At 42.3% G+C, this 121,896-nt stretch overlaps 3 protein-coding genes across 6 annotated transcripts; 2 read left to right on the plus strand and 1 right to left on the minus strand.

Annotated features, from left to right (window-relative positions):
- Positions 1–32,308: 32,308 nt before the first annotated feature.
- C4H15orf39 (chromosome 4 C15orf39 homolog) lies at positions 32,309–69,877 on the plus strand. 3 transcript variants are annotated; one of them, XR_012477774.1, is made up of 4 exons: positions 32,423–32,490; positions 42,957–46,106; positions 54,319–60,888; positions 68,928–69,877. XR_012477774.1 is itself a non-coding variant. In XM_074232742.1 (4 exons), exons 2-4 carry the CDS (start codon positions 42,995–42,997, stop codon positions 54,326–54,328), a joined length of 3,156 nt encoding a protein of 1,051 aa, XP_074088843.1. In that variant the 5' UTR covers positions 32,423–32,490; positions 42,957–42,994; the 3' UTR covers positions 54,329–54,411. The 3 variants fall into 3 exon arrangements, 2 of the variants coding, with proteins under 2 accessions (XP_074088844.1, XP_074088843.1); XM_074232742.1 differs by lacking the exon at positions 68,928–69,877 and adding an exon at positions 53,779–53,812 and having other exon boundaries at positions 54,319–54,411; XM_074232743.1 differs by lacking the exon at positions 68,928–69,877 and having other exon boundaries at positions 32,309–32,490; positions 54,319–61,449.
- Positions 69,878–77,362: 7,485 nt separating this feature from the next.
- On the plus strand, positions 77,363–85,259 carry LOC141523096 (uncharacterized). Its single transcript, XM_074236371.1, has 8 exons — positions 77,363–77,429; positions 80,906–81,042; positions 81,167–81,291; positions 81,889–81,947; positions 82,339–82,493; positions 83,687–83,796; positions 84,119–84,292; positions 84,875–85,259. Exons 1-8 carry the CDS (start codon positions 77,425–77,427, stop codon positions 84,893–84,895), a joined length of 786 nt encoding a protein of 261 aa, XP_074092472.1. The 5' UTR covers positions 77,363–77,424; the 3' UTR covers positions 84,896–85,259.
- A 1,698-nt stretch (positions 85,260–86,957) lies between these two features.
- On the minus strand, positions 86,958–120,522 carry LOC141523097 (taste receptor cell protein 1-like). 2 transcript variants are annotated; one of them, XM_074236373.1, is made up of 14 exons: positions 120,460–120,522; positions 115,793–115,898; positions 105,284–107,139; positions 103,464–103,525; positions 99,884–100,041; positions 98,737–98,867; positions 97,284–97,348; positions 95,113–95,252; positions 92,957–93,081; positions 92,817–92,875; positions 92,206–92,351; positions 88,867–88,982; positions 88,324–88,413; positions 86,958–87,371 (listed from the first exon to the last, which is right to left on the minus strand). In XM_074236373.1, the coding sequence occupies exons 2-14, from the start codon at positions 115,833–115,835 to the stop codon at positions 87,345–87,347; spliced, it is 3,018 nt and encodes a 1,005-aa protein (XP_074092474.1). In that variant the 5' UTR covers positions 115,836–115,898; positions 120,460–120,522; the 3' UTR covers positions 86,958–87,344. The 2 variants fall into 2 exon arrangements, with proteins under 2 accessions (XP_074092474.1, XP_074092475.1); XM_074236374.1 differs by lacking the exons at positions 103,464–103,525; positions 105,284–107,139; positions 115,793–115,898; positions 120,460–120,522 and adding an exon at positions 100,626–100,682 and having other exon boundaries at positions 99,884–100,044.
- Positions 120,523–121,896: the final 1,374 nt, after the last annotated feature.

Raw genomic sequence — 121,896 nt, forward strand, 5'->3', positions numbered from 1 at the left:
CTCTCCCTGACAATAATGGATCTGGTGCCCTTTGTTTTTTTTGTTTGTTTGTTTTTTAGGTTTTTGCAAGGCAAATGGGGTTAAGTGGCTTTCCCAAGGCCACACAGCTAGGTCATTATAAACTGTCTGAGACAGGGATTTGAACCCAGGTACTCCTGACTCCAGGGCCGGTGCCTTACCCACTATGCCACCTAGCCGCCCCTGCCCTTTGGTTTTAATTAGAAGAAACACAAGTGACAAGGAAGATTGCCCACTTTCCCCTAAATGGGACTTTAAATATTTTGAACTATTCTAAATCTGGGTTAAAATAGAAGGAACTCCTCCAAACCCAGTGTTCTTTCCACTATATGGATGGAGGACAGTGTCTTTCATAATTTAGTCTTGCAACAGAGCAAAGGGTTCTTAATCTGAGGTCAATAGACCCAGAGGAGTTCATGGCATCTATGAACTTGGATGGGAGGGGATTACATATTTTTAAATACTAATCTCTAACTGAAATTTAACTTTTACTCCAATTGTGGATTCAGGCCAAAACCACAATAGTATCTGTGATTCTGTTACCAATAGAAATCAGTGCAACATATACAAAAATATTTATAGCAGTTCTTTTTATGGTGGCACAGATTGGAAACTGAAGGGATTCCCATCAACTGGGGAATGATTGAACAAGTTATAGTTTATGAATATGATGGAATACCATTGTGCAGTAAGAAATGATGAAGGGGATAGTTTCAGAAAAAACTAAGAAGATGGATGAACTGATACAAAGTGAAGGGAACAGAACTAGAAGACTGTACATGGTAACAGCACTATCTTAATGATGATCAGTAACTCTGGTCAATACAATAATCTACTACAACATCAAAGAACTCATTATGAAACATGTTTTCTACCTTCAGATAGAGAAGTAATGGTCTCAGAGTATAGACTGAATCATTTATTTTCCTTGTTTTTTTTTAAATATGACTAAAATGGAATTGTAGCATTTGGCACTCAATAGGTGCTTATAATCATTTAGGATTGATGATTCATTGTTCCTCACTACTTTGAAATTACTATAGATGCATTGCTAGATATGGTATTATATCACAACTTTAAAAATTATTTTGAGAACTATTTCAATACAGAGGATAAAATACAATAAATAATGCAAAATAAATATAATAAATTAATTAATTAAATAAATAATATGAAATAAATACAATAAAATACAGAGGATAGCAAAACCATAATATTTCAAAATAGTGGTTTTGTTATCCTCTGTATTTTATTTTATGAATTTAAAAACATTATTTTGATAAGGGATCCATTAGCTTCACCAGACACTGCCAGAAGGGTCCAGAACACCCTGTAGGAAAAAAGGTTCAGAATCCCTGTACCAGAAGGCAGATGTCTATTATTTGTGATCACAAAAAACTGGAAGCAACATATATCCTCATCCACTTGAAAAGGGAAAAATAGTCAAATAACTTTTATTAAGAGCCTGCTATGTGTAAGTATACTGTAGTGCAGCAAGCACTGTGCTGAGAGATGAGAAGATTAAGAAAGGCAAAATTCAGTCCCTGCCCTCTAAGAGGTCATATCTAATGGGAAAAAAAAATACCACAAAAAAGTCTTAAAAAGCAAGAAAAGAGGAAGGGTCCCCTAGATGGGAACAGAGTAGTTGGAACTGGGTGTCCCGGGTCCTCCTTTTAAAGTAGAGGATCCGCTAAGTGTTGGGGATACAAATAATAAAAAACAATTCCTGCCCTGAAGGAGTTTATAATCTGGAGAGGATAATACATAAAATGAGGCTGAAAAGAGAGGGGGTCCCTGCTGGGGACACTTTTGTAGCTAATAACGATAAGTCTACTCTCCAATCAGAAGGGGAGAGGAGCCCCAGGAGCAGGGGATGCTGAAGAAATGTGAACTTCAGAAATGATGTGATATTTTAGGAAGATGAATTCTTGATACAGTGATGAATTCCAAGAGATTAGCCAGATGGGAAAGGAAGAGGTGGCTACTTTGGTTTCCCTTTTTAAATGGAAGGTCTGGGAGAGGCTCTCCTAGTATTTTGTGGTATGTGAACATAATAGAATGCTATTACTCTGTAACGAATGACAAATAGGAATAAATCAGAGAAATATGGGATGACTCATATGAAGTTATACAAAGAAGAAAGAACACTATGTACTGTGATGATGACAGCAAGTGTGTAAATAGAGTTCACGGGGGAGAAGCCACAAAGTTTTGATCAAATAGAATAATCGGGGTTAAGACCAAACACCCACAGTTAAAAGACTTGTTCTTCTAAGTTAATAATCTGTTCAATTCAAATCAATAATCATTCATTAAGCTCTTCCAATATACAAGACACGAGTTCAAGCATTACTGGATAAAAGATAAAAATGAGAGTCCCTCCCCTCAGGGAGCGCACCTTCTAGTGGGGGAATAGAAATACAAGGTAAATGCAAAGTAAATACAAAATTTTCTTTTAAAAATCGATACTACAGTGATATAAGAAACAGAAAACACCCATTTTTAAAAAAAGAAAATGTAACAAAACATTGAGGGATAACAACTCAGAAGAACTGAGAATGGTTTCCTATTAAAAGGAAGTCCTTGGGTTGAAGTTTGAAAGAAGCCGGGTTCTTCTAAGAGGCAGAAGGCTGGAGGGAGAGTTTCAAGCTGAGGCTGGGGTCATGCTTTTTAGGCACACCCAGGTTCAAGGAAGTTACTTGCTAAAGTGGTTGGTTGGTTTGCATGTTGTCTCATGTTATTATGTTAAACATTTTGAAAATGTTTAAAGAAAAGTGTGTGTGTATGTGGGGGGGGAGACGATCACAAAAGGAAAAAAGAAAATTCTTGAGCCAGGCTAAGAGATGAAGAAACAGAATTTAGCAACAATAGAGTGGATGTATGGTGAGGAGGACATTTCAGGAATTCAAACATATTTCCCAGATGGAGAGAGGCATTTAATGTACTAAATTTCCTAGAGAGAAAAAGAAGAGATGAGGAGAGATAAAGTGGGGAAATGGTTAAGACATTTTCTAGTTGTGGACAAGTCACTTAGGATAGATGGGTCTCAGCTTCTTTATCCATAAAAGGAGGAGGGAGGGAGGGTTGCACTTGATGACCCTTTTAGCTCTAAAGTTATGAATTCTAGTACCAAGAGATGAAATCCTCAGGAAATGAAGGATCGCCTAGATCTATGGAAAAAGTCTTGGGCAATTGGGCTTTCTTTTTTCCATTTAAATAAACATTTATAAAGTGCCTACTATGTGCTAAGTGATGGGGATACAAATAATAAAAACAATTCCTACGCTGAAGGAGTTTATAATCTAGAGAGCATAATATTTAAAATGAAGTTGAAAAGAGAGGAGTCCCTGCAGGGCACACTTACTTAGCTAATAACAAATCTCATTTTATTAAGGGTCTCTGGGTGAAATGACATCCTAGAGGGGAAAGATTCACTTTGCTTTGTGGAAATCTTTAGCAAAACTGATAAAGTACTCCTTTTAATGGAATGTCTGATATCCAGCTCCTCCACTCTATCCTTAGTTGCTTCCCTCAGTCTAAGTTGGGAGTTACCCCCCTTCTTTGAATGGACAAGCCAAAGGTGGCTTTTCAGATCCTATCTCCTGATAGTCAGAATGTATAAATCCAGTTCAGTATTCTGTTTTGGAAATTTGTCTCTCTTAGCCACACACACACACACACACACATCCCCCATACCTTTGTAATCATCAAACTGAGAAATATTAATAAATGTGTATATTAACCTAATTCTGTTTTGCTCTCAAGGCCAAACTCTGAAAGTTAATGTTTGTCCATTGTTGGGACAAACTCTGAAGGTTGACACATATCAAATTTAATTATTATTTTTAAGGTCAAACTCACAGAGGTTCTCAGTATTGATGTCTCCTAATATACATATAAATATATAATATATATATTATATAATACTATAAGTACAAAAGTCAGAGAGGAGAGAAAGATTGTGATCCAGGTTCTGAATTCATTGAGAAAAGGAAAGTGAGGTCAGTGGACAACAGCTACCAGAATCTTGTTTGGGTAGCCAATACGGATTGGATCAGACTCAAGAGATGGTAGTAGGGCGAAAGTTTGAAGGAGCAATGGGGATCAAGGGCTATCCCAACTCCCTCAGCTTGACAAGAGGGAGTCGAGGTGGGTGAAAGTGTAATTAGTACTAAAAAGGGCCTCTAACTGCTCATCAGCAGGAAGCCAGGTCTCTGGAGAGAGAGGAAAGGAAAAGGTTTAAGACAAAAGCAAATTTGTTATCTCTGGAGCTAGAATTGCAGAAGACATTATGGAAGGAGTGGATGGATTTAAAGTAGAAGAAGGAGCAAGTAAGTTGGAGATAGAGGGGGGAACCAAAAATGGTCCGGAGAGAGTGTGTGAATAAGGCTTGAACAATGATAGCCTGGGGGTTAGAATCACTAGAATGGGATGGGCAGGGGGGTAGGAGTATGCTAATCATGGAGAAATGAGGTCAGACAAGTTATCATCAGCCCTAGGGGTTCAGCCTTAGGATGGAGTCCTCCCAGGATGCTTCTGGACCTCAGTGTGTGGCTGGAAAAGATAAAAGGAGATTTTAGGAAGAGGAAGGAGACCCCCAGCAGATTCAGCTTAGGTTTTTGATAAAGGTGAAGTTGCAGAGAATACCAAGGAGGAGAAGGATGAAGACTGGCCCAGAGAGGCTAGGCTGCTAGAAAGTTTCCCTCTTTCCTTATTAGGAGCTTCCATTCTCACCCCACAGGCTCGATTAATCAAGGCAACACATTTCATGACAATCATTTTACAGGTAAAGTAAATGAGGTTTGAAGAGGTAAAGAGTCCAAAAACCGTGTCACTAGTGATGGGAAGATTTGAACTCAGGTCCATAAACTCCAGATCTACCACTTGTTGTCCCTTGTCCAGTCATGAGCTCTTTGAGGCTGACTGCTTTACAATCCAGGCTTACCTGAAAAGAGCTATCACTAATAGAACATTCTAATTTATTTCCCCTGCTCAGCTCCCTAGTTGGTGCTGCTACCTGGGTCTCAGCTCAAGGCAGTAGGAAAGAATTAAAGAACTGAAGTGGACTCTGAATCTATAGGCATCCTGGTCCAGCCATAAGACCTGGGGGGGAGGGGATGAGACAAAGGGAAAAGGTCAGACCCTCCCACCCTTAGGAAAGGCCTTTCAATCAAAATTAGGCAGCATCTTCTGCTTCATCAACTCAACCTCCTTTCCCCTCTTCCCTGTTCCTGGGCTAAGTCATTTATCTCCATCCTTTCCCAGTTTTCCAGCTCCCAAAGGTGGGGCAAAGGAAATACAAGTGGTTCAGACTCTTAAAAATCCATTTAGCTGAGGAGAGGAGGAAGCTGGGTGGGGAGGAGGTTGAGCCTAATGGCTAAAATAAGGTTTCTCTTTTATCAGTAGTTCTTGTAACCCAGGTGAACCTGGATAATGGAGTAACTGGCTGGAGACTACTCTCCATCACTTTTCCACAACAGACCCCACCCAGTAATTTCCAGGTCACCCAGTGTCCTTCTCAGAGCCTCCTCTTTTCATTGACCCCTTCCCCCACCTAAATAACAAACCATGAGTAGCAGAGTCAGAAAAACATGTCACATTTAGAGAAAGTTTTGGACCTTACAAAGTACTTTCTTTGTGATACTCTATGAATTACATCAGCGCAATTACCATCCTGCCTGTTTTTCAGGCTAAAGAAACAGAGCCTCAGAGTGATATGTCCATGATCACACAAATAGGCAAGGTCAGAGTCCACTAGATGGAGGTCTCCTAATTTCCAGATTCAGCTACTTTCTCACTATTTCATCTCCAAAATTTGACCTGCCTTGGCCTGGAATCAAACCTGGGTTGAAGACTTTGAAACTGAGTTAACTAAACGTTTAAGCATCCTCATCCAGTAAGGGCCAAGAAAAGATGAGGCAAGTGCTAGTAGCCCCGTCAAGGGCATTTGTCACCCTGATAATAAAGTTTGCAACCTTTTCATTATGTGAAAGAAAACCAAGACCCACCAAACCAAAGAACCAATGGACCCATTTTTGATGATTCATCTGGGTGATGTGGAAGCAAAAAGCATTTACAGCTCATAACTTAAACTAGACAAATGACGGGGTCCTGGTCAGGAATGAAGTGACCTCAATGACACCTAACAGGAATATATTTGACTGAAGCCCCACAAAAGTAATCAAAAGGAATTCAAATTAAGGTGCTTGGCTCCAATAACATGAAGAGTGAAAGCTTAGATTTTCTCTTCCCCCAGAATTCTTCCTTACCCCTAAGGGGATTGAAAGTTGTCTAGACTAGTTACAAAAGGCTCCAGTCCCTACCTGTGGTGTTTACTCAGTTGTAGGGAGTCTGCCCCCACATTCTAGTTCCATTTAGCCACTTAAAGTCAGATTAAGTTTTTACACAAAAATATTTACTTTAAAAAGTCTAATCACAGCTATACACACTTTCTCCCCTAACACATGGGAGTAATGCTCCTCCCCTTTCCCCATTCCTAACCTGTCTCTGGGGATTAGGTTCATAGTTTAGCTCAATTCCTATGAGAAAGTTCCTAGTTCCAAGTCTAAACAAAGTTCCCCTAAGGTAGGTAGGCTGGTTTCTCAGAACTTCCATGCTGGGGTGGTCAATTTATCATCCTGGTTCCAAAGTCGACTTGCCAAGCTCTCAGATCTGTGGGAATCACTTCCTGCACCTGAAACTAGGAAGGACAAACAACACGGAAAAGAAGCAAACACCCCCCAGGCTAAAGGGAAAAAGAAGAAGCAGGGGAAGGAACATCCTTTGCCTCCCACTGGTTCATTATATGGCATCCATACTGAGACAAAAAGTTGCCCAAAAGAGCTCAACAGAAAGAGAGGATAGTGGAAAGAGATCACCTAAACTCAATCTGGAGAGTTTTTAAAATGCCGGTACCCCCCCCACACCATGTGGTAGGGTAACTCCTAGGCTATATGTTAGACCAACTGGGTATACCCAAAAGGCCCTTCAGTAGCAACACCATGTTAGGAGAAGTAGGCATGCCCAGAGAAGCTTGGGCTATCCTGAAAAAGAAGGTGGAGGAAGAAAACTCTATTTTCATACATCAAGCCAGATGACATAAGGAGTAGTTACAGTGTAGGAAGAGTACCAATAGAGGGACGGCTAGGTGGCACAGTGGATAGAGCACTGGCCCTGGAGTCAGGAGGACCTGAGTTCAAATCCAGCCTCAGACACTTAATAATTACCTAGCTGTGTGGCCTTGGGCAAACCACTTAACCCCACTGCCTTGCAAAAACCTAAGAAAAAGGAAAAAAAAAAGAGTACCAAGAGAACCAGCACAAACTCCAAGAAACCTCTGGTTTCAGATATCCTGTGGAAGCATATATAAAAGTTCCTCCTGTCACCCAGTGCATGCATAAAAACTTTGTACCATCAGGTATGCATATTAGGGCTGACCTTACATTAATTAAGATTTGCACACATCAATGCAGGCAATCAAGTTCTATTGACTATTCAATATTACAAACGTCAACCCTCTAAAAACAAATTACCAATCTGACTCTTAAAGGTTCCAGGTACTCTTGCCAAGGTCCCCTTTCTGCCCAGGGATTGCTCATTCTAAATTAACTTGTTGATAGATCCTTTTTTGTTTTTATAAAAATATTCAGAAATAATCTTTCTCTAATCTAATGTAAATCTTTTTGGTGCTTCCCTATTTAAAGGTGGTGGCATTTAAGAAAGAAAAGATTTGAGTGGAAATCAGCCTATTAATATTTACTGTATTAGAAATGAAAACTGATTGATTCAGAAAATATTCATTCCCTCATTAAAAATAATAAATCCATTATATGTTAATATAAATAACATGGTTTATGAAAAAACTATTTTTTTTCCCAAAAAACTCATGAAAAGAATGGCATTATTTTATATATTTTTTTGCAAATCTTTAATATCTGACATTGGCATGGTGGAGAGGATGCTAGCCTGGCGTCAGGAAAGCTGAATTCACATTTAGTCCCAGATAATAACTAGCTCTATGACCCTGGTCAAGTCACTTAAGCTCGGGCTGTTTCAGTTTCTGCAACTGTAAAATGGGAATAATAATAAGAATAATAGCACCTACTTCTCAGAATTGTTGTGAGGATGAAATGGGTTACCATAGAGTACCTAGCAAATTGCCTGGCACTGGTTTATGCTTAATAAATAGATCCTTTTATCCTTCTTTCTTTTCTAAATAGAAGACAACTCAATTCTCCTATTTCTTGCATTTTATTGTGATATGTTGTTAAGATCGAATTGTATATAGATAGATATAGATATATATGCATATATATATGTATGTACATATAAAAAAATCCGGCTTCACATAGATGGGTGTTTGAAAAAGAAAGGAATATTAATAGACAAATCAAATTTTAGTATTATTATAAAAATAATACTGATGAGCTGGACTCACTGAATGGATCTCAGAGGTCTTCAGACCATACTGTGAGACCTATTGAATTAGATCCCCTTAAGTGCAAAAAAGGCAAAGTTGACCTTCTAGATAAAACAAGAATTTAGGGGTAAGACTAAATATAGCAGTGGAATGGTGTATCTAATTCAAAAGCAAAAAAGATTAGCAAAGGAAATAGAGGCAAAGATTAGCAAAGGAAGGAAAGGCAAAGTAGCCTTACATGTTCTAAGATATATTTACATAATGAAATTCAGAATCTGAGGGAGAAGGGATTGGAAGAAACTTATTGGAAAACATTTGTGTGCAGATCAACTGAAGCAAGAAGTAACATTGTCATTTGGATCAATTTGACAAGAAGAAGAAAATAGTAGGGACTACTACAGTTTAGAGGCATGGTTTACTAGTGATCAGGGACTTCAATTATCTGGACATCTTATAGAGTTCCCTCTCTGCCTAATGCATAGAAGTTAATCATTTCTTGCTTTGTCTTTAATGTTCATTTCATATTTCAGAAAGTGGGAAGCTCAATTAGAGGAATTTCTATTCTAGGTCTATCACAAAAAAAGATTTAAAATGTATGTTGAAATGGAAATCATAGATATGTTGGAAGGAAGTGACCACTCCATCTTAAAATTTATATTCAAAAAATAGGAAATCTAGGCACACTTTGAAATGCACTCAATAGAATGGAAGAGTAGATTTCTTTTTTTAAAAAACCCAACTTTTATTGATGCCTTTTGTGTTTATAATTATCATCATTTGTAGAAAAATCCTTCCAAGTTCTTAAACTGAATTGAACCCTTCTTTTAATGTTTTAGGTTTTTTTGGTTTTTTTAGTTTTTTTTTTTTTGCAAGGCAATGGGGTTAAGTGGCTTGCCCAAGGCCACACAGCTAGGTAAATATTAAGTGTCTGAGGTCAGATTTGAACTCAGGTACTCCTGACTCCAGGGCCAGTGCTCTGTCCACTGTGCCACCTAGCTGCCCCTGAACCCCTCTTTTAACAATCAAAAAGGGTTAATAGAAAGCACAATATAATGAGTGACATCTAACAATGTATAAAACGTTTAGATCAAGTTCTCTTTAGAGAGTATTTTTCATTCTCTGTTCTCAGGGACCATTACTGGTTTTCAATTACTCAATTTACTTTTAATGATAGTTTATATTGTTGTAATTATTGTGTGTGTGTTTCCTTATGATTCTTGACATTTTATTCTGTATCAATTTATTCAAATCTTCCCATGTTTCTTTGAATTCCTCATATTTATTATGTTACCGCATAATAATATTGCTATATATTCATATACCAGTTTTTAGACATTTCTCAATCAATTAGCAACCATATTGTTTTCAATTCTTTGCTAAACAAGAGCAAGAAGAAAATGTTGTTAGGAATGCTTCATTATTCTTTGAACTTTTGTTTCTGTCTTGGATATTTTTCTTGGGTATCCCAGCAATAGAACAGCTGGGTCAAAAGATATGAACAGTTAAATGGGGAGAATGGATTTCAGATAGTACAGAGGAAGGAAAGTAGAATTCCATTGACTTGGATTCCACCAGGAAATTAAATTCAGGAAGGATGAGAAGCTTTCAGGAAGGAAATTCTAAATAAACAAAGAGAAGTATTTCTGATGAGAAGGAAAAGGGAAAGTTGTCAAAAGAAGCAGATGTGTATAAATTTACCAACAAGCTTAGATTTTTAAAAGACATGTAAAAGGTCTAAAGGTGACAGAAACTTGGACAGACCCAGAAGGAAATACAGAATATACACATTTCCTTTGCTTTTTTGTGGTCCAATTCATTGTCTTCTCCCTAATTAAAAAACTCAATGTTTGGTGCAAGATTTTGTCCATTGCTTTATGTACTTATATGAATTTTTATTTTTGTTGATTTTCATTAAATTTATAGCAGAAATTCATTTCTTAAAATGACCTGAAAAGATAGAAGATGAAAATGAAAATTTGGCACAATCCAATGAGGATAGCAGATGTGACTGTGACCAGACTTTGAAGCATACTCAGATCATCTACGATAGAGGCGCTGATTTGAGAGAAGAGAGGAACCTCTTTCTGGAAGAAGACTTTCTCTGTTTCTCTACTACATGGGTAGGAACAACTATTTTCATTCGGCAAAGGCCAGAACTGGATACATTTTTAAATCTACCAAGGTACTCTCTCTCTCTTAATGTCTAGGCACTATATTAATCTGGGTGGGAAGGTCAGCTTTCCCCTCTTTTTTTAGATCCTACAGTCCTCAGAAGTGGGCTTGGGGTGTTAGTCAATTTCATTTGTCCTATTCTGTGTGCATGGAGTGGGGGGTCCCAGACCCAGAAGCTCAAGACGCAGTGACCTTGGAACGAGGATTCCAGACCAGATGTTACTGCCAGCCCAGAAGGGAAGCCCTGTGGACTAAACCAGGACAGGAGCTCAGGGGGACTTTGGACTTGAAAGAACTAAAGCATGACACGGTTCTATCAGTTACAGAAGTGTTAAAGTTAAGAATGAGCTGAGGACAGCAAAGAAGATTCAAGGACAAAAGCAATAAGATTTTAGTTATGGGGGGAAAAGAAGAGGCACAGTGACAGAATGGCCCCACTGTTGGAAGGAGCGATGGTCAGGGCTTGTACTGGAGTCAGCTCTTCCTGGCTCTGGAGAACTAGTTATTAAATTCAGTTCAGAAATCATCGAAGTCTATACATTGCTGGATAGGTTGTTTTGCTGATTTTCTAGCCTTAAGAAAGTAATAAAGTATTAACAATGCAGATTAAACTTAAGAATGAATTATCTATACTTTTATTCCCCAGAGGACAGCTTGTTAAATATGTACCAGCATATTCCTGGATAGGACAATGATAATTGACAACAGAGAGGGCAGAATAATTCAGATCTTATCTTGCTTTATTTTTTTCTACCAAGGAAAATGTTGTTTAAATTGGAAAGGGCAGAACAGAAAATGGAAGTGGTAAACCCAAGAAAGTAAAGACAATAAGTTACTTTTGATGAATTCAAGTCATTAAGTGCAGATATTTGTATAGTGCTTCTGGACCTGATTTGGATTCTACAAGAACTAGGCTACTCTCTTCCTCTCTCTTAATTTATCTTGGGTTTCAATTTCCACTGGTAGGCTGAAACTCTAGGCAAGTATAAAGCATCTTATAGGTTTTCTCATTTGATCTTTAACCCTGAAAGGTAGCTACTACATTTGACTGAGACTCAGCAAGATTAAGTGAATATCCCTAGGGTCCTCAGCTGGAAAAGGTCTGAAGCAGAATTGGAACCCAAGTCCTCATAGGACTCATAAATGCATGCCATACTACCTAGGGATAAAACTGGAAGATGTCACTGTCACTGTCTTTTTAAAATTGTGAATGGTCGCCTGTGGAAAGATAGAAAAATAGTGCTTGATCATAGAGGATCCCAGATTCCTTGTAAACAATCCATTGGGAGATATACTACGCTGTTGGGTGGCAGAAAGAACAATTCCTATACTCCTTCACTCTACCCAAAAGTGCTACAGGTGCCCTGCAGGGATCAATAAGTTGGAGCAGGTGCAACTAGGTGGCACAGTGGATAGAACACCAGCCCTGGAGTCAGGAGTACCTGAGTTCAAATCCAGCCTCAGACACTTAATAATGACCTAGCTGTGTGGCCTTGGGCAAGCCACTTAACCCCATTGCCTTGCAAAAACAGGTCAATAGGCAGCCAAGTCTGCTCTTCACTGAGCTCTTCAGACAGACAGGAGGTTTCATTGAGGCCAGGAGCTACAGGATTTTAGGTCATTCTGGATGAATCCAGCAAGAACTAGAAGACCAAGCTTTCCACAAGCCCGTGGCTGGATGTCCAAGACTCAGTTGGAAACAAGCAGTTTCAGGTTGTTTCTGGTCAATCCAGCATAGGACTCCAGGGAAAGAGAGGCTGAGTCTGGCCCAAACTCAGCTTTAACCTATCAGGGAGATCAGATCCTCAGGGATCTGCTAGAAACCAGTGGCTGCAGTCACTCTGTGCGGAAAAGACCCCAGGTGAAATTCAAATTCAGCAACTCCTGAGGATTGTGGTAGAAATAACACAAGAATTAAGCTGTGGATCCAGAACCAGATGTGGTAGGACTGTGGGAAGAACTGACAGGAGGGAAAGGTCCTGAAGCACTACAATGAGAGGGAATCTCTGGGCAGAAGCCTGACCCATTGGACTGAAGACTCATCTGGTCCTGTTCACCCATTCAGTTTACAATTTGACCGAAGAATGGTCCTGTCCCCTGCCCCCAAACCATAACCAACACACACACACACACACACACACACACACACACACACACACAAAGAAAACCCAAGAAAAAGTCTAAGGACCATGAAGAAATACCTTTACTGGAGAGATACTCAAGGGATAGCCCCCCCCCAAAAAAAAGAATGACCTCACATCTAATCCAAGAAAAGAAAATGTCCTTGGCATAAGACCTATTAGGAGTGTACGGAAAAAATGAAATGATAGATAGAAAATGGAAATGCTAAGAAGGAGAGAATGTTAAAAAAAACCCAGATATCTAGGACATGGTAGAAAACCTCTATGAAGAACTGAATACTCCGGAAATTAGAGTAGGTCAGACAGGAAACAATAGTCTAGCAATGCAGTAAAAAATATCAAAACAAAAACCAAAAAAAAAATGAAGAAGAAATCCAAGAAATAGAAATTTTTAAGAATTAACCTGGAAAACAGGTCAAGGAGACATAATATAAACATTATAGTATTATCTGAAAATTATATTCAAAATACTATAGAGACCATATTTTAGAAAATTGTAAATGAAAATTGCCCAGAATTCTTAGAATGAGAGGATCAAATAAAAATAGAATTGACTGGGTCACCTCCAGGTAGAACTCTCAAAATGAAAACTCTCAGGAATATCATAGCCAAAAAATCAAGCTCTTCAGACAGTCAAAAAGAAGGAATTTAAATACCAAGGATTAGGGAGTACCTAAGTGGTACAGTGGATAGAGCACCGACTCTGGCCTCAAGAAGAGATCAAATCCAACCTCAGACAGATAATACTTACCTAGCTGTGTGACCTTAGGCAAGTCACTTAACCTCATAGTCTTGCAAAAAACAAACAAAAAAAAAGGATCAGCAGCTGCCACTATAAAGAGAAAGAAATCTTGAAATATGATTATTCTAAAGAGAATGAGATAAAGTTTTACAAAGTTAATTTAGCCAGTAAAACAAAATGCAATCCAAGGTGGCAGGGGAGAATTAACCTTAACTGGAATAGAGAATTTCCAAGCATTCCTGGTAAAAGATTTGAACCAAGTGGATATTCAGAAATATAAATTCAGGCTGCAACAGAAACAAAGAAAACAACAAACAAGTTGAAAATGAATAATGTTTACATGTTAATGCAATGAAAGTGGGTTAGGGCAATGAGAAGAGCTGTAGCAGAGAGGAAATAGACATAAACATATAAAATTATGTATCAGGAAAATCCCTTCCTCTACCAACTTCTTTTTATTTGTAAAGAGAGAGGTAGAAGGAAAGAAGGTAACAAAATGGATTTAAAAACTAAAGCTGATAATGTTATTTACCATACACTTGAAACAAGGATTCACCTGGAGTGGGGAACTGAAACAAATTGTATTATGCTTCAGCTGAACTCTAAATACCCAGTAGCAATCATAATTACAGATAAGGTTAAGTAGAGAAAAGCAATATGTGGGGAAACTACTTTGCTTAGAGGCATCATAGATAATGAATATAGATAGCATATTCATCTAACAACAAAGTATCTAAATATTTAAAGGAAAAATTACTACAATTAGAGGGAGTAACAGTGAAACCATAATAGTAAGGGAACTTAATGTGTTCCTCTCTGACCTAGAAAAATATAATTAAAAGATAAACAAGAAATAACTTTAAGGCATGAATAGAAATTTTTTGGGGAAAATTGGAGATAACGTGATTATTAAATGGAAATGGAAAGGAGTTTAAATACTTGTTAGCTGTACATAGCACCTTCACTTTTACAAAAATTAGCTATGAACTGGGGCATAACGGTCTAACCAAAAATGGAGAATAGCAGAAATACTAAACATAATGTATGATCATAATGCAATAAAATTATATTCAGTATATAAGTATTAAAGAAAGAATTCAAAAGTAATTAGAAGTAACCAGATCTCAAACTATATTACAAAGTAGTAATCACCAAAATAAATTGTCACTACTATGATGGATTTAGTTCTTTTCAGCAGGTCAGTGATCTAGGACAATTCTAAAAGACTTCTGATGGAAAATGTCATTCACATGCAGGAAAAAAAATACAGAGTCTGATTGCAGACCAAAGTTTACTATTTTGCCTTTTAAAATGTGTTTTATGGGTTTTTTTCCTTTCTCATGGTCTTTTTTCTCCTTTAGTTCTGAATCTTCTTTCACAACATAAGTATGATAGAAGTACATTAAACATGACTGTACATGTATATACAACCTTTAACAGATTATTTGCTGTCACAGGAAGAGGGCAGGGAAAATAAGGAGGTAGAAAATGTGAAACTCAAATGCTTATAAAAAAATGAATGTTGAAAATTATCTTTGCATGTAACTGGAAAAATAAAATAACATTCAAAAAATAAAAAATTAATTTTAAAAAATAAATTGTTGCTGTCTAAGAAAAGAAAAATCAGAGGAACTGATTAAGTAATATATATATTATATATATACATACATACATATATATATGCAAATAAAGATAATAGCCTAATGTTTGATAAATCCAGATTTAGGCAATTAGAGTAAGAATGTATCATTTGACAAAAGCTCTTGGGGAAACTGGAAAACTATCTGGCAAAAACTAGGTATAGACCAATATTTCACATCATATATCAAGATAAAATCCAGACAAGTATATAATTTAAATATAAAAGATGACATTAGAAACAAATTAGAAGAGCAAGGAAGAAATTCCCTATTTCATCTAAGGATAGTACATGGCCAAACATGATCTTCACAGAAGACAAAATGGACAATTTTGATGCCATAAAAATTTAAAAGTTTACCACAAATAAAACTGGTATACTAAAATTTAGAACAGAAGCTTGAAATGGGGGGGGGATCATTTTGTCAAGCTTCTCTGATTAAGGTCTCCCTTCAAAAAATTTTAGAAATTGACTCAAATTTATAAAAAATAAGAGCCCTTCTCAAATGATAAATGGTCAAAGGATATAAACAGACAGTTATCAGTGGGAAAAATCCAGGTTATCAATAGCCATATAAAGAATACACTAAATCACAAATAATTAGAGAAATACAGATTAAAAAAAAACTCTGAGGTTCCACCTCATCTATACAATATTAGCAGAGTTAATAAAGTAAAAAGGGAAAGTGAAAAATGCTAGAGAGTTTTGTAGGAAAAATGACATTTGAGTGTACTGTTTGTGAGGCTATGAATTAATCCAAAAATTCTAGAAAGCAATTTATCTCAAAATTTCTTAATATATATACTTTGACACATAGATGTCAGTACATGACTTGATTAAAAAGATCAAAGAAATATTTCAATTTATAGTAACCCTTTTTGAGATTGTAAAGAATTGGAAACTGAGGCAGTGGTCAACAATTGGGAAGTGGCTGAATGAATTATGGTATTTGCATGTGATGTAGCGAAAAAATGATAAAAAAGACAACATAAGACAAATTTATGAAGACTTGTATGAACTAATATAGAATGAAACGAAGTGAAATGAAAACAAATAATAATATTGTAAAGACAATAACTTTGAAAGATTTAGAAATTCTGATTAATGCTATGACTAAACACAATGCAAAGACTTATGATGAAACATGTTAATCACCTCCTAAGAGAGAGGTGATGGACTCAGACATATAAGACATATAATTTTTGGACATGGCCAATTTGGACATTTTTTTTAATGATTTAAGGAAGATTTATTTATTTATTAAATTTATTATTACTATTATTATTACAATAATTTTGTTATAAGAGTAAACATAAATCCCCCTCCCCCCCAAGAAGATGAGAAACTTCAAGACTAGTAAGAAAGAGAGAAAAAGAGAGAGAGAGAAAATATACTTCAGTCTGTGTTCAGACTCCAATGGCTCTGTCTCTGGGGTGATTTGCTCTCTTTATCATAAGTCCACCAGAGAAGTTGCTTCAATATTTTTCCCACAGTTGCTATTACTAGCTCTACCTCCACTCTATTCCTCCCCACTCTCATTTATTCTATTCTCTCTCTTCTTTCATCCTGGCCCTGTCCAAAAGTGTGTTGTATCTGAGTACCCTCTCCCTCAATCTTCCCTTTCTTCTATCACATATTCCCCACTTCCCTTGCCCCATTCCCCATTATCCCATCCCTTTCTTCTCATTTTTCTCTAGGGTCAGATAGATTTTCTCACCCTGTTAAGTGTGTAGGTTATTTCCTCTCTAAGTCATTTCTGATGAGAATGAAGGCTCACTCATTCCCCCTTGCCTTCCCCATTTCCACTCCATTGAAAAAGCTATTTCTTGACTCTTGTGTGAAATTTCTTAGCTTCTTCTTCATCTCCTTTCCCTTACTCCCAGTACTTTCCTTTATCACCCATTGACTCCATCTTTTTACTATATTTTACCATTATATTCTGCTCCTTCCTATGTCCTGTCTATATATTCTCCTTCTAACAGCTCTTATAAATGAGAAAGTTCATATGAGTTATCAATATCTTCTTTCTTTGCAGGAATACAAACAGTTCAACATCATTAAGTTCCTCATAGTTCTTCTCTTCCATCCTCTCTATGGTTCACCAGAGTCCTGTACTTGGAGATCAAATTTTCTGTTCAGCTCTGGTTGTTCCAATAGGAAAGTTTGAAAGTCCCCTGTTTCATTGAAAGTCCATCTTTTCCCCTGAAAGAGGATGTTCAGTTTTTCTGGGTAGTTGATTCTCGATTGTAAACCAAGATCTTTTGCCTTCTGGAATATAATATTCCAATCCCTACAAGTCCTTAATGTAGATGCTGCCAGATCCTGTGAAATCCTGATTATGGAGCCTTGGTAGTTGAATTGTTTGTTTCTGGCAGCTTTTAGAATTTTCTCTTTGATTTGGGAGCTTTGGAATTTGGCTATAATTTGGAAGTTTTTCTTTTGGGATCTCAGGAGGTGATTGGTGAATTCCCTCAATTTCTATTTTACCCTCTGCTTCTAGGATCTCAGGTCAGTTTTGCTGTATTATTTCTTGAACAATGAAGTCTAGGCTCGTGTCCTGATTGTGGCTTTCAGATAGCCCAATAATTTTAAAATTATTTCTTCTGGATCTGTTTTTGAGGTCTGTTGTTTTTCCTTTTTTTTCTTTAGGTTTTTTGCAAGGCAAATGGGGTTAAGTGGCTTGCCCAAGGCCACACAGCTAGGTAATTATTAAGTGTCTGAGACCGCATGTGAACCCAGGTACTACTGACTCTAGGGTTGCTTTATCCACTGTGCCCCCTAGCCACTCCATCTGTTGTTTTTCCAATGAGATATTTTCACATTTTTTTCCTAATTTTTGGCTTTTTTTGGAAGAGTTTTATTTCTTCCTGATTTTTTGCAAAATCATCAGCTTCCTTTATTTACATTTTGCATTTGAAGGAGTTATTTTCTTCACAGAGCTTTTTTTATCTCCTTTTCCAACTGGCCAATTCTGCTTTTTAAGGAATTTGTCTCATTTGCCTTTTGTTTTACTTTTTCCATTAGGCCTAAACTGGTTTTTAATTTATTATTTTCTTCAGTAACTTTTTATATTTCTTTCACCAAGCTATTGATTTGGTTTTCATGAGTTTTCTACATAGCTCTCATTTCTCCTCCCAATTTTTCCTCCACCTCCCTTAATTGCTTTTCAAAGTCTTTTTTAAGCTCATTCATCTTCTGAGCCCATTTTTCTATTTTTCTTGGAGGTTTTGGAAATGGAAGCTTCGATTTTGTTGTCTTCTGAGTATGTGTTTTGATCTTCCATGGGACTGAAGTAATTCTCTATGGTCAGATTGTTCTTTTTCTGTTGTTTACTCATTTCCTCAACCCAAGATTAATTTACAGCACTTCCAAGGCTTTGGAGTTTTGTTTTGTTTTTTTGGGACACCCCACTGGGACCTTTATTCCTTCAAGGTCAATGCTCTCTTGCTTGCACTTTGATATGTAAATGGCCACTGCATTTCCCTCTGTCCTGGAGTTGTAAGGAGGAGTCCTGCTTGGCTATCTTAGTATGGAAGCCCAAACTGCAACCTGGATCTAAGTGTGGGCAAACAGCAGAGTCCTACCCTGAGGGAGGGCAGAGAAATTTCTGCAGTCTTCCCTGACCCCTCTACCATCTGTGGGCTGTGCTCTGGGGGTGCAGGCTGCTTTCTCCAGATTCTTGCTGCAGGATCTGCAGCTGGTGCTCCCTCACTTCACACTCATTCTGGTGTAGCAGAATTCTCTCCCTGCCCCTTCAAGTTGTTCTGGGGCTGTGCTGTGACTGGGACTTTTTCCAACTCCTGGTCCTGGTGAAACACACCTTTCCCATGGAACTTGTAAGTTATCTTGGACTGGGAAAATGTATCACTCAGTCTTTCTGTGGGTTCTGCCCCTCTAAATGTTGGCTAGAGTCATAATTTGTTGGCTTTGGGAGTTTTGGGGGAAAGGAGTTCCTGGGAAATGCTGCCTTCATGCTGCCATCTTGCCTCCACCCCCATTTGTTTTGTTTGATTATATGCTTGTAACTGAGTTTTTGTTTTTCTTTCTTTGTCAGTGGGTATGCAGTAGGTAGGTATGTGGTGAAAGGTAAAGAATGCAGATTTTCACTGAATAAAAAAGTTAATTTAAAAAATAAATATAATGAAAACTAAATAATATAATTCTAAAGAACCAATAGGTCAATGAATGAATGTAGAACAAGAAAATTTCATTTAAAAAGACAATTATAAAATAGTTTAGCAAAACTTATAGGAAATTGCTGAAACATGCAGGGTGGATAGGTGGTGCAGTGGATAAAGCACCAGCCCTGGGGTCAGGAGTACCTGGGTTCAAATCCAGTCTCAGACACTTAATAATTGCCTACCTGTGTAGCCTTGGGCAAGCCACTTAACCCCATTTGCCTTGCAAAAAAAAAAAAGAAATTGCTAAAACAGTTTAGAAGGGTCAATTTATATGTCTAAAAGCTATCATTAACAAAAGAAAGAACAAATCAATGAATTGGGCATTAATAAAAAATAAAATGTGAGCAACAACAAATCAAAAATATCAATCTAAAAAAGTCAGTAATTCTGAAAAATTAGAGAAAAGACTAATAAAATCAAAAGCAAAGATAGTATTGAAATTTGGATAAAATTTGTAGCTTTTTTAAAGAAAAAAATAAAAACTGAGCTAATCTGACTTTTAAGAGGAAAATCAAATTGTTCCTAACAAAAATGCAAAAAGGAGAACAGAATTGAAGAGGAAATAAAGGAATATTTCAGAAACTATTTGCCCAGTTATATGCTAACAGAACTGCTAGCTCAGAGGAGATGAATGAATGTTTACAAAATTATAAAATTTCCAGATTAACAACAAAAAAGGAATAGGCTATTTAAATAACCTATAAGAAAAAGAAATCTCACAAGCTACAAATGAATCCCTAAAGGGGGAAAAAACATCCTCTAGGGTTCAGATAGATTCACAGATGAATTCTATAAAATGTTCATAGAAATAATTCCAATACTGTATAAACTGTAGTAATAAGAAAAGACATCCTTTTGATCTCTTTCCATGATACAAATATAGTCCTGATACCTATACAGGTAGAAAAATGCAAAGAAAGAAAACTAGAGACAAACGAACATTGAAGCAAAATTTTAAATAAAATATTAGCAAATAGGCTAACATAACATATTAGAAAGATTATACACTATGACCACCTTGGGTTTATATCAGGAATTCAGGGTTATTTTACCATAAGGAAAACTATAAATAAAATAGACAATGTTAATAATATAAATTAAAAATCCTGTTTTATATCCATCCATACTGAAAGACAATAAAAATCAAACATGCATTCCATTAAAATCTCTAGATCTCTAGAAATCATAGAAATAAATGAACTATCACTTAATATAGTAAATAAGATTTTTGTAAATCCAAGTGTAAATATATAGAATGGAAAAAAATTTAGAGGTTTTTCAATAAGATTAGAATGCCAACCATCACCACTATTATTTTGCATAGCATTTTAAATGACAGTTATAGCAATAAGCAAGTGGGTGTCACAGTGGATAAAGCACTATCAGGAAGATCTGAGTTCAAATGTGATCTCAGACACTTAGTAGTTGTGTGACTCCAGGCAAGTCACCTAAAACCTATTTGCTTCAATTCTCATCTGTAAAATGAACTGGAGAAGGAAAAAGCAAACCACTCCAGTATTCTTGCCAAGGAAACACCAAAAGAGATCATGAAAAGTCAGAAGGGACTGAAAACAACAAATAGCAATTAAGAAAAAGAAATTGAGGAAATAAACAGGCAAAGAGAAAATTATCACTTTTTGAAGATATAATGATCTATTTAGAGAATTCCAGAGTCAACTAAAAATTAATTGAAAAAAATAACTTCAGCAGAATTGCAGGAAATAAGGTAAATCCACATAAATCATCAATATTTCTGTATACAAACAACAAAACAAAGTAAAAAGAGCAATAATATGTGTTGGTTAAAAGTCTGAGAGACATAGTTTCTGGGTTATTAATCATTTTACTAATCATGCTAACATTTTCACTCTCTAATGTCAAAAATCTTGGTAGTGGTTTCACAGTCTATTTGCCCTCAGAAGACTGAATGTTCCTGAGAATGGCAGGATTAGTTAACAACTGATGAGAAGAGGACAGTTAGGTGGCTCAGTGGATAGACCACTGATCCTGGAGTCAGGAGGACCTGAGTTCAAATCTGGATTCAGACACTAAATAATTACCCAACTCTGTGACCTTGGGCAGAAAATAAATAAATATATAAAACAGTTGAGGAGAAGAATGGATATTACAGTGAAAGGTGGAGCCATTCTCATGAAGGGCTGGAGGATGGATTTCTAAATTGTTCAACCTTGTGCAATCTCATCAAAGAATTTATTCCCACTCAAACCTGAGTAGATTACAAAGGGCTTCTCCACCTGAGATTAAATATCTCTGTATGGTAGAGGGGGGAGGGAGGGTGACCAAGATTGAAGAGATTCAATTCAATCTTATTATCAGTACTATCCATTGAGATACTGAACTTTGAAATGAGGGCTATAGAAAAAAGGCGAATTTCTTCCAAGATGCATGCTGGGACTATGAATCTAACTACAAAACATTTCCTGCAAAAATAAAAACCTACTTAAGTAATTAGAGAAACATTATTTGTGGATAGGTCAAGTCATTAGAATAAAAATCACAATGCTACCTAAATCACTTTATTTATCTACTGCTATATCAAACACTCAAAAGAATGTTTTGTTGAGTTAGAAAAATAATAAAAGTGTTCTAGAAGAACAAGATCAAGAATCTCAAGGAAAAGTAGGAAGGGAAGGAATCTATGAGCATCATACCTCAAAGTGTACTACAAAGCAATAGTAGAGAACCAGAAAACTGCTAAAAACCTGGAAAGATGAAAACTGCCTTAATTTCCATAAGTAGGAAAGGAAATTCATAACCAATGAACCAATGAAATTGGCTATGATTCTAGATCAAATTTTAGAACATATTTGTAATGAATGGGTCTTATTGGTTGGAAGAGGCAAAAGACAAGACAATGCAATATAAAAGAAAAGATCTTTCAAGTATAAATATTCTATATTTTAGAAGGGATCAGAGGCTTTAAGAACTCAACTGTCTTAAAAAAATACCACCTCAGAGAATGAAATTAAATTTACACACAGATTGGCTCCTTTCCTTTACCCACAGTCTCACATTTGCATTACATCTGATATCATTATAAGTAAGGGTAGGGTCCTTCACTGAGGGAATCTATTCTGAAGCAGAAAGGATTGTCAGATAGAAAGTCTAGACTTCTCTTCCCCTCCTACCTTGAGTTGATAAAGCAGAGCTAAGGACCTCAAGAAGTCCAAGAAGAAAGACTTTTGACAATCTTAGGCTAAAGAATATTGCTGACAAGAATACTGTTAAGGTACCATTGCATGTAGTTGCAAAAATAAATAAAATATCTTTTAAAAAGAATGCTTTTAAGGACATCCAAGGTAGAGCCAAGATGGTGGTGCAAAGCTAGGAAGCTCCCTGAGTTTTATACCCTGATCAACTTTGAAAGAAGTCTCTATACAAATCCTAAAGTGACAGAACCCATTAAAAAAACAAACAAACAGTGAAATCACTTTTCAGTAAGATATCTTGGAGAAACTTCAAGAAAAGATCTGTCACATGGGTTAAAGGGAAGTGTAGCCCTGTGTAGGCAGGAGAGCTGGGAAGGTACTGAGAGGCTTTTATCCACAGTACAGTTAAAGTCCCAACACAGTAAGGGTCCCAACTCCAAGTCAAAGATCAAGGTTTGGAGCCCTGGGAAGCTGGTGAGGTGTTGATCTACCCTAATGCAGGGAGCAAATTGGGTACACCAGAGCAGAAAGCCAGGGACCAGAACCCTGGCCCCCAGCAAAAAAAATAGCTTGACTATACACCTGACCAGGAAAACCAAAAAGTGCTAACCACTGACAGCTACTTTTCTGATAAGGATGATAAAAACATTATCTCAGAAGATGAAAGCAGTGTCAAAATACCTACATGTGAAGCCTCTAAGGACTTGATAAACTGGTCTCAATTTCAAAAAGATCACTTGGAAGAGCTCAAAAAAGATATTAAAAACTAAAGAAGAGAGGAAGAAGAAAAATGGAGAAAATAAATGAGTCAAATAGGATAATTATGAAAAATTAATTGAAGAAAACAATAATTTTAAAAGTAAAATTGATCAACTGGAAGATAAAATTAACCAATTGGAAAAGGAAAGAAAATGCTAACTTAAGAATACAAAACCTTTAAATCTGGAATTGGACAAATGAAAATGAATGACTCTTTGAGACACCAAGATTCCATCAAACAATAAGGTAGAAAAATAGAAGAAAATGTAAAGTAACTCTTAGAAAATGCTTAGGAAAAAAATGACCAACCTGGAATATAGATCCAGGAGAGATCTTATTGGTCTACCTGAAAGCCATGATCAGAAAAAGAGTCTGAAAAATATCCTGCAGGAAATTATCATGGAAAACTGCCATAATAACCTAGAGTAAGAAGATAAAATAGTTTTTGAAAGAATACAGCAATCACCATCCCCCTTCCTGAAAGAGGTCCCAAAATAAAAATTCCAAGTAATATTGAGGTCAAATTTCAGAATTCTCAAAGGAAAAAATACTGCAAGTAGTCAAAAAGAAGCAATTCAAATGCCAGGGAACCACATTTAGGATTACACAGGACTTAACAATTTCAACATTAAAGAATTAGAGGTCCTGGAAGTATGGTATTCTGGAGGGCAAAGGAGCTTGATTACAACCAAGAATTAACTACCCTGCAAAATTCAGCATATTCTTTCAGGGGGAAAAAAATGGTTTTTCAACAAAATAGAAGTCCTTCAAACTTACCTGATAAAAAAGACCAGAACTGAACAAAAGATTTGATCTTCTAATACGAGATTCAGGATGTGTAAAAAGATGTGTAAAAAGAGGTTAGGAGAAAATATACTAGTTAAATTTTGAGAAGTGTATTTCTCTTAGGATAATTGAAAGGAACATATTTGAACAAAGGATGTGTGTGTATAAATTGTGATGTGATCAAATTTTTAATTCTTAAATGATTTTGCTTTATATGATACTTTAGCTCATAAGGATATCTCTATAGAGAATATTTTGAGAGAGGGTATGGTATAAGTTTGATTGTAATTTGATGATGTTTAAGACTCTTGAGCATTGTATTTCTTTTTTTTTAGGTTTTATTTTTTGGGGTTTTTTGCAAGGCAATGGGGTTAAGTGGCTTGCCCAAAGCCACACAGGTAGGTAATAATTAAGTGTTTGAGTTCAGATTTGAACTCAGGTACTCCTGATTCCAGGGCCGGTACTCTATCCACTGTGCCACCTAGCTGCCCCAAGAATTGTAATTTTTTTTTAGGGTTTTTTTTTTTTGCTAGGCAATGGGTTTAAGTGACTTGCCCAAGGCCACACAGCTAGGTCTGAGGCTAGATTTGAACTCATGTCCTCCTGACTCCAGGGCTGGTGTTCCATCCATTGCACCACCTAGCTGCCCCAAGAATTGTAATTCTAATGAGACAGTTAAAGGGAGTATAATTGGATAGAGACTGTGGATATGAAATGACTATGAGATAATGTTGCTTATAAATCAATCAATCAACCATTGAGAACTAGACTTCTGTCAGAACAGAGGAAAAGAGTATGTCAAGATTGTGGGTATGACACAGGTTTAAAAGAATCAAGACATGAAAAGAAGGATTATACTAGGAGAAGGTGAGGCATCAGAGGATAAACAACATCACATGAAGAGGCTCAAAGACATATTAAAGTAAAGGGAAAAAAGGGAAGGTATGAGCACTGAGTAAATCCTAGTCTCCATAGATTTGACACAAAGAAGGACTAACATACATTTCCAATTCAGTTTAAAAATGTATTCTACCCTATAGGGAAATGGGGAGGGAGGGGAAAAAAGTGGGAAGAAGTGATTGATAAAAAGAAGGATAAAAGTTAAGTTAAAGTTTAAAAGAAGAGTAAAAGGGGAAAGGGAGAAGGAAAGGGAAAAGGCCTGAATGAGAGGCAGTAATCAGAAACAAAACATTGGTGCAGAAGGATAAGGAGAAAGGAAAAAGAAACGTATAAACCAGGGAAGATAGTATGGAGGGAACTACAGAGTAATCATAACTTTAAATGTGAATGGAATTTTTTTTCTTTCTTATGTTTTCCCCCTTTAGCTATAATTCCTCTTTCATAAAATGATTAATATGGAAATATGTTAAACACAAGTGTATATGTACAACTTTTACCAGATTGTTCACCACCATGGGGAGGCGGAAGGCAAGGGAGGGTAGTAGAAAAATGTGAAACTCATATGCTTGCAAATGAATGAATATTGAAAACTACCTTCTCATGCAATTGGGAAAAAAAGTTAAAAAAAAATTTAAATCATGAGGGTTGGGAAAAGCCTAGAAGTATTTGCATAAAGTAATGCTTAGTGATGTGAGCAGAATCATTATACACACTAACAGCAACATTGTGTGATGATCAACTGTGATGGACTTGCTCTCAGCAGTACAATAATCAAAGACAATTCTAAAAGATTTGTGATGGAAAATATCATTCACACCCAGAGAAGGAACTATGAAGTCTAAATGCAGACCTAAACTTACTCTTTTCAATTTTTAAAATTTGTTTTATGTAAAAAAAAATTTATTAAAAGGATACTATTTAGAATCCCACTAAAAAGATCACAGCAACCCAAGAGACCCAGCATCAATAGTTGATAAGCAGCAAATATTAAGTGTCCATTATGTGCCAAATAAGCCCTTATGATATAAATGTGAAAAAAGAATAATATTCCCTGTCCTCAAGGAGCTTACAATCTAATGGAGAAAATTCACAAAAGGAAGCTGAAAATTAAAGGGTTAGGGGGAAAAGAACCCAATATGAGTGCATGGCGGAATAGTTGATCAGAGAAGGACCAAAATTGTGCAGCTAGGTGAAAAATGAAGATATATGAACTGAATTCTCTCTTTAAATGGAGGTTTGGAGTTCATGGCCCCACCTTCCAAACAGAGAGGCAAAGGGTAATAATGATAAGGTAGAGTACCAAGGCTGATGAGATCTTATAGGATGGTGAAGTTATCTCAATGAAGTGGTTAAGACCAAAGCTACTTACTAAAAAGTTGGGAAAGTCTAGTTTATTGACCAAATGACCTCTTTGACCCTTCTAGCAGCAGCCCAGAGACTGAGCAACCTGCTCTGACCATTCCAAGAGGAAAAGGACCTATTCAGTTAAAACAGTTCCTTGAGGAAGCAAGTCCAGCTGAGCCACCCAGTTAGTGGAGATGCCTTGCCCTATGAGGAGTCAGACTATACTAGCTGTGGAACAATTTGTCCTTCATCAACACCAATATTCGTGAAGTGAACCCCCCTTTGTCAGGACTCTGGAGAAAGAAAGACATCAAAACCTACTGCTCCAGAATTAGGAATTGTCTTGGTCATGTGAATTCCCTACATTTATACCTCAGTATCTTACTCTGAGTTCATTCTTCTCCCTGACCACTATGAATATTTTGTGTGCATTTGTAAGGGAATGTGTCTGTACCGATTATGGTTTTAAGGAGGAAGGTGGCATGGTGATTGAATCAGCTAATCATTTTAACCCTATCTAAAGCAACTAACAAGATGCTCTGCCCCTTGATACCTTTCCTCAGGTAAGAACATCTACTGGATCAAAAAAAAAGGTAATTAAACTAGGTAGGAAAAGGTCTAATTCAATCTGGAAGGAGCAGTCATTTGGACTAAATGAAATGACACTGTACTAGAAATGTGCTGGAACTGGTTATAGAGTTGGTCATGTCCTCTGGGACTTTGACAAAAACATCCAGTTAATTCACAATAGAGAATTCCAGTAACAGATTTGCCTAAGGCTGAAGTTCTATTTAAACCCTTGAGAGGAAATCTTTTGGGGATGGAAGAGAAGAGAACCCCCATTTCTCCTCTCCTCCTCCTCCTCCCCCCCTCATTTCAATCAGAGGATGACCTTGTGAACTCCCCAAACTAAAAGATGTGGGTCTTCTCAATGGAGTAGGAATAGCAGTGTTGACAGGGGAAGCAGAGACAAACTAGATATACCCTACCCCCAATAATTAGTAAAACAGCTTGCCAGCCTGGACCATCTACATTCTCAGGTTTAGGGAGGCAGGTCTATTGCTCTGAAGAGATTTTGATTAAGTTATACCATCCACCAAGCTTGTACATGGTAGATAGGTGAGTAGGATTACTTAACCATTAACTACAATAAATCCCAGGTAAAACTGGTGAAACTGTTATACCTATAACCCATGTTGTAAACAGCTTATGTGAAATTCTCCATGTCTTTCGACTGCTATGTATTAACATGCTCCTGTTTTATTTATTTCTATGTTTATTTGCTTTGATTGGCATTAGATATTTATTACTTGTTAACACTGCTAATATGCACAAAACCTGAATATTTTGCCTCACTTAAGGTGCCATATTGCTTGGATTTTGTTTGCTGTTTTTGTGGTACATGGCTATGCCTGTACCACTGAGACATGTCCAGGTAATAGAATCTGTTGCTTAAGAATATCCATTTGGTAGCTGTGTGGAGGATAGATGAAGGGGAAGAAGGTAGCTGCAGGGAGACCAATTATAAAGCTGCTTCAGCAGAGAAGTGATGAGGGCCTGAACTGAACAGTGATTGCTGTATGGGAGGAGAGAAGGAAATAGATAGAAGGGATACCGGGGAACCAGAATCGATAAAATTAAGCAACTGAAAGAAATGGAGGGTGAATAAGCCTGAAGAGATGAGAATGGTTTCTTGGTGGTGAATCTGGATGACTGAAAAAGGAAAGTTAGGAGGAGGGAATGACATAGGGGAAAAGGAATGAGTTTGCTTTCAAACTTGAGTTGGGTTGAGTTTGAAATGCCTATGGGATGTCCAGATGCAAATATCTAGAAAGCATGTAGATGCCAGAATGGGAGCTAGAAATAAAAATTTTGGAGTCATCTTCCTAGAGTTAATAATTGAGTCCAAGGGAAGTCATAAAATCATCAAAAGAGATTGTAAAGAAAAAAAAAAGAAGAGAGTGTAGGAGTGAATCCTGGGGTCCATTTAGACCCAAGGGGCAACATGGTAAGAACAAGAATATTAACTTAGCATAAATAATTCCATTTTGCATTAAGGCTCCATATGATGACTAAGTTCATAAGATTGAGTTGCTTTCCTGCTAGCTATTTTTTGGTAACAAGCTAAGCATTTGTGTAGTACAATTTGGTAAACAGCATATGTGTGTTCCTAAACAACAGATAAACATATGTAGACCCTCAGATAGGACAGTCCACCAATGAGATACTACGGTAAATAACCTTATGATTAGTTTATGTAATAAACTACCAATCAAATTACATGGCAAACAAATTAGGTAATAAGGCACAAATTAGAACCTGGGTGTAACTAGCAATGCCCCTTGCTAGGACTATAAGAAACCCCACTGGAGGCACCACTCATGAGTCAGATTCCTGAGTCACTCTTGGAATTAGCTTCCTGCAACCCTGTACTTGAGATCTGAGACTTGAGAAGCCTGTATTGGCTTCAGAACAGTGCTGATTGATGGAGGGTGTGATGCCCAGTCCTGGGTAGGCAGAGAGTAAACCTTGTGGGCCCCATTGTGAGACACCAGGATGACATAATATATGCCAGAACCTTTAGGAATCAAGTCAATGATTTACAACTAGAGGTATTTCTGTTTGTATTGTTGAATAGGTCATTGTACATTCTAGATGAATAAGGATTGATTGCACGCATTGATGAGTGTGGGTCTGATTGAGCATTTCCATCACATTAATCCATATACATAATGGTAAATTAGTATGGCGCATGCTCCTGGGATTGTAGGACATGAATGATGATCTAGCAAAAAAGACTGAGAAACCAGACAAATTGAACATGAACCAGGCAAGAGCAGTGTCCTGAAAACCAAAGGCCAGCATAGCCAGGCCAGAGTAGTCAACAGTGTCTCAGTTCACAGAAGATCAAAAAGGCTAAGCATTCTGAAAAACCCATTGTATTTAGCAATATTCCTGATAACCAATATCTAATTCATCTCTTCAAGTGGGGGCAATCAGGAAAGCCTTGATAAGATTGAGTAGCTCCCTAAACAACCTGAAGAGATTGCAAGGAGTCAGCCATTGATGATTTTTGATTCAAAAGGAAGAATGTTTCCAATCAAACTGAGGTGACTATAAACTGGGCATTAGTATGCAGGCTTGATAGGACAAAAGGAATCCAGATGTTTGATGAGAGCTCAGCCACCTCAGCTTGTGATCTAGAAAAGTAAATTAGGCACTTTTTTTTTGTTTTTTTGCAAGGCAATGGGGTTAAGTAACTTAACCAAGGTCACACAGCTAGGTAATTGTTAAGTGTCTGAAGTCCAATTTGAACTCAGGTCCTCCTGACTCCAGGGGCAGTGCTGTATCCATTATGCCATTTAGATGCCCCAATTAGGCACTTTCTTAAGAGGTCTTATGAGGGCTTGCTGGGGGGTGGGGGCTCGGGGAACAGGATGCTTGTTCAGCAAACTTCAAAGTAAATGGAGAGAAGGTTGTCCTAAGTTCAGATCCTTTGGGGAGTGGAGTTAATGGGTTCTGTGGGTAAACTTCATGCTTCTGTGTTTGTTCTTAGGAGTCTTTGAGGCCTTAGTCTCACACCTTTTGTGGGATGAAAAAAAAAAGGCTGTCCCAAATGTAGATGTCCAGCCAGGTGGTGCAGTGCACAGAGCACTGGTCTTGGAGTCAGGAGCATAGGAGTCTGAATCTAGCCTCAGACACTTGATACTTGATATTTCTGTGATGTGATAGTTGTGGGACCCTGGGCAAGTCACTTAACCCTGATTGCCTCATATCCAGGGCCATCTCCAATCATCCTGATCTATATCTGGTCACTGGATCCAGATGACTCTGAAGGAGAAAGTCAGGCTGGTGACTTAGCACAGCACCCCTTCACTCAAATCTAATTCATGTGTTTGTCATGGTGCCACCTCCCTGATGTCATGGTCTTCTTTGAGAATGAAGGACAAACATAACTAAATGTAGAATCTGAGGAACCAACCACCCTTAATAAGAGTACCCTAAATATAAACTATACTTGATTTTACTCTAGAAACATTCCTTCATTAATCTAGCTGGAGGCAATGAGCTGAACCTATGTAGAAGAAATTGATTCATGCTACCATCCAAACCAATCCATGTGAGACCAGAGTCCTGGGGGCCATCGGTCATGGGTTATATCGCATCTGTGCTTACAACAACTCTGTGACATAGTTATTGCTGGTCTTATAACCTGATTTTGCAGTTGAGGAAATGGAGGTCCAGAAAGTAAGTCACTTGCCTGTGGATCACACAACTAAGGAGGTGTCAGAGACCCAATTCAACCACAGGTCTTCCAGAATCCCAATTCCAAAGCTCAAGCCACTACATACTCTCAGTTGAGTTTGTTTTCGATTTTGCAGTTGAGGAATTTCAGCCAAGGGCTGGGTCTGGAAACCAGATTACATGAGGTTAGAGAGTAGAAACGCTCTTTTCAAAGGACAAATATTGCAGGGACAGTGAGGTAAACCTCACAGCCAAAGAGAGAGTGACTGTGGAGAGGGAAAGCTTGATGCTATGCGATAGCCATTGACAAAACCTTCTGGACCTTCACTTGAGTCATGTTATATGGCCTTGCTGCAGGAAAAGCAGCCAGGTACTAAGCTCCAATATGAGGGATGAGTCTGTCATCACCATAAGAAATTAAGATGGTGTGAGCCTTTAGCAATCCTAAGTGTGTTTCTGTCCTAAGGGAGTCTAAGTCTGAGCAATGCTTATAAGGATGGAAACTGGAGATGAAGCTAGGACTCAATGGGAAAAGGAAGAGAGAGCTATTGACCTGTGAGTCACTGTGTTGTGTTGCCTTTCCGCGGATGGATGTTTGGCAGATGGAATAAAAGTAATCTTGTACTTGGCAGGAAAAGAGTGAGAGAGAAGTGAGAAATGGAGGCAATGAAGAGGTTGGAGCCTACAGGTACAAATTGTTGCATACATCACTACACATTGTTTTTGCTTAGCTGTTTTTCTTTTTTTTTTTTAAGGCAAAGGGGTTAAGTGACTTGCCCAAGGTCACACAGCCAGGCAAGGTATGCATAGAAAGGGAAAAGGTGGTCAAAAACTTATAAAGAAAATAATTTGTCTGCTTTAAGATGTGCTTGGGGCTAAGAAAGCCTAGAGGTTTATTTCTCAAGATAGTGAGGAAAGTTGGCAGAAAGACAGAGACAGAGCTGTAGAGACAGGAGACTGACACCCTGAGAGACAGACAGAGACAAAGGCAAAGGCAGATAGAGACGGAGTCAAAGAGACGCACACCGAGAGATAAAGACAGACAGACAGATTCGTGGGCAGCTAGAGACAGAAAGACGGACACAGACAGACAGACAGAGACAACCTATTCCACGGCTTCTCCAGCCTGTTTTCTTAGTAGGAGCTGGTTACTTTGCGGTGGAGTGGGGAGAGTCCGGCTCTGGGAATCCGGGGGGACCTGGATTCGAGTCCCTGCCTGGATACTTGGCTTTCTCCGGACCTCAGTTTCCTGCTCCGAAAAGTGGGGAGGGCTGGGGGTGGGCTACATGTCTCTAAGGCCCTGCCTTGCACTGGGTCCCGGGGAGGTTGGCGGGAAGGGTGGGAGGGGAGCCGGGCTCGGGGAGCCGATCTGAGCAGCTCTAGGCCGGGGCGCGGGAGAGGCAGGGCGGGCTCGGAGCAGGGCCGGCGGCCGCCCGGGTGCTGGGCATCTCCGCAACAAGCCAGCAGCATGCAAACGGCATGCCAAAGGCCGGGGCGGGCAGCCCCAACCGTGCCGTCCGGGGCGCAGCGCCCCGGGCCCCAGCAGCCCGGAGCTCCGCCCGCCCCGCCGCCCCCTCCCCCCGGCCGCTCCCGCCGCGCCTCCCGGCTGACGAATCGGCCGATTGTCCTGGGGCCCCGGGCGCGCCCCCGCCCCCTCCCCGGCCCCGGGCTCTCCCGCCAGGCGGCCCTGCCCTCCTCCTCCTCCTCCTCCTCCTCCTCCTCCCCCCCCTCCCCCTCCCGGCCCGGCTCCTCCCCGCCCCCTCTGCCCGCCCGGGGACTGCAGACTGCGCCCAGCCGCCGCGGGGAACGGCAGGCAGGGAGGCAGCTCCAGCGGCCCGGCCCGGCCCGGCCCGCCTGCCCTCGGGGCGCCCCCCGGGCCTGCCCCCCGCCCCTGCCCGCCGCTCCTGGAAGATGCCCCAGCGGGCACGCGCTGCAGCCGGAGGGAGCCGCGGCCCGCGAGCCCGAGAGCAACAGGTAAGCGGGCTGCCCGCCGCCGCCGCGCCCCCTGCCCGGCCCGGCCGCCCGGCCCAGGCCAGCCCCCGGCCCCGGCCCGGCCCGGCCCGGCCCCGGCCCTCGGGCTGCCTCCCGGACGCCGGGGCGGCCCGGGCGGGAAAGTTAGGCTGACTTGACTTCCCATCCTGCTGGCCGGGGCTGGGGGGGGCCCAGGACCCCCCGCCGCCCCCCGCCCCGCGGCCCCCCAGCCCTCCAGCCCAGGGCCGGGATGTGCCTCCAGGGCTGAGCGGGGCCGGGTGGGGGGGTGGCGGCTGCGGGAGGGGGTGTCACTGCGATATTGCATCAGGTCGCCCTCCCAGGGGACCCGCCTGGGCCGTCGCGGGCCCCCCCTCCGAGCGGGCGGGGCTTGGGGTGCCCGGAGGGAGCAGCCGAGAAGTTCGGGAGCCCGGGGGGAGGGGCGGGGGGACAGCGGGGAAGAGGGACCCGGCCCCCGCCCCCCCCCCCGCTCTCCTGGCAACCGCCCGGGCGGGGGACGGTGGATTTCGGGGTCTCCGGCGCCCAGGCCCGCGGGGGCCCGTGCAGTGGCCGATCTGGGCCGGGGCCCCGGGGGCGCCGGGGGGGCGCGTGCCCCCCGGCCGGGCAGCGCCGCCGCCCTTGCCCTGGGTGCCCCCGGCCCGGGCCGCAGGGAGCCCCACGTGCGCCCGCGGCCCGGCTCTTCCGACGGCCGGCCTTCCGAACGCCTCTCCGGGCCGGCCGGGGCGGGGGGCCGGGGGCTGCGCACCCCCTGCCCCCCGCGGAACCTGCCGCCCCGGCTAGAGCCTGGGCGGGGAGCTGGGGGCGGGGAGGGGGCCGCCTTTGTGCCGCTGTGCCCTGGCAGGAGGCACCACGGTCACGAGTGGCCGGGGTGGAGCAGGCCTGGGCCGCCCTAGGCCCCGGCCCCCCGGAGCCGGGCAGTGGCCAGCCGGAGGGCGCGAAGAGGCATGGATGCTCCGCCAGGCGCGGGTGCCCGGTGCCGCCGCCGGCGCAAGGCCCGTGCCCCTGGAGCAGCCTGGCGGGGGGCACCCGGGCGACCGCTGCCAGCGAGCAAGACGGCCTGGAGCAAGGCCAGCCCCTCCCCGGCTACGGGGAGCCTCCGCCGCGGCAGCCGCGGCCAGGCGCTGCAGGGGCTCCGAGGGACACCACCTCCATCCGGAGCTTCGAGGGGGGAAAATGACATCTGTATTCCACTGAGGCCCGGAGCCCTGGCCCTGGCCATGCAAAGGGCCTTTAACCAATGCTTGTTGACTAATGTGACTCCAGGCTAACCTTTGGTTTTCCTGTATAGTTGGCTATATGCATTTAGAGCATGCTACGATAAAGTCCACAGGCCCTCCCAGACTGCCCAGGGGAGCACCTGATCTGAAAAGGTTAAGCGCCTCCAATCTAGGCGAGCCCAGCCCCCCTCATTTTTCCAAGAAGGAAACAGATCCAGAGAGGAGGGAAAACTGCCCAAGGTCACAAGGGGGGTGAGTAGTAGTTTGGATTCGACCCAGTCTCTGGACTTTTCATTTCAAGGCTTGATTTTAGCCGGCCAGGGACTCTGATGGGAATTCCTAACCTTTTTTAATCCAGTGCTCTTAGTCCCCAGTAAACCTCTTGCTACCCACCTATTCACTAGGAAGGAAGCAAATTAGAGTTGGTCATACCTATGCAAGTCAATCAAACATCAGTTTATTTCTCTGGAATAATTAACTATTTGCCAAATATTGGGAGTATGTATTACCCTGGTTTAGGAAGCTGAGCTTCATGGGATAGTCTTTTGGCTCCAGAGAAGGGGGGAGACCGAGGCAAAGAGGGGCAGTCCAGCCTTCAGGACTCTCCTGACTGGCTTCCACCGCCATCTTCCTCAAATCTAATGATCCCCTGGCCATTTCTCTCCCTCCTCCTCCTCTCCTCATCTGAGGTCCCAGAAGGAATCAGAAGAGAAAGGGCTGGAGTGTCTCCAAATTAGAGGAGAATTGAGAGCGCTCTCCCCTTTCCTTGGCCTGAGGCTGGGGTCCTCTTTTGGGGAAAACAGCAGCTTCTGCTACAAAACTGTGCTTAGAGCTCCCCCTGCAGGAACTTTGTGGACCCATCCTCGAGGTCCTTTCCTAAGAGCATCGGCAAAGAATAGAGCTTGATTCTTTGGGAAACGGTAGGATTCCTAGAATCCTCACCTCCTCCTGTCTAAGAATGAGTAGAGAACATCTGCTGTTTTGTTGGGGTTTGGTTTTGGGGGGGGCGTTTGGAGGGGAGCTGAGGGATTCCCCATGTAGAACTCAACATCTGGCCTAATTCTAGTCTGCGATCGGGACCCAGGGCCCACTTGCCCATGAACATGGAGACAGTATGGGTCCCAGATAGGGCCTGAAAAGAGGGCTTCCTATTGGTAAAACCCTCAAGCTGCCTTATTACTTGGATGAAGGAGGCTGAAGAGCTCCTCCTTTGGCTTTGCCAGTTTCAAAGTGAGATGCCAGAAAAGAATCTGAGGCCATTGCATGGATTCTGACTTATTATCCTAACCCAGATTTAGCACCTGAGCTCAGGAAGGAGACCCCAAAGTCTTTAACCTCTCTTGTCCTTGGACAATCAGTACAATTCTACATGCACTTTTTTTTTTAGGTTTTTGCAAGGCAAATGGGGTTGCCCAAGGCCACACAGCTATGGATGTGTCTGAAGCTGGATTTGAATTCAGGTCCTCTTCAGTCCAGGGCTGGTGCTCCTTCCACTGCGCCACCTAGCCACCCCCTCTATGAGCACTTTTAAAAAATTAATGGGCAGCAGGATAGCATTCAAATCCTTCCTTGGACACTTAGTGTGCAGGAGCATAGACAATCAAAAAAACTTCTTTCAATTCTCCTTCCCTCATTCTATATAAAATGGGGATAATTCCTAGGCTATAGAATAAAAATGAGCTAATATGTAAAGGATTGTATAAGTTATAGTATTATTTCAAGTGCCCAATATATATAAGACCCTGGATATATTAAGACAAAAGGAAGGAGGATGGGGGCAAGTCTCAACATTTCAAGAACTTTTTTTTATATTCCTTGGGATCAGTATAGAAATGCTAGTTTGGGTTGGGAATCAGGGCTAAGGGGATGGGGCTTCCCTGAGGAGGCAGCCAATGGCACATGAGCTGAACCTTGAATAAATTGGGGGATGTTAAGGAGGGATACATTCTAGATTGGGGGAGGGGCAGCACAAACAATATGACTTCCAGGGGAACAGCAAATATACACCAGTCTGTCAAGAATGGGATGAGTCACCTATTTGAAGAAATCAGATGCTCTCCTGCCTACAAATACAAGTCTTCAAAAGCATGGAGAGAGTGGCCGAGAAAGTAGGGCTAGGTGCTCTTTTAGGGATGGGTGGGAGAGGTTTTGGTGCTGTTCTTTCCTTTCCTCTGTTTGGAGGTGAGGAAAGATCCTTAAAGTTACTAGAGAATTAATTCTATGAGATTCACTTAGGAATGCTCCCTTCTCTTCCCCACACTCCCAAGGGAAGAGGTGCTCACAGTCTGAAGCAGACTCTTTCCCTTTAGGGAAAATGGCACCTCACCCACTCCTGCTCCCCTTCCCCAACTTAATCTGATAGTCCCTGAAGAAGCTAGGAGGCTCAGGGGAGCCAGGTCAGGCCTGGTTCAGAGCTTCTGGTGAGGTGGGGTTGAGAATGGCAAGGACTGGAAGGGGGAAGGATGCTCCTGGGAAGGTCAATCCTGGCCTACTAGAAGGGAAAGATGATATTCCCAGATCCTAAGTTCTTTGCCTAATGCATGGACATGCCAAATAGTTGGATATTGGGGGATGCTAAAACATTGGGCTGACTCTGCCTTTTATTCCCCGAACTCCCCCTCCCTAGAGGGAACCTAACTTTGCAAGCTCTTTAGGAAGGAGGGCCATTCCCAGAGAGATCAGGTTAATTAGGTGCTCTGAGCTGTTTCTTGGGAGTTCCCAGGCAGGGACCCACTTGGTTCCTATTATGTCTGGCCACGGTGGGGGTGGGGCAGTTCTCCCACCCATCCTCCACTATCCATCTCTGCCGCCTTAGTTCTTCAGAGAAAACTAGTCCGCTTCTTCTCACCTCCCACTGGTAAGACCCGAGCACCAAAGAATTAGGCCTCCTGGTTTCTTTCCCTCTCGGCCTGGTCAGCATTAACCTTTGGCATTCGCCTTTGCCCTAGAAAGTCTGAGTGATTCTTTAGAGAATGGGAAAGATCTTTTGAGCTTCCAGCTTAAGGGTGGGCTGGGTGAGATGAAAAAAAGGAAAGACCTTAAGAAGTCTTAGAAAGAATTTAAGCAGTTGGGAGACCCAGCATCACTCCCAGATTGCAAAATCTTGAATCTAGAGGGAAAAATATCCCAGAGGCCACCTAGTCCACTCCCACCCTCCATTTGATGCTGAGGAAACTGAAACTAGAGAGACTGAGTAAATTGTTCAGGGTTCCACAACTATTAAGCATTCTCTGGTTCCAGAGCTGATACTTTCTTTTTTTTCCCCTTCTTTCCTTCCTTTCTTCCTCTCCTTTCTTTCCTTCCTCTCTTTCCTTCCTTCCTCTTCCTCTTTCTCTTTCTTCCTCTTTCTATCAACTAATTTATTTTTTCATTATCACAAATTTTTTCTCCTCTCCCAAGAAAAACAAAATCCTTGTGACAAATTAACATAGTCAAGGAAAACAAATCCATTGGCCATGACCCCAAACATGTCTGTCACTGGGCATTATTAATCAGTTCTGTCACCTCTCTGTCAGTGGGTGGAGAACATTCTTCTTCAATCATCTGTCCCTGGGAATCATGGGCCTTCGTTGTATTGGGCTTTCAAAGTTGTTTACTTTTTACAGTATTGAGGTTATAAATCATCCTCTGAGTTCTGCTCACTTCCCTTTGGCCATGCCCCTGCTGTGGTCCACAGTGCCTCCCTGGAGGGCTAAGAGGAGGAGCTGAACTGCCCCAGGAGTCCCAGCTTCTCCCCACACTGAAAGATTAGAGTAGGTTGACTCTATCCAATCACTCTATTCTCTTGAGAAAATGGGCATAACACACTCCTTCCTAGCTTCTGAACCCACAGTCCCCCAACTTACTCTACCCTATAGCACTCCCTGAAAGAAGGCTAGATAGAAAAGGGGAGATATTGTTTCAAGATACTGTTTCTGACTATTGACACCGAGCATCCCAGCCTTCCTTCATCATTTCCTGACCAAAACCACTTCCGCACAGTCCTGATGTGGCTGCATGTTATTGGTGGTTAAGAGGGGCTTCCCCCTCAGGTGCCAGTCATGTCCTTGGGGATGGTATATCTAAGGGCCCTTGTGACATGAGCTGGAGTGCAGAGATGACTCACATCTTCTGGAAAGGAAACCAGATGCTTGATTTCCCTGCCTTCTTTTGAGATTGGAGGAGGAAGCTATAATCCCTTGGAAGAGGTGGCACTAGGTTAGGTCACTGGCCCATGGAGCAGAGGGAGTCCCTAATTGCACAAGGTACTTTCCTGGGAACTCTCACTCTTCCCAAATGGTATAGTGGAAAAAAGCCCTTGCTTGAGAATTTAGAGGCCTGGGCTCCAGTCTCAGCCCTGTTACTATGTTGCTTTGTGTTATTGGCTAATTTACCTCCCCTCTCTGAGCCAGAGCTTTTTGGTCTCATAATCTGAAAGATAAAGGATTAAAACTCAGTAGAAACAGCTGTTGTTCTCATCCCTTCTACTCAGCCAACTACAAGCCCTAAGTCCTTTCCTAGCAGGGAGCAAGAATCCATTATTTCTTCTCTATTCCTCCTGCCCCTACCCTTTGTTAGACCCCTCGACAACTGATGAAACAGCCTGGCAGTGTACCTAGCTGGCTCAGGGCTTCGTTACCATCTTTCTCTTGGTCCATTGTCCCAGCATCTCTTCACCTTTAATTCATCCAGGTAAATCTTTACTCTTGAATCATGTCTTTGACTTTTGAAGACAGTATTTGGCACAGAAATAATGACTTCATCTATGATTCCTTGGTATAAGAAATGCCCACTACCATTGCAGGTGGACACTATTTTAACCATAGTTTTGCTTAGAGCTCTGTCAGAGGTTAAATGACTTTGCCCAGAATAATACAGCATGTATGTGTCAGTCAGTCTCTTCCTGGCTTGGAAGCCAGCTCTACCCACTAGGCCACACTGCCTCTGACAGATTTAATGGGTTCCCTTTTGTCCATGAACTCATTATCATTCCCCAGAAATCATCCTCTCTTCTTGACTTGCCCCAAGATCACCACTCTGCTCCCAGTCCCTCAGCTCACAACCTCAATATTCTCACACTCTTCATTTTCTCTCATTGTCTCCTCTGTATTCAGTCAGTCGCCAAAGCCTTCTTAACTTCTCTCCTATCTGCTTCCTTTTCTTCTCTGACTCTTTCACCAGCATGGAGCAGGCCCTCATCATTTCATATTCTGCTGGTGGTCTGCCTGCCACAGGTGGTCTGTCTCTCTCCACTCTGGCCCCTCTTCGACTCCCACCAAAGTGATTTTCCTAAAGCTAAAATCCGATTCCCTCTATTCATGAAACTTCAGCGGTTCCCTCTCAAGCTCCAGGATTAAATAAAAAAAATCCTCTTGTTCAAAACTCTAGATAACTTGTCTTCTCGTATTTTTCCAGCCCTCTTGTACAGCCTCCCCCCTCCTAGCTCCAAGTACTCTAATCTAGTAACTTGGTCAAGGTGCTCCCATCTCCTGATGGCATTCTCACTGGCTGTTCCCTAGCCCTGGAAGACTACCTCCTCAGCTCAGCCTTTCTGCTTCAAGGTCCAGTTAAAATCCCACTTTCTAATAGAAATCTTTTCCAATCTCCCTTCAATCAATCAAATAATCAATTAGCATCCTTCGAATGTTTATTATATTTTAAGCATGAAAGGCAAAAACAATCTCTGCTTTCAAGGACCTCCTGGGCAGACAACATGCAAGCAGTTATGTAACCATCTCCAAGTCTGGTTAGATTTTGTTTGTAAGTGGGTTTTTTTGCCTGTTGTCTCTCCCCATCGGACATCATGTTCCAGAGAACAGGGACCATTTTTTTCCTTTCCTTGTATCCTCATCACTTGGCCCACTTTTAGGCAGTTAATATAGGTTTGTTTATTTGGAACAACTTTTTATATGTCTCTGAGCCTCCCCCTTGGCCATCCCCCATTCCTGGAATGCCAGATCTCCTCACCTAAGCCACAAGGAATCCTCAACTTCCTACAAGATCCAACTCAATTGTGACTTTAACTTAACCCCTTTTAAAAAATTCTTAATAAATATAAACTAATTGGGTACACTTCCATATTTACAGGAGAGCAGAAAGGATTCTAAAGGAAATGTGAATCTCCATAATATAGACCAAGAAATGCTTGTTGTTACCTGTTGATTTGAACTGTTTGAAGCAGACTTCCCTCCCTGTAACTCTCCTGTGGCCCCTCTACCCTTCCAGCTGGGCCTTTCCTCCCCTTCCTCCTTTGCCTGAACCCAACCAGATTAGACCAGACTCTTCACTGGGGGCTCCCAAAATTCTTAGGTGGTCTCTCAGAGGCCTACCTCCTCCAAGCTTTTCTAATGATTTTGATCCCCACCACCCAATGGGCCCTTCATTAGCTTTTAAAAGACCAATTCATCATCTCCAAACTGCTTAGGTGGGGAAGAAGCCAGGATACTACGTGTCTAGGGTGCTGCCTTCTTATATTAACTAATGAGTCTGGTCTGAGCTCAGCTGTCTCTCAGTAAGTACTCTTAAAAATGTCAGTGCCCTAGGACTGGTTCCAGAGCTGATACTTCATTACCCTTTCATAGTTTTTAATCATTTTTTCCTCCTATCTTCCTCTGATTTTCCTGTGTTGTTTCACTTTTGTTCACCTGGTTTGGGCATCCATTTGCTCCCAGCTGCTCTGATGATCAGGAGAGCTGACATTTGCAGCATCCTATGTTGTTGCAATATTCCCACAAATTCTCTCATTGGGACACTAAGAGTGGTTTGGTCAGTCCTGGAGGCAGAAAAGGGGTCTTGCCCTTGCCCTTAAGATTCGAAGCCCCAGATATGCAGTCAGCTCAACCTGCCTTTGGGAATGGGATGGCTAAGCCATTTTTTGCTTTTATCCTCAGCATTCAGCCCAGAGCCAAGCCTAAGAGATGCTTGATAATGATTCATAAATTGATCAATCACAGATCTTGCCTTTGTCACCGAATCTATCACCCCACCTAGTGGTCTCTCAGCAAAATGAAAATCTGGATGCTTAAAAACATTTTTTTTTTTAGTGATGGAGCATGGGAATTTTAATGTAAAAGGAAATTGCTTTTATCTTTTAGGCCTTGAAAAGTATAATTTTAGAACTGGAAGAAATGGAGAAGGCCATTTAAGTCCCATCTCCTCATTTTATAAATATGGTTGGAATGGAAACCACTCCATTTTGACTTTGATACCTTACTTAGGTCAAAAGGGAGTGACAAGTTAAGTGTTATGCATAGGATCACATAGCTAATAAGTCTCTGAGGAGGGATTTGAACTCAGTCTTGATTTCTAGGCCTAATGAGTTATCAACTTCAACCACACTTAAAGTTTTGAAGGTGTGGGTGAATTGGATTAGATGAGAGTCAACCCTGGTGATTCTGCTCACTGCGATTCTTTTTAGAGAATTGGTACATGAAGAGAGACCTAGCCTCTTAAGGATACAGAATATCTGCATTCTGGTTCTCACTGTGACATCCAATCTCTGTGTGATTGGGTCAAGTTATTGCCCTCATTCCTTTTTTTTTTTTTTGGTTTTTGCAAGGTAATGGGGTTAAGTGACTTGCCCATAGTCACATTGTAATAATATTAAGTGTGAGGTTGGATTTGAACTTGGGTCCTCCTGACTCCAAGGCCCTTGCTCTTTCCACTGCTACCTAGATGCCTCCATTGCCTCTTTGAAAACAAAAGACAATGATTTGAAGATCATACAAGATACTCGAAAAGCTCCAAGAAGCTTACCATTCAATGGGCGAAGAGAATGTCTAATAGAAAACTGAGGGTGGGTGAGGCACCAGCAGATAGTCAGTGGAGGAGGAAGGGGAATACTATTGGTGGAGTTGAGCCAAGCATAGCACCTGATGGAAAATGAAGTAGGGGGAAGAGTTCACCCACTTCTTCCCTCCTACCTGACTTTTCTTTCTGTGGTTTTTAGAAATATAAATATTGTCCCAATAGATATTAAGGGCTCCAGGGCAAGGATTGTTTCATTTTTTGTCTTTGTATTCCCAATACATAGCACAGTGACTGGCAAATAGTAGGTGCTTAATAAATACTTTTGAATTAATTGTTGAAAACAAGTTAGAACTGGCACTTAAGAGGGCAGCCCAAGGGTTTTCCCCCCTTTTTTTCACCCTGTTTACATTTATTTTTCCAATTATGTAGAGAAATTTTCAACATTCATTTTTTTTTTGTTTTTTTTTTTTTGTTTTTGCAAGGCAATGGGGTCAAGTGGCTTGCCCAAGGCCACACAGCTAGGTAATTATTAAGTGTCTGAGGCCAGATTTGAACCCAGGTACTCCTGACTCCAAGGCCGGTGCTCTATTCTCTGTGCCACCTAGCCACCCCTCACATTCATTTTGGTAAAGTTTTCTCCCTCCTAACCTAGGAGAGCAAGAAATCTGATATAGATTATCCACGTCCAGTTGTCACACCTTTCTGGAGTAGCCAAGAACTGTCCGGAAAAGTAAGCTGCCTATCGATTTGAGAACAGACAAAGCATTGTGGTGAAGGGACATGTCACTGTGCCAGGAGAAATGATGACTGCCAGATTCATAGAATCTTCTGCAGAATTAATTTTTATACAATTATGTAGAACTTGTTAATTGGGACAAGAATAATTGACCTAAGATCACAGTGATATAAAAAAAGTGGTTCATGAAATTGTTTTTGTTTTTTTCAATTTTGATAACTATATATTTGATAACTAAAATACTATTTTATAGTTATAATTAAAATGTTTTATAGCTATGTTTTTATCCTATGTATTCCTATGTATTTTACTTGATTCATTTTAAAATCCTGTGGCTTTTCCAGATAATCAAAGGTTTCCATAACACCCCCTAAAAGGGTCCATAAGTACTTTTCTAACTCTACAATTCTCCCATCTTCCCCCCTACCCCATGACTGATTTACCTAATGGGCTTACAGTGGTTGCTCAGGAAATACAGATTGATAATAATGCTAATAATAATAGCTCACTCATATTTGTGAAATGTTTAATGTATCATTCCCATTTTACAGATGAGGAAGTTGAGTCAGAGAGGGAAAGTGATTTGCTCAGGGTCACACAGCCAGGGTTTGAACTCAAGGACTTCTAACTTCACAGTCCATACCCAGAGCACTGTCCACTACACCCCTTGACTTGCCTGTGGGGAAGTAGGCATGTCCTCATCCTTTCTCCCATTTGTGGAATGAACTTCTGATAGTCCCTGATAGTTGTCTCCATTCTTTCTCTTTCAGAGTGGCTGGTCTTCGGTAGGCTTCACCCCTACGCAGTGATGACAGGGAAGCGACCACCTGGGCCTCTGGACCCTGTGATATACAATAAGTTGGCCCTCCTCGAGGCAGAAGCTGGGCATAGGCAACCCACTGGGGTTTGCAAGTCAGGATCCCTGCCTGGCCCAGGCTCTGAGGGACATCTAGGATACAAGGGGACATATTTCACCTACCCCGTGGGGAGCCCTGAAGTGGGCCAGGACAGTTTGGCTGGATGGAATCCCCATGTGTCCTATGGGGGTGCCATGACTGGGCAGTCCCTGCGGGCGGACAGCATGCTCATGAACTGTCTGTTGTACCAACGGGAAGCAGAGAACGTTCAACCTGTGGAGAAGGGTCGGGACCAGGCCATGAGGAACCTGCTCCTGGCCCAGGAGAAGTGGGCAGGTCATCTAGACCACCGTGAACCAGTACTGCAGGCCAACCGAGGTTCTCCATACATGGGCATGAAGGGGCCTGGACCACCAGGCTGTGCCCCCCTGGCAGCACCCAAACCTATATATCGGAACCCCATGTGTTACATGGATCCAGGCTATGGGCCACCATCATGTTTGGCACTGGGGACCCCAGGGGCTGAAAGTGGAAACAAGAGGCCTCTGGACATGGACTGGACAGTTGGCGCACCCTTATTGCCCCAGGGAAATTCCCACTGCTCACTGGCCTCAGCACCCAGTAAGAGTCAACACCTGGAGGCTACCTTCCTCCCTTTGCCGCAAACCGGGACACCAGGCAAAGAGTCAGTGGCCAACCTTTCTTCATACCAAGTCGCCTTGGACAAGTACCGTGCCATCCGGAGTGCCCTCTTCCTTGACTCCAAGTACCCCACCCCATATGGAGGGCACAAGAAGGCAGCTGAGGGGCTACCAGCCTCCTGGCCAAAGCTGCCCCAACCCCCAGTACCCACCTACCAGGAGCGGGCACCCCCCCCCTATCCACTAACTCTGCATGAGCAGCCTCTACTATACCCACCAGGATACCTGCCTCCAGAGAAGCCCAACAACTCTGTGCTTTCCTTGCAATCTCCCAACCCCTACAAGGGTTTCAACTATAGAGGAAACGGACTACCAGGGACCTACCCACAGCAGCAGACAGCCCGTGGACCCTGTGTCCCCTCTGCTAAACTAGAAGTCTGTACCTACCCCACGGGCCCCATTCAGGGGAGCTCACCTGGTTTGAAGGCTGCGGCAGCTACCTCTCACGAGCCTGAGCCGCCACCTACCCCCAAGTGCCAGCTCAGCCAGCTAGACTTCCTCCCTCAGACGCCAGGTTATGCCTTTGCTCCTCGGGACAACCTGTCCCTTTACAGTCCAGCCCTGGGGGCTGGAGGGATGTCACCTGCTCAGGATGATCCCCGGGGCAAGGTAGGAGCTAATCATCACAGTGCATTCCAACTCGTATGTCAGCACGCTGGGAGCGGAGGGCCAAACCTGAATCCTGTGTCCCAGAGGGAGGCCTCTTGTCCTGTCTCCCGCTCTGGAAAGACTGAGAAGCCCAGGCAACAATCGGAGGACAAGAAGTGGTTGTATAGCTTTGGTAAAGAAGAAACCCAGACCAGACCTGGGTTGGAAGAGCATCCCTCTACACCTATTGTCATTCCAGACAGCCCTGCCCCAAGGACTCCCCCTGGCAGTGGTCTCCGGAATCCGCCCCTGTCCCCCAGGGAGCATCCACAAGGCCTCAGGCAGCCCGAGGGCCCTGCGCCTTCTTGTTCCCCACCCATGCCCATTATCAACAATGTCTTCAGCTTGGCACCCTATAGGGACTACCTGGACAATCGATGTGAGAAGGTGCCTGAGCTCCCCTTGCCCAAGGCCCAGCCTTGCCCAGCTGCAGACTCTGAGGCGTACAGACTGCTGCCCAAGGAAGCAGAGGGCAAAGATGGGCATGGGGAGGAGAGTGAGGTGCTGCTGCTTCCTCCATGTGGGGAGCCCCAAGTGCAGTCTGGCTCTGATCCTAGCAGCCAATGCCCACCCAAGGAGGAAGTGGCCCTGGATTTGAGCCTCAAGAAACAATTGGCCGAGCTCTCCAAGGGGGCTCTAAGTCAGGGGGTGCCCACTGAACCTGCACCATCTATGGATGTGACAGAAGCTAGCCAGGCTGTCCAGGAGGAGCAACCCAAGCTGCCTGCTCCCCCTCCCCTGGTACCCACCATGGTTGAAACGATCCCAAGGACTAGTTTCCACAGTTCTGTGGCTTTCATGTTCCACAAGTTCAAGATCCTCCGGCCAGCACCCCCACCCTCTGTTGCTCCTGCTCCTGCCCCTGCCCCTGCTCCCGCTCCCGCTCCTGCCCCTGCCCCTGCCCCTGCCCCTGCCCCCGCTCCTGCCCCTGCCCCTGTCCCTGCCCCTGCTCATGCCCCTACTCATGTCCCTGCCCCTGCCCCTGCTCAATCTGCCAGCCTTCAGCTCTTCACCCAGCCCTTGCAGGTAACCTGCTTCAATGTGACTTTGCCAGAACCAACCCCTCCTGCCCCTCCTGTTGCATCTGAGCCAGCCCCAGCTGCAGGCAAGGCCAGCAGGGGTCCAGAGGCAGCTTCCACCCAAATGGGCACCACTGAGCGACATTTCACAGGCCTCCACATGTCCCTATGTGATGCCATTTCTGGCTTCGTGGCCCACACCTCACCAGAAAGGCTTCGGGAATGGTTGGACGAGGCTGAAGAGAATCCTTCTCTACTACTGCCACCATCTTCCTCGCCAGCCAAGGGCCAGAGCAGGCCGCGAGTGGCTGAGGGGCGGGCCCGGGACACGTGGCTGAGCTGTGTCGGGGTGAAGGGACTCTTGGCAGAGCTGCTGGCCCAGCTGGAGACATTCCTCTTCACCCACAAATGTCCCTTCCCCCATGTGGTGCGTGCAGGTGCCATCTTCGTCCCCATCTACCTAGTCAAAGAAAAGCTGTTCCCCCGGCTACCTGGGTCCTCAGTGGACCACGTGCTCCAGGAGCACCGAGTTGAGCTACGCCCCACCACACTGTCAGAGGAGCGGGCGCTTCGGGACTGTGCCCTCGACGGCTGTACCTCCCGCATGCTTAAGCTCCTGGCCCTCCGGCAGCTCCCAGATATATACCCAGACCTTCTTGGTCTGCAGTGGCGGGACTGTATCCGGAGACAGCTCGGTAAGGACACCCCCCCCCCCCCCCTACTTCCCTGTCCCTGGTTTTCTTCCCTTTTCTAGTTTTTAGTCTTGGTGCCGACACTGCCAGGCTGAGGGGCCTTGGGCAAATCACTTCCACCTTCCTGAGCCCCACCGCCTTCCTTTGGTTGAACCATTGGATATCAAGGGTCATAGAAGCTCCTGGGGTGAGAAGGATGGGCATGCCAAACTCTCCTCAACACTGAGAGACTTAGAGTCCAGCCTGGTTCAACCAGCTCAGCCCTTGAGGTCTTGGTAGTCCAACCCTTTCTAGCCTCAATCCCTCTTTATATTCTGTTGGAGGAGCAGCAGCACCTTGATCTCCTCCCCATTCTGGGCCAAAAAAAATATAAGAAAAGGAAAATCAAATCAAGTTAATATGTAGATAGATAAAAACCAGGAGATCTTGAAGACAGGGGTCATTGAAGGTTTGCCTTTGTATTTCCCCGACTGGCCCAGAGGAACTGAGTCAGTTTTTACTGTTTAGAGAACCACTTACTACAGTGGAGGGCACACTGCTTCAAGGAATGCAAAGCTGAACTCAGTTTCCTCATTTGTAAAATAAGGTTGGATTTGGATGGCATCGAAGGTCCCTCCCAACTCTGATCACCATCCTGAGAATCCTGCTTGACCAGCAGCCTTAGATAGGAGGTATTCTGAAAAACCAATATCCTAAAGATTTGAATAATCCCTGGTCCCTTCCTTCATGAAGTTTATAGTCTAAGGGGATAAGATGCCAACACAAGTAGCTACCCTGACCCAATATTACATTTCAGCACATTGGAGCATCATAGATTCAACAGCTAAGAGGTCAGAGGGGGAAATTCAGTGCTCTCTCCAAACTGACCCACTCACACTTCCCCGTTCATTGGAATAGTTAGAAAGAAGGATGTTGGCAAGGTCCAGTGAACATTTCAACCAGCTGCTGACTCTACCCACTTCACTCGTGACCCTGAAGGAAAGAATGAGCCATTTACTTTCAGGCAGACTTGTGCCCTCAGATCAGTGCACAAACCATACCTGAAAAATGACTCCTCATAACAGCAAAACAGTCCCTTATGTGAATTTTACTTTCACTTTTCTGAGACTAAATTTTCTTACCTTTCAAATGAGGTTAATAAGAAAGTACTTCATAAACTGAGTCTTTTAATTAATTTATTGTGCAAATCATTTCCCTGCCTTGCCTTAGTTAATGGTTTCTTGACTTGCTTCGGCCAGAAAAATTCACCCAGTGCCAACTCTTTGGTGAGCTTCTACTCAGTGAGCCCATAGTAGATACATCATCTGAGACCTATTATCCAAGGTTTTCCAGCTCAGCATGCATTCTCCAAGTATGACCTTTGAGAACAATCTAGCTACCTTCTAAGTAAGACTGATTAAGACTTCTTTTGCCTTCTATTTCTTGATGAGGCAACAGAGTAAGATTCCCCTCGTGTGGCAAATATTTAATAGATATCTATGAAACCAAACATTTCACCCTAAGGCTTTAGCCAGTTAAGCCAACTCTTGACTCTTAAAAGAGTACAGAGATAGGAGAGACCTGGTTTAAAAGAGTAGAGAGATAGGAGAGACCTGGTTTGGTCACTGGTTCACCCTGTGGCCATTTAGGCAAGTCACTGGACCTGTTCTCATCTGCCAAATGGGATAACAATCCCTCCCCCAGCCTTGCTTTCCTCCTAGAGTGCTTCTGATGATCAAGATAGGTAATTGAAGGGTTTGCAAACAGAACGTTTTCTGTGTTCTTGCTTATTATAGATTATAAAAAGAAGGTATTACTAAGAAGGAGAAAGGGGTTTGGTGAAAGTGTTTGGACAGTGAACTCATTCCTCACCTCCCAGTGACTTAAAAAACCCTCTGTTCCTAAAGCTGAGAATGTGGAAGGGGTAGGGGCACATGAGTCAGATTGGCTTGAAACAATCTATAGGAAATCCCTCTTTAGCTTGGATTCTGTAATGACTCCATAATATTGGCAAATGCATTTGGTAAATATAGGACTCCTTGTTTCATACTTTGCTTGATATTAATGATCAGATGGTCATTGAACAATGTTTTCTATATTCTGTCTTTAAGGAACTCTTGCATAATTTTGAAATTTGGGAGCTACTCTGTGGAAGGGGCAGAATTTTATTCTACCAAATAGTCAAAAATTATAGTATTGAATATTCTTTTTCATCCTCTCAGTCTCGGTCTCTGTCTCTCTCTGTCTCTCTCTCTCATTTTTATATGATGGTCAATAAAGTCAAGATTTAACTGTTTCTCCTGTTCACTTCCCAAGTTCAAGTCGCCATTCTTTGGCCATCTGATATGACCTATCACCTTGCTAACCTCATGTCTTTTTACACTTCACTTTCTCCTGAGTACTGACAAACTAATTTCCCAACCAACACTATCACACCCTACAGCTATATATACAAATAATTTGCTTGTGCTTTTCCCTTATGCCAGTTTTGTTCTTTCTCTAACTCCTTACCAGTTGAATCTATATCTATCCTTTAAAGTTTGGTTCACCTACCACTGCCTTCATGAAACCTTCTAGGATCACAGTTCAATAAGTAATGAATCTCTCTTACACACACACACATGAGTTTTGTGTCTCTCTTACACTTGTGAAATACTACATATCATAGTGTCACAATATATCTGTTTATCAAAGTTATGGAATAGTGTGTATCATGTTGATGTCTTATCTTCCTATTAATCTATAAGCTCCATGAGGACAGGGACCAGTATCTTATAATCATTGTATTTCCCGCTTCCCCTCAGTACTTAGCTTGGGTGACTCTTCAAACACATAATAGATACGTGATAATTGCATATCAAGTTTATTTTTGAACTTGCTTACCTAATCTCAGTGAACATGAAACCTGCAGATGCTGTGAAGTCCCCAAAAGAATGACTCACATTTATGATTCATACAGTTCATTGATCAGAAATTAGACTGCTGCTAATGATGGTCATTGCTAAGACAGTGATTCTCCAAATGGGATCCAGGGACCTTTCCAACAGCTATAAAATCAAAACTATTTTTATACTGACATCTTAATGTCTATAACCCAATAAATATTTTTAAATGTAACCCACTTCTACTAACTCACTTCATGACCCAAGACAAATCATTGAGCCTTGTTTTTCTCATCCGCTAAATGGGGATCCCTTCCCTGTCTTGTTCCTAGAGCATTTCTGAGACTCAAGATAGACATGAGGATATGTGGGGTGGAATCTTAAAAACTATTCTATAGAAGCTTTTATTACAGATTACCCTTAAGCAATAAAAGATCTTTGGGTTTTTAGGAGTAGAAAGAGATTTTGTGAGCAAAACTTTTGAGAATTACAGTGCTGAGGAAGTCAAAGAACCCTAACCCCTTAGCAAATCTGCTTAAAAAGAAGAGAGCAGAAAATCAAATTAGTAATATAGTAAATGAATAAGGTTAAATCACAGCAAAATCAGAAGAAATAAAAATCTGAGCATGGGATGCAGTTATATGCTAAGGAAAAATTTAAGAATACCAAAGAATTCAGAAACACTTTCAAAATTATCAAATTCTCAAATTATCAGAAAATAAGAGAAATCTTTAATAGTCTGTCATCAGAAAAGGAAATAGACCTACCTGTAAAGGAACTACTAAAGGAAAAAACTCCTTATCTGATAGACCTACCAGAGAATTCTATCAATCTTTTAAAGAACAATACCCCCATACTTAAACGATTTATTTCCTGTCTCCCATTTTTTTTACTTGTTTTTCCAATTACATGCAAATTACATGCAAAGATAGTTTCAACATCCATCCTTTTGCAAGTTTGTGAGTTCCACATTTTTTCTACCACCCTCCCTTCCCTGTCCTTTTCCCATGGCAGCGAACAATCTGGTACAATTTCCTCAGATACAATCATATTTAACATATTTACATAATAGCCATGTTTCACAGATTATTTTAAAAAATGAGTAAGGACTCAACCAGAATCCCATTTTGAGAGATAGTCCTAATAGCCACCTAAACCAGGAAAAGGAAAAATAACTCAAAATATAACTCAAACTCCATTATTAGCCCAGGCTAATAATATTAATGAATATAACCTCAAATTTTAAGCAATCCTATCAGACTATGATTTATCCAAGAAATTATTCAGGGTAATCAAGTGATCAAGAAGAGTTATATTAGGGCTACAAGGACTTTTGATGTTTTATCTCACCATAGTATCCTCTATATTCATCTCTATTCCCCAAGAGACATCCAATATGACAAATAGTGGATTGTGGTTTGGGTTCTTTTGGTTTTTTTAGAGAGAAAAAAAAGACAGCACAACTGATTAATACAATGAGAAAGTCTGAAATTATGTGTAATGCATATGAATCTCCTGCATCCACAAAGGTGGAGTTTAGGAATATCTTCTCATATTTCTTCATTAAAGTCCCCCCTTGTTCTTTATAATTTTGTTACATTTACTTTTGATCTTTTTGGACATTATCTTAAATACTGTAACGATGGAAAAGTTTTTAAGAGGTACTGGCCTTGGTGATGCTAGTGTTAGAAGAAGAGCCAGTTTTATTCCAACAGTGAACCCTTGGAAATATTCCTGGAAATAGTGAAACAAGAAAGCACCTGTCTGGGAACTTCCCAAATGTTGTTGCATTCACTTTAACTGGCTAAACCCTATCTCCTTAGTATATGATTTATGTTTTTCATTTGCTCTTCAAACTTTGGTTTTTTTTGCAAGGCAAATGGGGTTAAGTGGCTTGCCCAAGGCAACACACCAAGGTAATTAAGTGTCTGAGGCTGGATTTGAACTCAGGGACTCCTAACTCCAGTGCCGGTGCTCTATCCACTGCCCCCACTGTGTTACCTAGCTGTCCCTCAAACTCTTTTAATAGTGAAACTGAGGTAAATTTTTTTTGTCATTGTTTTTCAGTTGTTTTTCTTGTGTCTGGCTCTATTTGGAGTTTTCTTGGCAAAGCTACTAGTGCCTTTATCTTATCCAGCTCATTTTACAGAGAGAAGAAACGGAAGTAAACAGGCTTTGGTGACTTGCCCAGGGTCACTTAGCTATTAAATATCTAAATATTTGTTTTTGGTGAGGCAAGTGGGGTTAAATGACTTGCTCAGGGTTACATAGATATTAGCTAACAAATGTCTGAGGTCAGATTTGAACTCAGTCCAGGATCAGCTGCCTCCCCTCCTCCCAGAAAATTGTAATAACTCCTTTTTCTGAATTACCCAAATTCCTAATATGCTGAGTCACAATAAATAAGGTTCAACTAGTTTCAAGTTCCTGCCCTACCCAGACTTCATCAGAATCATTCTTTTGTTATCTACATCTAAATTTCCCCATCCCAGAAAGCAATTTCTTTTTTTTTTTACTTAAAGGTATTATTTATTTTGAGTTTTATAATTTTTCCCCTAATCTTACTTCCCTCCCCATCCCCCACAGAAGGCAGTTTGTCAATCTTTACATTGTTTCCATGGTATACATTGATCCAAATTAAATGTGATGAATGAAATCATATCCTTAAGGAAGAAACATAAAGTATAAGAGATAGCAAGATCATTCAATAAGATAGCAGGGTTTTTTTTCTAAATTAAAGGTAATAGTCTTTGGTCTTTGTTCAAACTCCACGGTACTTTCTCTGGATACAGATGATATCCTCCAACACAGACAGCCCCAAATTGTCCCCGATTGTTGCACTGATGGAATGAGCAAATCCAGCAAGGTTGATCATCACCCCCATGTTGCTGTTAGGGTGTACAGTGTTTTTCTGGTTCTGCTCATCTCACTCAGCATCAGTTCATGCAAATCCCTCCAGGCTTCCCTGAATTCCCATCCCTTCTAGTTTCTAATAGAACAATAGTGTTCCATGACATACATATACCACAGTTTGCTAAGCCATTCCCAATTGAAGGACATTTACTTAATTTCCAATTCTTTGCCACCACAAACAGGGCTGCTGTGAATATTTTTTTGTACAAGTGATGTTTTTACCTTTTTTCATGTCTTCAGGTTATAGACCCAATAGTGGTATTGCTGGATCAAAAGGTATGCTCATTTTTGTTGCCCTTTGGGCACAGTTCCACCAGAGGAGCAATTTCTTAACCAAAAACAAAAATATTTTTAAGAAATTTTAAAAAAGAAGAAAAATTAGCAATATATATTTTTTAAAAAATCTGAACGTATGTACAATAGCATCAGAAATCCTAAGTAAGTTCTATGATCTCTTCCTACTCTGACATTTTGTGAGTCAATGATTCTCAAAAGTCAACTAGATTTAATCTGCCCCTGATATTCAGGGTTCCTCCTCCTTATCCCTTGGGTTTCATCTATGAGATCACCCCCCCCCCCAAATACACTGGAAACCCCACTCTAAACATCACATTCACTCTAACACCCCCCCCCCCCCCCCAATAGCACCAGCTAGGACTGTTGCAAACAAGCACAGAAATTATGTCCCAGACATGGGGCATTGGGGGGTAATTTTCCTCCCAGGAGGACTGGTATAGGACCCAGCTGTTGACCCTTTGGGCAAGAGGAAGAATGAGAAAAGCATTTCTTCCAGGTTTTGGTGGGGAGTTTATGAGACTCCAGGGAACTTGATTTCTGGTAGCTTTTTATTTGTTTTTATCTTTCTGAACTGGTCCTTAATTACCTTGAGAATTCCTTCTACCTGAAGGAGGGCACTGGAATCTGTTTTTAGTAAAGGACTGTTTTTTTGGACCCTGCCTCTGAGTGAGGCCTTGTATGAGATACAGAATAATGACTCAGACACAGAAGCTTGGATTTTCCAAGATATTTCCTTGCATCTTCACACAATATACAGTGAAGAAGGGTTGATTAGAGGGGAAGTGACTTGCTCAGGATCACAAGCTACTAGTCTGGCAGAATATGAATTTGGGTCTTCATGACTTTCTAGTGTCACTCTGTTACATGTCTGAAGACTTAAGGACCAGCCTGGTTAAGTTTCCAAGAGGTCAGTCACCAAGGCAGCTGTCAGGTGATGTATGTTCCAGCTATAGCAGTGTTCAGAGACAATCTACTAAGGCCTAGAGATGTGGGGATTGCTATTTGGTGGAGGGATAATCCATACCATCAAAATCACAATTCTTTAAGTTAAAAAAAAGGGGTTGTATCCAGTTTTCTATAAACAATGCCCCAAACTATAATTGTGGCATTTCAGATCCTATGTAGCCAGAGGGTGGGAAAGCAGTTTTCCATATTACTGAGAGTGCTACCCCCTGTGCCCTTTGGGAGGGTCCCTTAAACAAGAATCCTTAGAATCAGTATGACCCCTAAGGGACAGTATGACCCTTATGCTGCTAGCTGGAAATGAGCTGAAAAGGGACCAAAATGGCAGCAGGACTTTAAAAAAAAAGGCCAATATTAAAGGACGGCCTCTTCTGTCTAGGAAAATCTGGTATCATCACTGTAAGGGGGCCCCCAAACCATTTGGCCTAATTCCTTTTGTAGAAGGGGATAGTGATTAATGCTTATCTTGGGAATGACTGATGAGGGACCCTATTGCCAGCTCACTTAAAGAGGTATCTTTTACCCAAGCAGTGAGTCCCAGACTTCTTGGCCTTCCCACTGTCCTCCAGGGCTCCCCTCCTTTCCTCATACTCATCCCCTTCCCCTTGCCAGAAAATTACCCCCACCTTTATTTCTTACAGGTTCCTGTTCACAGCCTGGCGGCCATGCCTCCAAGTAGGTACAATTTTGTGGAGAAAGCTTGATAAAACAATCCATCCTGCCCTTCTCTTCATGTTCTGCTTTCCTTGCTTGTCTTCCTTCCGCCTCTCCAGAGCCCTGGGAATTTGGGGCGAGATGGGGAGGAGGAGAGGGGTGCTTGATAAGGTTCATGCTCCTTTAATCAACTGGACAGTACCCTTGCCCCTTCCATGATCCTGCGATGCTGTGTGTTCAGAATGATTCACTTTGGGTGTCCAAATGATTGTGTTCATACCTTCATTTCTGTCTGCATCACCTGTACTCAAGGGAGATGGGGTGATGGGAGGGGGGAGCACTGCAAAAATGGGGGAATTTCTGAGGGGGGAAACCGAGCAGCCTTTTTCAGATAGGATCCTAAGAGGGTCAAGGAGAGTGGGGGTGGGAGAAAGTTATTTTTCAGTACCACAAAGATGATAGGAGTATAGGCAGCCAACCATCATCCTGCCTGCCCGCCTAATCTCAGCATCTTCTCTACTCCCCAGGAGAACATAACAGGCAGAGCCCCCAAACTAAAGCAGAAGCTGCTTCCTCAGAAGTCTGCAAGTTCCGAGAAGTCAGCCCAGTCTCAGCCAACTTGGAACCCCGAGGCTCCAAGACCAAAAAGAAGAAGAGGGGGACCCCTGGGCCATGCTCTGAGGAGTCTGGACAACCAGGAGCCACCCCTGAGATGGAGCCTGCATCAGAGAGAGCCTCAGAAGGCCAGGCCCCCCTTGGGCTCCCTGGCCCCCTGCTCCGTGCCCGCTTCCATCGCCTGCTACAGGCTGCCTGGCAGGATGGCCTACCACTGCCCACAGGCAGGCGAAGAGGCCTGGCACAGACTCAGCCCCCACCCTACCCAGAACTGGTAGGGTAGAGGTGCCATGCTGAAGGTGTGGTGGGTCCTTTCCAAGACTTCAAGTCAAAGTTTTATATTCTGAGACTATGATTGCTGTTTTCAGCTAAAACATGAGCCTTAGGTCCAGTGCTCCCTGGATATCTAGGAAGATGCCCAGAAGGGCCAGGTCTGGCTCCAGAGATGCCCTGGGGCCTAGCTGTATGCCCTACTGGCCTTCCGAGGCTGAGCACCAGAGTACCAATGACTCCCTGCCCTCCCCTGTTCTAGTCTGCGCTTGCCTTCCTGCCACCCCCTTTCCAATATTCCTCTCCAGAACAAGGACTTGCCTGAGAACTGGAGACTATTCTTGCTTTCTGTCCCTCAGGACTTGAACCTTAGGCTGGTCCTCTTTTCTCATCTCCCTGCTTCTCTTTGGCTTGCTACCTCCTCTCACTAGCCCCAGGCCAAATCTTTCCTCCAGGTATCCTCATTCTTGCTCCTCCTTGGCCCTGGGGTGGAGATAAGAGACCCAGGTACAGAACCCTCTGCTGCTTCTGCCCCAGGCTTGCCCCTACTTCAGGTAGAATATGGTGAGGTGGGGGGAGCTGCCAGGGATTCTCCTAAAGCACAAAATTCCCCAGGGAAGTCATGGGCCTCTTCCCCTCCTCACTTTTCCCCTTCTATAGATCCTGCCTTGGAAGATCTGCTTGATATGGAGAAAAACATTGCCAGATATTTGGGCATGAGGGCTTGCCATGATGACCCATCTGAGCAGAGTCCGATTCTGGCCATTAAGTCATGGGTCTACTCAGTGACTATAAAGGAAGGGATGCCCCAGAAACAGGCATACTCCAACACTAAGGAGAGCTGACTCCCTTAGGTGGGCATCTTGGTCCCTCCCCAGATCCTGGACAGAGAATGAGATCACCCAGGATTCCCTGGTCTCAATTCAGTTCCATTTTCTAGGCATTTTCAGGCCAGATGCATCCTAGGCAACATTAACCAACCCCTGTACTTAAAAAAAAAAGCTGTGGGGACATCTTGGATACATGCCACACCTACCTACCAGGGCCCCAGGTCTGCCTCTGGCATGATCCAAGGAAGGGGAGGAGAACTGAGATGTTTCTAAAGCTGTTTGTCACTAAAGGCTCCTGAGAAATTCGGGTCTCCATTGAGCATTTGGCCCAGGACAGCAGTCTCACACTCCCCTTTAGCTGTGTCCAAGACACAGTCCTGCCTCCAAAGGGATGATCTGGCCATAGTTCTGTCCACCTCTGATGACTGGACATTCCTCAGACCTATGCCTCCCGCTTGGTTACAAACATCCCCTTTTTGTGCTCCGATCACAGGAAGAACAAGCAGGGGTGGGCGCAGGACCCTCACTACCCCCCCTCCCAGAAGTTGGTTCTTAAGAATCAGCTCTCTTTTAAGGAGACAGTCTCCCCACCCCCACCACCACCACCTCATAGACTCCAACAGGCAGCCTGGCCTGGCTCTCTGCCCCAGAGAAGTGACACTTCCCCTTCCTGCAGCCCCTGGCCACAGCTGGGGTCTCTTTCCTTGTGTGTGTACATTTTGTACAGTTCTTGGCCCAACTCAGTCCCTTGACTATTTAATGTTTTGTAAGGAGGCGGCCAGCCCCGGTGGCAACACGCCAAATAAAAGTTATTGGGTTGTTTTGGAAGTGGTAGTCATGATTTGGGAAGAGGAAGGGGGCTCCTTGGCTGGGAGGCTTGTGGTCTGGGAAGGTTCAACCAAGAGGATCTCTGATTTGGGAGAGTGACTTCAAAAGAAATGGTTCAACCTGGGCAGAATCTGAAACCAGGGCTCAGGTGTTGCTGGGGTGAGGTGGGGGTTGAATCAGCTGTGACAGGTTAAGTATGGAGGGAAGCTGGGTGTAGAAAACAAACAAAACCTTGCAGGTATCATTATAACTCCCTGTCTAGGGTTCCATCCTTGAAAGCCTTTGCTTAAATCCATTGAGGTAGAGCTCACCACCTAGCAAGGAATCCTTTTCATTGGTCTGAAGTTTTGCTTTTCTGCTGAATTAATTCCCTGATCAGCCTCCACTGAATACACTTTATCATGCCAGATACAGCCTAGGCAACATTGTGAATCTCCCCCCACAACCCCACCCCCACCCCAGCTCAGCCTCTATTGAACACACTTGACCTTAGCCAAAGTTCTTACATTAAGTCATTTTTGGAGGCTTAGAGGCTAGAATGCTGGGGAAGTGAAGACCTGGGTTTCAATGAGTCCTCAGACTCTTAATAGTTATGTGACCTTGGGCAAATAACTTAACCTCAGATCTCCTTTCACATAAAATTAGAATGCCAGTGCCTATCTTCTCAAATGTTGTGATCAAATAAGGAATTGTCCTTAAAGTACCTGGCAACCCTTAAAATTGCCATAAAAAGATGAACTAAATTCTGGGGTCCAGAACTACATGCCCACTAGATAACAAGCTAGGCATCTAGTATTAGGTTCTAGGGAAACAAGGATACAAAATTAATGACAAAAGAATGTCAACTGCACCACTCTTGGGTGTAATTAAGCTTGGGGTCCACTGAAACTAAGATTTTTTTTTACATGGACTATTTTTTTTTAGGTTTTTTGCAAGGCAAATGGAGTTAAATGGCTTGCCCAAGGCCACACAGCTAGGTAATTATTAAGTCTGAGACTGGATTTGAACTCAGGTACTCCTGACTCCAGGGCCGGTGCTCTATCCAATACGCCACCTAGCCGCCCCAACATGAACTATTTTCTAGCCATGTCCCCAGGCTATAAAAAAATATATGGCATACAAAGAGCTCCCAGAATACCTCCCTTTGATCCAGGCTGTTGACTTGTTTTAGTTAAGTGACTTGTCCAGGATCACAGCTAAGAAATGTTGGCTGTAGGATTTGAGTCCAGGTTTTCACAATTCAAAGACCAATTTTCTGTACTCTGCCTTACGTCATTTATTCATTCCAGCCTAATGGTTAAGTTATTTTGGGATTCTAATTCGATCATCCAAAATGACATTTACACATTTATAAGCATGCATTCCAGTCTTGGTGTCACTGATAATGATGTTGCTAGGAAATAGAACCAGGGACAGAGCCTTCCTTCAACCACTAATCGAGACCTCCCTGACTTGTTCTCCCATTGGATTTCGAATGATGAATTTGTGCAGTTCTGCCTCACTTAAATCCAGTTCAGAAGCAAGTTGAGACATCGTTCTGTGATGTCAGTTGTCCTCAAAATGAAGGATGGCCGACCAGAGCCCTCCCTCATCAACCTTAAACCTATTCTACTGCCAATAGACTTTCATTACCTGTAATCCAACCATTTCCAAATCCACCTGTTTCTTTAATCCAGTCCTTACTGAGAAGTGATATCAAGTACCTTCCTGAAACCCAAAAGTAGCATTTATTAATCCACTAGTATAGTAATACAGTCTAGTGGGGGGAAAAGATCCTGGGAAGGAAACACAAGTCACTGTGTCATTAGTCTACATATGATTGCAACCCCTCCACACATTTGCTTTTGGGTGTGAGTCCTGTGGATCTCCTCCCCCATCCCCCCAGTCTATTCTATTTGCTAATTTACTTCTCTGGGACTTTCCAAATACATAAAATGAGGGGATTCAACCTGAAAACCCTTGAAGTCTATTTCAACTCCAGCACCATTACTAAGAAACCAAGTAGTTAGTATATGGACTGTCCAATAGTTACCCTCCCCACTTCCTTCCCCCAGACTATTTAATAAGCTTGAGATCATAGTTCTAGATGGTGATTATAATAATTAGCATTTCTAGAGTGGCTACTTCTTACCAGGCCCCTCTGCCATGCACTTTACATCTGATCCTCATAACACCTCTGAGAAGGAGCTGCTATTATCCTGATTTTACAGCTGAAGCAGACAGGTTAAGTGACTTGTCCAAAACCACACAACTAGTTCCTGAGGCAGCAGTTGAACTCAGAACTTCTTGATTTCAGACCCAGGACTATCCATTGTACCACCAACTAACTTCAAAGTTCCTCTTGGCTATATTCTAGTAGCGTCAAACTCAAAAAAACAGAATCACTAAACTATTCACATTATTTACATTTTTTTTGGTATTTCTATATTTCCCAATTACATTTTAACCCAATTCTATCCTTGAGTCTTTGACATGCCTGCTCAAGTCTAATTCCCTCATTTTATAGAGGGAATGCCAAGCTTGCCCAAAGTCACCCAGTCACTAAGTCTCAGAGGCAGGATTTGAACCAAGGACTGTGATTCAGAGTTAGCCCTGTACCGATCCCTGATGTCAGGCTTTATGACCCTTCTATACAAGCTTCTCTTGTCAACGTATTGCTGCCTGCTCATGCCCACCCCATCTCTATTGTAATTTAGTGACTGATCACTGTCTTAAGAATACTCTTAAGAATGCAGTATTCTATGACCATAGTTATTCAGCACCCCAAGAATCCCATTTTAGAGGGAGGAGAGATCAACCTAACATTTCATGAATAGAAACCCACCCTTGAAATCCAAAAACTCATTCATGACATAGTCTTAGAGGTTGGCCTAGGTCACTTGGGTTAAGTCACTTGCCCAGGGTCACAGAACAGTTGTGAGGTCCAGTGATGCAATGAAGAAAGGTTCAAATCTCAGCTTTGTTTCTTATTCCATTGCATGACCTTTGATAAGTCACTTCTCCCTAAACCTCAACTTTCTCCTCTAAAAAATAGTTTGGTTCAACTAAATGGACTAAAGTCTTTTTCAGTTATAGACCTGGAGTCCTATGACTCAGAGACAATGAGCCTTTAAACTCAGGTCTTCCTGTGTCCAAGGCCGGTCTCCCTATCTCACCCAGCAACCCCTTGCAGCTGACCCTGATAGTGATTAGTAGGGAAGCCTTAACTACTTATTTTTCCAACCTGGACCAGTTTGCTCCTTCTTAGCTGGCTCTCAGAGGCTCACCATATCAGTATTTTTTTTGAATGTTATTTCATTTTTAAAATTATATGCAGGGGGCGGCTAGGTGGCACAGTGGAGTCAGGAGTACCTGGGTTCAAATCCAGCCTCAGACACTTACTAATGACCTAGCTGTGTGGCCTTGGGCAAGCCACTTAACCCCATTGCCTTGCAAAAAGTAAAAAAATAAAAAATAAAAAAATAAAATTATATGCAAAGATAGTTTTCAACATTTACCTTTGGCATTTCACATCTTTCTATCTCCCTTCCCTCCTCATGACAACTAGTCGTCTAATATATCATCATATCAGTATTGCAGAAACCCAATTGATGTTAACCCTACTGCAGGGAAGATTTCTAGAACTCAAGAAAGTCATGCAGCTTCTGCCTTTCTAGTAGCAGGTACTACTATGATACTATTCCCTGTAGCAGAATATTGTTTTTTTTTTAAAAAAGACCCTTGTTCCATGGAGAATATTGGGGGCCATCAGTGCAATTTCTCCAAGGCCACCTACCTCTGTATGGGAGATTAAAATAAGGAGGCTAATTGGTCTGGCCAGATTCACATCGAGAAGAAAAGGTCTTAAACCCAGACACCCATCACCTATAATGTCCCTTCCAGCTTTAAAAACTATAATCCCATGATTCTTCCAGAAGAGCAAAACACCTTGACTGGGAAGCCTAAAGAAGAAACAAAGTCAATCTTTGGAAAGAAACAGTTGTAGTGGGAGACAGAACTCCCATTTATTTGCCTCATCAAACGTTTTCCCATCACCCCCTATCTTTCCTTTTTCTCTATTAAAGCTGAGGGGGTGGGGTGAGCAGAATAGTTTTCATTCTTATAGAGTGCAAAGAGTAAGAATTATGGGGAAGGGGAAGAGCATTGTGGAGGGTGTTTTAGAGCCTTGCAGGCTGCTGTTTGATGATATGGTCTTCCCAGGCTTTTAAGTTCCAAATAGGACATCCCCTCCCTACCTGTTGGGAACAGGTCTGGAAGCTGAGATCCTGTCTTCTCTCAACAGAAGCCCAGCAGGAGATCTCCTTAAACCCCAAATCTGAGCACTTTTCCTCCATCTCTTCAGTAGGAGAAATCTCCCATAATCAGCCCTGAACCATTGGGATGGAGATGATTCAACACTGGCCTAGTCGAAATTAAGTTGATGAAACAAAAGACTCAGGTGAGGCCCTGCAGTGCAGGACCTTAATGGGCAAGGTATAAAAGCGCTGAGGAAGGCTCTGTAGCCAATTGATTCTGTTCGCGAGAGGAATGAGAGGTTGAGTAGCTGGTACTAAGGTAAGTAAGACCAGAGGTGAGGTAGGGCTAAAAAGGAGACCTTTCCTTTCTAATGTCAAGGTACCTGTCTTAGAGATGGAGAAACACTGAGCCTCTTGGGGCAAAATTAGTCTGCGGCGGATATATTAAGAGGGCAAAGAGTGATTGGTGTCCTTCAGCTACTTCCTATGCCCCTTCCTCAGGGCCCTTCTTTCCCTATTCTTCCCCCTCTATTTCCACTCAAATTCTCCGTCCTTTCCCTGACAACCTGACTCCATCTACATCAAAATTCCTTCAGTTTATCTCAGTTCTAGGTAATTCTCAAAGGACTCTGTTCTTGCTGAAATCATCTTTCCTGCAGATGTGAAGAAACAAATTGGGACTTTCTTTTTAGGAATATTAGCCCTATCACATGGGGATCATAAAATGCTGAATATCACAGCTAGAATAGATTTGGCCCTCCCCATTCTGCCTTCTTTTTTTAAATGTTATTTTATCTTACTTTTTCTATTGCATGCAAAGCTAGTTTTCAGTATTCATCTTTTGAGTTCCACATTTTTCTATCCTTCCCTTCCCTCCCCATGACAGTAAGTAATCTGTTATAGGTTATTAATCTGATATAAATTATCTCCCTTCCTCTTACAGATCAGGAAAAAGAAATTTTAAATGCAGTGTCTTGCCAAAGTCAGAAAGGGAATAAGTGGTAGAAATGAGACTAAAACTAGTCTTCCCTGTCCATCACACTAACCAATCAAACAAGAGGTTTAATGGGTAACCTTCAGGGATTATGGAAGACATTTAAGATAGTTAAGATAGTTTTCAACAATCATTTTTGTAAGGTTTTGAGTTCCACATTTTTCTCCCTCCTCTACCCAGAGAATAATCTAACATAGGTTACATATGTATAACTATGTTAAGCATAGCTCCACATTAATCATTATAAGAGAAGAATCAGAACAAAAGGAAAATAACCATGAGGGGGAAAAACTTCATAATACATAAAAACAAATTTGAAGACCTTTAGTATTAAAGAGATTATGAGTAGGGTTCTTTCCAATGTCCCTACTTGGATCTATGGAGGCAGCTGCTTTCTCACAGGATCTTTTCTGCTAAGGGTCAGAGTTCTCAGTGATAGGGACACCAGTTGGTTTGGACAACCAGACCAGGTCTCCTGGCTGCTCAATAAGACAACCCATATGCTTTGCTGAGAACTAAATACTGGAGAGGAGATCCAAACCCAAATGTCCTGACTCTAAGCTCAGGATATTTTCTCCTCTACCATGCTACCCACAAGGTGTTATGGGATGAGTACTCCTAAAATAACTGGGGCCTTTCAACAGCCTGCCCTGATACTTTGGGGTCCCTGACTTTGAGAGACTAGTTGAATCAGCAGAATCAGATTAGGAGTCCAGAGATCTGCATTCTAGTCTTGGCTTTGCCTCTGAGTAATGTGACTTCAGGCAAGCCACTTTACCTCCCACCTCACCAATAAAATGGAAATCCTAAACAACCTTAAAAGAATCAAAAAATTCAATTTATGTAAAACACTAACCATAAAATACCACATTATGGGGCAGCACATGAGATTATTATGATGAGATTGGCTTGTGTGAACTTTTAGGGAGAGCTGAGTGGTGGTTTGACTTTTTTTTTTTAATGTTACTATCTCCATGAGCTTGATTGTTCTTCTCAACATAGAACAGGAGCCCTGGTACAGTGCTAGGCATCTCCATATCATCCAAAGGGTTCATTCCACTGGGAGGAAGTTGGATGATGGTATGGCTTAAACTCCAGGAAAGGAATATTGAAAAATATCAAATTTAGGGAGATAGAAGACTTAAGCTTCAGATTATCTGGTATAAGCTTTAGAGAAATCTTACACACTTTAATTCCTTGTGACTCTAATCACTGTTTCCACTTAGACCACTCTTCTTTTGTGAGTTTTGTCTTGATAGAGGAAGGAGAGAAGCATTTACATAGCTTCTGCTGTTTACCAGACATCATACCAAGTGCTTTTTGATATTCTCATTTAATTTTGATTTATTCTAGAACTATGAACTCATCAGTGTAGGAACTCCCAGTATGGAAATTTCTTCCACAGACTGGCATCTTTTGTAACTAACTCTTTCAGAGTTGAGATGCTTGAAAAGTTAAGTAAATCACCCATGAAGACACAACTAGTATGTGTCCAGGGGCAGCATCTAAACCCAAGCCTTTCTGATTCCAACATGAGCCTGGCTGGTCTGCCTCCCTGGCAAATAATTACTAAAATGTGTGGTGGAAGGAGGACGATGAGTGAGTGAATGCCAGAACTAAACATTAAAATATAATAGTAATAATAAAAGGAGACTAGAAATTTTAAATTGATCAGACCCATCTTCAGCCCAAGCCTTTGACCCAAGAGATAAAGATAAAGTAGACCTCAAAAGTAGCCTGAATAGAGGTACTTGGGTTAAAGGCAAGTTTCCCTTGGTCCCAGAAGGAGGTAGTGCCATAGGAGGATGATGCCCAATAAAGACCTAAGAGCAAGGATTTTTTTGGGGGTGGGGTAGAGATCAGAGTTGGGGAAGGGAAGAGAGAAGAATAAATGAAAATCTCTCAACCGTACCATTCTCTTACAGATGAGGAAACCATGGTCCTCTTAGTGGTATTTGAAGTCAGATCTTCTTTTTTGAGGGTCCATTCCATTATACCATGTTGTTTCCTAATATCTGGTTTCTTTCCTGGAGAAATGGGAAGGAGTTCTTGTGCCTTTCTACCACTCCAACATAGTATTTCAGGGTAGGATCAATGTTGCCACACATTGCTATGCAGGTATAAGTATGATAGCTCTAAGTAGATTCTCTTGAACCAGCTGCTTATTCCCTCCAAAGTCCTTTCCATATCTAAGCACTTCTATTTTTAGGGACTCTAATGTATATATTTTTTCAACAAACCTTTTATTTTTTTCCCCAACTACATGCAAAGACAGTTTTCAACATTACATGTTTTTGCAAGTTTTTGAGTTCCACATTTTTTTTTTACCACCCCCTTTCCCTCCTTCCTCCCTATGGCAGTCTGATATAGGTTGTACATGTATAATTGTGTTGAACATATTTCCATATGAGTCATGTTGTGAAAGAAGATTTAGAACTAAGGGAAGGAAAAACCACCCAAAAGAAACATAAAAGAAGTGAACGTAGAGCCTTGGCTCTACATCCAGAATCCATAGTTTTTCCTCTGGATGTGGTTGGCATTTTTCATACTAGGTCTCTCCGGATTATTCTTGATCACTGAACTGCTAAGAGGAGTTACATGCATCATAGTTGACCATCTTGTGCTATTTTGCTTTTAATGTCTCCAATCTTCTGGTTCTGTTCACTTCATGTACTTTTTTTTTTTTTCAACCAATCAACATTTATTTTTAGTTTTTTTGAGTTTTACAATTTCCCCCCTATTCTTGCTTCCCTCCCCCCATCCCCACAGAAAGCAATCTTAGTTTTTTACATTGTTTCCATGGTATACATTGATCTAAGTTGAATATGATAGAGAAATCATAACCTTAAGGAAGAAAAATAAAGTCTGAGTAATAACAAAATTACATAATGAGATAATGGGTTTTTTCCTGAAATTGAAGGTAATAGTCTTTGGTCTCTATTCAAACTCCATAATTCTTTCTCTGGATACAGATGGTATTCTTCATTGCAGATACCTGAAAATTGTCCCTGATTGTTGCACTGATGGAATGAGCAAGTCCATTAAGGTTGACCATCACTCTTGTGTTGCTGTTAGGGTGTACAATGTTCCTCTGATTCTGCGCATCTCACTCAGCATGAGTTCATGCAAAATCCTTCCATACTTCCCTGAATTCCCATCCCTCCGGGTTTCTAACATGTGTGTACCATCACGTACATATACCACAGTTTGTTAAACCATTCCCCAATTGAAAGACTTTCACTTAATTTCCAGTTCTTTGCCACCACAAACAAGACTGAATATGAATATTTTTGTACAAGTGATTTTTTTTTTTACCCTTTTTCATAATCTCTTCAGGGTATAGACCCAGTAGTGGTATTGCTGGATCAAAGGGTATGCATATTTTTGTTACCAATCATTGGGCATAATACCAAATTGCTCTCAAGAAAGATTGGATGTTGGGGTGGCTAGGTGGGGCAGTGGATAGAGCACTGGCCCTGGAGTCAGGAGTACCTGGGTTCAAATCCAGCCTCAGACACTTCATAATTATCTAGCTGTGTGGCCTTGGACAAGCCACTTAACCCCGTCTACCTTGTAAAAAACCTTAAAAAAAAAAAAAAAGATTGTTGGTGGAGCTGTGAACTCATCCAATGTCCCCAATTTCCCATATCCCTTCCAACATTGATCATTTTCCTTTCTGGTCATATTGGCCAGTCTGAGAGGTGTGAGGTGGTACCTCAGAGATGCTTTAATTCGCATTTCTCTAGTAAGTAGTGATTTTGAGCAATTTTTCATATGTCTATGGATCACTTTGGTGTCCTCATCTGTAAATTGCCTTTGCATATTCATTGACCATTTGTCAATTGGGGAATGGCTTGTTTTTTGAAAATTTGACTCCATTTTCTGTATATTTTAGAAATGAGTCCTTTATCAGAATCATTAGTTGTAAAGATTGTTCCTCAATTTGCTACATTTCTTTTGATCTTGATTACAGTGATTTTGCCTGCACAAAAGCTTTTTAATTTATTTAATTTAATTTAGATAATCAAAATTATCTAGTTTGTTTTTAATGATGTTCTCCATCTCTTCCTTGGTCATAAACTGCTTCCCTTTCCATAGATTTGACAGGTAAACTACTCTTTGATCATCTAGTTTGCTTATAATATTGTTTTTATGTCTAAATCCTGTATCCATTTGGATCTTATTTTGGTGAGGTGATGGTCTAATCCAAGTTTCTTCCATACTAACTTCCAATTTTCCCAAGTTTTTATCGAAGAGAGAGTTTTTATCCCAATAGCTGGACTCTTTGGGTTTATCACATCCATGTACTCTTGCTGCCATCATCCTAGAGGTGGGTGGAGGAGAGTAGGATCCATGTTTGACAGGGAAGCGCTTCTATGTGCAGATCACTGGTTCATGATAATAGCCTTATGAAATGTGCTGTTATTACTCTGTTTTTATAGTTGAGAAAACTGAGGCAGACAGAGGTTAAGTGACTTGCCAAGCTAGTATAGAAATATCTAAGACTGAATTTGAACCTCGGATCTTTCCAACCTCAAATCTAGAATCCGTCTCACTGACAGATGAAGAAACTGTGACGAAAAGGGTGGGAATTGAGGTAGCAGGTCTGGAGAGAGCAGTATGACACAGTGGATGCTTGCTTCGGAGTTGGAGAAACTTGGGTTCACATCCCATTTCCAACATTTAACTGGGAAAATGACCTGTTCAAAGTCTCATTTTTCCATTTCTCTATGCATCAAATGGTGATAATTGGCCACTCGTCCCAGAACTGTGCTGAGGTTTGAATAAAAATATCTATAGAATACTTTGTATAACACCAAAGAACCACACAAATGGCAGTTATAGGTTATTTTTATTATATAGGTCTCAAGACTATTCAACCAAGGATAGCTACTTAGCAAGTTTTTACTGAATACTTACTCTAAGCTGTGTGTGTCTGTCTTAGATACACACTAGAACAATAGCTCTCCAGAGCTGTAGGGAAGTATACCTGTAAGCAATAATCTTTGGTAATTTAAATACCAAATGAGGAGTCCAAAGAGTCAGAGCCCAAGACATCATCACTTATAGGTTGGAATGATCACTGAAAGATTAATTAAATTGGGATTGGAGTTAGATTGGAAGAGTAGATTGGATTAAGATGCAAAGAAGGAAGGCATTTCAGGGGAAGGATGGCACTGAGCTGTGCTGGGTAAGCACTAGAAGCCAGGCCTGGCAGGGAGGTCCGCTCTGGGGGGTGTGGGTGGAAGACCACGAAAATAGTAACCACCCTCCACCAAGAGGTTTTTAAGGTTTGGAACAACTAGGTGGCTCAGTGGACAGAACATTGACCTTGGAGTCAGGAGGATGGGAGTTCAAATCCAGCCTCAGCTATTTGACACTTACTAGTGATCAGACCTTGGGCAAATAACTATGATTGCCTCATATCTAGGGCCATCTCCAGTCATCCTGATTCATATCTGACCACTGGATCCCAGATGACTCTGGAGGAAAAAGTAAGGTTGATAACTTAGCACAGCTTCCCCTCACTCAAATTCACTTCATGTGGCTTGTCTTGGTATCAAATTCCTGATGTCATGATCTTCTTGGAGAATGAAGAACAAGCATCATTATCATCATCGTCCTCATCATCAAGGTTTGGAGGTGGCTTGGCACATTCTCTCCCTTGTAGGCAACGTGAATCTTGCCCTCATTTCTACATATTAAAAAAAAAAAAAAAAAAAAAGACTCCGAGGGTAAATGGTTTGCTCTGTGGCCACAAAGCTAAGTGGTCTTTGAGCCCAGGTTTCTAAGGCCAACACTCTACCTACCCTGCTATCAATAACTAATATTCCAATCAGTGGGGGGAAAAGTCCTGATTTAGTGACCCTGGGCAAGTGACTTCATTACTAAGCCTTTGTTTTCTCATCTGTACAATAGAAATGATATATATACCTCAGATTTCCAGCTCAGTTTTATTTTTTATCTGTAGAAGGACATGGATAGCTTAGATTTTTAAGGAAAGCATTTTGCAGATCTAGAACTGATAGGACCTCAGAGGCTATCTAGTCATTCCTCCTTCCAACCCCAGGGAAACTGAGGCCCAGGTTGCATTGGTCAAAAATTGAGGTCCTCTGATTCTACATTCTGTGTTGCTCATTACATCATCCCACCTCTGGTCTTAAAGCACATTAGATGGTTTGGTTTTTTTTTTTTTAGGGTTTTTATTTTTTTGTAAGGCAAATGGGGTTGAGTGGCTTGCCCAAGGCCACACAGCTAGGTCATTATTAAGTGTCTGAGACCGGATTTGAACCCAGGTACTGCTGACTCCGAGGCTGGTGCTCTATCCACTGCGCCACCTAGCCACCCCCCACAATGGGTTCTTAAGGAGGGATTGGGACTATTACTGTTCCATCCTTCCCAGCATAATTTCTTCTAAATAAGATTTTTTGCTTGTCATTGGGTTTTTTGGTTTGTTTCAGGTTTTGGGGGGGTGAAGCACTGGGATCAAGTGACTTGCCCAAGGTCATACAACTTGTAAGTATCACGTATCTGAGGTTGGATTTGAACTCAGGTCCTCCTGACTCCATGGTTGGTGCTCTATCCACTATGCCACCTAGCTGCCCCTAAGTAAGTTTTTAATGATATGATATCTTTTTAAATATCACCCTTTCCCTCCTCTTCTCCTAGAGAATCATTCCACATGACAAATAATATTTTTCAAAGGCCACAAAATATTTTTTAATTTGGCATAATTGAAAATTACCCAACTCTGATAACGAGTAGTCTAATGCTTTCCTTCTCTCCATCCATTAGTAACCCAATCTTCTACCTTCTTCCCCTCAGTGATGGGGAAGGGAGGGAGGAAAGAATGATGCTTCCTAAGTGGAAAGAACTTTAAAGGTTAAAAATTAATAAAAGCTGGTAGACCCCTGGTGACATGGAACACTGTAAGTGCTGGACCTAGGGACCCTGGATTCTTCCATTCTCTTCAAGGGACCAGAGGAGCCTCTTCATAAAGACACTGAAGGGAAGTTAACTAGAGCTTTCCCCACTGGGAGTGTATCCCCAGGCCTTCATCACAGTTGACCTTTCCTCTCCTCTTCCTCCTCCATCATTTCCCAGAGCCCAATCAACTACCCTTGGACTCTTAGCAGCCCCAATTTGAGGAGAGGGATGCCATCTGTTTCTAACCCTAACTCTTAGGACTACAGACGGCAGAAGAAAATTGAAACTTGGATGAATTTGAGCATTTCTCTTCACTTCTTAACCTCTCTCCACAGGCCTTCATGTATTCTTCCAAAAATGGAATGGGTTGAACTTGCTGCTTTGAGGTTCTTTTCCATGTTCTACTATCTGAAGCTCTCACTTTCTCTGGCTTACAGGGTACGGATGGGAAAATTTTTATTCTCTGCATTTCCCACTCAGACAACAAAACTTCCCAGATACAAGAGGGAGGAGCCTGACCATCAAGGGGCAGGCCCACCTACATGGCCTTCTACCCATCCTGAGCAAGCTCCCGGTATGGACACCCCAAGACAGAATGCATGTGACATACCAGAACATCCCCCTGTGATGTCTACAGGGACTGACCCAGAACCAAGGGCTTGGTGGCCTGGAATCATAGTCCTAGTAATCTGTTCCCTCTGGGCTTCTGCCTCCTTGGCCTCTTCAGAACAGCAGGGGCTCTTCCCAGTCCCCTCAACTCTGGTATCTGCTGGACTTTTCCCAGGGGGCTTCTCCAGGGCCACTCCAATGCAAAATGCCAAGGATCATTCCCAGGAGCCTTGGGGACTAGCTGGAAGAGTTGTCTCTCTGAATCCTGAAGTCCCCACAGGTCCTGAAGGAAAGAGATCAGCCCATGGGATACTTCCCCTTTTCCATGTGGTTCCTGAAGGTTCAGATAACAAAGGAACTTCCTGGGGGACAGGAGGTGGACAGAGCCAGGCTTCATTTCCCTTCCTCTTCTTGAAGCGCCCTTCTCTAGGTATCAGGTCAAGACTTCCCTCCAAAATCAGGGCTTTGCATGCCAATGTACCTCTAAGTCTCAAGACTCAGGCAGCAATCTTGGCCCAAAAAGACTATACAGAGAAGTCCCTTGTTCAAAAAGTCAACCAAAAAGATGATGATGATTCTCTAACCACTGGACTGCCTCCCTCCTCTCAGACTCGAGGCATTGATTCTTTGGGGGTAATGAGATCAACAGAATCGGATGTATTCAACAGAATAGGTGGTAACAAAATGGACCTCCAGCATCACAGATTATCTACAGTAGAGTCTGCTCTACCAGCATTTGCCTCCAAAGTTCAACTGAATATGAAATCCAACTCTAGGGTCTTGCCATCTCCCAAAGATGAAGCTAATTCTGTTCTTTCCTCTTCCAAGGGAACACATCCAAGCCCTGACCCCTCAGTGGCATCCGGGTCTCTGAGTCTTCCAAAAGAGTCCAGAAGGGCATTTAATGCCACCCCTTTCTCAAGTTTGGGGGTGTCTCTGGAAAAAAAGAGAGAGTCCCATGTACCTAGACTTTTGAGACCCATTCTCTTCTCACACAGCTCAGAAAACCCCAGAGAGCAGATTACTTCTCCAGCTCCTGGATCTTGGCTCAGCAGGTCTGGACTTTATTACAGGGGTTCTAAGAAAGTAGTCACTACCGCTAAAGATTCTTCTCCGCCCAATCCCCTGGCTCACATCTGGATCTCTGCCATCCCCCCACCATTCAGGCCCCTGGAACACTCTGCCAGTGTGATTGGACCTGATCAGATCTTGGCAACAAACAAAGAACATGAAGGATATTCTCAAGTAAGAGGACTCAGGAGATTGACAGACTTTCCTACCAAGCCCATCCTTCAGTATGACCTCTCCTCAGGGAGGTCCAGGCTATCGTCTGGACCAGCAACCAGCCCTGGGGTCTTTGAGTCAGCAACTTCTACTGACCTGGATGATTCTTCAGCCCTGGAATTTCTATTGTCTCTTCCACCAAGAACCTTTAAAGGGATTAAACCTGAACAAGGTCCCTCTTCTGTCCCTACAGCAAAAGGCCTGAGAAATGAGGTAAGTTAGCCTGGTACTCTAAGCTCCCTTTTCCCATGTGTTCCTAGAATTGAGTTATCTTCATACTTGCCCATCCTACCCCTTCACTCGTGTAAGACTACCCTATAGCTTAGAGTCAAGATGCCCCCTTCCCCTATATCTGGGTTGTCTAGTAGAGATTTAATAGAGCATCCAGACTTCAGCACAGGCATTGCCATTGAAACTACCCCAAGCTCAGAAGAACCCTCCTGAGTCCTTGGTAACTGCATATTCCAACCCTCAGGACATTTCTATTTTCCTTCTGCAGGAGACAGACCCCCCAGCATTCTTGCTTGAGTCCCCTAGGGCTACCTCAGAACTTCCTCAGCCTATGCCAACTATGGTTGGTGAAATGCCTGGTTCTACAGACACCCAAGAGCCTACAACAAGTGTGAGCCTGTATAGAACCCTAGGACATATGATCCCTCCAGTCATTTCAACTCTTCAGCCTCATCCCAGTCATGACTCCCCAGATGGGTCTGCTTACGGCCAACCCTTGGTTCATGACTCTACAAGTGCCTACTTTCCCAGTGGCATGGAACAGGACTTTGACTGGACAGCTGAGCCGAAGCCTCATGTGCCCGCTCCATCTCTTTTCCAACTCACAGAGACTCTTCTAGAGGCTGTTCTAGGAGCTTCAGCCAAACCACAGACCAGCCAGATTCCTTCTAATGCAGCTGCAGAAGCTTCGGGAAGCACTTTAAACCAGGCCTCTAGCCGGGCCAGCTCTGTAGCATCTGCCCTTCAGCACCAAGACAGCCCAGTGGCTACGATGAAGCAGCCCCATCACACTGAGAATTCAGCTTCAACCAGAAGTAGCAACCTGAGCTCTGGGGCCACTGAGGAGGGAACAGAGCTGCGGACAACACCACCAGTCCCAGCTCACGCTACGAGCCCCAGCTCTCTGACTGGGGGAGGCAGAACAAAGCCATCACCATTCCTTTCCTCTCACCTGCCTCCTGCCCAGCTTGAGGCAAGGCAGGGCACAATGGCTTTGGTCACATCAAAGCCCTTGTCTTCCTCTAAGTCTATGATTCCAGGGTCCTCAGAAATGCCAGAGGAGCAGCTAGATCAAATAGTTGCAGTCAAAGTCAGATCAGCAAGCCTGGATCAAGTGGTTCCCCCAAACTTAGCCATAGTCTTGCTTGAACCACAGACCAAGAGCTCTAGCCTGGGCCCACCAACCACATGGGCCAATACTTTTCCATCTGAACAAGAGAAGTCCCAGATCTCGCCTACTAAATGGCAAGAGAAGGTGCCCTGGCCCTCCAGCATCATGTCCCGCACTACTAAGTGGCTAAGCAGCAGCCCTTCCCCATCTAGCCTAATGACAGGGCCCCCAGAAGGGTTTACCTCGCCCATGGCATTGCCTTCTCACCCAGGACCGACTGGCGGAGGCTCTGAGTCTGTGTGGGTCCTTCCAATCAGCCCTCAGTCCACATCTGGAAAAGAAGACCTGACTGATTTTCCTACTTCTGGAATAGGCAGCAGTGGAACGGCAAGGACAACATCCACACCGGGAAAGGATTCACAGGAGGGATCTAAGATTCTACCTCACACAATCCCTCTGCAGTTCCGTTTGAATAAGATTTCCTATATCCCAGCCCTGGAAGATAGGTACTCAATCCACTTCAGAAGACTCAAGTGGGAAGTCACATTAACCGTAAGTAAACTGTCTCTGGCTAGAGCGAGTCCCTTCCCCTTGAGGTGGGTGATCCATTTGTCCAGTGCCAGACCATAGAGGCTGAGTCTGTTCTTCCCTATTTCACCCTGCATGTTGTAGGAACAGATGCAGGTTCCCCAAGGGGTGACTATTCAGAGACTTGGGGCAAGGGCATGGCACTTCGTGACCTTAAACAAGTGCTTTTGTGAGTTTATTTTCTTATCTGTCAAATGAGGATGAATTCATGCCCCACTTTGAGTGATTGCAAAGACCAAATCAGAAAATAGGAATGAATAGAAGAAAAAGACACTTATTAAACTCTCTCTACCAAATGGGCTAAACTCTGAGGAACAGAAATAAAAAATGTTCCAATTAGGATTAGCAGAAAACATATACAGAAGGAACAGCAGCAGGACACATGAAAAGGTGCACAGTGAAGAACAGAAAGAAAATCTTTTACAGAATATTATTGAAATAAGAATTGATAGTTTGTTCTTATAGGAACATTTTCCTCCTAATCCCTCACTTCTATGGTATTATAGTTCTTGTAAGTTTTTTTTGTTTTTTTTTGTTTTTGTTTTTTGCAAGGCAATGGGGTTAAGTGGCTTGCCCAAGACCACATGGCTAGGTCATTATTAAGTGTCTGAGGTTGGATCTGAACTCAGGTCCTCCTGACTCCAGGGCCAGTGCTCTAGCCACCCCATCTTATAAGTTTTAAATAATGTTTTTATGACACTAGGACTTTAGAGAAGTGAGCCTCATTTGACAGATGAAACTAAGGTCTATAGATAAAAATGACTTTGCCAGGGTCTTACAAAGTTAGAAGAATAAAACAAATTTAATTAACAGAACTGATCAATATTAAGTTTAATAAAAATAAAAGTTGGTTGCAGAGCCAAGACTCTTGGGGGAGCCAGGTCCCCTAAGTCAAGGATCTCTCTATACGTTGTCTTATAGACTGCCTTCCTTAATAAGCCTTTACCTTCCACTGAGTTCCAATCCTGCCTCTCTGGATTGAGCTTCAATTAGGTCAAGGGTTGGGCTTTTGGAGACATAGTAAAGTTCAGCCCTACCTGCTCAATACCCTCAGGGTTCCCAGACAGTCTGTGACTTAAATTCTGTCTTCTTCCTGATTCTTTAGTTTAGGCGGATGCTATCCCACATGAATGGATTCCAGGAATTCTATCTCCTCTACTTCTTGTAAGTATTTCTGGTTTCCCCTTCCTCAGTCTTGAGGAAGGAGATTCCTAAACTTCCCCTCAGAAAGGAACCTCAGTACTTGCAGACCTTACCTTGCCCCACAAAAGGAATCCAATACTATTCTGGGTGCTTGGGTTGCCTATTTTATAAACCTGAAGCACTTGGTCCTCTTCCAAATACTCTCTCCTATCAAGGTTTTCATGATGTTGCTTTCTTGAGTTCTTATGTCAGTTTAGCTATTCCTTCTCATCTTCCTTTGCTGGTTCTTCATTAAGGTCATGCTATTAACCCAAAGTGTCTCCAAGACTGTAACATTTCTTCTCCTTCTGTACTGTCACTTTTGCTAGTCTCATCAATTCCCATGGACTCCTTTGTCATATCTATGCAGGTGATATTTCAAATCAACCCCTCCCCCTCCCCTCCCCCACTTCACATATCCAAAACAGAACTCATTACCTTCCCTTCCTTCCCAATTTTGCTGTGACTGTCAAAGATGGAAATTCAGCTCAGGAACTCATTCCACATCTCCAATCTACTACCAGATTTTGGCTTCCTTCCTATCATTCCCCTTCTCTCCATTTGCATCGTCACCACCCTATTTCAGGACCTCCCCTCCTTTCGCCTAGATACTACAATGACCTTTCAATTGTTCTCCCTGTTTTAAATGTCTCCCTATTTCAATCCATCTCTTATTCAAGTTCCAGGGTAATTCCTAGAAAGCCCAGATCTGACAACGCCACAGAACCCTTCCCTAGTCCAGTAAATAACAGTGGCTCCTGACTATCTTTGTCATCAAATTCACCATATCCCAAAGATGCCATTCATTCTCCAATCCACAAGAACCTCCTGCAATTCTCCATCAACCTAATGCATTTCTTTTACCCTGAAGGTCATCATGTCTAGAATGTTCTCCCTTTCACCTCCTGATTTCTTTAAAGATGGTTTTAAACCCACTCTCTAGGAGACTTTTCCTGCAGAGATTAATTTCCATTTATTTTGTTCATTCCTGTTATTTATATGTTTTCCCCATCAGAAGAGGATTTTTTTGAGAACAAGGACTGTCTTTGTCTTTCTTTGTATCCCCAGTACTTAGTACAGTTTCTGGTGACCCAACAAGGGAGCTAAGTGTTTGGTATTAGGGATATGAAGAAAGACAAAAAGAGTCCCTACTTCAGAGAAACTCAGAGTCTAATGGGGAAGATGACACGCAAACAGTTGTATCCATACAAGATAGGTACAGGAACAATTGGGGATAGTCTCAGAGGGAAGAGTATAATGAAGATGGAATTTTAGCTGAGCCTTGACGAAAGCCAGGGGGTGGAAGATGGAGAGGGACAGGCAATGAGAACGCAGAGTCAGAAGATGGAGATCGGAGAGTCACATGCAGAAAACATGGCAGGGGGAATAAAGTTTAAGAAGACTGGAAAGGTAGAAATGGGCTGAGTTGTAAAGGACTTTCCAGTCAAACAGAGGATTTTGTTTTGATCCTAGAGGTGATAGGAGTTTATTGAGAAGGTGATGGTGACAAGGTCAGACCATTGATTTGGCAGCTGAGTAGAGGATGGAGTAGAATAAAGAGAAACTTCTGGAAAGCAAGGAGACTAACCTTATTAAAATATTGGGATGGTCTAGGTGTGCAGTTATGGGATCTGCCTCAGAGTGGTGACAATGCCACAGGAGAAAAGTGGATATGTGTGTGGGTGTGTACATAGTCATATATAATGACTTGAAGGTAGAATGAAAAGGTTTTGACAATAAATTGGATGTGATGGGGAGGGGGAATCTAAGAACGAGTTGAGGGTTATACAGAGTCTTGAGTAATTGGGATCATGGTGGTAAGAGGGAAGTTAGCTTGTTGACTGACTAATCCTCAGGGCTAACTGGTAATCACCAAGATGGAATGATGAAGGATGGAGCATTTATGTCTTTGAAATATAGGGGGCAAATTCAGGAAGGCTTCCCAGAAGATGTATTGGAATGATGACCAGGGAAATCTGCAGGAGAGAAAGCAGGCTCCCTTTAACATGTGAGGGACTATTAGGGGAGAGAATTATACAAAGGGTCCTTCACTATTATTGATTCTTCTGGGGCTGGTAAGACTTCAATGTTGAATTTCTCCTTCATCTCCAGCAATGGCTCTGTGTCTGTTCAGAGTGAAGTGGAAGTTTATGCGGACCCATCCCCCACAAGCTCGGACCTCATCCGTTGGATTGTCACCATGGTTCATCAAAAGATGGATACATACTTCTCGTGGAAGGTAGACCTGCCATCTCTGTACTCCAATGGTAAGTATGGTTGGCCCTTCCTCTTACTTCCCAAGTAGGTTAGTATTCTGGGGCAGGGGAAGAAGGACCCCTGTGAAAAAGTGTCTCTAGCACATTGTTTTCAAAGTAGTTCCCATCATCTCTCATTTCACCCTTCTGACTATTCTGAAAACATTCAGGGGACGTAGATTCGCCACCTCCCAGAGAAAATCATTTCTGCCAGAAGTGGTGGTAAGGGGGTGAATTAGAACCCAAACCTCCAGTGTTTTCTCCTCTAGAATTAGCATTCATCAAACAGATGACAAACACCTGACAATCCTTCCTACTGCTGGCACTCCATTCCTTCTGAATGCTACCGATAACCATTGCCCTGCTGCTCTTTTGTGATTCATATTTTCACACACTTCTCCTTGCCTTGATAATCCAAAGGTTATAGGATAGAAAACTTGGAACCAGAGATTCTGTCCGTCTCCTTTATGACCTCAGGTTTCCCAGTCAAGCTGGATCCCTATTACCAAGAAAACCTGAGGCACCAGGTAAGTATAATTTCAGGGCTGGGCAATAGGCAGGAGCCAATTAATGCTGCCTAGGAAGTTAGCCTATGGAAGAAGACTGAGAAGGAGGCTATGTGAATCTGAGAATCTGTTTCCAGACAACTGGGACATGATGTCCTTGCAACTAAAATCCTGGCTTCTGCCGAAAGCCTTCCCCTAACCTTTCTTAAAGGTTGTCTTCCCTATTAGTTTCCATTTATCTTGTATCTAGTTTGCTTTGTATATATTTGTTTACCTGGTGTCTCTCCCTCCCCCCAATAGATTTGAGTTCCTTGAGGAAGGGGCAAGAACTATCTTTTGCCTCTTTTTGTATCTCCCAGAACCCAGCATATAGTAGGTGCTCAATAAATGCTTATTGATATAATGCTGAGCTTTAAAAATGTCCTTATATTTACATCTTCTATAAACCCAGTGACCTTTAAAAGGTCATAAACACCAGAGGCAGAGTTGAGAGCAGAACCAAGGACAGGTAGCATATTGTAGTGGGGAAAATAAAGCTGGGAGAGAGCTGGGTTCAAATTCTGATTCTGCCCTTAGCTATGAGACCAAGAGTAAATCCTTTGGCCTCTTAGAACCTGTTTTCCCCTCTAAAAAATGAGTTGAGTGAGGATCTACCTGCGTGTCTTAGACTCATGTGTATGACAAAGGCTCAGAGTCTGTTGTTTCTGTCTCCACATCCATTAGGTAGGTAGAAATAGTCTAACCTTGCTTTCCAAGGGTCTTAGTTTCTATAGTCTTTAATATCAGACTTTGAACTTTTTTTTTCTGGCCAGGCAATGGGATTTAAGAGACTTGCCCAAGGTCACTAGGTAATTGTGTCTGAGATCAGATTTGAACTTGGGTCCTCCTGACTCCAGGGTGGTGTTCTTTCGACTATGACACCCAGCTGCCCCTGGGATAGACTTTGAAGCTGATTGAGGTCAGCTCCAAATTTTGCAGATAAAGAAACTGAGATCCAGAGGCCAACTTAACAGAATTTAAGTGACTTGTATGTCCTTTGGCTCCAAGTCTAGGGTTCTTTCCATTGTCATCCTCGCCCTCCTCCCATCACTATGACCCCTGTTCTCTTTGGCAGGTGATCCAGGATTTGAGGAAACTATATCCTGTGATAAATGTTGATTTCACTGATATGAGGTAAGTATTAACTTTAATTCTACAGCCCTGGACTATACAAAGTCACATCTTTCTAACAACTCTCTAGGGTAATCTAGTGAAAAAAGAAAAATCCCCATTTGACAGATGAATAAACTGAGATTCATGTCCAGAGACAAGGACCAACCTTAGCATTCTGATCTCCTTTATTCAACTTTTTCTTCCTACTGGGTCCCTGAGTCTTCTCAGGACCATTGCAAATGGAACCCTGTAATGAAAACTCCATGGAAAAGTTTGGATTTTTCTTTTCCTGATCCCCAAAGAAAAGACTTGGAAAGGATAAAATGAATAGTCTTTGGTCTATCCGTTAAATGAGGAATTTGAACTAAATTGACCTCTTAGGATGAAAAGAAACATGACTTAGTGAAGAGATTCTTGGACCTAAAATTAGATCCAGCTTTGAATAGTATCTTGATATATGGGGCCTGTGAAAATTGGCCAACTTTTCAGAGCCCCGTCTTTTCCTTCCTCTTGCAATAACTAAGGTGTATGGGGGGGGCAGGTGCTGCTTTGCCACTGGTATTAAGACTTTCTTTGCTGAGTGGTCCTCAATCTAATCCACCCGTCTAGCCAAAACAAGTAGGCTGAGGTCTTCTAGGGCCGGCAATCACCATGATTTGAGGAACCCCACAGCTCTACAAAACTCAATCCAGGAAGCAGGCTTTTTTCCAAAGTGCACCCCAATAAGGAGACTACATAAGAACCCAGAACTAGAGCAAAGTAAAGGATTTGGGGAGGGTTTGGGGGAAAAGGCTTTATTCAAGTATTACCGCACTGGCCCAAGAAGGAGATGGCCAGTTCCTAAGTAACTGTGTCTGCCCTCGATCTAATTGGGACCAAGACACATACATAGTCTAGACTAAAACCAAGGAGAGGAATCTTTGTGCTCAGTTACAAAGTCCTGTTTCCTGTCTTTGCAATTTTTTTTTTTATTTTTATTTTTTTTGGTGAGGTAATTGGAGTTAGGTGACTTGCTTAGAGTTAGACAGCTATTCTGGGGTTGAGAGACTTGTCCAAGCTAACACAGCTAATAAATATCAAGTGTCTGAGATCAAATTTGAACTCGGGGCCTCCTGACTCCAGGGTTGGTGTGTCACTTGGCAGCCCCTCTGGGATTTTTTTTTTTTTAAATGAATGCTTCAGTGTTTTATGTCACATCCCTTCCTTCCCTTGGAACAATAACTTAAAGAGATTAGGAAAAACAATTAAGCAAAGCCAATGTTTGGAGTGTCCCAACTCTAATATTCTGTGTACTTTTTACTTGTAAAAGTTGTTCTTGGGTAACTTCTATTTTTTTCCCCTAGTTTTTTGAGGGCAGCTAGATTGGTATGGAGTATAGAGTGCTAGACCTGGAGTCGGGAAGACTCCTCAGATGCAGCCACAGACTTACTAGCTGTATGACCCTGGGAAAGTCACTGAACCCTGTTGGCCTCAGTTTCCTCATCTATAAAATGAGTTGAAGAAGGAAATGGGAGACCACTTCAGTATCTCGGACAAGAAAATTCCAAATGGGGTCTGCAAGAGTCAGACATAAACTGACATGACAACAATTTTTTCATGTCATGACAGACATGACAACAATTGTTTTCCTCCCTTCCCCCTTGGTTAAGGGAGGAAGACAGACAGACAGGAATTCTAGTATTTTGAGAGGGGGTTGTCTAAAAGGAGAATGAAGAAAGAAAGAATGAGGAGAACTATAGCCCAAAACTACAGAGATCAGAATGGTGAAGGTTGGAATTGGGAGAACTGATTTGAATCTCAGCTTTGTTTCTTATTACCTGTGTGACCTTAGGCCTCTCTAGACCTCAGTTTCACCATTTTATAAAAGTCTTGGGAGAAGACTACAGATGATCTTCAGTTCTAACTATAGATCTATGATGCTATGTTCCATGATACCTTATTTGCTTTTATTTCTGTCTTTTAAAATGTTTTCCCTATAAATAGCCTTCTAAAACCCAATTGTACTAGTATGTATATGAGGGCAGAGGACCCTGGTAGGAGAGTGAGACCCACTCCCCAAACTGAGCATTAACTGGCAGCCAGGGAGATTTGAAGAACAAGGCTGTTAACAGGTAAAAGTCAAACCTTGGAAACTAGTCTAAGTAGGCTGCTGAACCAGGGTTCAAAGGACCTGGATGGGGCTTATTGAGTAATGAAAGAATAGAACTATATGGTAACGCCCCTTTAAAAGCTTTTTTCCTTCTCCTTTTTCCTTCCCCAAATTCAATATCCAGGACAGGCTTAGAGTAATTATCTTCCAGAAAGCATAGACTTTCTACAGAATCCTGTTCTGACTTTCTCACGTTGATCTCTAAGTGGGCATTGAAAGGTAAAAGGTAAATGCTCCAAAGTTAAGTGATCTGGCCAAGTTCCAGGATGACACCAAGTTAGAGGTTCTAAGATTCTAGGTCCAATCTCCTTACCATCAGATCAGCAGGGAGAGAAGAAAAAATACTGAAATCATACCTGAGGGGCCGGGGGGGGGGGGGCTGGATTTGAATCCCAACTCTGTTTCTACCTAGATGACTGTCATTTCAAAACTCTCTGAGCCTCAGTTTCCATATGTATAAAATGAGAGTATTGGATTTGATGGTGTCTAAGTTTCCTTTTTAACTCAAGGGGGAAAATGCTGCCTCTGAAAGGTAGTAGAAAAGATCCAAGGATGCTTATAATACTATCTGGGGTTGGCCGATACTTGGCATCCTTCTGAGGATACTAAGAGCTGCCAGCTGTCACTAGAGGTCACCCAAGAGCCAAGCACCAAAGTCGGAGCTTCATTTCGCCCCCCTCCCCTGTAGAAAGTTTTCCTGGGACACAAAATGTGGTCCTATCCAAGCTTGAGGGAGCAGAGGCCCTATCTGCCCCTGAGCTTTCCCATGACCAATCTGAGTTGGGCCTAAAGCAAAGTCCTGCTCTCCAGACTCCCTCTGTTAAATGGCCTAAATCTTCAGAAGGGGAAGAAAAAATCCTGATAATAGACTTTTCTTATCATGAGTTAGTTTCAAGCATCACCTTGGAAGACCCAGAGATGGGGTGTGTAAAGGAGGCAGGAGTATGACTGCTGAAAAGATCAGATAGGAATCGGTAAGACGGCCCCCCTTGGGCTAAACAGAACAAAGATGCTCTGTAAATTTGGTCTGCTCTTCAGAAGTGAGCTGGCTTTATCCAAATTGTTCTCAAAGGCAGTGGTTGTACCAGTCCTACCCTTCACCCATGTCAATGATCTTCAGGGGCTAAAGAGAACTAAAGTTGTCTGTTTACTGCAAATCATCCTTGTTCCAATTTTTCTTTAAAAATAGAGGTACCGACTTCTCAATTCAGCCAAAATGTGTTGGCCTTTTGTTTGTTTTTTTAACCAAGAATTAGCCCTATAGGTGAGTCCCTAGTAAAACTCTTGGAAGGGGTTTCCTGAGGCATCAATTTGCCCTCATTAGTGACCTTGTCTCTTTTTCCCTCAGAGACATCCAAGACAAGACGCTGGTTGTGGCCAAGGTCTTAGTCCAAAGCCAGGGCTGGGCAGACATCCCTTCTGTCTTACGAGCCCTGACTGGTCTGGCCAACCTATCAGTGGATCTGAGTTCCCTCACCGTGGCAGGTTGGTAGCTTTCTTTCCCTTCCTTTTCTGTCTTCTCTCTACGATCTAGATGCCTGGCCCTACTGATCTGGGTAATCCCCAGAGACAGCTAGTGATGAGTTCATGTTTGTCTTCTTCCCTCCAGATTCTCACCTGGATCTGCAACTCTTGCCCATTTCCTTCCTTATCATCAACGGGTCACTTAAGAAATCTTTACTGGAGCCCTTGACCCTTGAGCATGAGGCTTTCCTAACAGAACTGGCTGGTGGGGTATGTGAGAATGACCTGGTTTAGAATTTGAGAGGATGTAGGGGGATTGAAGTGGGGAAGGACATGACACTCACATGGACCATCCTGGGAACTCGACCCCTCTCTTTCCCCTTGGCTTCCTCTTCAACCTGAATAAATCCAGAGAAGTTTCTACTCTCCAACCTGGCTATAGCTTATGGTTAGGATACCCCCATATTCCCCATAAGGATTCAATTACAACAACCTAATGAAATAGCTTTACAGGGCTGGGGGTAGGGGGAGGGAGGAGGCCAGGGGGAAAACCCTAAGATTCTTAGGAATCTCTACCCTAAAGTGTCTCAGGGAGTAACCCAGAAGCCTAGATTCTGTGTTTGCAGACAATCTTTTTATTTTACAACCCACCCCATCCCCTTCCTTAAAGGCCTTTCTCTCTCTCACTGAGAACTAAAATATCCAATTCATAATATCCTGGGGAAATAGGAAGTTTCTCCACTTTCTCCCATAGTCATTCTTTGGCAGCAATAGGGGAGGTCTTGCCAACCAACCCTTGGGGAAGGGGAGTGTTCTTTCTCTAGCCTACCTGTTTTCTCCATTTGCTTTCCCCTCTCTCCCCCATAGGTGAAAAAAGCCCTGAGTAGTTACAGTGACCTGCTACAGGTGACCATACAGGACTGCCTGTGAGTACATTGTAGACGGGAGCTTCTGGGGATCAGGTAGAGTGCACACACAAACACAGGGACACAGACATACTGACAGTGACCCACATGTAGCTTTAGCTGCCTCTGCCAGGAAGGATGCAGCAGAATGGGAAAGATGGGGTCCCCATCCTCCCAGTCTTACTAGGAAGTTGAGACTGATAATTAGATGTCCAATCGGAAGGACAAAGTCCAGTGCTCTCTTCATATTCTACAGAAATGGAGGTGGGGAGGGATGGATGAACAGAGACTTCCAGACAAGGGAAGGACTCCTGTTGGGACCAATAGACCCGGATAAAGATTCTAGATAGAAGAGCAGTGACTAGAGATGATGAGTTCTTGTAACCCAACCTTGCCTCCAATCCCTTCCCAGGAATGATTCCCTTATCTGTGTGGGAGACCTATTGTTCCAGGGCCCAGGACCTAAACCCCAAAACCTCTTGCAGACCCTGCTGAATGCAGTGGATTCGAATGGTTACCTAGCTGACTCCCACTACCAAGTGGACCCTAGCTCTTTCTTCATTGCAGGTAACCTTTCTGGGAATGGTTGGCTCAGGCAGGGAAATGACTAGAATCAAACCCCAAATGGTCTCACACCGTGGTAGGCTGGAACCTTTTCCACCCCCCGCCCCGGGTTGTTCGATATAAGACCTTCCAGGTTGCTTCTTGGGTCCCAAGCCTCATATTTCAGCTGATTATTTTCCTTCCAGCTTCTCTAGCTTCTGTTCTTAGAAATTAGCCTTTTCTCTTGGGTGCCCACTTCTGTTCTGCTGAGTTGAGTTGAATATCTTGGCTGATACATTCCTTTTTTGTGGGAGTCTTGAGTCTCATGGTCCCTCTTCCAGCTGTGACTGGTCAGCCTTTCACTTAAGCTACTTTTCAACTCTCCCCTCTCCTCGTTCCTTTTCCAATTTGCCCATTTCTGGTTCTACAGCCCATTCTTAATAATTGTGTAACTCACAATAAAATCACACAGACCGGCTTATTCAATCTCTCCATTCTTCATCTCATTGAGTTTCATAGCACCCCAAGCTGGATCCTAAGTATTTATTCAAGTCTTTAAGTTTGTAATAAAGGGATTTCTCAGGTATCCAGGATGTTGGAATGGTGTTTGAGCCAGGGCAGAGCTGGAATTAGTAAAGTTGGAGAGAAAACCTAGGCCTCCAGTCAGCCCCCTGACCTCCCCACCTGCAGAGTTCCTAATTCCATAATGCCTTCAGAGAAGTCTTCGTTCTCCCTGAACTTCCTTCCCATCCTTCCTTCCATTGCAGGAACCTTGTCTTGGCCACAAAAAATAAAGGCAACATGGCCCATTGAGAGAGAGCAGAGATTTTGCACCAACCTTCCTATCGTTTTACACAGTGGCCTGTATTTAGAGGGGGGTGGGGGTCTGGGCAACTTCTATGGGAAGTCTAAGTTCTTAGAAACTCCCCAGGAGAGGAGGGTAAATTGTATTTGGAGCAAGTCTTTTACCTAGAACTGCACAGTGGTTAGAGTCAGAAAGACCCAAGTTCCAATCCTTCCTTGGCCACTTACTAGCTATGTGACCCTCTCAACCTCAGTTTCTTCTTCTCTAAATGGAATAATAAAAGCACTGACTTCATGGGTTGTTGGGAGGAACAAGTGAGACAATATCTGTAAAGCATTTTGTAAAACTTAAAACTATAGAAGTGTTATTGCTTAGTTATTATACCATGTGGGGCATGGACTGTGTCTTCCAGAAGAAAATTTGAAGTTTTCCCCTGGAATCAAGGCTAGAGCTGGCATTTCTGCTGCTATCATCATACTCTCTGTCCTGATTGTCTTCGTTGGTATCATCTTAATAATCAAGGTAAGGGGAGGTGGGGAGAAATCCCCTCAAACTCCAGAATACAGCCTATTCCCTATGATTGAGGGAGAGATCCTTCTCCTTTATAGATGGGTATTATCTCATCCTTTAAAATGAAGTCTCCAGAAAGAGGGATGGTTGTCTTCAAGAGGTACAATGGCTCTCTTCTCACTGGTGATTTCCAAGTAGAAAGTGAGGAGCCACACTACAAAATGGGTTGGTTATGGGTTGGACCAGATTGGTCTCTGATCAACCTTGAGAAGGACTCTGAAGTCCTTCCAACTCTGATTCTGGATTAATTCCAAGGCCCCTTCCTTTTTCATAGTGTGTAAGGCATAGGCTGCACTATCTCGAGCCCCAAAGCTTGTACTCACATCTTCAAGGCTATCAGACGAATACAGAGATGATCGAGTTGACAACCCAACATGAGACTTCTGAGCAACAGGAGAACCCAACTTTTGAGAGGGAGACCTCATATATCCAAGACACAATGGAAGATGTGAGTCTCAGCCTGGGGAAACTAGATGGGTCACTGCTTCCCATTGGAAGCTCCAGATATGCTCAATGTTTCAGTCATCTCAAATTTCCTTGGGGAAAAACTAGTTTGGGCAGCCATTGGGAGGTGGTATGTGGGATGATGGGAATTAGACCTAGATGGAACCTAGCCCCAACTTTGCCACTCACTAGTTGTGATTTTGGGCCAAGTCACATCTGATCTCTGAACCTTCAACTCTCCCCATCTGTAAAAATTGGACCTTGGACTAGATCACTCCTACACTCTCTCCTAGTTCACATTTTCAGAAATGAATAAGTAGGGAAGAGGGAATAAAGCAGCTATCCAATACCTTACCATGAGGGACACCCCTTTTCAGCTCTCATGATCTCTGTAGAAATAAACATGCACTAGGTATATCTGGGGCACCAAAAAGGAGGAATCCTTTCTTACCTTGCCTCCAAATCCTGCTCCCATCAATCTGTCTTTTTTTCTTCTCATTTGTGTTTTACATGGTTGAAGAATTTGGTCCAATTCTTCAATCTTGAAACCTTCCCTTCTGATCTCATTTCCTTCCTATCTCCTCAGGACTCTGCAAGCGGCAGCTAAGAGACCCCCTTTCTTGTTCCAGAACCTTTTGAAATAATGGGCAGGTGGGCCCAGATCTTGTCCTACCCTGACCAAGGAGAAGGATTGGTAATCCTATTGTCTTGGGCCAGGACTCAATCTCTCATTTGTTTTCCTCATCCCCCCTGCCCTCATCATGCTTCCTTCATCAATCAGATGTCTCTCCTCAGCCCTTAGAGCTAGGTTTGGGCCTGATGTTTTCCTTGGGTCATTTGCTGTCCCCATCAGAATAAGGGAGCATGTCACCTTAACTTGGTTTTGTGTGTGGGTGTGTTTAAGATTGTTCAATATTTCACAATTTCTTTTGTGGGGTGGGGGGAGATTGTTGTGACTTATGTCCTGTTTGTCTGGATGTTTAAATTAAAAGCAATGTTTTAAAACTTTGAGCCTGTATCTTAATTTCTCACTTCCTCTATCATCTGGCCCAGGATTCAGAATCTCCTCATTTGCTACCCTTTTCTTCCAAAGACTTGGGACCCCTGCCCAGTCTCCTGGACTCTGCCCCAGCTCATAGTCAACAGCTAATTCTCAGTTGAAGTGCTGATGCTAGTAAGCTCCTGAGAGAGGGGAAGACTGACCTTGTTATAACCATCATCGTCCTTCTCAGCTTCCCATTCATCCACTAAGTATGCAAAGACTATGATACTGAAGCGTTTCATAGATTTAGAGCTGGAAAGGGACCTCAGGGGGTCATCTAGAGAAACCCCCTCTTTAACAAAAAAAGGAAACTGAGGCTTAGTGGTAGAATGGCTCACCTAAAGCCTCACAGGTACTGATTGCTGGGATTCAAATGAAGCTTCTAGATGCCAGATTCTGCATGCTATTCATTATACCATACAATATTAGTGTTTCCTCCTTTGAGAAATAAAGGAGTTTAGCTGGAACCCTTGGGTCTCTTCCACATCTCTCCCCCTCAGCTAGACTTGATTGGTAGACTTCACTTCCTCTTCCCTGCCTGCCCCTCGTCACCCTTTCCTAAGACCTTCCTCTGCTGATGAGTGACTCCCTCCTCAGGGCTACCATTTTAAGATCATGTTCCCCCCCCATCTCCCCTAGATTGTTATCTTCCCCTATTAGAATGGAAACCCCTAGAAGTTAAGATCTGTTTGCTTCTGTCTCTAGCTTAGCAAGGCATCTAGCATTTGGTAAAAGCATCAGTGTTTTATCTATCCTAGATTGTAGATAGGGTTGACCTTTGCGCATGATACGCTGATGGAGAGCCCTCGAAAGGAAGTTAGCTACAGTCCTATGAGCAAAGGATTTCTTGATCGGAGGATGGGGGCAGACAAGCTCTGAGGGGTGGGACCTGGTGGTGAGAAGCCTATAGCAGCTGGGGGCTGGACACAGCTTCTGCAGGCTTCCCCCTTAGTCTCCCAAGTTTCAGGTCAGCAACCTACCTGTCCCATACATATAACTACAAAAATAGTGGGGTTATGGGGGATTGGGCCCAGGAACTCGGGTTTTAGGAATGACTCCAAACCCCTAAAGCTGTTTAAGTCCTTTCAGAAGGTAACCTCCACCTCCCCACTGTTGCCCCCACCCACCCAGAGAAAATCCTCTGCTTTAACCAGGTTGTTGGTTCTGTTTCCCCTTGCGCAGGGAGGTTCATTCCACCTCCTCTGTGTGGAGACTAGGTTCAAACCCTAGGCACCTGCTGGTAAGTTATCCTAGTGTTCAGGATAGGTGAGGGCTGGCGTATCCGGGGGTAATTGGAGGTAACTGAAGGCCACAGACAAAGGGCAGAAGGGTGGTAGGAAACAGAGCAGGGCAAAGCTGAAATGAACCTGGGGAAGGGGTGGGGGCTCTGATCCTAGGAAGAGCTCCATGAGCTTAGAAGGAATAGGAGTAACTTCAGGATACTCAACCACTTAGAATAACTTGAAAGGGATTTCCTCCCCTCCTTAATTCCCCCCACACACACCAAAAAAAACCCTTCCCTGGGATGTCCTTAGAATCTTTCCTCTGGCTTACAATATCACCAGAAGTTTCTTATTAAAAACAAAAATAGAACTACCACCTGGGAAGGGTGATGCTTAAACTTTTGGGTATCTCATCTTGGTTTATGAAAAGAGATCTCTGTAACGTGGGCAGAGATCTGAATTGGGGAGGGTGGATTTGGGAGAGGAGGGATCAGTCTGAAGCCCTGATTGGAAATTGTGACCTTTGTGGTTCAGAATAAACTTGGTCACTCATCACATCTCCAATTCCCTCCCCTCTTGTTTAGGCAAAATTTTATGGACTAGGACTGAAAGGGACTGAGCAAAACAAAGGCCTCCCATTGCGTCTCTCCCTTTAACTCTCCCTCCCTCCTCCCTCCCAAGTCCTTTTCCAGTTTGGGTCACTAACAGTGGGACCCTCAGTGGCCAGTAGGAGGCACGGTGAAGGGCAAGTCTTCCTTGGACTGTGGGGGGTCTCTTCTCCTGGCCATTCCTCAGTGTTTGAGGTCATAGGAGTGCATCTGGGGAGGGTAGGAAGAAAAGCCTGGTTAGAAGAGTTTGATTCGAATGGGAGAAAGAATACTGGGATCAGGAGCAGGTCTGCCAGGTTTTCTGCTTCTACCCTACTGACTTTATGACTTTACTATGCCACAGAAATGCCCTCTCCCTGGAAATTCAGAGACTTTTCACACTGAAAGTACCCTCCACTCTCTGTGGCATCTCCCTCTGACTAGCAGTTTTTTCCCCAGACCCTCCAAGTTAAGGAGGATGCCTTCCAGGGTCTGTATCCTAAGCAATCAGTTAATAACATTTCAATATAAATTGGTTTATCAGTGCTTTTCAAAAGAGTCCTCCCCAAAAATATATTTTTTAAAAAACTAAATTTAAAATATAAATAAGTTTAAAATATAAATAAAACTTAAAAATAAATTTTAAAAACTAAATTTAAAAAATAGTCCTCCAGATACTGTGGGGGGGGGGAAGTCAGACTGTTAGCATTGGAGCCCTACTCTATGACCTTGGGCCAGTCCTTTCATTTTTCCCCTGTAAAAGAGGGTTAATTATGTTTCCATCTCCTTCTTATAGAGAAATGCTGTAAGGAAAGCTATGAACCTTAAAACACTAGAGAAATGATCATTAATTAGTATCAACAGGGGGGCAGAGGTTTATGTGAAGGGGTCCTAGAGTAGGGTTTATGGCTTGGGTCAGGAAGAACCAAGACCTGGCAGAAGAGCCTGAAGCTGGTTATTGCCATTTATGAAGGGCATACTAGAGATAGTGCCTGCCCTTGAGGAACTCCCAGCCAAATCAGGGAGACCACATAAGGGGGGGTCAAGGTAGCGGTCCTGAGCCAGACTTCATGACTATACATCTGGACTGTGGCTTTTCTTTGGGGCTTCCCCATCCTCCAATTCATCCCAGCCCAGTCCTGTGTCTGCAGCAGAAAGGAAGGAGAGGGGATTCCAGGCCTACCGTATACTCAGATGCGGTGACCTGGCGGCCGTAGCGAGGATTCCGGACACACAGACCAGCTATTTGACTGCAGATGTTTGTCTTAAGTACCTGGCTCAGGAAGACATGTGTGTGCATGTAAGTGACTGAATCCAGCCTCTGGCCTCACCCACTCAAGAATCCAACATCACCCTACCAACTTGCAGTCAGGCTTCTCAATTCCCTCTAAATCCTCTGGAAGGGACCTGACAGAACTTCAAATCCAACCTCTCATTTTACAAATGACTAACTGAAAGGCAGAGAGGTTCATTTGATTGTCCAAGGTCCCATAGGCAGTAAGCAGGTGAGTAGAATTTAAATTAAGTCTTCTGCCTCTATATTTAGAGCTTGTTCCTCTGTATAAATCTATACCAGGATATTCGAGAGAATCTCTTCTAGCATATCAGAAACTTGGGGCATAATCATGGGGTCACATAACCATACAACCTCCTCAGCTCAGGCCAGGGTGGTCACGGGCATAACAGGTCCCGGGTTCCCACCATCCCAGGAAGGAAGACCACTCACCAGGAAGAGAACCAGGGGGACAACCAAGAGAAGCAGGATGCCCAGGACTATAACAATCACAACATAACCATGGAAGGAGGTCTTGGGTGGCAATGATGGCCTAGAACTTGGTAAGTCTGGAACAGAAAGAGAAGTAAGCAGGGAATCTTTCTGTGCCTGGCCATGCCCTATATATCAAGCCCCTGATAAAAGTGCGTGGACTGAGTGGTACAAAGAGCAAATATGACCTTCCTTCCCCTCATGTTCTGGACCAGGAGAGAAGACAAAGACAAAGATAAGACCTAAGACCCCTCAAGATTCATATAAGCAAAGTATACAAGGAAAGAGAGCCCTGAGGGCTTAGGGACATTCTATTTGCTGAACTGGGCCTTTCTAGTGCTTCTTCTCGCCAGTCCACATCTGCCAAATTAATATTCCTAAAACACAGGATGATAGTACCACTCTAAGAATCTGTCGTGGCTCCCTTTACTTGGGTGGGGGTTTGCCATTTAACACCTTCTGCAATCTGGCTCCACTTTACCATTACAAGCTTGTTTCCCCTTTATGTACTGTACTCTCTACTTCAGCCTATTAAGATGCCTTATTAGATATTAAGGCAGGTATTTAATCCTCTGCCTCTCTACCTCCCCATGTCCACCTCTTGGAACCCCTAGCTTCCTTTAAGGCCCAGCTTAGGTGCTGTTTCCTAGAGAAAGCCTTTCCTGATTCCTGCAGACCCCATCTCCCCCCACCCAACACCACCATCCCTAAGTCATCCCTTCTAAAATTACTCTTGAATTTATTTTTCAGTGTAACTATATTACACCAGCAAAATGGAAGTTTCCTGAGGGCAGGGACTGGTTTCTTTTGACTTCATGTCCCCAGGGCTTGGTAAAGTGCCTTTAATATAGGAGGAGCTTAAGAATTTTTTTCTTATTTGAATTTCAGCTTGAATAATAATGAAAGTGAAAACCAAAAGGTCTGGCATTTGTTGGTGGATAAGTAAGAAAAGGAGCGATTGGAAGGTGAGGAAAAGAAAAGTTGCAGAATGGTCCTAAATGCCAGCGTGAAGCCATAGGATTTACTTTGAAGCATACTAGAGAGATCCTTGAGGGGTTTGAAGAATGAGTAGTGACTGGCCATCCTCCTCACCACTGCCTCTTGGGATCCCAAGAACCTTCAAAATTCTGTTCCAGTGCCACTTACCCTTCCTGATTCCCCAGTTGCTAGCACCACCCCTTCTTTAATTTACATCTAAATCATATATATATATATATATATATATATATATATATATATATATATATATATGTATATGTATAATGTATATTTATGTACGTGTGATCTCCCCCACTCGAATGTAAGCTCCTTGAAGGTATGGACTTTTCATATTTTTTTCCTTTGCCAAGCACTTTGAACAATGACTTCACATCATAGGAGCCACCACATCAATGCTTATTTTTTTTCCATTCCCATCCCAAGCATACAGCATGTGCTTAATACATATTTGCTGATTAATTATTCTGGAGTTTCAGTTCATGGTGTGGACAGACTTTGTGATGGTAAGATTGAAGATATCAATAGTGAAAAGGGGACTAGGGACTGTTGTATAATCTTGGGAGGCTTTGGGATTTCTCTCAGGGAGTCTAAAGATTGACTATGCTAAAGAAAGGCAGGATTGTTCTAAGGATGGTTGTTTTGTTTTTTAGGATTTTTGCAGGGCAATGGGATTAAGTGACATGTCCAAGGTCACACAGCTAGGTAATAAGTTTGGATTTGAACTCAGGTCCTCCTGACTCCAGGGCCAGTGCTCTATCCACTGCACCACCTAGCCACCCCAAGGACAGTTGTTTTAAGGCATATGGGAGAGGCCACAAAAAGGAAGTCAGACCTACAATGGGACCTCAACAGGAGAGTGACCAAGAGTCTTAAGGGTGCCCCAAACATACTGAGTTCCGCATCTCTAGAAGGCTTCACAAGAAGGCTCTAGGATATCTCCATGGAGTGTGATGGAGGACAGGTCAATGAGGACTCAAACCTGAAAGCAGGCATAGATTTACCCTTCCTGGTGGGTTACACAGAATATACTCAGGATACTCCATTTGTTGCCCATTCAACACATGGAAATTTGGGATGCTAGTTCCTAACCACAAGTGACTGAGGGGGCAAGTATGACTATATGATGATGAACAGTCTTCTGGTTGTCTGAGGAGCCGGAAGGACTAAAGACTCCTTAGAAGTTAAGCCAGAACTCAGAGTACATTCAAAAAGTTTGAGGAATAAATCTCTCATTGCTTTCAAGTGAAGACAAAGAAACATTGTGGGTCTTACAATGGCAGAAGGAACAGCAGACCACCTCTCCAATTCAACCCCACATGTCCATAATGAATGCCACTTCTATTATTTTTTTTCTCTTCAGGTCTATTTCCCCCATCCCCATCTTACATGAATAAAGTCTCCTAAGATGGAAATGTCTGGATTCTTAATGAGATTGGGAAATGCATCAAAGTCATCTGGGACCCCACTGGCAGCCAGAGGACTGGAACCAAGAAGAGCAGCAATGGAATCTACTGGACCTGCTTGACTCACCTTACAAATGTGGACTGAACTTTCATCCTGGAAGGAGCTAGCCCAGCTGGGCAAGGGAGCAACTGGTCCATCAGCTGTGCCACACCAGAAGAATATCGGATGGGGACTCCTCAGAGAGTGGAAAGGACTCTCAAGGGTCCACAAGTACTCTCCATTGCTTGGGATGTGTGTGATATTTTAACCAATATGAGCCCACTTTCTTCAGGGGCTGAGTGAACTTCCTATTTTAATGTTTTTATACTTCTATCCTTGCTATACTTTCTTAATAAATATTTCTTAGTAAAAGGTTGATATTGGGGAGCAAGTACCTGGTTGATTGATGTTGGAGAGCATCTCTTGGGGGCTCTATTAGAAACCCCAATCCCTCAAGATTACCCCTAGATTTCTGAGGGCTGAATTAGTTCATAAATAGAGAAGTAGCCCTGAAAGGAGTGCTAGAAAGGGACTTCTACTTAGGTAAAGGTTGAACTCTATGACTTCTACCATCCACAAAATCATGCTGTTTTATGTTCAGGTAAATGGATGGAAGAGACAAAAGTAATCTGATGTATGAATACAGAAGACAGAAAAAGAGAGACAGACAAACAGAAAGACAGAGACAGAGAAAGACAGAGTCAAAGACAGAGATGGAGAGAGAGAGAGAGAGAGACAGAGAGAGACAGAGAGAGGGGGGAGGGGAGGGGGAGGGGGGGAGAGAACTGGGCAAATGGATCTAGGAAACAGAGGAAAGAAGTTGAGGGTGAGAGGACTGGACAATATGAGAGTACTGACCAAGGCCAGGACTAGCCATCTCCACATAAAGGCCTTCTGTATCCTTGAGGGTTCCCAGACCCTGGGACACCCACTCTTGGACATCGGCCTCTGAAGGTGCAGCACTGAAGTAGGTGGGCCTCACTCTTGCTGTCATCGGGCTAGGCCTGTGAAGAGAGTCCAGAATGATGGAGGGGTGGGAAGCAGAGGTCAAGCAGGCCAGCTTGACTCAGACTATATGAATCTTCTGGTTTAGGATGCCCCCTTGCCCCCAATATGTCAATGTGTCCATTCCTCTGATTATGTGTCCTTAGAGAATTCTGAGGGACCATTAGGAGGGGCAGCCATGGAGTCAGGAGGACCTGAGTTCAAATCCATCCTCAGACACCTAATAATTTCCCAGTTGTGTGACCTTGGACAAGTCACTTAACTCCATTACCTTGAAGAAAAACAAAAAAGAGAATTCTAGATTCAAAGGCTTGCACCCAAAAAGTAAAGCTATAGGAAACTTCCCTCTAATTATCTTCCCCTTCAGAATCAAGTCACCAGACTCCTGGGTCTCCTTAATGCTGTTCCTGGGTGAGTAAAACAGGGTAGAAAAAGGGAAAGGAGAAAGTGGTTCAGTCACTCACAGGAATTCTTCCACAATGACTTCTGCAAAATTCTGGGTGGACTTGAGGATGGTGGTAAGCTGGGAAAAAAGAGGATTATGGGTCAGGACCTTCACTGACTCTTCCCTTTCCCCCTCCCCTCCTATGCAATATAGACTCACCCCACGGGTCAGCTTCCCCCGTAGCTCCCGAGACTCCCTGCTTGCCTTGTCCTTGAGCGCCTCTGTGAATGGCCATAGTGGGATCCGAAGCCACAAATTGTAGATGGTCAATTCAGCCTTCTCCTCTAAGCAATGAAAGTATGTTGGAAAGTCAATCCAAGGAAGGGATGGGGAGGGTTTCTTACCCCATCCATACACTTCCTCTGGGCCAACAAGGTGGGTGTCTATGAAACCCCACTTCTATAATGGATAGAGATCAAGTATCCGAGTTAAGATCCTGCTGTAGACATTTACTAGCTGGGTGATCATAGGCAAATCATTTAATTTCTCAAGGCCTCAGTTTCCTCAATTACAAAAATGGGGATAATAATATTTACATCCACCTACTTCATGGAGTTGTGAAGAAAGTGTTTTGCAACCATTAGAGTGCCATAAAAATTAGAATTATTAAGATGTAGGAATGGGAGTTGATCCCTCAATAATTAATTCTCCCTTCCCCCCAGGGTATTTGATTTAATCACAAAAAGTAGTGAGCAGGTAACAGAAGGATTAATTTGTCAAATGAAATGCAAAATGTGGCTAACCTGAAAATATGTTTTGCATGAGTGCACGTGATCAATCTATATATATTAAAGTGTTTGCCTTCTCAATGAGGAGGGAGGGGAGGGAAGGAAGGAAAGAATTTGGAACTCAAAAAAAAAAAATAATAAACCAAGGAAGTACCTAAATCTGCGTAACCCTCTTACCCCTTTACATAGTGGAAAAATTTCCCTGGTAGAATGAGAAAACTCTCCATTGGCTAGCTGAAGATGGACCTCCCCTTAGAAAACTAACTTGTGGGACAGCTAGGTGACACAATGGATAGTGCACCAGCCTCAGAGTCAGGAGGACCTGGGTTCAAATTCGACTTCAGACACTTAATAGTGCACCAGGCTCAGAGCCAGGAGGGCCTGGGTTCAAATTCGACTTCAGACACTTAATAGTTATTTAACTGTGTGACCTTGGGCAAGTCATTTAACCCCATTGCCTTGCAAAAAACAACAACTACAACAAAAAAGAAAGCTTGACTGCTTTGGACACATTTGAGGCAGGAAAACCTCGTGAAGTATGAACCCTGGAGATACAGAGGAGAGCCTGCTATGAAGGAAAAACCTTCAAAGAAATCTCACTCTACTTCTTCACTTATGCCTTTAACAGAAGACATGGTGGGGGTTGGGAAAAGGAAGGGACTTTTTTTTTTCTCTTTCCTCCATTGGCCATAGATAGCATCTTACTCTGTCTTTCAGGAGGAAGAACATTGCCACCATGAATCAGATCCAGAGAGAAAAAAATATTCAAGAAAAAAATGAACCCTAGCAGTCATAAGTCAAATTTGCAAAGAACAGACCCAAGGAGCTACTATGCAGACTCTACATCGCTCAATTTTAGTCCTTTGTTCTGGAAGAGGACCAAATTTTAAGTAGAGCAGCAATGAGTAGAGTTCATGCATAGGTGATCCTTGTGACTAAGCCATGTGGCTCAAGAACAGGCTCCTCTTATCCAAAAACTGTACTGGACAAGGCAATCCTGGTATGTTTGGAGCCCTTCACACTTTCTGGAACAATAGGTTCTAAAGCCTGACTCTACTGAATAAATAACCCTTGCCCTTTTTTCCCTAGGTGTAATGTTAAAATAAGGGCATGAAATCTTTGTGAAAAAAATGATGCTATGCAAATATAAAGATTATTATTATTTTATAAATTTCCAGTCTCTATATTTTGTTTGTTTTTGCAAGGCAGTGGAGTTAAGTAACTTGCCCAAGTTACACAGCTAGGTGATTATTAAGTGTCTGAGACCAGATTTGAATTTAGGTCCTCCTGACTCCAGGGCTGGTGCTCCAACTACTGAGCCACCTAGCTGCCCCACATCTATTTAGACAGATAGTACCTGCATAACAAAAGTTTCTCTCTCAAAGGAGCTCAATTCAATTGACAAGTAATACATCTTCTCCTCTGCAGTGGGGCAAGGGTTATTATGACCATAAATGGAGGATTAGAGAGTTTAAGTGACTGGCCCCAGCAAAGTAGAATGAAAAGAGATCTCAATTTTTTCAACTTCTAGAACCCCAGACCATATCACAATAATACCATCCAATGGCAGCTCAAGAATGGACTCACCATTGACTGAGATACTGGATTTCTGAATGTGTGTATCCGTCATCTCACGGGCAAGAAGGTCAGCCAGGCCTCGCAGACCAGCAGGAACAGGGACATTGAACTTGTACACGATGGTGACGCCTACCCACTGGTCATCATTGCTGGAAGAGCAGAAAGTATCTTCAAAGACTGGGCAGGTTTCAAACTTTGGAGGTTTTAAAGTTGGCTTGGCTCATCCCCAGGAGAGGGGCCAGTTTCCAGTGGCTTGATCCCCTCCAGTTCCACCACCATCCAAAACAAGAATCAGTTTCCCAGAACAATATGAAGGACCTATCAATGTCTACCATAGCATCAACATTGTAAAGACAAACATCTTTAAACATCTGGGCAATGACCAACTGGGATTCCTTCATTTCATGATGAAGATCACACAGCTAGGAAGTCCAGAGCTGCAACTGAAGCCCAGGCCTCTGGTTTCTTTGCTTTTAATTAACTCCAGTCTCTTTGAATAGGGAGATCAGGGCTGTAGAAAGAGCTTTGAACTAGGAAAGCCAGATACCCAGACTTTGTCTTATTCCAATTCTGTCAGCAACTCACTATTGCTGGCCATTGACAAGTCATTTTTTTCTCCTTGGGTCTCAGTTTCCTCCTCTGGAAAATGAAAGGTTTGGGCAAGATCAGGTCTTCACCATTTGTATCATGGACCCTAGATGAAGGCTTATGAAGCCCTTTTCAGGACAATATTTTTAAATGCACAAAATAAAATAAGAATACAAAAAAGTCAATAATATTGAAATGGAGCTATCAAAAAAACATGTTTACAGATCCTCAGGTTAAAAATCCATGGACTACTAAGATGATCACAAATTTAGAGCTGGACAGGATCTTAGAGTCATGTATACCAGCCTCCTCATTATACAGCTGAGGAAATTGAAACCAAGAGGAAAGGAAATGATTTGTCCAAGGTCACACGGGATATAAATGTAGGGGGACAAGGGAGGTGGCTCATGATTTCAGGGGCAAAATGACTCTCTCAAAATATTCTCTCATCATTGCTTACCAATACAAGAAATTCCACTGGAAGTTCCTCCACCTTAAAGTTTTGACTCACATTCAAATAAAACTTCCTGAGAAGGAGAATACTGAAAGCTTTTTTTAGAAATTAAAACCTGAATGTGAATGAGAGCAACTATTGTTTGGGGAAGTAGTGTGAAAAGAGAACCAGAGCAGATGGGGGGGACAAGGAATTTTGGAAATGAAGTCAGAAACTGGGAGACAATGAGCTATCATCTTGGGAAGAGCTCAGAGAAAGAACTTTGGACTTGAAGTCAGATGGTCAAGGTACAAATCTTACCTCTGATATTTATTACCTTTGCAACTGTGAATCTGAATTTTCACATCTATAAAATGGTGCTAATAACACTTACCCTGACAAAAGGATTCACCAAAGCACAGAATTTTCAGAGCTAGAAAGAATCTCAATGGCCATCTAGTCCAACCCATACCTCTCAAAAAAAAAAAAAAGTAATCCTCTCTACAAATCAGACAACCAGTGGGTTGGAATCATCTGTCCCCAGAGGCAGAGGCAGCATTAATGATTTGGAAATGCTTTCTTAAATCCAACCCAAATCTGGCTTCAAGTAGGATTCTACCTAAATATCATTCTCAGACAAATCTGAATTTCTCTGGTTTTAAAGATACTGCCTCTCTCTCTCTGTCTCTCTGTCTCTCTGTCTCTCTCTGTCTCTCTGTCTCTCTGTCTCTCTCTCTCTCTCTCTCTCTCTCTCTCTCTCTCTCTCTCTCTCTCCCTCTCTCTCTCTCTCTCTCTCGGCAATTGATAGTGATAGTGAACCCATTGAATGAAAAGTTGCTGGGGTAATTGGGGTTGTATAGAAATCCTTGTTGCAATTAGAAAAAGGAGACAGAGGTAGAGTAGATCTGGGGGGAAGGAAACTGATTTCAGCACAGAAAACTCTGGGTTCAAGTCCCGATTCTGACACATTGCTGTAACTAAGCAACAAAAAAAGTCATCTCTTGGGTCTCAGTTTCCCTATCTGAAAAGTAGGCATCATAATAATATTTGGAGCGTATACCTCCATGGGATTGTTGTGAGGACAGTTATTTGTAGCCTTGAAAGGACTCAGTAAATAGGAGGAATTCTCAGCTTGAAGAAAAATGGGGGTTGTACCTACCTGAAGAGGAGCAGAGGCTGCTCCTGGGGATGCATCCCATAGAAGCCCAACACCACTGGGGTCACCTGAAGAGAAACACAGAAAGAGGCAAAAGATAGTTTCCATCCTCAAGGAGCTCACAGTCTAAAGCATTCCCTCCTTAGACCTCTAGCTCTGACCTAAAGCACAGGACTAATGGCAGAATTCTACTGCTTAGTTCAACAAATATCTGCTGTTGCCTCCTTTGAGAATCTGAGTTCAAACCCAGCCTCAGACCCTGGGAAAGTCATCTATTATCTGTCTGCCTCAGTTCTTTAATCTATAAAATGAAGATAATACTAATACTTATATCCCAGGATTGTTGTAAGGATTAAACAAGATAATTTTTGTAAACCTTAAAACCTTTTCTGTGTACATGCTGTGATCCTGATGGTCCTAGGAATGTGTCTGTCTCTGAGTTGGTTTCCACTCAACAAGATATGAGATTATTATACTGGGATGAGAGGGGAGCAGACCTAAGTCCCCTCGTTGTGTGTTTTACAGTCAAAAGATTTTGGAAGGGATCTCTGAGATCAACTCATCCTTCTCATTGTACAAGTGAAGAAAATGGAATTTATTCAAAGACTCGCCACTAATAAGTGGAAGAACCTGATTCATTGATTCTGAACCTCATGTTCTTTTCCCTATACCATGCTGCTCTTGGACAATTCATTTAACTTTTTCAGGTCTCAGTTCCCTCACCTACTCTGATAACCTCACAGATGAAATGAGGAACAAATATAATAATGATATTTCCCTCCTCAGAGTTCTCCTGACACATGGAATTTCCTGGTTTGTGTTAGTACCTAGCCAGCACATCATAAATGTTTATTGTATGTATGTATGTATGTATGGATGGATGTATGGATGTATGGATGAATGGTTGGATGGATGAATGGAATACACATCTTTTTTCCCCGGGTAAATCATGTGTTTCTTAGGGTTTAAGCACTCTGTCATTCTCATCTCCGTTCCTCTGTCCCCTTCCTTCAATGCTTTGCAAGAGGAATTTACACGCACACACACACAGTAGAGGGACAATAAATATACATTGATCCATACTTACAGCTTTAAAAAAGTACTTTGGAGAAAGGTGCTAGACAAATGTGAGGAATTATCAGAATTATCCACCTTGAGTCTTTGATTCTAAGAAGACTAGAGAAGGCTTAAGCTGAGGAGGGCCAGTCGAATAAGGGGAGATAGAGAATGGATTTGTGGGGCAATGAGGTAGAGCAGCTGATACATAAGAAACATCATCCCACCCATCATCTCCTCAATGGGACTGGGTTTTTGTCTCCTTCCCTAAGACTCTTCCTTTCTCTGTCATTCTCCCTCACCTCCCCACCACCACCATAGCTAGCCTAGGGCTTTGGTTCACTGACCAAGTAAAATGCTAACTCTGTAGCTTGCAGCAGCTTTAGGAAACCAGACTTACCGGTCCCATAGTCTGTCCTTCCAGGGTAGTGTAGGTGGCAGATCCAGGTCTCAGAAGCGAGGACACAAAGGGTTCCATGGTGGTGAGGGAGACATGGACAGTTAGTGGGGCCAAGGTGGTCAGTGTAGAAGCTACAGAAACAGATTGGAAAGGGGAAAGGGAGACAAAGAATTTCAAGGCACCTAATCAGCCATAACCAGGTCTCCAAGATCCCTAAGACAATCGAGGTCACAGAGAGGGTAACTAGAAGTTGCCTCTGTCTCAGTTGTCTTCAGTCTTGTATCTCTTTGGGTAAATCTATGTTAACTTGGTTCAGTATTTCTTGATCCTCTTTCTTTTTACCTTCTAGGAATCCTTCCCAGATTAATTAACCTAACAGGTGAATACTATCTCTGGGCCCTTCTTTTGACAGCAGCTTTTAGAATTTTGCAATGACCTATAATCAGATAAATACAAATTTTACCTGTCTTGTTTGCAGTTATGCTATTTGGCCAGTGGTCCAGCAAGTGATGTACTTCCTTACCCCAGAGTTTCCCCATTTCTCAGTACTGGAAATCGTTAGGGTACAGCCCTGGTGATCTCCACAATCTCTTACTGTTTTCCAGTCTACTATATATGGTATACTATATCTAGTATAGAAATGCATAGAATAACCTCAGTCTAAAATTGGGTATAGTCTTACCCATTCAGGAAGGTCTAGGAAAGCTGAGAGGGACCTACAGGATCAGTCTATAAACTCCTGGAGGAGACAGAGAAGAGGTATCCAATTTCATTATTCTGATCCCGGAGGGACCCTTTGGAGCCGGAAAGAAGTTATTTGAGGACTAATTCTAAATTGTTCAGTTTCCCCCATTTGAATTGACCATATGGAACTCATTCTCCAAATCAGGGAGAATCCAAAAGATTTTGAAAAGCTTCTTAGAAAATTGTTCTCCAGTCGGTCAAGTGAAAAAGCAGAGAGGATATTAGGTCTGGAATAATTCAGTGAGGACAGAATCTGGGAAAATGACCAGGGTTCCCCATAATGCCACCATTAGAATTGGATGGGAATTTGAAGGAACAGAAAGTTGACAGAAGTTAGAGAGAGTCATTGCTGATGTCTTTTGAAAATGAGCCTGTCTCTGTCTACAAAAGTCTTGGAACTTACCTTCAGATTGGATGCTGTTCTCAGCCAGAGAGAGGTTACCCAGCATCATCCCTATCCCCTTCACTTCTCGATATAACACCCAGACAATATCCATGGAAGAAGGAGCTCGAGTCTTGTTTCCAAAAACGATGGTTGTGTTCACCACCACTGAGCCCAGGCTGCTGACAAGGATTCAATATATTTTTCAATTCCATGGATAAAGGCATAGCCAACAATTTTATCAAACCCACTAATGCCACAGGTGGCACAGTAGATAGAGTGCTAGATCTGGATCCAGAAAGACTCATTTTCTTGACTTCAAATTTGGTCTCAGACACTGTGTGCTCCTGCAAGTCACAACTTTGCCTCAGTTTCCTCATCTGTAAGATGAACTGAAGAAGGAAATGGCAAACCACTACAGTAACTTTGCTCCAAGAAAACTCCAAATGCGGTCATGAAGAGTCAGACATGACTGAAACAATTGAACAATAACAAACAGATGTCACAAAGCTAGGAAGGAGAGTTAACATAATGGATGAAGGAATCAATCCTAGGTTATTTATACCGGCTAGATTATTGGACTGAAAGCAATGAGATGAAATCAAATTAGGATTTTTTTTGTTTGTCTATTAACAAGCACTTTTTTTCTTTTCCTACCTCCCACTATAATGGAAAAAATACCCTCTAACAAATTCTCATATTCCCACAAAAATGTGTCTCATTCTTGCATGTTTAGTAAATCAAGATTAATGTAAAATCTCACCTTTAGGCTCAGAAAATCCACTACACAAGTAACAAATGGGAGCAGTGTGGTCTAACAGTAGCTCAGTAAAAAAATCTGAGGATTTTGGTGGGTCACAAGCTCAAAGTGAGCTCACAGAGTGATGTAATGTTTTTTAATGCCTTATAGGATCTCAGATCAGCAACATGATGACCCCATATTGGGAGGCCAGGGTTTTGTCATACTCTCCTCTTGTCAAACTTTATCTGCTCCATTCTGGGCACCACATTTTAAGAACCCTTATAAATTGGAATGTATCCATAGGACTATAATCAGGGTAGTAAGGAGTCTAGAAACCATGTCACACAAGGACTAATTGATGTTTAGGATGATAAAGCAAATTAAAGGTGTGTGTAGGAGGTGGGGAGATTATCATTGTTTCAGTGAGGGACGGAATTTACTCTATGTGGCTATAGAAGGCGGAAATACAGCCAATGTATGAAAATTAAAGGGAAGCAGATTTCAAATTAATATAAAAAATGTCTAACTATTTTAATTCATGATCCAACAGTGAGGTAGATTGTGATTTATGATAATGAGCTTCCCATCACTGGGGATGATCAAGCAAAAAGATGAGCTCCAGGCCAGATGTTAGGTGACCTCTGAGGTCCCTTCCCCTCTGAGATTCTATCTAGGTTCATGACTTATATTTATGAACCTCCAAAGAAACACCTATCATCTTTCTTTTCCAATAGGGACACACCAAAAGAGACATGGTCTTATGATTATTGTTATTGCTCAGATGTTTCAGTTGTTTCAGTCACTTCATGATCCCATTTGGGATTTTCTTGGCAAAGATGCTGGAGTAGTTTGCCATTTCCTTCTCCAGGTTATTTTACAGATGAGGAAACTGTCTGGTATTTCTTGCATTGTAACACTCTTCCTGATCACACTAGTCATACTGATATCTCTGTCTTCTCACCTCTTTCAGCTTCATAGAGTATTATTCACACTTAACTTCATTGGTATATGTTTTATACCATTTTAAACCTAATTGATCCCAGAGGATAAACACTGCCTCTCCTTTTCCTTTTTTTCTTTTTCCTTTTTTTTTTTCCTAGGGTTGGGATCAGGCACATGGTCAGGATTGAGGCTGGTGGAGATTCAATAAAGACTTCTTGACTTGGAGCATGGGTAGCTTTGGTGCTGTCCCGGGTGCTGAGCTGAGTGACTATCATAGACAGTCCCTTTCTTCTGGGGATTTACAAGTCTGGTTTAAATGAATATACACTTTTCTCAGTGTCTTCTTATCTCTTACTTCAAGAGGTCCTAAACTCATGGAGCAAAGAATTCTAGTAATTCTCTCTCAAAATTCTCTCTCTCTCTCTCTCTCTCTCTCTCTCTCTCTCTCTCTCCCCCCTCTCTCTCACTCACACACACACACACACACACACACACACACACACACACAGAGACACAAATAAAATTCTATAGGGTAGACAAGACCTCAGAGATCTTCCAGTCTGAAAGATCCACAGATCAAAGAGTTTGTGAATTTGGGTGAAGACATTTCATTTTTATTCCAAATTAATTTCCTTTGTGAGTCTATTAATTTTATTTCATGTATTTAAAAACATGCTTCTGGGCAGGGTTTCATAGACTTCATCAGATTGCCAAAGGTTTCTATTGGAGGGAGGGAGGGAGGGAGGGAGAGAGATAGAGACAGAGACAGAGACAGAGAGACAGAGAGATGGAGAGACAGAGAGACAAAGAAACAGAGTGATTTGCCCAAGATCACATAGTTAATCTTTGACAGGACCAGGATTCCAATCCATGTATCATGACTTTATATCTTGAGCTTCATTTCACCACACCAAACTATTTCTTCTGGGTATGGTAAAGGAAGCTTGGTGAGGAGAGAAGGAAGGGACACAGAGGTAGAGGAATAATTCTGGGCTAGGAGAGATTTTGTAAAATAATCCTCCCCTGCCCCCCCCCCCGCCAATCTGACTAAAGACAAAGCTAGTTCCTACTCCAAACCATGTCTAATGACATTAAGAAAGAAGAGAGTTAAGAGTCTAGTTGTGTTCCATGAAGACTTCTTTAATGACTCCAGTTGGAAGCTATCTCTTCCTCTTTTGACATCATAGTATTTTTTATTGCTTTTATGCACTGATCATTCTAACTTACAATACAGGGTGTTCAGAAGTGTTTCTGAGGTTTTAAGCTTTGCACTAAGACTTTTGGAACTCTCTGAATCATAAGTGCCTAAAAGGAATACTAGATTCTATGAAGTCAGAAAATACTAAAGCTTAAAACTGCACTGACTTTTGGAATATCCTATATAGTTAAGTGTATTACTGTATTATTACTGCATTACTTATTTTTGATACTAAATTATATTCTTTGAGGACAGGAATAGCATCTTAATTATCTTTGTATATTTCCCAGTGAAGTGAATTTTCTCTCTCTCTCTCTCTCTATATACACACACACACACACACACACACACACACACACACACACACACACACATATATATATATATATATACATAGTAGGAAAGAACAAATGAATGAAAAAGCATTTATTAAATCACTGACCTTATGCCTCACACTAAGCTATGTATATTTTGGGTGTAGAAATTCAAAAACAAATATTGTCCTTATCCTCAAAGACCTTGTATTCTAATGGAGGAACCAACATATATAGGGGAAATGGGAGTCATAGAGGTGTTTTGGTCTGAAGTCGTAGGGAAAGTAAATAGAGTCAAGAGGAAAATCAATTTATATTAGACACTTAATCATTTTTTTTCAATGATCTGAAAGTGGAAATTGGAAGGAGATAAAGGAGACATGGTCAAGAGCAATAATGGCTTACCTAAAGCCACTGATTTCCACTCGATCAAAGTTGGAGAAAGCTCTCTGATAGATGGGAGTCAGCTGGAGAACACAAACAAAAACAAGCTTATCTGATCTGCCTCCTAGCAGCTAGAAGCTCCCAAGAGGAGTCACTATGCCTGTCAAATTAGAATAGTAATCATGTGTATTTGTGTAGTTTCATGCTTCTAATTATCTCACTTGGTCCTCACAACTGTGCAAAGTAAGTCATACATGCATTATTATCTCCATTTTGTAGATGAAGAAACTGAGGCTCAGCAAAATGAAGTGGCTTGCCCAAGGTCCCACAGTGAGTTTGTGGTAGAATTGGGATTAGAATCCAGATGTCTTGACTCCAAGTCTTTATCTTCATTCAAGGGCCTCATCATGCTCTCATAAAATGTAAACTAGTTATACTTTCCTCCCTTCCTTATCTTGACTCTTTGGTGAATAAGCCTACCCTATCAACACTTCATCCTTGGATAACTCCCATCATCCACTACCTAGATCTTCATGGAACTTCATGATTTTCACTCAGGAAATCAGTTCAACTCTATACTGCCTTCTCTCAGATGCCTTGGCACCTTAGCCTATCAATGATCTTAGCCTACCAAATCTCAGCCTAGGATTACTCCCACCATTTAATCATGCTTTGCTCCTATACAAATGCATATTCATATGCATAGAGGTAATCACAAAATTCTGCCGAATGGGTTCACTGCAGAAAAACAACCCCTTTATCCCCTCAAATCAATCAATTCACCTTTTATTCACTGCAGTGACTTTTCCAAATCTTTTTCATCCCTCTTCAAGTTTTTATGGCTTCCTCCCCCCAACCCTGCCCCGCCCCCACACATACACCCTCAGCTGAGAATTTTGCTTTGTGTTTCACTGGAAAAAATTAAGGCCATCACTTTCTTTTCCCCTTCTCCTCATTTCACATCATTTAGATATCTTCCACCACTATCTCCTCTTTCAACCTTGTCTCACATCAAGAGGTGGCCCTTCTCCTTTTCAGGACAAAGCACAAATTATATCTACATGCACAAATTATTTCATTCCATCCCATCTTTTCCAGCAAATAGCTCCCTCTGTCATTTCCACTCTCACTAATCTTCAATCTCTTCCTTTCTATTGGCTACTTCCCCTACTGTCTACAAATATATCTGTCTTTCCCACCTTCAAAAAAACCCCTCAATTGAATCAAATGATTCATCCATCCCCACTAATTATCATCTTATATTTCTCCTCCCTTTCATGGCTAAAAGTCTTGAAGTCTAGCTACAATTGATGCTTCTTCTTCCTTTCCTCTTACTCTCTTCTAAACTCTCTGAAGTTTGAGCTCTGACTTCTTCATTCAAATGAAACTACACTCTCCAAAATTCCCAATGATCTCATAACTGCCAAATCAAGTATTTTCTCAGTTCTCATCCTTCTTGACCTCTGCAGCCTTTGACACTGTCAATCAATCTCTTCTCCTAATATTATCTTTCCTTTAGGTCTTTGGGATACTGATCCCTCCTGGTTCTCCTTCTAACATATGATCATTCCTTATTGGTCTTTGCTGGATTTTCATCCAAAGCTTATGAACAAATATACAAATAAGTGAAAAAATGGAATGAAAATGAATGAAAGTGGGGGTAGCTAAGTGACACAATGGATAGATCATTGGCCCTGGAGTCGGGAGGACCTAAGTTCAAATTTGGCCTCAGATACTTCATAATTAATTAACTGTATGACCTTTGGCAAGTCACTTACCCTCATTGCCTTGCAAAAATCAAGAAAAAAAGAAAATGAATGAAAATGGTCTGCTTAACCCACCTGATTTTTCACATTTTCACTCAGGAGCCTGTATTCCAGGGAGTTGGGATCATAGAAAACATCTGTGAAGATTTCATTGGTGATTTTGAAAGTCAAGGGTCTAGATGCCTGGTTATAACTTGGAGAGAGGGATACTGAGTTCAGTAGTGAAGGATGTTGAGCAGAAGAAGAAGAAGGCATGGAGAGTTCAGTTTCAACAAAAGTAGGGCTCCTTGCTGAGTCCATAGTCTCAGTCATTGAAGGATGTGACCAAGATAGATAAGGTGTGATGGTAGGGGTAACTGTCAAATGAACACTTGAAGTTGCTGAGGATGATGAGGCAGATGAAATGCTTGAGAAATGTTCTAGGGAGACCAAAGAGGTGGGAGATGATTCTATCACACTGGTTGCATCAGAAATGTTTATCCGTGGGGCTGATGAAGCTGTAGTAAGAGGAGATCCAGATGGTGAGAATCTGGTAGGATCAGACATGGATAATTCAAATCCTTCTTGATGGGTAGTTTGATGAAAAAATTGTAGGCTAGAGGTGTTGATTGAGGACTCAGTGGATGTTGATGTAGATGTAGACTCAGAGGAATCCCTATGAATTCCAGATGTGTTAGACTGGGTTGTACTTAAAGCCATCATTGGTGGTGATGGTAAAAGTGATGATGATGATGGTGGTGGTGGTGGTGAATGTAATGTTGGAGATAGTAGTGGCAATGTTAACAGAGATGAAATGGTGGAAGGACCCCTTAAGCTCTCAGAGCCCCCATTGGAAACATTAGAAACAGTAGTATCATTCATTGGATTTTTATCTCGTATCGGAGATTCAGATTCCGGCTGTCCTGAAGGGTCAGGGAAAGGAGCTTCAGTCTCTGTAGGATGAAGGGAAACCAAATCAGGAAGTTCAGGTACCACTGATGATAAAAGCTCAGTAGATGGTGATGTGATAGGAATAGATGTGGAAGTATCTGACTCCAAGGTACCTGTAGAAATGTCATTCCCCAGGTCACTTGGAGCCAGTGTCAGATACAAGGAGGTCCTTGCTTCAGCTATGCTAGAATTCAGAGCAGAAGGGTGCTCTAACATCACTGGTCTTTCCATCATAGGGGAAACAGATATGGATGCCTGAGGTGGTGTAGGACCTTTGGATTCAGCAGAAGAGGTAGGTATGGTGGTAAGTGCAGTTAAGAGTCTAGCTGGATGCCTGACCAATCCAGATGTGTTAGATTCAGGCTCCCCTGGTCTTACAGACATGTTAGCCCTAGGTCTATCAATAACAAGACTATGCAAGAATGATGAAAGGTTAGCATTTCTTTCAGTCCTGGGGGTCTCTTTGGATATTAAATAATCAATTGACTGTCTTGGATAAAGAGATGAGGATGAAGAAATGGCTCTAGGAGACGCAGATATCAACATCTGTTCCGTAGACCCAGAGACAGAGGCAACAGCAATGGATGTGGTCCCAAGCTTGGTTGTTGTTTTGGGGCCAGCAAGCTGCACTGGTCCATATGGAGTCAATCCAGAGGAAGCTGAATGGAAGGATCCAGAGGACCTGTAGGAGGCAGGATGGTCTGAACTAGAAGGCAAGATCAGAGGCCTAGTTGAAGAAAGCTGACCAGATTTAGAACTCAGACTAGATAAAACCCCCATAGTAGGTGGTCTTTGAACCCTTGATGTAGAGGTGGATCCAGATGTTAGTTGTGGTGACATGGTTTTCTCTGCACCCACATTTGTCCAGGAGGAGTACCCCTTCACATTATCCTCTGAGGATTGATGATTCAGACCCAGGTTAATCAAGGGTAGCAAGGGATGGAGGAGGGCCTTGGCTTCATGTGGATAATGTTGAGATGAAACCAAAACTGCCAAGAAACCTGAGAAAAATGAAAAATTTTCATTAGCCTAATATCTAGGGAGAGACCAGATTGCACTATGAAGGGGAACTGATGATGATAATGGTGATAATAACAATCCATATTTCTATTACATTTTACAACAAACCCATGAGGTAGGCAGTACTCTTAATACCCATTCAGCAGAAGGGAAACTATTTCTCCACATTTTCTAAAGAGACAAAGAGTTTGCAAACTCTAAAGCAGTGAGACCAATTTATACCAAGATTCAAGAATGGATTTTTTTTTAGGGTTTATTTTTTGCAAGGCAATGGGGTTAAGTGATATATTATAGTGAATGAACACAGCTAGGTAATTAGTAAGTGTCTGAAGCAATATTTGAACTCAGGACCTCCTAACTCCAGGGCCAGTGCTCTATTCACTGCACCATCTAACTGCCCCCAAGAATGGATCATTTTTAAAATCATATTTTGTTTTTCCCCAATTACATGTTAAGACAATTTTTAACATAAAAGAAGAAATTTTAAGTTCCAAATTCTATTTCTTCTTCCTTCCCTTCTCTCCCCCTCCCTGAAGGAGTAGTAATATAATTTATAGATATACAGTCAGGTAAAACATTTCTATATTAGTCATTTTCTACAAGAAGACTTGAACCAAAAAAAAAAGAAAGAAAGCAAAAAAACAGTTTATTTTAATCTGTATTCATACAATATCAGTTCTCTCTCTGGAGACTTATAGAAAGTTTCAACACGAGTCCTTTGGGATTTTCTTGGATCGTTGTATTGCTGAGAATGGTTAAGTCATTTACAATTCTTCATTGTACAATATTGCTGCTTTTGTGTACAACTTTCTCCTGCTTTTATGCACTTCTCTTTGTGCAAGTTCTTGTAAATCTTTCTAGACTTTTGTGAAATCATCCTGCTTGTCATTTCTTAAAGTACAATCACACATCCCAGTTTGTTCAAACATTCCTCAATTAATGGGCATCCCTTTGGTTTCCAATTCTTAACTACCAATACTTAACTAATCTCTTTGGGGTTTATCAAATGGTATGCACAGTTTTATAGCTCTTTAGGCATAGTTCCAAATTGCTTTCTAAAATAGTTAGATCACAATTCCACCCACAGTGCACCAGTGTCCCAGTTTTTCCAATCTCCTCAATTATTTATCATTTTCCTTTTTTGTCATTTTAGGCTATATGATTTGTGAGATATTACCTCAGAGGTTTTTATTTTGAATTTTTCTAATCAGTGATGATTTAAGTATTTTTTTCATATGACTCTCATTAGCATTAATTTCTTTGTCTGAAAACTCCCTGTTCATATCCTTTGGCTACTTATCAACTGGAATGACTTGTATTCTTATAAAATTGACTCAGTTCCCTATATCTTTGAGAAATGAGGCCTTTATCAGAGATACTTGCTGCAAAATTTTATTCCCAATTTTCTTCTAATTTCCTTCTAATTTTCCTTCTAATTTTTGTTGTATTGGTTTTGTTTTGTGCAAAAACTTTTGAATTTTACATAATCAAAATGATTTATTTTATATTTCATAATGCTTTCTATATCTTACTTGATTCTAAATTCGTCCCTTATTCATAGGTCTGACATATGAACTACTCTATGCTCTCTTAATTTGTTTATGGCATATCAGATCCCTTTATGTACAAATTATATATACATTTTGAACTTATTTTGGTTATGTGGTATGAGATGTTGGTCTATTACTAGCTTCTGTCATACTATTTTCCAGTTTTCCCAGAAGTTTTTGTGAAATAATGATTTTTTGCCCCCAAAGTTTGGATCTTTGGATTTATCATCATTCACTTCAATGTATCATGTATCTAATCTATTCCGCTAATCTACCACCCTTTCTTAGCCAACACCAAATTGCTTTGATAATTACAGTGTTCTACTGAAAACTTAGGCATCTCATGACCTCATCACAAACATTGTCTTTGGTTTACTTAAATGTAATAAACCTCCTGGATGTACGCATGTAGCAAACATTGGCATCTATTAGACTGTGATTGCAAGGAGAGAAGGACAAGATGTGAGAGTGACAAAGGCAATATGTAGTGCAGAGTGCTGGACTGATCACAAACTCATCCTTCCTAAGTTAAAATATTCATATTCAACCAAAGTGGCAGCCCCAAGGCAAAATGAATACTAGAAGAATTAATATCAAGAGATTGATGACAATCTGTTAAAAACCTATGGAACAGCTTGTTGCTAATTTGTAGGGAAACTGAGCCAACACAAAGTTGGCAACAGTGGAGCAGAAAAGGAGTGAGCAGCTTACAGAGATCTGGTACACAGCACTACATTTGCTCATCTAGGTCAGAACACTGGCTAACACCAAGATTAATTTGATAAAAATGATAGGAAAATACAGAAGCTGCTAAATGAAAAATGAGAACTCAGGGTTTACCAGCAAGATAGTTCATCCATTTCTAAAAAGGCAGCATTTAATTCCATTAAAAGTAAAGTCCAAGCAAAGCTTATAGAGATGTAGGACTTTTGGCTCAGTAAGAAGACAGATGAAATTTAATTTTTTGCAGACAGTAACAAACCAAAATGCTGTTATGATGCCCTGAAAACTATGGTCCAAAGACATATGGGTGCATCTCATCTACTCAGTGCTGATGAATCCACATTGATTAATGATAGGGACTAGATCCTATAGAGATGGGCTCAACACTTCCATAGTGTTCTTAACAGACCATCATCTATCAATGCAGAAGCCATTGACCACTTACCTCAAGTTGAAGTCAATCAGTCCCTAGCTAAAGTTCCAACCAAAGAAGAGGTTTTGAATGCCATTAGGCTCCTTTCAAGTAACAAAGCACCTGGTGCTAATTCTATTCTAGCTGAGATCTACAAGGTAGGGAGTCCATTACTCATCCAAAAACTGACCAAAATTTTCTAGGTTATATGGCATGAAGGGGTTATCCCCCAAGAATTCAAGGATACCTCCAACCTCCATCTCTATAAAGATAAAGGGAATAGATTATCCTGTGACAATCACAAGGGTATTTCTTTTTTAGTCATTACTGGTAAGATTCTTGCTGGAGTCCTTCTCAATAGGCTGATCCTTCACGTGGAAGTTGGTCACCTTCCTGAGAGCCATTGTGGCTTCAGAAAGGGTAGAGGAACAGTCGATATGGTGTTTGCCACCCAACAACTCCAGGAAAAATGCTAAGAACATAAGAGAGGTCTGTATACAACATTTGTAGATCTAGGGAAAGACTAAACTGCACTATGAAGGGGAACCGATGATGATAATAGTGATAATAATAATAATAATAATCCATATTTCTATGATATAAGTCTCGAGGGTTAATGAAAAATTATGTCAAAATTTGGTTGCCTGGGGAAGTTCATCAGTATTGTACATCAATTTCATGACAGCACGCATGACTGCATTCTGGATAGTGGACAATGTGCTCGAGATTTCCCAGTCACCAATAGAGTGAAACAAGGATGTCTCCCTGCTCCCATGTTTTTTAGCATGATGTTCTCAGCTATGTTACCAAACACCTTCAATGAAGATGAACATGGCCTAAAGGTCAGCTACTACACTGTTGGCAAATTCTTTAACTTGAAAAGGTTATAAGCTATGACCAAAGTGGAGGGAGTGTTGGTGCATGATCTCATGTTTGCAGATGCTGATGCCCTCAATGCAGCCTCTGAAGCTGAGATACGACAAAGTATGCTACTTGTGCTCATTTTGCTCTAACAACTAATACCAAGAAAACATAGATGCTCCATCAGCCAGCACCACACCATCCATATGTGGAACCATCGATTACAGAAATTGAGAAGTTCTGAGTACTGTGGACAAGTTCACTTACCTTGGCAGTGTCCTTTCCAAGGAGATACATACTAAGAATGAGATTGACACTCGAATTGCCAAAGCTAGCTCACTATTTAGTTCCGAAAGGAAATATGGGAGAGAAGAGGTAATAGATTGCCTACCAAATTGAAGGTCTACAGAGCTGTTGTGTTGACCTCATTGCTGTACACCTCTGAAATCTGGACAATCCACCAACACCATGTCAGGAAACTGAATTGCTTCTATTTAAACTGTCTTAGGAAGATTCTGAAGATCACCAGGCAGGAGAAGATCCCAGACACTGAGGTCCTTTCTTGAGCTAAACTGCCTAGCATTCCAACATTACTACAGAGAGTGCAACTACGGCTGGACATGTTGTTAGAATGCCAGACATATGCTTGCCAAAAAAAAGCTATTTTATAGAGAACTCACCCAGGGCAAGTGCTCACAAGGGGGTCAGAAGGAGCAAAACTGAGATGCCCTGAAGGTCTCATTGAAGAACTTTAGTATTTGTACAGCATAGGAGATACTGGCATAAGACCACCCAGCATGGTGTTCCCTCATCAGTGAGGGGGTTGCACCTTATGAGGAAGGCAGAAGCAGCTCAAAGAAAACATGACATACATACCCCTGGTGTTCACATGGACTATTTGTGCCCAACCTGTGGTAGAGCATTCCAGGCTCTTATTGGTCTGATCAGCCACAGTCAAACTGTAATTTGTCACAAACATAGTGATGTCATTTTGTTTGTCTTGAAAAACAAAGAACTAGAACTAAATCAACCAACCAACAATGTTATAATATAGTTTAAGATTTGGAATAGCTTAGACCACCTTCCTTCATATTTTTTATTGATTTATTTGATTTTTTTTTCAGGGCAATAGGGTTGTGACTTGTTCAAAGTCACACAGCTAGGTAATTATTAAGTATCTGAGGACATATTTGAACTCAGGTCCTCCTGACTCCGGGGCGGTGCTCTATCCACTACGCCACCTAACTACGCCCTCATTTGATATTCTTGACCTTTTGTTCTTGTCAATGAATTTCATTACTATTTTTCCTAGCTCTATAAAATAATTTTTGATAATTTGAGTGATATGGTACTGAAGAAATAGATTGATTTAGACAGAATTGTCATTTTTTACTATATTGTCTCTGTTTACTCATAAGCAATTATTATTTTTATTTTTCCATTTGTTTAGATCTGACTTTATTCATTTGAAAAGAGTTTTATAATTGTATTCATATAGTTCCCATATAGACATCCAAGTATCTTACATTCTGTACAGCTAATTTAAATGGAATTATTCTGGATTCCTGTTCCTGGGCTCTATTGGTTAAATATAGAAATGCTGAATTATGTGGACTTATTTTCTATCCTGCAACTTGGATAGAATTGTTAATTATTTCAACTAGTTTTAGTTGATTCCCTAGGATTCTCTAAGTATATCAATACATCATCTGCAAAGAGCAATAGTTTTATTTCATTTTTCTTACTCCAATTCCTTCAGTTTCTTTTTCTTCTCATTGCTATAGCTAGCTAGCATTTTCTTTTTATAAGGTTTTTTTTTTGCAAGGCAGTAGGGTTAAGTGGCTTGCCCAAGGCCACACAGCTAGGTAATTAATTAAGTGTCTGAGACCGGATTTGAACCCAGGTATTCCTGACTCCAAGCCCGGTGCTTTATCCACTGTGCCACCTAGCTGCCCCTAGCTAGCATTTTCAATGCAAAAGAATAGGTTATTAAAGAGAGATTCATGATCACCCAGAAAAAGTAAGTAGTGATCACAGAGAATCAGGGAGATTGACTATCTTTATTTCTTTTTTATTCTTTTTTCTTTTGGACAGGTTTACTAAACTGATAGAACAGGGAGGTGGCAAGATAATTTAATTATGATCAAATATTTAATGAAATATCTTGAGCTATTATTGTAGGAAAAGATGGAGAATGTGCTTTAGATGATTATATAATTAAGTGGACTTGGAACTAGTTGAATGACTGAACTCAAAGAGTGGTCATTGATAATTTCATTATGACTTGTAAGGTGGTCTCTAGTAGAGAGCCCTAGGGATCAGTGCCCAGAGTTGTTCTATTTAATATTTTTATCAATGACTTAACAGAGAGCATGTTTAATAAATTTTCAGAGGGTAGAAGTCTTGAAGACTAGCAAACATGCTGGATGTTAGAATCAGTATCTACAGAAATATTGGCAGACTGAAGAGGGGCTAAATATAACAAGATCAAACTATAGGAATAAAAGTAAATTCTAATACAAATTCAAAAAACAAAACTGCACAAGTACAGGATGTGGGAAACATGAAAAACGACGTAGGGGTTTTAGTGGACTTCAAGATCAATGAGTCAGCAATGTGAGTTGTATGGAATTGTTTTTCAATCATTCTGACTTTTTGTGATCCTATTTGGGGTTTTCTTGGCAAAGATATCAGAGTGATTTGTAACGTCCTTCTTCATCTCTTTTTACAGATGAGGAAACTTGGGCAAACAGGGTTAAGTGACTTGCCCAGGGTTGCAGTTAGTATGTGTCTGAGTCCAGATTTGAAGTCTGACTCCAGAACCAACATCCTATTCAGTGGCAAACCTAGCTGCCCTATCAATGTGAAAGGCATGCCAAAAAAAAATTAATCCAATGTTAGGCTTCATAGATTCAAGAAACAAGGTGGCATAGCAACAACACAGTGGATGGAATGTCAGACTTGGAATCAGGGAGACCTGGATTCCTATCTCAGACTCTTACTAGTTTGTGTGATTCTCAGACAAGTTATTTAATTCTTCTGAACTTTCTCATCTGAAAAATGGGATTAATAATAGTGACTATCTCAAAAGGTTGTGAGGATGAAATGAAATAAAATATTTAAAGTGCATTGAAGCTCTCAAAGTGTTATATAAATCTATTATTAAAATAAAACTATTATGAGGTTGTACTCTGTCCTAGTCAGATCACACCTAGAGGATTGTGTCCAAATCTAATTGGCCTTCCGAATGCCTCTATACAAAGAAGGGCAACCAACTGGTCAGTGAAGGACCTTAAATCCATGTTATAGGAGAAATGGATGAAGGAACTCTAATGGAGATGTTTGTCCCAAGGAGGATGCGATGGCTGCCTTTGAGTATGTGGAGGTCTGATATGTGGATCTTTGTGAGGATTGTCTATGGGATGGAATAGCTAAGAGAATGAAAGAGCAGACTCTCAAATCTGTCCTTAGAGCACTTGATTCTGGCTGCTGTTGGCCAAGAAGGAACCTCTGGAGCCATAGGGAAGCTGCCATAAGCCCAGTCTTGCTCCCTACTGTTCACTCTCTAAAGATCTGGGAAGCAGAAACTCTGAAAAGTAAGCTATGTCTACACCATTCAAGTTTAGCTCAGCTAAGACTGTAGATTTCTGTATCCCTCAGTTTCCTCATCTGTAAAATGGAGTCTTTACCTTACTTTTTTATGATTCTGTGACATCAGTTATGAAATTATTACTTACACCTAGTAGATGTTTAATCAATGTTTGCTGAGTTGAATTGTAGGCCATTTCCATGCACAGAAGGACAAAAGAAGTATCTTATCAATGGTCCTAAGGAACCTCCCATGACTGAGACTACCCTCTTGTCAGCAAGCAGATGCAGAAACCAGACTGTGCTCAGGCAAGCCTTGAAGATTCAGATTTCTCCATCAGGAGAGGGGGCCCCCACTATTCCTGAAGTACACACATTCACTTTCCCACCTTATCCCCATTCATCTCCCTTTTTTTTGTGTGTACTTTTTCTCTTCCTTTGGAATAGAGGATTCTTGAGGGCAGGAAATAGCTTTCTTTTTTCTTGCCTTTATATCCTCAGTGCTAAGCATATAGTAAAAGGCTCAATAAATGTTGTTGGTTTGGATATCTCTGATTACTGAGAAGATCTTTTCCTTACACCAAAAAACTCATCTCCCTCATCAAATATTCCACAACCATTTATTAAGCACTATTCTAGATAATGAGAAGACACAGACAAAAGTAAAACGATGCCTGCCTTCAAGGAATATACATTTGATTAGAGGAGACAATGAAGACTTACAAAAGTATATACAAAATACAGCTGCCACAGGAGTTGCTTAGGTCACTTCCAAAGGCTCATACACCCCAGCCTCCAGATATGTGTCCTCTTTAGCGAGAGTCCAGAACTAATGTGTCACTAGAAGTGACCCAAAGTGCATGGCCAGCCCCATCACCCATGTTACCCCTCTTATATATAGTATACCATGTCATATGACATGGTATACTATATTATAAAATATAACATACTGTATATAAATACAAAATCTCTAAATACACATGTCTTTGCATATATGTATAAATATACATACACATGGATATATAGACATATACATATGCATATATATAAATATAAATATATACATATATACATGTTATACTAAAGTAGCAACTAGAAGAAAGAGTAGGGTTCAGGAAAGGTCCCAGGTTGGTGCCCAAGTTGAAACATCATGGGTAAATATGTAGGGGAGGGGGTACAATTGGACTATAGTCTCTCGTGATCTCAAAAATTCCTTGTAGCTCTTGGGAACTCATAATGAAAAAAAAAGAAAGAAAGAAAGAAAGAGCTACTATCAGTGTCAGTGTTCACCTGAAGGAGAAATCAGCATGTAATCAATACTCCCAAGTGACTGATGGGTAACATGATTTATCGATGAGATCCTGGGTGGGAAAGCACCTGAGCCAGGAAACAGTGATAGAAATTGGAGGTGTGTAGGCAGAATTCCCAGGGTGTGGCTTACCTTGGTGGGCTCCCCGCTCCTGGGAACTCCCTAGCTCTCCCTCCAGGCCCCTCACTTACCTAACAATAGAAGCCAGGTCTTCGGAGCAGAGTTCCAGTCCATTTGGAAGGGCCAATCACCTTTTCCTTGAGGTGCTGCCAGTTAATAGGGAATCCTCCTTCTTCCCTGAAAAGAACCAAAGAAAAGACCTGGATCTAAGTCTCCCAAGACCCTCCTCCCAGCAGCTCAGGGAGAGAGGAGGCAAACCTAAAACCAGTCAGCAAAATTCCTGTCCCTTGCTCCAGCAATGGTCTGAGTTCCCCTTTCAGGGGGATCTGTAGTGGAGGGGAATCTGGAGAAGGCCATGCTGAACCCCAAAGAAAGGAAAATTTCAGGTCCTATGGAAAGTCATAGTGTGTGAGAGGGAGAGAGATCAGGGGGTCTCCCTGGAGCCTTTCCCAATAGACCACCATTGGTCCCTAAATTCAACTCCAGATGTCTCTGATATCTGGGAGGTATTCCATCCTAATGCTCTCAGCATAAACTATGCCTGAAGAGTAGCAGAGTGTGATAGAGAGAGCAAATGTAGAAGAAATCTGGTGAGGTCTGGGTTCGAATTCTTTCTTTGACACAAGTTCTTTCTGTGATTCAGTATCTTCCAGTAAAAGGAGATAATAATGCCTATAGTATCTCTCTCCCAGGATTATTGTGGACATGGAATAAGATCACTTTGGAAACCAGATCTCATTAGATTATCTATCCTCCCTTCCCTGGCATCACCCACTCCTGGGCAGCTAGGCGGTGCAGTGGATAGAGCACTGGTCTTGAAATCAGAAGGACAGGAGTACAAATCTAACCTCAGACACTTGACACTTACTAGCTGTGTGACCTTGGGCAAGTCACTTAATCCAATTGCCCCTCATCCAGGGCTATCTCCAGTCATCCTAATTCCTATCTGGCCACTGAAACCAGATGGCTCTGGGGGAGAAAGTGAGACTTTCTGACTTAGCACCGCACCCTCTCACTTAAATCCAATTTATGTGCATGTCATGGCTTCATCTCCCTGACATCATGGTCTTCTTTGAGAAAGAAGGACAAAACATTACATTATCACCCGTTCCCATGACCAAAGAGCCAAGCCTACCTTCAAGAACCCTAAACCTTTCCAGCTCATCATAGTTTATTTTTTTTAAGAACAGCATTTATATTTATTCTTTTAACATGAATGACATTTTCCCCACCTTCTCCTCTGACATTTTTACTCTAAAAATAGGGATGTGGGGGAAGGAACTATTTGAATTCTTTTTTTTTTTTAGATTTTTTTTTTCAAGGCAATGGGGTTAAGTGGCTTGGCCAAGGTAATTATTAAGTGTCTGAGGTCAGATTTGAACCCAGGTACTCCTGACTCCAGGGCCCGTGCTCTATTCACTGCGCCACCTAGCTGCCCCTGAATTTTTTTTTATAAAAGATTTTATTTATTTTGAGTTTTACAATTTTCCCCTATTCTTGCTCCCCCCCCCCGAAGGTATTCTGTTGGTCTTTACATTGTTTCCATGGTATACACTGATCTAAATGGAATGTGTTCATCATACTTTAAATGCTAATCTCCTGGAAAGAATGTAGAACAAGGATCTCTTGGGACCTTTTTAAACCCAATACTCAAAGAGGGTCCCTGATAGTCTGTTTTCAAAGTTGTATCCTGGTCCTGCCTCAGGAAGGGGATAAAACAGAAGAGTGTACTAATCAATGTTTAGATGCCCTTTGAAAAGTTCGATCTGTTTTGTTAACATTTTCTCCATCACTTTTTAACGTCTAGAATCAGCAATCAACAAAAAAGCAGATCAAACCCAGATGTATAGTGTTTCCGAAGTATAAATATTCCCACCAAAATTTTAACAATCCGCTCTTCAGAGTCCAGTTGAGCTGATTCCCACACACTCCTAGAAAGACTCCTAGGTGCTTCCCAGAGGTTTCCCTCTTCTTAACCATAACTCAGGTCCCCAATACTTTATCCACTTCTAAATTAAGATTTACCTCTGACCACACTTCTTCATTCTAGGGAAAATGTTAAAGTTCTCCTGAATTTACATTATATTGTGGGGATAGGGAAAATCTGTTGGGGAGGCATATGGAATGGGGGAGATGAATGAGAGGAGATAAGAGGCAGGCAACTCCAGCTACATGTCTCTCCCCCAAGCCTAGCCCAGCAGGTTGGTCTCAGATCCCCACTGCCAACATTGGCAAGCATATACATTCCTTCCTGGATTAGCCCCATCCAGGCCCTGTGACTGAGACTTGCCATCTGAGAAGCTGGTACTTTTTGCTCGGCATCATCTCCCACCAATGTCCAGGCCATGTCCTGCCTGCTTCCTATGTCTCCCCTTCCTTCCTACTTCCTTCTTAGACCTCTTTCCTCAGTTCTCTGCCTTACTTTCTTCATATCCACCTACCTACCTATTCTCATCTCCCTTCATCTCTCTCCTTCCCCAGTCTTTCTCCCTTTCTTTGCCCCATCTGTCCCTCCATCCATTTTCTCCTTCCTCTCTCTGTCTCTTTGTCTCTCTGTCTCTCTCTCTCTGACTGTCTCTCTCTCTCTCTCTTTCTCTCTCTCTCTCTCTCTCTCTCTCTCTCTCTCTCTCTCTCTCTCTCTCCCCCCCCAATTACCCTCTCCCTTTATTTCTCTATCCCTATGTCATCTCAGTGCTTCTACCCTCCTAAAACTGCCTTCCATTGTCCCCTCCCTCTTCTTCTCTCTCCTTTTCCTTTGTCCTCCTTCTTGCCATTTCTTCCCCCCATTCTCATACTAGTTTCCCTTTACCCCCTCCCTCTCCTCTTCCCCCTCCTTCCCAAGGCTTCTTTCTGTCTGCCACAGACACAGGAGATTAGGTAACAGAGGCCAGAACTTAAGAGGCTTACCACTCCTGTCAGAGGAAGGGGCAGGAAGAGGAGGGGAGAGAAAAGTGATGAGAAGACTAAAGAGAATGAGCATGAGGAAGGGGCCTTGCCAGAGCTCTTTAGATTTTCAGCAGGGGCTGAGTCAAAGTTGATGTCTCTAGCCTTCCTTCCATGATCTCCCCCACCCACCCATGACGCAGGTCCTTATTAACCTACCAAACCCTTAGTCCCAAAGAAGTGACCACAGTGATGGCCTTTATGATTTCATTCTACCATCACACCTGGGAGAGAGGGCGAGATAGACAGAGACAGAGTCTATTTCCTTCCTAGGCCTTCTCTTTCCTCAGTTCTCTACCTTACTTTCTTCACACCCACCTACCTATTCTCATCTCTCTTCATCTCTCTCCTTCCCCAGTCTTTCTAGACACAGATAGAGCCTTGCCCGGGAGTACACAACATATCAATTAGCAAAGTTCCGACAAGAGTCCAGGTCTCTTTTGGAGAAGAAGGAAATTCCTGGGAAACTTCCAAAAGGAAACCAAATTTGAGAAGTCACCAGAAGCCCCAGGGATACCTACTCTGCCAGAATCTTTATGCATCTTAAAATCTCTTCTTCCTTTAGCTGAAGTTAGTCCTCCATCCTTTCCTCCTAAATTTCTGACAGGGGAGGGATAAGGATGGGAAATAGGAGAGTGGAGGGTGGTTAATGAATGGATCCCAGGTTCATAGATGTAGAGCCAGAAGGGATCTCTGGCCATCTGCCCATTTTATAAATGAGGAAATTGAAGTCCAGTTATGACTTGACTAAGATCACACAGAGAACAAGTTTCAGAGGAAAGATTAAAACACAGATCCTCTGACACTTGGGCTGGTGTTCTTTCTGCAGTATTCATAGTTTCGCCATTCTCCTTAGCTCTAACCCATCCCACGGTGGTGCCCAAACAGGCCAGAAAATTTTTAAGAAATATCACTTAAAAGCTTAAAAAAAACAACAACCCCCCTTCTCCCTCCCCCCTTGGCAGTGACTTCAGTGGGCATCCATGCCCCTCTCCAGCTAATAGTTCATTCTGCCATCTCACCCAGAGCTCTCTTGCTTCCTTTTCCTTGTCTTGTGGATACACAGGTGTCTACTCAGGCCCTATCTCTTTCCAGGTAGGAAAACCACCTGAGTCAATGCCAGAAATGTCCAGGGTCCAAGGAGAAAGAAATAATTCTGGGGTTCTGGAGTAAAGAATCTGTATTCAAAAATGGGAGATGTGTGCTTCTCCTCCCCATTTACCACCTTATGGTTTGATGGTCCTTTCCTCCCTCAGTGATTCTCCCTCTCCAGGAACAACCCCCCCTTCACCTATCAAAGCCTCCCCTTCCCCCCAAAGAATTCTCTGAAGTCGTTCAGAGAGAAATAGAAGTCACTGAGAACAGCTTAGTGGAAGTGGGTGGGAAGTGAGAATATATGTATTTTGTCCGAGGAGTGAATGGGCAATGGGGAAATCTACCCAGGCAGGTGGGCATGAAATTTATGACCAGAAAGGTCCTTTTGGTGTCCCCCCCCCAAAAAAAATCATAGCACATTGAGGATCATCTGTCCTGCGTGTGGGCAAGATCATCCATGCCTCAGGGCCTTTACTATTAAAGATTACTAGGATTCTCTCCTGCTCACTCTTAGACATAAGGAACAGAAAAAAAGTTGAGGACCAGGTTTCCCATAGCTAGGAATCCCCTGGCCTGGGTCTCTCCTCTCCTTCTTGGGCCCGGGTCTCCTCTAGCCTGGGTCTTGGGGGTGGGGGTGGGCAGGGGGAGGAGGAGGGCTCTGCTTGGAATCTTCCCTGGCCCAGGTCTCCCCTTCCCTCACCTGGGGTCGCCTGATCAAGGATCCTCCAGCTCTCCAAAGCGTCTCCCACTCCACCACCTGCAGAGCCAACTCAGTTCCAGCCCAGTTCAGCCCTCCCTTAAATGAGGAGGGGGGTGTGGCAAGGTGGAAAGTAAGGGAGGGATGAGGCTGAAGGAGCCAGTCTTCTCTCCGGTGGCTTCTGGGTCCTTTCAGACTCCCCACCCTCTTGGCTCCTCTCCCCCTTCTCCCCTCTCTCCCCCCTCCCCAAGACTCTTGTTCTTCTGTGGGCTCCCACCCAAGAGGAGGAGCAGGTGGGATGCACCTGTCTGATTCGAGGGAATGGGTCAGGTTTCGTCTACAGCTCTGTTTCCAATCTAAATATTAGAAGGGAAAGCAGAAATAGAGGGAGGGTGTAGTGAAGGGATAAGACTGCTAGATGAACAGTCAGAGAATCCTGGCTCTACTGTTTACTCCCTGTGTGACCTTAGCCAAGTCACCTCTGGACCTCAGTTTCCTCATCTGTCAAAAAAGGGCCACGTCCTAAGCTCTTGGGTCTGGGGAAGGAATACAAATTCACATAGACATTATGCTAAGCACTTTCACAAATATCGTCCCATTTAATTCTCATAACAACTCTGAGGTAGGTACTGTTGTTATACCCATTTCACAACTGAGGAAACTGAGGCAAAAAGAGAGGTTCAGAGACTTGGCTAGCAAGTAAGTAACTGAGGCTGGATTTGAACTCAGATGTTCCTGACCCCAGACCCAGAACCCAACACAAAGATACTGCCAGGATACTCTGCTTCAGGTTCAGGTTGGCCTCTGGGGTCTCTCTCACCTTGGGCTATGCTAGCTAGGTTGGATATAAAATTCTGCTTCTAACCCTCCATCACGTACTAAGGCTTGCAGTCACTCTCCTTGTCCATCAGAGACTGGAGTTGAGGAATGAGACCAAATACTGTCGAAAGTATTTCCCATATGAAAGTCCCAAACCCCTTTACATACACACACACATACACACACACACACACACACACACACACACACACAGACACACAGCACAGACACACACAGACACACAGATACACACACGGACACACACACAGACACACACACACACACATCAGGGATTTGGCAGAGCCTGGGGTAGAAGGAAGAGGCAGGTTCCTCTTGCAGTTTCTTTCTTGACTTGGTAAGGGAAGTATCAGCAGCTCCTGGACGTTGCCTTTTGGCCTGACCTGAGGGAACCTGGTCAGTGTAGCCCGGATAAGACTTGTTTTGGAGTCAGGAGACCTGGGTTCAAATCCCAGTTTAACTCTATGCAACTTGGAGCAAATCACTTGACTCCCTGGAGTTCATCAACAAAACAGGGGTGAGGAGGCACCAGGTGACAAAGTAGATAGAGCACCAGCCTTGGAGTCCAGAGGACCTGAGTTCAAATCTGATCTCAGACACTTA

Source organism: Macrotis lagotis, chromosome 4, assembly GCF_037893015.1.
Source record: "Macrotis lagotis isolate mMagLag1 chromosome 4, bilby.v1.9.chrom.fasta, whole genome shotgun sequence".
Lineage (NCBI taxonomy): Eukaryota > Metazoa > Chordata > Mammalia > Peramelemorphia > Peramelidae > Macrotis > Macrotis lagotis.

What these genes read in the sequence shown, in the direction of transcription:
- C4H15orf39 (XM_074232743.1), top strand. Translation starts at nt 42,995, where the DNA reads ATGACAGGGAAGCGACCACCTGGGCCTCTGGACCCTGTGATATACAAT. An exon ending in CTGTATCCGGAGACAGCTCG is followed by an intron (nt 46,107 to 54,318) that starts GTAAGGACACCC and finishes TCTACTCCCCAG; the next exon opens with GAGAACATAACAGGCAGAGC.
- LOC141523096 (XM_074236371.1), top strand. An exon ending in TAACAGAACTGGCTGGTGGG is followed by an intron (nt 81,292 to 81,888) that starts GTATGTGAGAAT and finishes TCTCCCCCATAG; the next exon opens with GTGAAAAAAGCCCTGAGTAG. An exon ending in GTGACCATACAGGACTGCCT is followed by an intron (nt 81,948 to 82,338) that starts GTGAGTACATTG and finishes ATCCCTTCCCAG; the next exon opens with GAATGATTCCCTTATCTGTG.
- LOC141523097 (XM_074236373.1), bottom strand. Translation starts at nt 115,835, where the DNA reads ATGGACTGGAACTCTGCTCCGAAGACCTGGCTTCTATTGTTAG. An exon ending in GACCTGGCTTCTATTGTTAG is followed by an intron (nt 107,140 to 115,792) that starts GTAAGTGAGGGG and finishes CATTTTTCTCAG; the next exon opens with GTTTCTTGGCAGTTTTGGTT. An exon ending in AAGGACAGACTATGGGACCG is followed by an intron (nt 97,349 to 98,736) that starts GTAAGTCTGGTT and finishes GTTTCTCTTCAG; the next exon opens with GTGACCCCAGTGGTGTTGGG.